The sequence below is a fragment of the Somniosus microcephalus genome, unplaced genomic scaffold, assembly GCF_052327205.1.
Source record: "Somniosus microcephalus isolate GS21.2 unplaced genomic scaffold, FLI_Smic_1.0 unresolved_chr1, whole genome shotgun sequence".
Lineage (NCBI taxonomy): Eukaryota > Metazoa > Chordata > Chondrichthyes > Squaliformes > Somniosidae > Somniosus > Somniosus microcephalus.
The window spans coordinates 95,669,549-95,813,727 of NW_028225179.1; the positions used below are offsets into that span (position 1 = coordinate 95,669,549).

Sequence of the window (144,179 nt, forward strand, 5' to 3'; positions counted from 1 at the left end):
CAGATCCTGCCTTATCCTATTAAAATCGGCCTTCCCCCAATTTAGAACCTTTATTTCCGGCCCATCCCTGTCCTTTTCCATGGCCACCTTAAATCTTACCATATTATGGTCACTATCACCAAAGTGCTCACCTACTAGCACTTTTTCCACTTGGCCGGCCACATTCCCGAGAATTAGGTCCAGTACCGCCCCCTCTCTTGTAGGACTTTCTACATGCTCAGTTTGTGTTGATGGGGCAGTTTTGTTTATGTGTCAGTTTGGAGTTATTGGTAATTTGCTGGTGATTGGTCAGTTTTGGGTGATGGTACAGTTTGGGCTGGTGGTTCAGTATGGGGGTGATTGGTCAGTTTGTGTTGATGCATCAATTTGGGTGATTGTTCAGTTTGCGGTGATGGGTTAGTTTTGTGGTAGTTGGTCAGTTTGTGTTGATTGGTTAGTTTGTGTTGACGGGTCAGTTTGTGTTGATGGATCTGTTTGGGTGATTGGTCAGTTTTGGGTGATGGTTCAACTTGGAGTGATCGCTCAGTTTGGGTCTGATGCGTCACTTTGGGAATGATTGGTCAGCTAGTGTTATTGGTCAGTTTGGGTGATTGGTCAGTTTGTGCTGATTGGTCAGTGCTTTGATTGGTCTGTTTGTGGTTATAGTTCAGTTAGTTTTGATGGATCAGTTTGTGTTGATTGGTCAGTTCACAGTGATAAATCAGTCTGGAGTGATGTGTCAGTTTGTGGTGATTGGTCAGATTGGGCGTGATTGGTCAGTTTGGGGGTGATTGGTCAGTTTGTATTGATGGGTCAGTTGTGTGTGATTGGTCAGCTTGCGTTGATGGGACGCTTTGGGGTGATTGGTCAGTTTTTGTTCATGGGTCTGCTGGGGTGATTGGTCAGTTTGGGCTGATCGGTCACTTTGTGCTGATGGTTCAGTTTCTGTTGATTGGTCAGTTTGTGGGTGATTGGCTCAGTTTGTGTGAATGGTGAGCTTGAGGGTGATTGGTCAGTTTTTGTTGATGAGTCTGTCTGGGAGATTGGTGAGTTTGGGGTGATGGGTCAGTTTGGGGTGATTGGTCAGTTTGTGTGGATGCATAAATTGGGAGATGATTTATCAGTTTGTGCTGATGGGTAAGTTTGGGGTGATTGGTCAGTTGGGGTGATTTTTCAGTTTGAGTTGATTGGTCAGATTGGGGGCGATTGGTCAGTTTGGGGGTGATTGGTCTGTTTGTGGTTGATAGGTCAGTTTGTATTGATGGGTCAGTTTGTGGTTGAATAGTCAGTTTTTGTTGGTGGGTCAGTTTGGGGCTGATTTGTCAGTATGTGATAATGGGTCAGTTTGGGGTGATGTGTTAGTTTGGGGGTGATTGGTCAGTTTGTGTTGATGTGTCAGTTTTTGTTGATGGTTCAGTTTGGGGTGATTGGTCAGTTTGTGTTGTTGGTTAAATTTGGAGTGATGGGTCTGTTTGGGGTGAATGGTCAGTTTGTGTTGATGGGTCAGTTTTGGTGATTGGTCAATTTGTGTTGATGGGTCAGTTTGGGTGATTGGTAAGTTTGTGTTGATGGGTCAGTTGGTGTGATTGCTCAGTTTGGGTGACTGGTTAGTTTGGGGGTGATTGGTCAGATAGGTGTAATTGGTCAATTTGTAGATGATTGGTCAGTTTTGGGGCGATTGGTCAGTTTGGGGTGATTGGTCAGTTTGTTGTGATTGGTCAGTTTGGAGGTGTTTGGCTAGTTTAAGACTGATTGGTCAGAATGTGTGCATGGCTCAGTTTGGGGTGTTGCTTCATTTTGGGGGTGAATGGTCAGTTTGTATTGATCATTCAGTTTGGAGTGAAGGGCAAGTTTGGGCGTGATTGGTCAGTTTGTGTTGATGGGTCAGTTTTGGTTATTGTTCAGTTTGTGTTGATGTATCAGCTGGGAGTGATGGCTCAGTTTGGGGGTGATGCATCAGTTTGAGGGTGATTGGTCAGTTTGTGTGGATGAGCCAGTTCTGGGTGATGGGTCACTTTGGGGATGATTTGTCAGTTTCTGTTGATGAGTCAGTTTGTGCTGATTGGTCAGTTTGTGTTGATTGGTCAGTTTGTGTTGATGGGTCAGATTCTGCTGATGGTTCAGAATGGGGATAATTGGTCATTTTGTGGTGATTTGTCTGTTTTGGGTTCTTGTTCAGTTTTGATGTGATTGATCAGTTTGTGGGTGATTGGGCAGTTTGGGGTGATTGAACAGTTTGGGGGTGATGCGTCAGTTTGGGGGTGATTGGTCAGTTTGTGTGGATGAGTCAGTTCTGGGTGATGGGTCAGTTTGGGGGTGATTGGTCAGTTTTTGCTGATGGGTCAGTTTTGTGATGATTGGTCAGTTTTAGTTGATGGGCCAGTTTGGCCTGATGAGTCAGTTTGTGTTGATTGGTAAGTTTGAGGTTGGTTGGTCAGTTTTGTGTTGATTTTTAGTTTGAGGTGATTCGTCAGTTTGTGTTGATGTGTCTATTTGGGGAGATTAGTCAGTTTGGGTTGATTGTTCAGTTTGTGTTGATTGATATGTTTGTGTTGATGTGTCAGTTTGGGCGTGATTGGTCAGCTTGTGTTGATTGGTCAGATTGGGTGATTGGGCAGTTTAGGGTGCTTGGTCAGTGTGGTGATTGGTCAGATTGCCGTGGTTGGTCAGTGTGTTTTGTTGGATCAGTTTGTGCTGATTGGTCAGTTCGCATTGATATTTCAGTTTTTTGATGATTGGTCAGTCTGGAGTGATGTGTCAGTTTATGGGTGATGGGTCCATGTTTGTTGATGGGTCAATTTTGTATTGATGTGTCAGTTTGTGTTGATGGGTCACTTTGGGGATGACTGGTCCGTTTGTGTTGATGCGTAATTTTGGAGTGATTGTTCACTTTGGGTTTTTCGTCTGTTTGATTTGATTGGTCAGTTTGAGCTGTTGGTCAGTTTGGGGTTGATTGGTCAGTTTGAGGTGGTTGGTGAGTTTGGGAAGATTGGTCAGTTTGGTTTGATGGGTCCGTTTGTGGTTGGTTGTTCAGTTTGGTGGTGATTGGTCGTTTGTTTTGATGGGTTCGTTTGCGGCGATTTTTCAGTTTGGGGTTATTGGTGAGTTTGGGTGTTAGTCAGTTTGCGGGTGCTTGGTCAGTTTGTTTTGATGAATCATTTTGGGGTGATTGATAAGTTTGAGTTGATGAGTCAGTTTGGTGTGATTGGTCTGTTTGTTTTGATGTGTCAGTTTGGGGTGATTGGACAGTTTCTTTTGAAGGGTCAGTTTGGGTGATTGGTCTATTTGTGTTGATCGGTTAGTTTGGGGTGGTTAGTCAGTTTGGGCTGCTTGTTCAGTTTGGGGTGATTGTTCAGTTTGTATTGATGGGGCAGCTTGGGGTGATTGGTCAGTGTGTGTTCATGGGCCAGTTTGGTGGTGATTGGTCAGTTTGTGCTGATGTGCTAATTTGGGGTGATTGATTAGTTTGTTTTGATGGGTCAATTGGGGTGATTGGTCAGTATGAGATCAATGATAAGTTTGGGGTGATTGGTCCATTTGGGGGTGATGGGTTAGTGTGTGTTGATGGGTCAATGGTGTAGGTGCGTCAGTTTGGGGTGATTGGTCAGTTTGGGGTGATTTGTGAATTTGTATTAATGGGTCAGTTTGGGATGACATCTCAGTTAGTGTTCATGGGTCACTTTGTGAATGATTGGTACATTTATCTTGAAGGGTAAAATTGGTTTAATTGTTCTCCTTGGGTTGATTAGTCTGTTTGGAGTGATTGGTCAGTTTGTGTTGATGGGTCAGTTTGTTGTGGTTGACCAGTTTGTGTTTTTGGGTCTATTTGGGCCGATTGGTCAGTTTGTGATTTTGTGTCAGTTTGAGGTGAATGATCTGTTGCGTTAATGGGTCAGATTGGGGTGATTGGTCTGTTTGCGTTGATGGGGCAGTTCGGGGTGATTTGTCAGCTTTTTTTGATGTCAGTTTGGGGTGATTGGTCAGGATGTGTTAATGGTCATTTTGGGGGTGATTAGTCAGTTTGGCATGATTGGTCAGTTTGTGTTGATGGGACAGTTTCGGGTGATTGTTCAATTTGTGTAGATGGGTCGGTTTGGAGTGGTTGCTCAGTTTGTGGGTGATTCATCTTTTTGTGATGATTGCTCAGTTATGGGGTGATGTGTCAGGGTGGCGTGATTGGTCGGTTTGAGTTGACTGGTCAGTTCGGGCTGATTGGACAGTTTGGGGTTGATAGGTCAGTTTGGGATGATTGTTCTGTTTGTGTTGATGGGGCAGTTTGGGGTGGTTGGTCAGTTTGTTTTAATGTGTCAGTTTGGGCTGATTGGCCAGGTTGCTTTAATGGTCAGTTTGAGGGTGATTGTTCAGTTTGGCGTGACTGGTCAGTTTGTGTTGATGAGTCAGTTTGGGGTGATTGGTTTTTTGGGGTGATTTATTAGTTTGGGATGATTGGTCAGTTTGTGTTGATTGGTCGGTATGGGGTGTTTGGTGAGTTTGGGGTGATTGCTCACGTTGTGTTGATGGGTCAGTTTGTGCTGATGGGTCGGTTTGGAGTGGTTGCTCAGTTTTTGGGTGAATGATCTGTTTGGGATGATTGCTCAGTTATGGGGTGATTGGTCGGTTTGAGTTGACTGGTCAGTTCGGGCTGATTGATCAGTTTGGGGGTGATGGGTCAGTTTGGGGTGATTGTTCAGTTTGGGTTGATTGTGTTGTTTGGGGTGATGGTCAGTTTTGGGCGGTTGGTCAATTTGTGTTGAAGGTTCAGTTTCTGGGTGATCGTTCTGTTTGTGTTGATGTGTCCGTTTGCGGTGATTGGTCAGTTTGGAGATGATGGGTCAGTTTCACGTCGATCAGTTTGGGGGAGTTTATTCAATGTTGTGGTGATTGGTCAGTTTTTGTTGATGGGACAATTTGGGGTGATTTGTCATTTTGGGGTCATTGTCCAGATTGGGGTGAGTGGTCAGTTTTTGTTGATGGTTCAGTTGGGGGTGATATGTCAGTTTATGTTATTGGTCAGTTTGAGGTGATTGGTCAGTTTAGGATGATAGGACAGTTTTGTTGATCGGCCAGTTTGTGTTGCTGTGTCAGTTTGGGAGGATTTGTCAGTTTGAGCTGATGGATCAGTTTCAAATCAAATCAAATCAACTTTTATTGTCATTGTTAGTGCACAAGTGCAGTACAACGAAATGTAGGCTTGCGGCTCCCGAGAGTGTACAATTTGGATTAGGACACTTAAACATTTCAACATATATTTGTACATATATATTAGCATAAATATGACCATAAAATAGTGCATCGGCAGATGTGCAGGCTTTAGTGTTTATTTGTGGAGTTCAGTAGGATGACAGACCTGGGAAAGAAGCTGTTCCTAAATCTGGTCGTACGGGTGCGAATGCATCTGTAGCGTCTTCCAGATGGTAGGAGGGTGAACAGACTGTGGCTGGGGTGAGTAGGGTCTTTGATGATGGACCGTGCCCTCCGTAGCCAGCGTTTCTGATATATATGTTCTATGGTCGATAGCCGGGAGCCGGTAATGCGTTGGGCAGTTTTGACTACCCGCTGCAGGGATTTCCGGTCATGGGAGCTACAGCTGCCGTACCATACCGTGATACAGTTTGTCAGGATGCTCTCTATAGTGCAGCGGTAGAAGTTAGAGAGGATCGGGGGTGACAGATTACATCCCTTCAGCCTCCTCAAGAAATATAGGCGCTGCTGGGCCTTCTTCACCAGAGAGGAGGTGTTGAGGGACCTGGAGAGGTCTTCCGTGATGTGGACTCCGAGGAACTTGAAGCTGGCCACCCTTTCCACCTCCACCCCATTGATGTGGGGTTATTGGTCATTTTGGGGTGATTGTTCAATTTGATTTGATGGGTATGTTTGGGATGATAGGTTAGTTTGTGTTGTTGCTTCACTTTGGAGATGATTAGTCCATTTGTGTTGATGGCTAAGGTTGGGGCCTTATCGGCCAATTTGTGTTGATTGGTCAATTTGGGGGGGAGTTGTTCAGTTTGGGGTGATTGGTTAGATTGTGTTGATGGGTCAGTTTTTGTGATTGGTCTGTTTGTGTTGATTGGTCAGTTTGTTGGTAATTGATCAGTTTGTGTTGATGGGAGGGATGGGATTCTTGCTCAGTTTGTTTTGATGCATCAGTTTGTGGTGATTGATCAGTTTGAGGTGAATGCTTAATATGGGGGGATTGGGCAGTTTGGGGCTGATGGGTCTGTGTGTGTTGATGGGTGAATTTCTATTGATGGGTCAGTTTGGGTTGATAGGTCAGTTTGTGTTGATGGGTCACTTTGGGGATGATTGGTCCATTTTTGTTGATGGCTAAGTTTGGTGCGATTGCTCACTTTGGGGTGATTGGTCACTTTGTTTTGATGGGTCAGTTTGGGGTGATTGATCAGATTGAGGTGAATGGTCAATATGGGGTGATTGTCCAGATTGTGGCGAATGGTCCATGTGTGTTGATGGGTGAATTTGTATTGATGCGTCAGTTTTGGGATGATAGGTCTCCAACTGTTGATTCGTCCGTTTTGCCGATTGGTGATTTTGGGGCGATTGTTCAGATTGGGGTGATTGGTCAGTTTGTGTTGATGGGTCAGTTTGGGGTGATTGGTCAGTTTGATTTATTGATCAGTTTGGGGTGATTGGTCAATTTGTGCTGATGGATCTGCTTCGGGTGTTGGTTACTTTGTGTTGATCGGTCAATTTGGTTGTGATTGATCAGTTTGTGTTAATGGGAGAGTTTGGGATTATTGGTCAGTTTGTTTTGATGGGTCAGTTTGGGGTGATTGATCAGTTTGAGGTGAATGGTTAATAAGGGGTGATTGGCCAGTTTGGGGCTGATGGGTCCGTGTGTGTTGATGGGTGAATTTTTATTGATGGGTCAGTTTAGGTTGATAGGTCAGTTTGTGTTGATGGGTCACTTTTGGGATGATTGGTCCGTTTTTGTTGATGGCTAAGTTTGGTGCGATTGCTCACTTTGGGGTGATTGGTTTGTTTTGGGTGATTGGTCAATTTGTTTTGATGGTTCAGTTTGGGGTGATTGATCAGATTGAGGCAAATGATCAATATGGGGTGATTGTCCCGTTTGTGGTGATGGGTCCGTGTGTGTTGACGGGTGAATTTTTATTGATGCGTCAGTTTGGGATGATAGGTCTCTTTGTGTTGATGGGTCACTTTTGGGATGATTGGTCCGTTTGTGCTGATGGATACGATTGGTGTGTTTTTTCAGCTTGCGGTGATTGTTGAGTTTGTGATGATTGGTCAGTTTGGGGTGATTGTTTAGTTTGTGTTGATTGGTCAGTTTGGGGTGATTTATTATTTTGTGTTGATGTCAGTTGTCGTGCTGGGTCAGTTTGGTGGTGATTGTTCTGTTTGTGTTGATCAGTTTGGGGTTGATTTGTCAGTTTAGGGTGATTCGTGAGTTGGGGTGATTTGTCAGTTTGTTTTGACGTGTCATTTTGAGGTGATTGGTCAGTTTGTGTTGATGGGTCAGTTTGGGGTGATTGGTCAGTTTGTGTTATTGATCAGTTTCGGGTGATTGGTCAATTTGTGTTAATGGATCTGCTTCGGGAGTTGGTCACTTTGTGTTGATCAGTCAATTTGGTTGTGATTGTTCAGGTTGTGTTGATGGGACAGTTAGGGGTGATTGGCCAGTTTGTTTTGATGTGTCCGTTTGGGGTGATTTGTCAGTTTGAGGTGAATGGTCAGTTTGGGGTTATTGGTCATTTTGGGGTGAATGGTCAATTTGAATTGATGGGTATGTTTGGGATGATAGGTTAGTTTGTGTTGTTGCTTCAGTTTGGAGATGATTAGTCCATTTATGTTGATGGCTAAGGTTGGGGCCTTATCGGCCAATTTGTGTTGATTGGTCAATTTGGGGGGGAGTTGCTCAGTTTGGGGTGATTGGTTAGATTGTGTTGATGGGTCAGTTTTTGTGATTGGTCTGTTTGTGTTGATTGGTCAGCTTGTTGGTAATTGATCTGTTTGTGTTGATGGGAGAGATGGGATTATTGGTCAGTTTGTTTTGATGGATCAGTTTGGGGTGATTGATCAGTTTGAGGTGAATGGTTAATATGGGGGGATTGGCCAGTTTGGGGCTGATGGGTCCGTGTGTGTTGATGGGTGAATTTTTATTGATGGGTCAGTTTGTGTTGATAGGTCAGTTTGCATTGATGGGTCACTTTGGGGATGATTGGTCCATTTTTGTTGATGGCTAAGTTTGGTGCACTTGCTCACTTTGGGGTGATTGGTCTGTTTGGGGTGATTGGTCACTTTGTTTTGATGGATCAGTTTGGGGTGATTGATCACATTGAGGTGAATGGTCAATATGGGGTGATTGTCCAGATTGTGGCGAATGGTCCATGTGTGTTGATGGGTGCATTTGTATTGATGCGTCAGCTTGGGATGATAGGTCTCTTTGTGTTGATGGGTCACTTTGGGGATGATTGGTCCGTTTGTGTTGATGGGTACATTTGGTGTGATATTTCAGCTTACGGTGATTGTGGAGTTTGTGATGATTGGTCAGTTTGGCGTGATTGTTTATTTTGTGTTGATTGGTCAGTTTGGGGTGATTTGTTATTTTGTGTTGATGTCAGTTGTGGTGATGGGTCAGTTTGGTGGTGATTGTTCTGTTTGTGTTGTAGATCAGTTTGGGGTTGATTTGTCAGTTTAGGGTGATTCGTGAGTTGGGGTGATTTGTCAGTTTGTTTTGGTGTGTCATTTTGAGGTGATTGGTCAGTTTGTGTTGATGTGTCAGTTTGGGTTGTTGTGTCTTGTTGGGCATCATTGGTTTGTTCGTGTTGATTGGTTAGTTTGTGTTGAGTGGACAGTTTGTTGGTGATTGTTCAGTTAGTGTTGATGGGAGCGTTTGGGGTGATTGGTCAGTTTGTTTTGATGGGTCAATTTGGAGTGATTGATCAGTTTGAGGTGAATGGTCAGTTTGGGATGATTGGCCATTTTGGGGGTGACGTGTCCATGTGTTTTGATTAGTCAGTTTAGGGAGATTGGTCAGTTTGGGATGATTGGCCAGTTTGGGGTTGATGGGTCCATGTGTGTTGATCAGTCAATTTGTATTGATGGGTCAGTTTGGGATGATATTTCTGTTTCTGCTGATGGGACACTTTGGGGATGAATGGCCCTTTTGTGTTGATGGCTAATTTTGGTGTAATTGTTCACTTTGGGGTGATTGGTCAGTTTGTGTGAATGGGTCAGTTTGGGATGATTAGTCAATTTGTTTTAATGGGTCTGTTTGGGGTTATTGATCATATTGAGGTGAATGGTCAGTTTGGGTTGATTGGCCAGTATTGGGCTGATGTGTCCATGTGTGCTGATGGGTCAGTTTGGGGTGATTGGTCAGTTTGGGGTGATTGGCCAGTCTCGGGGTGATGGGGCCATGTTTGTTGATGGTCAATTTGTATTGATGGGTTAGTTTGGGATGATAGGACAGTTTGTGTTGATGGGTCACTTTGGTGATGATTGGTCCATTTGTGTTGATGCATAATTTTGGTGTGATTGTTCACCTTGGGGTTACTGGTCTGTTTGGATTGATTGGGCAGTTTGTGCTGTTGGTCAGTTTGGGGTTGAGTGGTCAGTTTATGGTTTGCTCACATTGCGGTGATTGTTCTGTTTGTGTTCATGGGTCCGTTTGGGTTTGGTTGGTCAGTTTGGTGGTGATTGGTCAGTTTGTGTTGATGGGTTCGTTTGCAGTGATTGTTCAGTTTGGGGTGATTGGTGTGTTCGGGTGATTAGTCAGTTGGTGTTCATTGGTCAGTCTGGGGTGATTTGTCTTTTGGAGGTGATTGGTCAGTTTGTTTTGATGAGTCATTTTGGGGTGATTGTTCAGTTTGAGCTAATGAATCAGTATGGGGTGATGGGTCAGTTTGGGCCTGATTGTTCAATTTGTGATGATTGGTCAGTTTGGGGTGATTGGTCAGTTTGGGGTGATTGGACAGTTTCTTTTGATGGGTCAGTTTGGGTTATTGGTCTGTTAGTGTTGATCGGTTAGTTTGGGGTGATTAGTCAGTTTGGGGTGCTTGTTCAGTTTGGGGTGATTGGTCAGTTTGTGTTGATGGGGCAGCTTGGGGTGATTGGTCAGTTTGTGTTCATGGTTCAGTTTGGTGGTGATTGGGCAGTGTGTGTTGATGTGTCAATTTGGGGTGACTGGTCAGTTTGTTTTGATGGGTCAATTGGGGTGATTGGTCAGTATGAGGTCAATGTTAAGTTTGGGGTGATTGGTCCATTTAGGGGTGATGGGCTAGTGTGTGTTGATGGATCAGTTGGTGCAGGTGGGTCAGTTTGGGGTGATTGGTCAGTTTGGGGTGATTGGTGAATTTGTATTAATGGGTCAGTTTGGGATGATATTTCAGTTAGTGTTCATGGGTCACTTTGGGGATGATTGGTACGTTAATCTAAATGGGTAAGTTTGGTTTAATTGTTCTCTTTGGGTTTATTGGCTGTTTGGGGAGTTTGGTCAGTTTGTGTTGATGGGTCAGTTTGGGGTGATTGGTCAGTTTGTGTTGTTAGGTCTGTTTCGGGCGATTGGTCAGTTTGTGATGTGTCAGTTTGGGTGAATTATCTGTTGCATTAATGGGTCAGTTTGGGGCGATTGGTCTGTTTGTGTTGATGGGGCAGTTTGGGGTGATTGGTCAGTTTGTTTTAATTCATCAGTTTGGGGTCATTTGTCAGGTTGTGTTAATGATCAGTTGGGGGGTTATTGGTCAGTTTGGCATGATTGGTCAGTTTGCGATGATTGGTCAGTTTGTGTTGATTGGTCAGTTTGTGTTGATGGGTCGGTTTGGAGTGGTTGCTCAGTTTGTGGGTGATTGATCTGTTTGGGATGATTGCTCAGTTATGGGGTGATGTGTCAGGATGGCGTGATTGGTCGGTTTGAGTTGTCTGTTCAGTTTGGGCTTATTAGTCAGTCTGGGGTTGATGGGTCAGTTTGGGGTGATTGTTCAGTTTGGGTTCATTGATCAGTTTGGGGGTGATGGGTCAGTTTGGTGTGATTGTTCAGCTTGGGTTGTTTGGATTGTTTGGGGATGATGGGTCAGTTTGGGGTTGATCGTTCAGTTTGTTTTGATGGGACCATTTGGGTTGATTGTCCAGATTGGGGTGATTGTTCAGTTTTTGTTGATGGTTCAGTTGGGGGTGATTTGTCAGTTTCTGTTATTGGTCAGTTTGGGGTGATAGGACAGTTTTGTTGATCGGCCAGTTAGTGTTGCTGGGTCAGTTTGGGGATGATTTGTCAGTTTGAGGTGATGGGTCAGTTTGAGGGTGATTGGTCATTTATGGGGCTGATTTTACAGTTTGATTTGATGAGTCAGTTTGGGGTGATTGGTCAGTGTGTGTTGATGGGTAATTTTGGGGGATGGGTCAGCTTCTGCCTGATTGGTCAGTTTGTGTTGAATGGTCAGTTTGGAGTGTTTGGACACTTTGTGTTGATGTGTCAGGTTGTGGTGATTGGTCAGTTTGGGCTGATTGATATGTTTGCTGTGATTGGTCAGATTGTGTTATTGGTCAGTTTGGGGTGACTGGTCAATTTGTGTTGATAGATCTGCTTCGGGTGTTTGGTCAGTTTTTGTTGATGGGTCTGTTTTGTTGTGATTGTTCAGATTGTGTTGATGGGACAGTTAGGGGTGATAGGTCAGTTTGTTTTGCTGGGTCCGTTTGTGTTGATTGGTCAATTTGTGGTGATTGGTCAGCTTGTGGTGATTGGTCAGATTGTGTTGATAGGTGATTTTGGGTGATTGTTCTGTTTCTGTTGATTGTTCAGTTTGGGGTGATTGGGCAGTTTGTGGTGATTTTTCACATTGGTGTTTTTGGTCTGTTTGCGTTGATTAGTAAATTTGTTGGTGATTTGTCAGTTTGTGTTGATGGGAGAGTTTGGGGTGATTGGTCAGTTTGTTTTGATGGGTCAGTTTGGGGTGATTGATCAGTTTGAGATGAATGGTCAATACGGGTTGATTGGCCAGTTTGGGGCTGATGGGTCCCTGTGTGTGGTTGGGTGAATTTTTATTGATGGGTCAGTTTTGGTTGATAGGTCAGTTTGTGTTGATGGGTCATATTGGGGATGCTTGCTCCGCTTTTCTCCATGGGTTAGTTTGGTGTGATTGCTCACTTTGGGGTGATTGGTCTGTTTGGGATGATTGGTAGTTTGTTTTGATTGGTCAGTTTGGGGTGATTGATCTGATTGAGGTGAATGGTCAATATGGGGTGATTGTCCAGTTTGGGGTGATGGGTCCGTGTTTGTTGATGGGTGAATTTGTATTGATGCGTCAGTTTGGGATGATAGGTCTGTTTGTGTTGATGGTTCACTTTGGGGATGATAGGTCCGTTTGTGTTGAAGGGTAAGTTTGGTGTGATTTATCAGTTTGCGGTGATTGGTGTGTTTGTGATGATTGGTCAGACTGGGGAGATTTATTAGTTTGTGCTGATTGGTCAGTTTGGGGTGATTTATTAGTTTGTGTTGATGTCAGTTGTGGGGATGGGTCAGTTTGGTGCTGATTGTTCTGTTTGTGTTGTTGATCAGTTTGGGGTTGATTGGTTAGTTTGGGGTGCTTGTTCAGTTTGGGACGTTTTGTCAGTTTGGGGTGATTGGTCCGCATGTGTTGATGATTCACTTCGGGGTGATTGTTACGTTTAGGGTGATTCGTGAGTTGGGCTGATTTGTCAGTTGGTTTTGATGTGTCATTTTGTGGAGATTGGTCAGTTTGTGCTGATGTGTCAGTTTGGGTGATGTGTCTTGTTGGGCCTGATTGGTAAGTTTCTGTTGATTGATGAGTTTGTGTTGATTGTTCAGTTTGTTGGTGATTGGTCAGTTTGTGTTGATGGGAGAGTTTGGGGTGATTGGTCAGTTTGTTTTGATGGGTCAGTTTGGGGTGATTGATCAGTTTGTTTTAATGGGACAGTTTGGGGTGATTGATCAGATTGAGGTGAATGGTCAACATTGGGTGCTTGGCTAGTTTGAGGTGATGGGTCCATGTGTGTTGATGGGTACATTTGTATTGATCGGTCAGTTTGGGATGATAGGTCTGTTTGTGTGGATGGGCCACTTTGGGGATGATTGGTCCGTTTGTGCTGATGGGTAATTTGGTTGTGATTGTTCAGTTTGTGGTGATTGGTGAGTTTGTGGTGATTGGTTAGTTTGGGGTGATTGTTTAGTTTATGTTGATTGGTCAGTTTGGGGTGATTTGTTATTTTGTGTTGATGTCAGTTTTGGTGACGCATCAATTTGGGGGTGATTGGTCAGTTTGTGTTGTTGATCAGTTTGGGGTTGATTGGTCAGTTTGGGGTGCTGGTTCAGTTCGGGAGGATTTGTCAGTTTGTGGTGATGGGTCAGTTTTCGTTAATGGGTCAGTTTGGTGTGCTTGGTCAGTTTGTGTTGATGGTTCAGTTTGGGGTGATTGTTCCATTTAGGTTGATTCATGATTTGGGGTGATTAGTCAGTTTGTTTTGATGAGTAATTTTGGGGTGATGTGTCAGTTTGGGGTGATGGGTCTTGTTGGGCCTGATTGGTTAGTTTGTGTTGATTGGTCAGTTTGTGGAGGTTTGGTCAGTTTGGAGTGATTGGTCAGTTTTTGATGATGAATCAGTTTGGGGTGTTTGGACAGTTTGTGTTGATATGTCAGTTTGGGTGATTGGTCTGCTTGTGTTGATCCATTAGTTTGGGGTGATCAATCAGTTTGGTGGGATTGTTCAGATTGGGGTGATTTGTCACTTTGTGTTAATGGTTCAGTATGGTGTGATTGGTCTGTTTGTGTTACTGGTCAGTTTGGGATGTTTGGTCAGTTTATGTTGATGGGGCAGCTTGGGGCAATTAGTCGGTTTGTGTTCATGGGTCAGTTTACTGGTGATTGATCATTTTGTGTTGATGGGTCATTTTGGGTTGATTGGTCAGTTTGAGGTGAATGTTCAGTTTGGGATGATAGCTCACTTTGGGGGTCATTGGTTAGTGTGTGTTGATGCGTCAGTTGTTGTAGTTGGGTCAGTTTGGGGTGGTTGGTCAGTTTGGGGTGATTGGTGAATTTGTATTGATAGGTCAGGTTGTGATGATATCTGAGTTTGAGTTCATGGGTCACTTTGGGGATGATTGGTCCGTTTGTGTTGATGGGTATGTTTGGTGTAATTGTTCACTTTGGGGTGATTGGTCAGTTTGTTTTGCTGGGTCAGTTTGGGGTGATTGGTCAGTGTTTGTTGATGGGTCAGTTTGGTGTGATTGGTCATATTGTGATGGTGTGTCAGTTTGGGGTGAATTGTCTGTTGCTTTAATTGGTCATTTGGGGTGATTCTTCTCTTTGTGTTGATGGGGCAATTTGGGGTGATTGGACAGTTTGTGTTGATGGGTCAGATTGGTCTGATTGGCCAGGTATTGTTGATTGTTCAGTTTGGGATGATTGGTGAGTTTGGGGTGATTGGTCAGTTTGTGTTGATTGGTCAGTTTGGGGTGATTGCTCACATTGTGTTGATGGGTCAGTTTGTGTTGATGGGTCAGATTGGTCTGATTGGTCAGTTTGTGTTGATTGGTCAGTTTGTGGTGATTGTGCGGTTTGTGTTGATTGGTCAGTTTGTGTTGTGTGTTCAGTTTGGGGGTGATGCGTCTGTTTGGGGTGATTTTTCCGTTTGGATTGATTCGTCAGTTTGAGGTTGATGGGTCAGTTTTGGGTGATTGATCAATTTGTTTTAATGCGCCATTTTGGGGTGATGTGTCCGTTTGGGGGAGTTTGCTAAATTTGGTGGTGATTTGTCAGTTTGTGTTGATGTGTCAGTTTGGTGGTGATTGGTCAGTTTATGGTGATTGGTCAGTTTGTGCTGAATGGGTCAGTTTGGGGTGATTGTTCAGATTGGTGTGATTGGTCAGTTTGGGTTGATGGGACAGTTTGGGGTGATTGGTCAATTTGTTTTGATGGGTATGTTTGGGGTGAATGACAGTTTGAAGTGCATGATCAGTTTCAGGTGATTGGCAGTTTGGGGGTGATGTGTCCGTGTGTTTTGAGGAGTCTTTTTTTATTGATGCATCAGTATGGGTTGATAGGTCAGTTTGTGTTGATGGTTCACTTTGTGGCTGATTGCTCCGTTTGTGATGATGTGTAAGGTTGGTGTGATTGTTCACTTTGTAGTGATTGCTCTGATTTAGGTGATTGGTCAGTTTGTGTTGATGGGTCAGTTTGGGGTTATTGGTTAGATTTTGTTGATTGGTCAGTTTGGGGTGTTTGGACAGTTTGGCATGATTGCTCATGTTGTGTTGATGGGACAGTTTGATTTGATTGGTCGGCTTGGAGTTATTGCTCATATTGTGGGCGATTGATCTGTTTGGGATGATTGCTCAGTTATGTGATGGTGTGTCAGGATGGCATGTTTGTGCAGTTTCTGTTGATTTGTCAGTTCGGGTTGATTGGTCAGTTTGAGGGTGATGGGTCAGTTTGGGGTGAGTTTTTAGGTTTTGAGATTGGTCAGTTTGTGTTGATTGGTCATTTTGGTGGTAATGGATCAGTTTGGGGCTGATCGGTCAGTTTGTGTTGATGCATCTGTTTGGGGTGATTGGCCTGTTTGGAGCTGCTTGTTCAGTTTGGTGTAATGGGTCTGTTTGGTGGACTTTGCCCAATTTGGTGCTGATTGGTCAGTTCATGTTGATGGGTCAGTTTGGACATGATTTATTAGTTTGTGGTGATTGGTCAGTTTGTGGTGAATGGGTTCTTTGGTGTGATTGTTCAGATTGGTGTGATTGTTCAGTTTATGTTGATGGGTCAGTTTGTTCGTGATTGGTCTGTTTGTGTTGATGGGACAGTTAGGGTGATTGGTCAGTTTGTTTTGATGGATCAGTTTGGGTTGATTTATCAGTTTGAGATGAATGGTCAGTTTGGGGTGAATGGCCAGTTTGGGGGTGATGGGTCCGTGTTTGTTGATGGTTCAGTTTGGGGTGATTGGTCAGTTTGGGATGATTGGCCAATTTGGGGTTAATGGGTATGTGCGTGTTGTTGGGTCAATTTGTAGAGATTGGTCAGTTTGGGATGATAGTTCAGTTTGTGTTGATGGGTCATTGTATGGCTGACTGGTCCGTTTGTGTTGATGCGTAATTTTGGCATGACTTTTCACTTTCGGTTGATTGGTCTGATTGGAGTGAATTGTCAGTTTGTGTTGAGGGGTCAGTTTGGGTGATTGATCAGTTTGCGTTGATGGGTCAGTTTGTGTTTATGGGTCATTTTGTTGCTGATCTGTCAATTTGTGCTGTTGCATCTTTTTGGGGTGATTGATCAGTTTCGAGTTGATGGGACTGTTTCGGGTGATTTTATAGTTTGTGTTGATTGTTCAATTTGGGGTGCTTGGACAGTTTGGGGTGATTTCTCACGTTGTGTTGATTGGTCAGTTTGAATTGATTGGTCGGCTTGTAGTTATTGTTCAACTTGTGGGTGATTGATCTGTTTGGGATGATTGCTCAGTTATGTGATGATGTGTCAGGATGGCATGATTGGGCAGTTTCTGTTGATTGGTCAGTTTGAGGATGATGGGTCAGATTGGGGTGAGCGTTTAGTTTGTGTTGATTGGTCAGTTTGTGTTGATTGGTCAGTTTGGAGCTGCTGGTTCAGTTTGGGGTAATGTGTCAGTTTGGAGGAGTTTGTTCAATTTGGTGCTGATTGGTCAGTTCGTGTTGATGGGCCAGTTTGGTGGTGATTTATTAGTTTGTAGTGATTGGTCAGTTTGTGGTGAATGGGTCAGTTTGGGGTGATTGTTCAGACTGATGTGATTGTTCAGTTTGTGTTGATGGGTCAGTTTGTTGGTGATTGGTCAGTTTGTGTTGATGGGACAGTTTGGGTGATTGGTCAGTTTGGGTTGATGTGTCAGTTTGTTGGTGATTGGTCAGTTTGTGTTGATGGGACACTTTGAGGTGATTGGCCAGTTTGTTTTCGTGGGTCAGTTTCGGGTGATTGAAAGTTTGAAGTGAATGGTCAGTTTCTGGTGTTTGGCCAGTTTGGGGGTGATGGGTCCGTGTGTGTTGAGGTGTCAATTTGTATTGATGCATCAGTATGGGTTGATAGGTCAGTTTGTGTTCATAGAGTCATAGAGTCATAGAGTTATACAGCACAGAATGAGGCCGTTCGGCCCGTCACGTCCGCTCCGGCCATCAAGCCTTATCTAATCTAATCCCATTTTCCAGCATTAGGTCCGTAACCTTGTCTGCTATGGCACTTCAAGTGCTCATCCAAATGCTTCTTGAATGATGTGACGGTTCCTGCCTCTACCCTCCTTTCAGGCAGTGAGTTCCAGATTCCAACCACCCTCTGGGTGAAAAATTTCTTCCTCAAATCCCATCTAACCCTCCTGCCCCTTACCTTGAATCTATGCCCCCTTGTTATTGACCCCTCTACTAAGGGAAAGAGTTCCTTTCTATATACCCTATCTATGCCCCTCATAATTTTGTACACCTCAATCAGGTCCCCCCTCAGTCTTCTCTGCTCCAAGGCAAACAACCCCAGCCTGTCCAGTCTTTCTTCATAGCTGAAGCGCTCCAGCCCAGGTAACATCCTGGTGAATCTCCTCTGCACGCTTCCCAAAGCAATCACATCCTTCCTGTAGTGTGGCGACCAGAACTGCACACAGTATTCCAGCTGTGGCCCAACCAACGTTTTGTACAGCTCCATCGTAACCGCGCTGCTATTATATTCTATGCCTCGGCTAATGAAGGCAAGTATCCCATATGCCTTTTTAACCACCTTATCCACCTGTTCTGCTGCCTTCAGGGATCTATGTACATGCACACCAATGTCCCTCTGATCCTCTGTCTATCCTAGGGTCTTACCATTCATTGTGTATTCCCTTGCCTTGTTAGTCCCTCCAAAATGCATCACCTCACACTTTTCAGGGTTAAATTCTATTTGCCACCGTTCCCCCCATCTGACCAACCCATCTATATCGTCCTGCAGATGAGGCTACCCTCCTCGCTATTTTCCACCCCACCAATTTTCGTGTCATCAGCGAACTTACTGATCATACCTTTTACATTCAGATCAAAATCATTAATGTAGACCAGAAAGAGCAAGAGACCCAGCACCGATCCCTGCAGCACTCCACTGGACACAGGCTTCCAGTCACAAAAACAACCTTCGACTATCACCCTCTGCCTTCTGCCACTAAGCCAGTTTTGGATCCAATGTGCCAAGGCACCCTGGATCCCATGGGCTTGTGCCTTCTTTACCAGTCTCCTATGCGGGACTTTATAGAAAGCCTTACTTAAATCCATATATACCACATCCACTGCACTACCCTCATCCACACACCTAGTCAACCCCGCGAAAACATTCAATCAAATTGGTCAGACATGACCTTCCCTTGACAAAGCCATGCTGACTATACCTGATTAATCCTTGCCCCTCCAAGTGGAGACTAATTCTGTCCCTCAGAATTTTTTCCAATAATTTCCCTACCACTTATGTTAGGCTCACTGCCTGTAATTCCCTGGTTTATCCCTACTACCCTTCTTGAATAATGGTACTACGTTAGCTGTTCTCCAGTCCTCTGGCACATCCCCTGTGGCCAGAGAGGTTCTGAAAATTTGTATCAGAGCCCCTGCAATCTCCTCCTTTGCCTCACACAGCAGCCTGGGATACACCTCGTCCGGGCCTGGGGATTTATCCACTTTTAAGCCTGCTAAAACCGCTAGTACCTCCTCCCTCTCGATGCTAATATGTTCAAGTATATCATATTCCCCCTGCCCGATTTCTATGTCCACATCGTTCTTCTCCATATTGAACACAGATGCAAAAAATTCATTAAAAAAACCACCTACATCTTCTGGCTACACACAGAGGTTGCCACTTTGGTCCCTAATGGGCCCTACTCTTTCCCTAGTTATCCTCTTGCCCTTAATATACTTAAAAAACACCTTAGGATTTTCCTTTATTTTGCTCGCCAGTGTTATTTCATGACCCCTCCTCGCTCTCCTAATTTCTTTTTTAATTATCCCCCTGCACTTTTTATACTCCTCTTGGGCTTCCTCTGTCTTTAATCCTTTGTATCTGCAAGAAGCCGCCCATTTTTTCCTAATCCATTCTCGCATATCCCTTGACATCCAAGGTTCCCTGGGCTTGTTGGTCCCACCCTGGACCTTTACGGGAACATGTTGCCATTGTACTCTCTCAATTTCCTTTCTGAAAGACTCCCATTGCTCCGATGAGGATTTTCCTACAAGTAGCTCAACCCAGTCCACTTTGGCCAAATCCTGCCTTATCATATTAAAATCGGCCTTCCCCCAATTTAGAACCTTTATTTTCACTCCATCTCTGTCCTTGTCCGTGACTACCTTAAATCTCACCGAATTATGGTCACTGTCACCAAAGTGCTCACCTACTAACACTTCTGCCACTTGCTCGGCCATATTGACTAGAATTAGGTCCGGTACCGTCCCTCTCTTGTAGGACATTCTACATGCTGGTTGAAAAAGCTCTCCGGGATGCACTTTAAGAATTCTGCACCCTCTAAGCCTTTCACACTCTGACTCTACCAGTTAAGGTGTGCAGATGCCGGTGTTGGACTGGGGTGGACAAATATAAGAAATCACAGAACAACAGGTTATAGCCCGACAGCTTTATTTGAAATCACAAATTTCAAATTCCGGCTCTGGGGATTCTTCCACAAATCCCAAGATGTCAGCAGCGAACCCAATGAGACAATCAATGATCCGGACCAGCAGAGAGCAACCGAAGAAGAAAGAGTCAAATTGGACCCCTCCGGAGGGTCGCTGCCCTAAGCTTGACATGTATGATCAAGCTGTCAGGAGATGCATCAACGCCAGATACATCAGCCGCACTTACAAGACAGTCCAGAATGTCACCCGAGCACAACGCAATGCCATCCACGCTCTCAAGACCAACCACAGCATCGTCATCAAACCAGCAGAGAAAGGAGGAGCCATCATCATACAGAACAGAACGGACTATTGCAAAGAAGCATACCGACAACTGGACAACCAGGAATACTACAGGCAGTTACCCGCAGATCCGACCAAAGAACACACCCGGCAACTCAACAGGCTGATCAAGACCTTCGATCCAGACCTTCAAAGCATCCTACATGCTCTCATCCCACGTACTCCCCGCGTGGGAGACTTCTACTGCCTCCCAAAGATACACAAAGCCAACACACCCGGACGTCCCATCGAATCAGGCAACGGAACCCTGTGTGAGAACCTCTATGGATACGTTGAGGGCATCTTGAAAACCATCGTACCGGGAACCCCCTGCTTCTGTTGTGACACTGCAGACTTCTTACAGAAACTTAGCACCCACGGACCAGTCGAACCAGGAACACTCCTCACCATGATGGACGTCTCGGCACTCTACACCAGTATCCCCCACGATGACGGCATCGCTGCCACAGCCTCAGTGCTCAACACCAACAACAGCCAATCTCCAGATGCCATCCTACAACTCATCCGCTTCATCCTTGACCACAATGTCTTCACCTTCGACAACCAGTTCTTTACCCAAACACACGGAACAGCCATGGGGACCAAATTCACACACCAATACGCCAACATCTTCATGCACAAGTTCGAGCAAGACTTCTTCGCTGCACAGGACCTCCAACCAATGCTATACACCGGATACATCGATGACATTTTCTTCCTATGGACCCACGGCGAAGAATCACGGAAAAGACTACACGATAACATCAAGAAGTTCCATCCCACCATCAAACTCACCATGGACTACTCCTCAGAATCGGTTTCATTCTTGGACACACGAATCTCCATCAAAGACGGACACCTCAGCACTTCACCCTACCGCAAGCCCACGGACAACCTCACGATGCTCCACTTCTCCAGCTTCCACCCTATCCACGGTAAAGAAGCCATCCCCTATGGACAAGCCCTGCAAATACACAGGATCTGCTCAGACGAGGAGGAACGCGATGGACAACTACAGACGCTGAAAGACGCCCTCGTAAGAACGGGATATGATGCTCGACTCGTCGATCGACAGTTCCAACAGGCCAAAGTGAAAAATCGCATAGACCTCCTCAGAAGACAAACACGGGACACAACAAACAGAGTACCTTCATCGTCCAGCACTTCCCCGGAGAGGAGAAACTACGCCATGTTCTTCACAGCTTTCAACATGTCAGCGATGTCGACGAACACCTCGCTAAGGCCATCCCCACGCCTCCACTACTCGCCTTCAAACAGCCGCCTAACCTCAAACAGACCATCGCTCGCAGCAAATTACCCAGCTTTCAGGAGAACAGCGACCACGACAACACAACCCTGCCACAGCAACCTCTGCAACACATGCCAGATCATCAACACAGATACCAACATCACACGTGAGGACACCACCCACCAGGTACATGGTACATACTCATGTGATTGGCCAACGTTGTCTACATCATACTTTGCAGGAAAGGATGCCCCGGAGCATGGTACATCGGCGAGACCATGCAGACACTGTGACAATGGATGAACAGACACCACACAACAATCGCCAGGCAGGAGTGTTCCCTCCCAGTCGGGGAACACTTCAGCAGTCAAGGACATTCAGCCTCCGATCTTCGGGTAAGCATTCTCCAAGGCGGCCTGCGAGACACACGACAACGCAAAATCATCGAGCAGAAAGTGATAGCCAAGTTCCGCACCTATGAGGATGGCCTGAACCGGGACCTTGGGATCATGTCACGCTACATGTAACCCCACCTGACGTAGGGTCATCCAGACTCGAGTCATCGTTGACTTGTTCTCTCCACACAATTGTGGCTGGACCTGCTGTGACTTCCAGCAAAAAAAATGCTTTTTTTCTGTTTTTTTGTTTTTCATACAGACCCCAGCATCTGCAACATTTGACCCCTTGTGACCCCACCTCATTCTTTATTGATGTAATGTTTTCCTGACTGACCTGTTTGGACACCATTTACACCTTTGATTGCTGTGATTATCTCTCTGCCAAGGTGTGATAAATGGCAGTTAGAAAGATTACCTGTAAACATCTGACATTATTCTCTGACTGTATAAGCTGTGTTTTTATGCATCTCTCCACTTCACCTGACAAAGGAGCAGCGCTCCGAAAGCTTGTGATTTCAAATAAAGCTGTTGGACTTTAACCTGGTGTTGTGTGATTTCTTACAATTCTCCCAGTTAATATTGGGGAAGTTGAAATCCCCCACTATCATTACCTTATTATTTGCACACTTCTCTGATATTTGCCCATATCTGTTCCTCTATCTCCCCCTGACTGTTTGGGGGCCTATCGTACACTAAAGTGCTTGCCCCCTTTTTGTTTTTACGTTCTACCCATATGGCCTCATTAGAGAAACCTGTTAATATATCATCCCTCCTTACAGCAGTAATTGACGCCTTACTTAATGTTGCGACACCTCCTCCTCTTCCCCCCCCCCCCCCCGCTGTCTCGCCTGAAGATTCCATTCCCCGGAATATTGATCTGACAATGTAATACCCTTCTTTAAAAAGGGCAGTAGACAGAAGGCTGGAAACTATAGACCGGTTAGCCTATCATCTGTGGTAGGAAAAATTTTGGAGTCCATTATTAAGGAGACAGTAACAGGACATTTGGATAATCGTAATTTAATAGGACAAAGGAAGCATGGATTTATGAAGGGGAAGTCATGTTTGACAAATTTGCTGGAGTGCTTTGAGGAAGTAACATACAGGGTGGCTAAAGGGGAACCAGTGGACGTAATGTATTTAGACTTCCAAAAGGCATTTGATAAGGTGCCACACAAAATATTATTGTTTAAGATAAAAAACCACGGGATTGGAGGTAATATTCTGGCATGGATAGAGGATTGGCTATCTAACAGTAGGCAGAGAGTTGGGATAAATGGTTCATTCTCAGACTGGCAATCAGTAACTAGTGGTGTTCCGCAGGGGTCAGTGCTGGATCCCCAACTCTTTACAATCTATATTAATGATTTGGAGGAGGGGACCAAGTGTAACATATCAAAGTTTGCGGATGATACTAAGATGGGAGTGAAAGTACTGAGTGAGGAGGACATAAAAAAACTGCAATGGGACATAAACAGGCTAAGTATGTGGGCAGAGATTTGGCGGATGGACTACAATACTGGAAAGTGTGAGGTTATGCACTTTGGCAGGAAAAATCGTAGAGCAAGTTATTATCTTAATGGCAAGAAACTGAAAGTACTGAAGTACCAAGGGATCTGGGGGTCCTGGTGCACGAAACTCAAAAGATTAGTATGCAGGTGCAGCAAGTGATTAAGAAGGCCAATGGAATGTTAGCTTTAATTGCTAGGGGTATAGAATATAAAAATAGGGTGGTATTGCTTAAGTTGTACAAGGTATTGGTGCGACCGCACCTGGAATACTGCCTACAGTTTTGGTGCCCATACTTAAGAAAATACATACTTGCTCTCGAGTCAGTACAAAGAAGGTTCATTCTGTTAATCCCGGGGATGAGGGGATGGACATATGAGGAGAGGTTGAGTAGATTGTGACTGTACTCATTGGAATTCAGAAGAATGAAAGGCGATCTTATTGAAACATATTAGATTGTGAAGGGGTTGGATCGGGTGGATGTGGGGAGGATGTTCCCGATAATGGGTGAAACTAGAACAAGGGAGCATAGTCTTAGAATAAGGGGCTGCTCTTTCAAAACTGAGATGAGGAGGAACTACTTCACTCAGAGGGTGGAAGGTCCATGGAATATGCTGCCCCAAAAAGCTGTAGAAGCTACATCATTACATAAATTTAAAACAGAAATAGACACTTTCCTAGAAGTAAAGGGAATTAAGGGTTACGGGGAGCGGGCAGGAATTTGGACATGAGTCTAGGTTCGGATCGGACATAGGTCTGTGGGTAGCGGAGCGGGCCGAGGGGCCGTGTAGCCTGATCCTGCTCCTATTTCATGTGTCTAATTCTGTTAGTTTCAGGAGATGGTTCTATGATAGTAGATTGGCGGTTAGGATCAGATCAGCCAGGATATTATTGAATAGCAGAGCAGGCTCGAGGGGCCGCTTGGCCTACTCCTGCTCCTCTTTCTTATGTTTTTATGTTCTAATGTTATCCCTCAAACATGTCTCCGTGATAGCAACAATATCATACTCCCATTTGTTCATCAACACCTTCAGTTCATCCACCTTATTCACAAGACTCCTTGCATTAAAATAAATGCCATCCAGCCTTGCCCTACCCCCTTGTGTTGATGGGTCACATTTCGTGGATGATTGCTCTGTTTGTGATGATGTGTAAGTTGGTGTGATTGTTCATGTTGTAGCGATTGCTCTGATTGGAGTGATTGGTCAGGTTTTGTTGATGGGTCAGCTTGGGGCGATGGGTCAGTTTAGGGTGAGTGTTTAGTTTGTCTTGATTGGTCAGTTTGTGTTGCTTGGTCAGTTTGAGGTGCTTGGACAGATTGGGGTGATTTCGCACGATGTGTTGATGTGTCAGTTTGATTAGATTGGTCGGCTTCGAGTTATTGCGCATCTTGTGGGTGATTGATCTGTTTGGGATGGTTACTCAATTATGGGGTGATGTGACAGGATGGCATGATTGGGCAGTTTCTGTTGGTTGGTCAGTTCAGTTTGGTTTGCCAGTTTGAGGGTTGATGAGTCAGTTTGGCGTGAGTGTTTAGATTGTGTTGATTGGTCAGTTTGTGTTGATTGGCCAGTTTGGAGGTGATGGGTCAGTTTGGGGCCAATCGGTTAGTTTATGTTGATGCATCTGTTTGGGGTCAGCGGTTAGATTGGATTTGCTGGGTCAGTTTGTTGTAATGGGTCAGTTAGGAGGAGTTTGGTCAATTTGGTGCTGATTGGTCAGTTCATGTTGGTTGGTCAGTTTGTGGTGTTTGGGTCAGTTTGGGGTGATTGTTCAGATTGGTGTGATTGGTCAGTTTGTGTTGATGGGTCAGTTTTTTCGTGGTTGGTCAGTTTGTATTGATGGGACAGTTTGGGTTGATTGGTCAGTTTGTTTTGATGGGTCAGTTTGGGGTGATTGGTCAGTTTGGCGTCATTGGCCAGTTTGGGGTTGATGGGTCTGTATGTGTTGTTGGGTCAATTTGTATAGATGGGTCAATTTGGGATGATAGGTCAGTTTGTGTTGATGGGTCATTAGGTGGATTATTGGTCTGTTTGTTGATGCGTAATTTTGGTGTGATTGTTCACTTTCGGTTGTTTGGTCTGATTAGAGTGACTGATCAGTGTGTGTTGATGGGTCAGTTTGGGGTGATTGGTCAGTTTGTGTTGATGGGTCAGTTTGTGTTGATGCGTCTGTTTGGGTTGATTGATCAGTTTAGAGGTGATGTGTCAGTTCGGGGTGATTGGTTAGTTTGTGTTGATGGGTCAGTGTGGGGTGATTGGTCAGTTTGTGTTGATGGGTCAGTTGTGGTGATGGGTCAGATTGGGGTGATTGGTGAGTTGGGGTGAAAAGTCAGTTTGGGTTCATTGGCTAGTTTGGGGTGATTTGTCAGTTTGGGGATGATTGGGCAGTTTGGTTTGATGAGTCATTTTAGGGGGTTTGGTAGGTTTGTGTGTATTGGTCAGTTTCTGGTGATGTCAGTTTGGGTGATTGGTCAGTTTGGTGTGATTGGTTAGATTGTGTTGATGGGTCAGAATGGGTGACTGTTCTGTTAGTGCTTTTGGTCAGTTTGGGGTGATCGGTCAGTTTGTGTTGGGTTAGTTTGGGGTGATTGGTCCGTTTGTGATGTTGTGTTAGTTTGGGCTGAATGATCTGTCGTGTTAATTGGTCAGTTTGAGGTGATTGTTCTCTATGTTGATGGGGCAGTTATGGGTAATTTGACAGTTTGTGTTGATGGGTCAGTTTGGGCTGATTGGTCAAGTGGTGTTGATGGGTCTGTTTTGGGGGGTGATTGGTCTGTTTGGGGTGATTAATCAGTTGGGTGATTGGTCAGCTTGGGGTGATGGGTCAGTTTGGCGCTGATTGGTCAGCTCTGTGGTGATTGGCCAGTTTGTGTTGATGGGTGAGTTTGGTGTGATTGTTGTGTTTGGGGTGATTGGTAAGTTTGTGTTTGTTCATTTCGTGTTGATGTTTCACTTTGGGGATGATTGGTCCATTTGTGTTGATGGGTATGTTTGGTGTAATTGTTTGTTTTGGGGTGATTGGAATGTTTGGGGTGATGGTCAGTTTGTGTTGATGGATCAGTTTGGGGTGATTGGTCATTTTGCGATGTTGTGTCAGTTTCGGGTGAACGGTCTGTTTGTTTTAATGGGTCAGTTTGCAGTGATTGGTCAGTTTGTGTTGATGGGGCAGTTTGGGGTGATTCGTCAGGTTGTGTACATGTGTCAGTGTGGGGGTGATTGGTCAGATTGGGCTGATTGGTCAGATTGGGCTGATTGGTCAGTTTGGTGTGATGGGTCAGTTTGGTGGTTATTGGTCATTTTTGTTGAGTGGTCAGTTTGGGGTGTTTGTTTAGTTGTGGTGATTGCTCACGTTGTGTTGATGGGTCAATTTGGGTTGATGGTTCAGCTTGGAATGATTGCTCAGTTTGTGTGTTATTGATCTGTTTGGGATGATTGGTCAGATATGGGGTGATGTGTCAGGATGGCGTGATTGTTCATTTTGTGTTGCATGGCCAGTTGGGGTTGAATGGTCTGTTTGGGGGTGATGGGTCAGTTTGGGGTGATTAGTTGGGGTTGATTGGTCTCTTTGGGTTAATTGGTCAGTTTGGGGGTGATGTGTCAGTTCGGGGTGATTGGTCAATTCGTGGTAATTGGTCAGTTTGTGTTGATGACTCAGTTTGTGGGTGATCAGTCAGTTTGTTGTGATTGGTCAAATTGTGGAGAATATTTAAGATTGGGGGTGATTGGTCAGTTTTTGTTTTTAGGTCAGTTTCGGGGTGTTTGGTAATTTTGGCAATGATGGTTCAGTTTGGGGATTGGCTAATTTGTGGTGATGGTTCAGTTTGGGGGTGATTGTTCAGTTCGGTGGTGATTGAAGATTTTGTGGAGAGGGGACGGTTTGGGTGATTGGTCAGTTTGGGGTGATAGGACAATTTGGGGTGATTGATCAGTTTGTGTTGATGGGTCAGATTGTGGATGATTGGGCAATTTTTGTTGATGGATCAGTTTGGGGTGTTTGGTCTGATTATGGTGATAGGTATGTTTGGGGTGATTGGTCAGTTTGTGCTGATGGGTCAGTTTGGGGTGATTGACAAATTTCTCGTGATGTGTCTTGTGGTGATTGGTCATTTTTTGGTGATTGGTCTGTTTGGGGTGATTGGTTAGTTTGGGGTTGATTGGTCAGTTTGGAGTGATTGTTCAGATTGTATTGATTAGTCAGTTTGGGTTGATTGGTTAGTTTGTGGGTGATTGGACAGTTAGGGATGTTTGGTCAGATTGGGGTGATGGGTCAGTTTGGGGTGATTTGCCAGTATGTGTTAATGGGTCAGTTTGGGAGTGACGTGTCAGCTTTTGTTTTGTCATTTTGGGAATATTGGTCAGTTTATGGTGATTGGTCAGTTTGGGGGGGATTGGTCCGCTTGGGTGAGATGGGACAGTTTAGTTGTGATTGGTCTGTTTGTGTTGATGTGTCAGTTTGGGGTGATTGAGCAGTTTGTGTTGGTGTGTCAGTTTGGGGTGATTGGTCATTTTTGTTGATTTGTCAGCTTGGGTTGATTGTTTAGATTGAAGGTGATTGGTCAGTTTGGGGCGATTGGTCAGTTTTTGTTGTTTGGTCAGTTTGGGGTGATAGGTCAGTTTGGGGTGATAGGACAGTTTTTGTTGGTGGGTTCGTTTTTGTTGCTGCCTCAGTTTGGGAATGATTGGTCAGTTTGTGCTGATGGATCAGTTCGGAATGATGGATCAGGTTCGGGGGTTGTGTCATTTTGGGGGTGATTGATCAGAGTGAGGGTGTTTCGTCAGTTTGTTTTGATGATTCAGTTTGGGGTGATTGGTTAGTTTGTGTTGATAGGTCAGTTTGGGCATGATTGGACAGTTTGTGTTGAGGGGTCAGTTTGGGTTATTGGTCTGTTTGTGTTGATCGGTTAGTTTGGGTTGATCAGTCAGTTTGGGGTGACAGTTCAGATTGTGGTGATTGGCCAGTTTGTGTTATTGGTCAGTTTGGGGTGATTGGTCAGTTTGTGTTGCTGGGGCATCTTGGGGCGATTGGTCAGTTTGTGTTTCTGGGTCAGTTTTGTGGTGATTGGTTAGTTTTTGTTGATGTGTTAATTTGGGGTGATTGGTCAGTTTGTTTTGATTGGTCAGTTTAGGGTGATTGTAGAGTTTGGGCTGATGGATCAGTTTGGGGTGATTGTTCAGTTTGGGGTGACTGGTGAGTTTGGGGTGATTGGTGAGTTTGGGGTGATTGGTTAGTTTATGCTGATTGGTCAGTTTGGAGTGATTGGTCAGTTTGTGTTGATGGGTCAGTTGTGGTGATGGGTCAGGTTGGGGGGTGATTGGTCAGGCTGTGTTGTTGGTTAATTTGCTTTGATGGGTATGTTTGGTGTAATTGTTCACTTTGGGGTGATTGGTCTGTTTAAGATGATTGGTCAGTTTGTGTTGATGGGTCAGTTTGGGGTGGTTGGTCAGTTTGTGTTCATGGGTCAGTTTGGGGTGCTTGGTCAGTTTGTGATGTTGTGTCAGTTTGGGGTGAAGGCCCAGAAATTCCTGAACGGGGCTTGCAGCGCGTGCAAGCCCCGTATTTACACTTACCCCGCGCTACTGCCGATCAGCTCCAGGGACGCCTGGAATTGGTGTTTCCAGAAGAAGAATCCCGGTCGGCGTATGACGTCACGCCGCCCAGGCGTGCAGCCAGCGCGAAGCCAGGAGCGTGCAGTGCAAGTGAGACACGCCCCTTGAGGTCTCAGTTTCACTGGACACGCCCCCAATGTTTCTGTCAAGCTGCTAACCATTTTTACATGCAAAGCAGCAGTTTAAATAGGTTTTTGGAAGTTTTCTGAAGATTTTGGTAACTTTTATAAACTTTTTTAAATGTTTACATTATTTTGAGTAATCTGAAGTAGTTTTAAACATAATTAAAGTAATTTAAAGACTTTTAAAAGCCCTAAAAGAATTTGTTTAATTCCTTTTATTTATTTAGCAATGTCGTCGTCATACGTGTCTTCACACTGTTCCCTTTGGGGAACTGTATGAAGTGTGGAAGGATTTATGGCCATGATTAACGCTCATTCCGTGACCGTAACCATCTTTGAACCAGGCATTAGGGCGCTTAGTCCTATGGCGGGAGGGTTTTACGGGCTCCCACAAGCTATACAAGGAGGGGGGGCCACCCACACGCATGGACACAAATATCCCACTGGATGTCAACCCAGAATTTAGAGCCGGAGCTCCGACTCCACTTGCCGGGATTGCCTGGAGCGGGGTTCAAAACCCTACCCTGATCTGGCCCAGCGACGGGGATCCTACCGCTATGACAAAGGCCCAATCCGATTAGCAACGTGAAATGGCAGCATAGGGCTCCAGTCACGGGGAGGGAAAAGGCGCAGGAAACGTATGGGTGTTACCTTTTGTGCGGAGTGGTAAGCATCCCCGCCGCTGGGCCAGAAGGAGTAGGGTTTTGAACCCCACTCCAGACAGTCCCGGCAAGTGGAGTCGGAGCTCCAACTTTAAATTCTGGGTGGACATCCAGCGGGATACTTGTGTCCGTGGGTGTTGGTGGCCCCCCCCGTCAGATGGGTTGTGGGAGCCCGTAAAACCCTCCCGCCATAGGACTAACCACCCTAATGGCTGGTTCAAAGATGGATATGGTCACGGAATGAGCGTTAATCATGGCCATAAATCCTTCCACCACTTCATACCGTTCCCCAAAGGGAACAGTGTGAGGATACGTACGATGATGACCTCTTGCGCAATGCACCTCCTTGGACCCTCAGTCGCAGATGCGAGGGGGCAAGTCGTGAAATTGTTAAATTTTTCATTTTATTGACATGTTAAATGTTGGCCCAGTAAATCCCTTCCAAATGCACGAGTACGGTCGGGGCACTTACGCATCTGGCTGGATGAAATGCCGGTTTTCAGCATGCACAGTGCATGTGGGGAAAACCGGCATTTCCTGTGCTCTGAATGAAGGGGTTCAGAGGCAGAACGCGTGTTACTGCACAGGCAGCGCGTGCGCAGTATAATTCACCGCTTTAATTAATGCTTTCAGTGAGGTCAAGTCATTGCAACTTACACATGAAAAAAGCATGGGTACAGTTGCTCCAGAGGCTGCGGAGGAAGATATTTATTATCGTGGAGCTTTTGAAAGTATGTGTGTCTGTATATATTCCTTTGCGTGTTATGTATATATTCCTTTACTTATGTGTATGAATGTATTATTTAATTATGACTTTCAGAGAAAGTAACTTATTGGAAAATCATAATTAAAAACATACATTCATACACATTAGTAAAGGAATATAAAACATACATACATATACGTAAAGGAATATATGTGGACATACATACATAACTCATTCTCACATTCCATTCACACAGCCACAATTGCTCCTTCTACCTACCGTTCTGAAAACCCTTTTTAAAAAAAAAAAAAAAAATTAACTTTAAAACTTACTTAAAATTTCTTAAAGTAACTTCCCTCCCTTTCCCAAACAAAAATATTGCATTTCAGAAGCTCCACGATAAAATGTTTCTTCCTCCGCAGCCAATGAACCACTTTACACTTGCTTTTTTCAAGTGTAAATTCTGAGGACTTACCCTCACGGATTTCATGAATGAAATCTACGAAGTTCACTGCGCAAGCGCTGTCTGTGCAGTCGCACGCGCTCGAGGTCTGGAAATGCCGGCGTTCCCCGCATGCGCTGTTCATGCTGAACGCTGGCATTTCCAACGGCCAGATGCGTGAGTACCCCGAGCGCACTCACGCCTTTGGCCGCGAATTTCTGGCCCGATCTGTTATGTTAATTGGTCAGTTTCTGGTGATTGTTCTCCTTGTGTTGATGGGATAGTTTGGGGTGATTGGAAAGTTTGTGTTAATGGGACAGTTTGGGCTGATTGGTCAGGTTGTGTTGATAGGCCAGTTTGGGGGGTTATTGGTCTGTTTGGGGTGATTGTTCAGTCGGGTGATTGGTCAGTTTAGGATGATGTGTCAGTTTGGTGCTGATTGGTCAGTTTGGTGTGGATTGGTCAGTTTGTGTTAGTGGGTCAGTTTGGGGTGATTGTTCAGTTTGGGGTGATTGGTGAGTTTGGGGTGATAGGTCAGTTTGTGTTGATTGGTTAGTTTGGGGTGTTTGATCAGTTTGGGGTGATTACTCACATTGTGTTGATGGGTCAGTTTGTGTTGATGGGTCAGTATGGAGTGATTGCTCAGTTTGTGGGTGATTTATCTGTTTGGAATGATTGCTCAGTTATGGGGTGATGTGTCAGGATGACGGGATTGGTCAGTTCGTGTTGATTGCTAAGTTTCTGGTGATGGGTCAGTTTGGGGTGAATGTTTAGTTTGTGTTGATTGGTCAGTTTATGTTGACTGGTCAGTTTGGGGGTGATGGGTCAGTTTGGGATGATTGATCAGTTTGGATTGATTCGTCAGTTTGAGGGTGATGGGTCAGTTTTGGGTGATTGGTCAGTTTGTGTTGATGCATTATTTTGGGATGATGGGTCCGTTTGGGGGAGTTTGCTCAATTTGGTGGTGATTGGTCAGCTTGTGTTGATGGGTCAGTTTGGTGGTGATTGTTCAGTTTGTGGTGATTGTTCAGTTTGTGCTGAATTGGTGAGTTTGTGGTGATTGTTCAGATTGCTGTGATTGTTCAGTTTGAGTTGATTTGCCAGTTTCTTGCTGGCTGATCATTTTGTGTTGATGGAACAGTTTGGGGTGATTGGTCAGTTTATTTTGATGGGTCATTTTTGGGTGACTGATCAGTTTGAAGTGAATTGTCAGTATGGTGTGATTGGCCAGTTTGGGGGTGATGGGTTCGTATTTGTTGAGGCATCAATTTGTATTGATGCATCAGTATGAGTTGATAGGTCAGTTTGTGTTGATGGGTCACTTTGTGAATGATTGCTCCGTTTGTGATGATGTGTAAGTTTGGTTTGATTGTTCACGTTGGGGTGATTGGTCTGATTGGGGTGATTGGCTAGTTTTTGTTGATTGGTCAGTTTGGGGTGCTTGGACATTTTGGGGTGATTGCTCACGTTTTGTTGATGGGTCAGTTTGATTTGATTGGTCGGCTTGGAATTATTGCTCAGCTTGTCGGTGATTGATCTGTTTGGGATGATTGCTCAGTTATGGGGTGATGTGTCAGGATGGCATGATTGGGCAGTTTCTGTTGATTGGTCAGTTCGGGTTGATTGGTTAGTTTGAGAGTGATGGGTCAGTTTGGGGTTAATGCTTAGTTTGTGTTGATTGTTCAGTTTGTGTTGATTGGTCAGTTTGGTGGTGATGGGTCATTTTGGGGCTGATCGGTCAGTTTGTGGTGAATGTGTCAGTTTGGGGTGATTGTTCAGTATGGTGTGATTGTTCAGTTTGTGTTGATGGCTCAGTTATATCCTGATTGGTCAGTTTGTGTTGATGGGACAGTTTTGGGTGATTGTTCAGTTGGAGGTGATTGGCCGGTTTGTTGTGAATGGTTCAGTTTGGAGTGATTATTCAGATATGTGTGATTGGTCAGTTTGTGTTGATGGGTCAGTTTGTTCGTGATTGGTCAGTTTGTGTTGATGGGCCAGTTTGGGGTGATTGGTCAGTTTGTGTTGATGGGACAGTTTGTGGTGATTTATCAGTTTGGTATGAATTGTAAGTTTGGGGTGATTGGCCAATTTGGTGCTGATGTGTCTGTGTTTGTTGATGGGTAAGTTTGGGGTGATTGGTAAGTTTGGGGTGATTGGCCAGTCTGGGGCTAATGGGTTCGTGTGTGTTGATAGGTCAATTTGTATTGATGTGCCAGTTTGGGAAGATAGGTCAGTTTGTATGATGGGTCATTATGTGGATGATTGGTCCGATTGTGTGATGCGTAATTTTGGTTTGATTTTTCACTTTGGGTTGATTGGTCAGTTTGGGGTGTTTGGTTATTGTGTGTTGATGGATGAGTTTGGGGTGATTGGTCAGTTTGTGTTGATAGGTCAGTTTGGGGTGATTGGTCAGTTTGTGTTGATGGGTCAGTTTGGGGCTGATCAGTCAGTTTGTGTTGATGCATCTGTTTGTTGTGATTTTTCAGTTTGGAGCTGATGGGTCAGTTTGGGGTGATGGGTCAGTTTGTGTTGATGGGTCAGTTGTGGTGATGGGTCAGTTTGTGTTGATGGGTCAGTTTGGGGTGATTGTTCAGTTTGGGGAGATTGGTGAGTTGGGGTGAAAAGCCGGTTTGGTTTGATTTGCCAGTTTGGGGTGTTTTGTCAGTTTGGGGGTGATTGGTCAGTTTGATTTGATGAGTCATTTCGGGGGATTGTTCAGTTTGTGTGGATTGGTCAGTTTCGGGTGATGGGTCAGATTGGGCCTGATTTGTCTGTCTGTGTTGATTGGTCTGTTTGTGTTGATTGGTCAGTTTGGGGGTGTTTTGTCAGTTTGGGGTGATTGGTTAGCTTGTGTTGATGGGTCAGTTTGGGTGATTGTTCTGTCTGTGTTATTTGTCAGTTATGGGGTGTTGATGGGGCAGCTGGGGTGATTGTTCTGTTTGTGTTATTGGTCAGTTTGGGGTGATTGGTCATTTTCTGCTGATGTGACAATTTAGGGTGATTGGTCAGTTTGTTTTATTTGGTCAGTTTGGGGTGATTGGTTCAGTGTGAGGTGAATGGTAATTTTGGGAGATTGTTCAGTTTGAGGATGATGGGATAATGTGTGTTGATGTGTCAGTTTGGGGTGATTGGTGAATTTTTATTGCTGAGTCATTTTGGGATATGTCATTTTGTGTTACATAGATACATAGAAGATAGAAGCAGGAGTAGGCCACTCGGCCACTCGAATCCGCTCCTCTCCAAATTCAGTACATTGTCCCTGCTTTCTCCCCATATCCCTTGATCCCTTTAGCCTTAAGTAATATATCCAACTCCTTCTTGAATATATTTAATGAATTGTCCTCCACTGCCTTCTGTTGTAGAGAATTCCACAGCTACAGCACTATTTGTGTGTAGAAATTCCTCCTCTTCTCTTTCCTAAATGGCTTACCACTTATCCTTAGGCTGTGACCCCTGGTTCTGGACTCCCCGACCATCGGGAACATCTTTCCTGCTTCTATTCTGTCTAGTCCTGTTAGAATTTTATAAGTTTCAGTGAAATCCCGTCTCATTCTTCTAAACTCCAGTGCGTAAAAGCCAAATCGACCCATCTCTCTTCATACATCATTCCTGCCATCCCTGGTATCAGCCTGGTGAATCTTCGCTGCACTCCCTCCATGGCAAGAACAAACTTCCTCAGATAAGGCGACCAAATCTGCACACAATACTCAAGGTGTGGTCTCACCAAGGCCCTTTACACCTGCAGCAAGACATCCTTGTTCCTGTACTCGACCCTCTTGATACGAAGGCCAAAATATCATTTGCCTTCTTAACTGCCTGCTGCACCTGCATGCGTACCTTCAGCGACTGGTGCAGAAGGAGACCCAGGTCTCGTTGCACTTCACCTTCTCCCAACCTATTGCCATTCAGATAATAATCTGCCTTTCTGTATTTCACACCAAAGTGGATAACCTCGCATTTATCCACGTTATATTGCATCTGCCATGCTTCTGCCCAATCACCCAACCTCTCCAAATCATATTGGTGGTTCTCTGCATCCTCCTCACAGCACACACGCCCACCAAGCTTGGTGTCATCTGCAAACGTGGAGATATTACATCTAGTTCCATCGTCAAAATCATTAATATATGTTTTGAATAGCTGTTGTCCCAGGACCGATCACTGCGGTACCCCTCTAGTCACTGCCTGCCACTCGGAAAATGACCCATTTATTCCAACTCTTTGCTTTCTGTCTGCCAACCAGTTCTCTCTCCAAGTCAATACATTTCCCGCAATCCCATGTGCCTTAACTTTACACGCTAATCTCTTATGTGGGACATTATCGAAAGCCTTCTGTATGCCCAAGTTCACCACATCTACTGGTTCTCCCTTATCTATTTTAGCAATTACATCCTCAAAAAATTCCAGTAGATTAATCTAGCACGATTTACCTTTTGTAAATGCATGTTGACTTTGTCTGATCCTGTCACTGTTTTCCAAGTGCTCTTCTATTACATCTTTTATAATGGACTCTAGCATTTTCCCCACTACTATTTCACGCTTACTGGCCTATAATTCCCCGTTTTCTCTCTACCACCTTTTTTGAATATTGGTGTAACATTAGCTACCCTCCAATCCATGGGTAGTGTTCCAGCGTCTATCAAATTTTGGAAGGTGACCTGCAATACATCTACTATTTCTAGGGCCCCTTCCTTAAGTAAACTAGGATGTAGATTAGCAGGCCCTGGGGATTTATTGGCCTTCAATCCCGTTAATTTCCCCAACACCATTTAGCTGAAATTCTGATTTCTTTCAGTTCCTCCCTCTCATTAGATCCTATGTTCCACGATTTCTCTGGGAGTTTATTTGTGTCCTCCTTTGTGAAGACAGAAACAAAGTATGTATTTAATTGGTTCACCATTTCTTTGTTCCCCATTATAAATTCCCCTGATTCTGACTGCAAGGGACCTACACCTGACTTCACCAATCTTTTTCTCTTCACACACATATAAAAAAATTTACAGTCAGTTTTTATGTTCCCTGAAAACTTACACTCATACTCTATTTTCTGCTTCTTAATTAATCCCTTTGTCCTCCTTTCTTGAATCCTAAACAGCTCCCAATCCTGAGGTTACTGCATTTTCTGGCCAATTTATATGTCCTCTCCTTGGATCGTATGCTATCCCTAAATTCGCTTGTTAGCCACGGTTGAGTCATTTTTTTTGTATTATTTTTATGCCAAAATGGGATGAACAAATTACGTAGTTCATCCATGCGATCTTTGAATGTTTGCCAGTGCCTATCCACCATCAACACTTTGCGTGACATTCCCCAGTCAATCTTACCCAACTCGCGCCTCATACCATCATAGTTTCCTTTATTTAAATTCAGGACCCTAGCCTCTGAGTCAACTACTTCACTCTCCGTCTTAATGAAGAATTCTATCATATTATGATTGCTCCGTCCCAAGGGGCCTCGCACAACAAGATTGCTAATTAATCTTTTGTCATTACATAATACCCAGTCTAAGATGGCCTGATCTCTAGTTGGCTCCTCGACATATTGCTCCAAGAAGCCATCCAGTATACACTCCAGGAATTCCTCCTCCACAGTATTGTTACTAATTTGGTTAGCCCAATCTATATGTAGATTAAAGTCACCAATGATAACTGCTGTGCCCTTATTGCACGCTTCTCTAATTTCCCTTTTAATGCCATCCCCAAGCTCCGCATTACTGTTTGGAGGTCTATACAACACTCCCACTAACGTTTTCTGCCACTTGGTATTTCTCAGTTCTACCCATACAGATTACACATCATCAGAACTAATATATTTCCTTACAATTGTGTTAATCCCCTCTTTAACCAGCAATACTACCCCACATCCTTTTACTTTTTGCCTATCTTTCCTGAATATTGAATACCCCTGGATGTTGAGTTCCAAGTCTTGGCCACCCTGGAGCCATTTATCCATAATCCCAATCATATCATATTCGTTTACCTCTATTTGCTCAGCTAATTCATCCACCTTATTACGAATGCTCCTCGCATTAAGACACAAAGCCTTCAGGCTTGTTTTTTTACCGCTCTTAGAACTTATAGAATTATTACTTATTGTTGCCATGTTTGATTTAAACCCTTGATTTCTCTGGCTGCCACCTTTGTTTTACTCCTTCCGTTCTTTTGCTTCTATCCTTGTTTCCCTTTCCTCTGTCTCCCTGCTCAGGGTCCAAAACCCCTGCCATTTTATTTTCAACACTCCCGCAGAGCACGAGCAAACACTCCCCCCAGGACTTTGGTCCCGGTGCTGCCCAGTAGCAAACCGTCCGGTTTGAACAGAACTGGTTCCAATATCCCAGGAATTTGAATCACTCCCCCTTGCAACAACCCTCCAGCCACGTATTCATCTGAAATATCCTTCTATTTCTACTCTGACTAGCACGTAGCACTGGTAGCAATCCTGAGATTACTACCTTTGCGGTCCTATTTTTTAATTTACCTCGTAACTCCCTATATTCAGCTTTTTGGACCTCATCCCGTTTTTTACCTACATCGTTGTTACCAATATGCACCACGACAACTGGCTGTTCACCATTCCCTTCCAAAATGGTCTGCAGCCGCTCTGAGACATCCTTGGCCCTTGCACCAAGGAGGCAAGATTCCATTTGGAGTCTCATTTGTGGCCGCAGAAATGCCTATCTATTCCCCTTATAATAGAATCCCCTATTAGTATAGCTCTACCCCTCTTCTTCCTCCCGTCCTGTGCAGCAGAACCAACCTGGGTGCCAGGAAGTTAGCTGCTGCTCCCTTCCCATGGTTATCCACCCCCCCAACAGTGTCGAAAGTGGTATACCTGTCTGGGCCTACTACTCTGCCTGGTGGTCACCGATTCCCTTTCTGCCTCTGCAACCTTTACCTGCAGTGTGACCAACTTATTAAACGTGATATTGTAGGAATTAACGAATTCCAACGTAAAATGGAGATCGACACAAAAGAACCGTTAAACAGGTTTTTACTCAACGGAAAGGCCACAGGGACTGCCTGGGTAGCCCCGTGGTTTCTGACGTGACATCATCGCGTTTGCCCGCTTTTTCCCGCGCTCTTAAAGAGGCCACCCCCCGTACATGTAAACTCTATATATAAAACACAGTAATGCCTAACACATGGTACAGTTTTAGGCTGGTTTCAGAACATCGTTAAAGAGAATTATATAAAGTTAGCTAGAGTCATTCAGTAGTTCTGCCACATGCGCCCCCCCAGAATTCACTTTAACAGACAAAGTCAAAAGGTGAGGGGGTCTGATGAGCCTGTCAGAACGACACCTGTACTCTCAAGGCGCAGGCTGCTGGGCGGCTGGCGGTCTGGCGGGTGGTCGCACTTAGTCTGCTGTAACGACGATGGGTGGCCGACCCCATCTCGGCGGTGGCGCTGTCTCGATGGGGTGGTCGAGGTCCAAATGCGCTGGCTTTAAGCGGTCGACCGAAATGTGGGCCGGTTTACCACCGACATCTACTGTGAAGGTTTTGTCCCCTGCTTCCAACACACGGAAGGGACCGGTATATGGGGCCTTGAGAGGATCCCTATGTGCGTCATGGTGAATAAAAACTTATTCCGCCCTGTGAAACTCCGTGGGAATGTTTGACCTCCGCAGCCCGTGGTGAGAAGTGGGCACTGGTGCAAAACATCTGGCCTCCTCTTGGTGACTAGCAAGCTGGGCAGACGTGGACCATGGCTCCATCGATGTCGGTAGGTAGTCCCCTGGAACTCGCAGCGGCTGACCATACACAAGCTCCGCTGATGAAGAGTGGAGGTCTGCTTTGCGAGCAATGCGAAGGCCCAACAGGGCCCATGGAAGCTTGCCTGCCCATCCAGCGTCCTGGAGGCTGGCCCTCAGGGTGGCTTTCATTGACTGGTGGAAGCGTTTGCAGAGGCCATTCGGCTGTGGTGCGGTGTAATTTGACTCCGAGTCCTTGGGCCACTGCATTCCAGAGTTCGGAGGAAAACTGCAGTCCCCTGTCTGATGAAATATCTGCGGGCACTCCGAAATGGGCGATCCAGGAAAAATGAACGCCCGGCCCCTGTCTGCTGAAGTAGTGGAAGACAGGGGGACCACCTCCGGCCATCTGGTGGTGCAGTCAACCATGGTCCGGATGTGTGAAAAAGCATGGGAGGGTGGGAGTGGTCCTATCAGGTCCACGTTGACATGGTCAAAACGTCGTTCTGGAATGGTGAAGGTGGCCAACGGAGCTTTGATGTGGCGCTGTAGCTTGGCCTTTTGGCAGACTACACAGGTGTTGGTGCAGTCGCGGACATCTTTGTGCATGCCATGCCAAACAAATTTCGCTGACATCAGCTTCTGAGAGGCCTTCATTACTGGGTTTGACAACCCATGTATGACGTTGAACACTTTGCGGCGACAGACGAATGGCACGACAGGGCAAGTATCCTGTACGGGGACTTCACACAACAGCGTGGTAACTGACGAATGGAACTTGATGTCGGCCAACTGGAGGCCAGTGAGGGCCGTTCTGTAAGCTTGGGCTTCCGGGTCTGAGGTTTGGTCCGCTGCCATGAGGGCGTAGTCAATGCCCAAATGAACCGTATTGATGAATGCGTGGGAGAGGCAGTCATCCTCCAGGTTGTCCTTACCAGCCTTGTGCTGTAAATCCATGGTGAATTCGGACATGTAGTTCAGTTGATGCTGCTGTCGAGCTGACCACAGCTCGGCGGTCTTGGCCATTGCAAAGGTTAGCGGCTTATGGTCCACAAATGCAGTGAAAGGACGTCTTTCCAATAGGAACCAAAAATGGCAGATGGCCAGAAAAAGGGCGAGCAACTCCCGGTCGAACGTGCTGTATGCTCTCAAGTTCTGCCGTAGTTGACAGCTGAAGAATGCCAACGGCTGCCACGTCCCATTCACCCACTGCTGTTGCACGGCAACGACTGCGTAGTCCGACACATCGGTGGTGAGGTCAATGGTGGCTTCTGGCAGCGGGTGCACCAGCATGGTCGCGTTGGCTAAGGCGCTTTTGGTGTTGGCGAACGCTCGCACCATGTCATCCGAACAGTCCACCGGGTTCTTGCCAGTCTTGACCTTGAGGGCCTCATAAAGGGGCTGCATGAGTAGTGCCACCTTAGGCACGAAACGGAGGTAAAGGTTTACCATGCCGAGGAATTCCTGCAGGGCCTTTATGTTCTGCGGGCGTGGAACGGATGTCACCACATCTACTTTCGACGGTAAAGGAACCGCTCCCTCTGAGGTGATGCGATGCCCCAGGAATTCAATTTGGTGCAGGCCAAACTGACACTTGGCCAGGTTGATAATCAGGTCGTTTTGGCTGAGGCATCGAAAAAGGGTGCGTAGGTGACAGGTATGTTCTTCCTTAGTAGGACAGGCAATCAGAATATCATCCAAATTGACGAAGAGGAACATGAGGTCCAGCAGCATGGAGTCCATCAGGCATTGGAAAGCCAGGGTGGCATTCTTTAACCCAAACGGGATTCTCAAAAACTCGAAGAGGTCGAATGGGGCGATGACTGCGGTCTTCTGGACGTCTTGTGGATGAACTGGGACCTGGTGGTAGCCCCGGACGAGGTCGACTTATGAGAACACGGTGTTCCCTGCCAAATAGGCAGAGAAATCCTGAATTTGGGGGATCGGGTACCGATCAGGAGTGGTGGCGTCATTAAGGCGCTAATACTCGCCGCATGGCCACCAACCGCTGCCAGGCTTCGGGACGATATGGAGGGGTGAAGACCAAGGACTATTCGACTGGTGAATAATCCTGAACCGTTCCATGGTTGCAAACTCCACCTTTGCGACTGCCAGCTTGCCAGGTTCCAGGCACCAGGCCCAAGCGTAGACTGGGTTGCCGTTGGTGGTGAAGTGGTGCTCCACTCCATGTTTCGTGGCTGTGGAGGAGAACGTGGGTCTTGTCAGGTCGGCGAATTCGCCGAGCAGGCGAGCGAACTCATCAGGAGTCGGGAACGCACAGGAGATGATGTGCGAGTTACTGTTACTGCGGTAACACGGAAGGGAATGAAAAGTTGCAGCATTGATCAACCGTCGGTTCCTAACGTCGACCAGGAGGGTCTAGGCACACAGGAAATCCGTGCCGAGGATGGGCTAGGAAACCTTGGCTTAACAATCTCCCAGTGAAAACATTGGCCCATGAGGCACACCTCCACTCGCCATCTGCCGAAGGTGCGAATTGTCCCGCCATTGGTCGCTTCAAGGGTGGGGCCTTGGTTCCCCATGTGCACATCGAGGGCAGACGTGGGTAAAATGTTGCACTGCACTCCAGTGTCACACAGAAAACGACGACCGGAGACAGTATCAGTGATGAACAGCAATTTTCCCGCGCTGCCGACCGCCATCGCGGCCGCGGGGTGCCCTTTAGTCCCGTTCCTCGGTGGTCGCAGTGTCAGTTGCTCCTTTTTGTTTTGGGAAAACCTGCAGGGAGGGTGGCAATGCTTCGACTTCGCATCGAACTGCGCATGGTAGAAACACAGTCCAGCAGGCTGACGAGCTGGGGCGGCGTCTGGGGGGGGATGGGTGCCTCGTGGTGGTGCAGTACTGCCGAGTTACAGCGAAAATTTTGTCAGACTCCACAGCGAGTGCTGCGCAGTCTGCAATGTCAGATCTGGCCAGGGCAGCTTGTACCTGTTCAGGCAGTTGGCTGAGGAAAATCTTGCAGAATAGGAAACATTCCCTCTGTAAGCCCAGGTGCGTGAGCATTTGGCTCATCAACTCTGAAGGCTTGGAGTTCCTGAGCCCGGGCATAACCAGTACTCGACGGGCGCACTCCGATTTTGTGAGCCGGAAAACCTGCAGTAACCGCGCTTTGAGGGTTTCATACTTGCGCTCCGTTGCAGGGTTTTCAAGGAGGCTGATGATCCGAGAGGTGGTAGAGCTGTTGAGTGCGGAGACCCTGTTCCTAGGACTAGGGACAGGGTCACTGGCAAGGCTTGGAAGCTAAGCACAGCCAGGTCTGGTTAACACCTGGAGGGGTGACCATCAGGGAAGACCAGGTGTAGAAGGAGCCCCATGGAGGGGCAGTTGGTGAGAAGGTCACGGAAGGAGCTATGGGAGGGGTGGCTGGTGAGCAGGCTCTGGCCGTTGGGCTGAAGATTGTCAGACAGGAGGAATGGTGGAAATGTAATGGCGGCACGCGCAGACACAGCGGCATTGTTTCTCCCAGGATGGTGCTATTTACATTTAGTGTTAATGTTATTTGTACTGGACTCATGGGAGCTTGCAAGATCAAATTTCGTTGTTCATGTACTTGTGCATTGTACAATGACAATAAAGTTGAATTATTATTATTATACTTGTTCTGATCCGCATCGATGTTCCTTAGGGCGAACTGGGCCTCAACCTGAATAAACCACGAGGGCGCTTGCTGCTCCCAGAACTGCGGTAGCTTTAGCGAAGCGGCGTTTGCTTCCATGCTGTGCTCTTCTTTTGAGAAAACGTTCACAAAAACGGGGTCACCAATGTTGGAATTAACGAATTCCAATGAAAAACGGAGATCGACACAAGAGAACAGTGAAACAGGTTTTTACTCAACGGAGATGCCACAGGGACTGTCTGGGTAGCCCCGTGGTTTGTGACGTCATCGCGTTTGCCCACGTTTTCTCGCGCTCTCAAAGTGGGCACGCCCCGTATATGTAAACTCTATATATAAAACACAGTAATGCCTAACACAATGGTACAGGTTTAGGCTTGTGTCAGAACATCGTTAAAGAGAATTATATACAGTTAGCCTGAGTCATTCAGTGGTTCTGTGACAATATCCATGACCTCCTCAGCATCGCAAATGCTCCACTATGTATCTACTCGCAGCTCCACCGCCACAATGCAGTCTGCCAGTAGCTGCAGCTGGATACACTTCCTGCACACATGGTCGTCAGGGACACCGGAAGTGTCCCTGATTTCCCAGATAGCATAGGAGGGGCAGACCAAGGGGCCGAGCTGTGCTGCCATAAATGACCCTTTAATGAATCTCATTTTAATCAAACCAATTCAATGCCACCAATTAAATGATATACTCAAGGGCCCTTGGTTACTAGCACTAGAATATATGACCACACAAAAAAAAATTAAGACCTTCGAAACTTTAAAAATTATGAAACCTAACTCTCAAACTAACCTTGCCATACTCACCCAATCAGCTGCTCCCTCCTGCCCACGTCACGTTCCGAATCGTGACATGGCTCTGGAAAGCTGCTGCCGGCCTGAGATTGGTTTCAGCTCCTGACTCCAACCGCTGTGAGAAACGCCCGCGAAAGTTTGTTTTTATACTCACCGGGCCTTGGCTCACTGGTCTCTCAGCTCCCGACTCCAACCGCTGTGGGAAAAGCCCATGAAAGTGGGTTTTTATACTCACCAGGCCTTGGCTCACTGGTCCCTCAGCTCTCGACTCCAACCGCTGCAGATATGTCACTTTGGGGATGATTGGTCCGTTTGTTTAGATGGATAAGTTTGGTGTAATTGTTCACTTTGGGGTGATTGGACTGTTTGGGGTGCTTGGTCATTATGTGTTAATGGATATGTTTGGGGTGATTGGTCAGTTTCTGTTGATGGGTCAGTTGTGGGTGATTGGTTATTTTGTGATGTTGTGTCAGTTTGGGGTGTATGATCTGTTTGTATCAATGGGTCAGTTTGGGGTGATTGGTCTGTTTGTGTTGATGGGGCCGTTTGGGGTGATTGGTCAGTTTGTGTTGATGGCTCCGTTTTTGGTGATTTCTCAGGTTGTGTTGATCTGTCAGTGTGGGGGTGATTGGTCAGTTTGTGGTGATTGCTCACTTTGTGTTGATGAGTCAATTTGTGTTGATGGGTCGGCTTGGAGTGATTGCTCCGTTTGTGTGTTATAGATCTGTTTGGGGTGAATTGTCAGATATGGGGTGATGTGTCAGGATGGTGTGATTGTTCATTTTTTGTTGCTTGGTCAGTTGGGGTTGATTGGTCTGTTTGGGGTGATTAGTTTGTGTTCATTCGTCAGTTTGGGGTTGATGGAACAGTTTGGGTGTGATTGGTCAATTTGGGGTGATTGGTCAGTTTGTGTTGATGGCTCAGTTTGTGGGTGACCGGTCAGTTTGTGGCGATTGGTCAGTTTGTGATGAATGGGTCAGTTTGGGGCTGATTGTTCTGTTTTTCGTGTTAGTTCAGTTTCGGGGTGATTGGACATTTTGGCGGTGATGGGTCAGTTCGGGTGATCGGCCAGTTTGTGGTGATGTGTCAGTTTATAGTCATAGAGTTATACAGCACAGAAAGAGGCCCTTCGGCCCATCGCGTCCACGCCAGCCATCAAGCCCTGTCTAATCTAATCTCATTTACAGCATTTGTTCCGTAGCCTTGTATGCTATGGCATTTCAAGTGCTCATCCAAATGCTTCTTGAATGTTGTGCGGATTCCTGCCACTACCACCCTTTCAGGCAGTGAGTTCCAGAATCCAATCACCCTCTGGGTGATAAAAGTTCTTCCTCAAATCCCCTCTAAACCAGTTTGAGGGTGATTGTTCAGTTTGGATGTGATTGAAGTGTTTGTGGTGAAGGGCTGGTTTGGGTGATTGGTCAATTTTGGGTGATGGGACAGTTTTGGGTGATTGATCAGTTTGTATTGATGGCTCTGATTAGGGATGATTGGGCAAATATTGTTGATGTGTCAGTTTGGGGTGATTGGTCTGTTTATGGTGAGAGGTCAGTTTGGGGGTGATTGATCAGTTTGTGTTGATTGGTCATTTTTTGGTGACTGGTTTGTTTGGGGTGATTGGTTAGTTTGGGGGGATTGGTCAGTTGGAAAGATTGGTCAGATTGTGTTGATTGGTCAGTTAGGGATGATTGGCCAGATTGGGGTGATGGGTCAGTTTGGGATGATTGGCCAGATTGGGGTGATGGGTCAGTTTGGGATGACTGGTCAGTTTTTGTTGATTGTTCATTTTGGGGTGATTGTTCAGTTTATGTTGATCGGTCAGTTTGGGCGGGGATTGGTCTATTTGTGGGTGATGGAACAGATTGGTGGTGATTGGTCTGTTTGTGTTGAAGGGTCAGTTTGGGATTGTTGATCAGTTTGTGTTGATGTGTCAGGTTGGGGTGATAGGTCATTTTTTGGTGATTGGTCAGTTTCGGTTGATTGGTCAGTTTGGGGGTGATTGTTCGCTTTGGGATGATTGGTCAGTTTGGGTTGATAGGACAGGTTGCATTGATGGGTCAGTTTGTGTTGCTGCGTCAGTGAAATAAAGAGTAGATTGCCTCTCAAAAGCTAGGCTGTATTAACCTTAAAAAACCAGCAAGCACATGTTGAGCACCCAGTCTCAACCAAACTGTAGAAAACTGAATTTATGATGGCCACCACAGGTCACATGGAATCAACTAACCAATAAGTTTACAGCATATATCTCAAGGAAGGAAAACAGGCAACCAATTACAATGTTCTTATAAAACAAGAATATTCACCACATTCACCCCTCCTTTTAAAATATACTTCAGCCTAGGTAGCCTTTACAGTTTACAATTAGTTATTTATGACTAGAGCAATACATGTATAATGCCTTCAACAATTTTAAAATTTTACTATTAAATTATTAATTATTTTAAAAGTCCATTTTTAATCAGTTGACTGGATATCTTGTTCGTGTCGACCTTCTTAGCCTTGGTGGAGTTCCTTGCCCTCCCACACCAGGAGACACAGAAATATATTCTGCAGGGAAGCTATCAATATCCCGATTATCAACGGATTCCGGATTGGAAGTCCCATTAGAAGGTAGACTGGGAGGGTCATGAACATCCATCGGGGGCAGACTAAGAGAATTGCAAGTGTCTGCAATAGGATTGGAAATGTTCATAGTATCTGTGACGACATCAACATTATCTGAATTATGGCTATTGTTAATGTCCTCAGGAGAGGGCTGGCCACCACAAGGAGCTAAGTCTTTAACTGAAACCGCACTTTCTTTCCCATCTTGGAATCGAATGTGAGCATATTGGGAATTTGCCTCCAATAGCTCCACCTCCTCCACTAAAGGATCATACTTTGACAGTCTAACATGGCGTCGGAGCAGCACAGGTCCCTGCATAGTAAGCCATGAAGGTACCGAATATCCCATAGTGGATCTCCGCAGATAGTTGAAGAGCCTTTCATGGGGGGTCACAATAGTAGCCGTTGAAAGCAATGATCTAAAGGAATGCAGGGCATCAGGCAGTACCATTTCCCACTGTATATTCTTAAGGCTCCGGGATGTCAAAGCCAACTTTACTGCCTTCCAGACCACCCCATTGTATCGTTCGCACTGTCCATTAACCTGGGGATTATACGGGGTAGTTCTGCTAGTAGTAATTCCCCGACTCTGGAGGTATTCCTTCAACTGGGAAGACATAAAAGAACTTCCCTGATCCGAATGGATATACGCAGGCATCCCAAAGATGACAAAAAGTTGAGTCAGACATTTAATAACTGTAGCAGCTGATACATCTGAACAAGGAAAAGCAAAAGGGAACCTTGAAAACTCATCCACAACAGTAAATATATATCGATTCTGAGTCGTTGAAGGAAGAGGCCCCTTATAATCAATGCTCAGGCGTTCAAAGGGAGAAGTAGCCTTTATAAGATGAGCTGGTTGAGGCTTAAGGAAATTCGGTTTACACCGGGCGCAGACAGAGCATGACGAAGTCATCCGCTTGACGTCTTCAACTGCAAAGGGCAAATTCTTACTGCGTACGAAGTGTATCATCCTCGTAACACCAGGATAGCACAAAGCATTATGAAGATTAATAAGCGTATCTCCGTGAAGCACCGAACAGTAAGCCCTCGACAGCGCATCAGCGGCAACATTATCCTTCCCCGGACGATACATTATATCGAAATGGTAGCATGCCAACTCGATCCTCCACCTCATTATTTTATCATTCTTAATCTTTCCGAAATGTTTGACATCAAACATGAAGGACACAGATCTTTGGTCAGTTACTAACGTAAAATGTCGCCCAGATAAATAATGTCTCCATTTACGCAGTGCTTCTACTATTGCGTACGCCTCTTTCTCTATTGATGGATTTCTCTGCTCACTATTGCTCAGAGTACATGAGGAAAAGGCCACAGGTCTTCCATTTAGGTTCAGGGTAGCCCCAATTGCAAAATCAGAAGCGTCCATCTCAATCACAAAGGGAACCTGCTCATCAATAGAATGCACAACTGCTCGAAGGATATCCTTTTTAAGATTATCAAAACACATCCTGGCCTCCCATGATAGAGGATACGTCGTAACCCGAATAAGGGGCCGGATCTTCTGCGAGATGTTTGCAATCCAATTAGAATAATAAGAAAACAGTCCAACAACTCGTTGCAAGGCCTTAGAATTAGTAGGGCAAGGTAAATCAATCAGTGGTCGCAGCCGTTCTGGATCTGGTTTAATCTTGTTTCCCGAGATAATATACCCCAGTAAATTTACCTCGGTGGTCGAAAAGATACACTTCTCCATATTGAAAGTTAAGCCAACATTTTCCGCAACTTGAAGGAATCTTTCTAGATTAAAATCGTGCTCCACCCTTGATTTGCCACACACCGTGATATCATCTAAATATGAGAAGGTGTCAGAGAGAGAGTTATCACTTATTAAAGCATCCATTGCCCGTTGAAAACAGGCGACACCGTTAGTAATACCGAATGGTACTCGGCAAAACTGGTACAGCTTTCCGCCAGCTTCAAAGGCCGTATATGATTTGTCCCTCTTAGCGATAGGAATCTGATGATAAGCATTCTTTAGGTCAATCGTGCTAAAAACCTTATTTTGAGATACTTTATTGATAAGCTCATCAATCTTCGGCAGGGGGCACACATCTAATTGAGTATACCTGCTAATAGTTTGAGAGTAGTCTATCACCATTCGCTTCTTATGTCTCTCATTAGTGGTGACAACTACCTGTGCCCGCCAGGACCAAAAACTAGGTTCAATGATTCCTTCCGATAAAAAACGTTGAACTTCAGAATTAATAAATTCTTTATCCTGACTGCTATACCTTCTTGACTTGGTAGCAATTGGCTTACAGTCCGGCATCAAATTGGAAAAAAGTGATAATGGAGAAATGAATAAAGAAGTTAATCCACAAATAGACAAAGGTGGCTTGGTTCCTCCGAAAGAAAGACTGAGGGACTCATGTAATTGAAGCACATCATGACCAATCAAAATGTCCGCACAGAGATTAGGCAGAACGGATAGGCATATATCAGTATACGTATTACCTAGGAGAATTAATTTCACAAGGCAACAACCAGCTACTTGTGAGGTGAGAGTCGTCTGAGCCATACACACCTGATAGGAAACAGGCGAAATTTTCAAACGCTTCTACCTCACAAACTGAATACTTATAAAGCTCTCAGTACTGCCCGTATCTATAAGAGTCTTCACTTCTAACCCATTAACTTGGGCCATAACTATAGCTTTGTTTAGGCCATGGGGAAAGGCGGCAGAAACTGATGCAATAAACGCCCTATCTAAAGGCTGAATGGTCGCAGAGGAGGCAACCGATTTGCAAGCACGTGTGTAATGACCTCCCTTGCCGCATTTACTACACACAGCCTCCCGGGCAGGGCACTTCAGACGGGGGTGCCGGGCGTTCCCGCAAAAATAACACTTTTGAATCCTAGAGGCAACAGCTGCCGAAGTAGAAACTGTTTCGGAATCTAGTAAACCACTCCTATTAAATCCACGTAACTCCCTTTCATCCGGAACTGCCGAAACCACGGTCGCAGGCCGATCAAGAAGAGCATAAGAATCTGAACATCTCTGAGCCAAATCCAATGTAGAGGCTTGCTCAAAAGCATTCTTAAGATCCAAGGTCTTATTTTCTAATAACCGCTGACGAATTGATCTAGACAGTAATCCATTAATAAATGCATCCCGTACCGACTCTTCCCTATGTTCTTCTGCAGACACGGCCTTATAATTACAGTTAGCACCAAGGCGCCGGAGTGCTTGTAAATAAGCATCCAAGGATTCTCCCGCCTGCTGCCTACGGGCAGATAAAAGGTGACGTGCAAATACCTCATTTTTGTGTTTAACGACATTTTTTTCCAACATAGCAATAGCCAATTCATAAGTTTCACAGTCCAAAATATACTTATACACATCCGGAGCAATGTTGTTGATTAGTATATCCAACTTATTTAGAGATTGCTGATCCAACACACCCAAAATGTTTTTAAATGTACGATACCAATATTTCCATTGATCATCCAGTCCTGCAGAATTAGGGTCAGCATTATATCGTTCCGGTCGAAGATATCGTTCCATTATAGCAAAAGATTAATAAATTGAAATAAAGTGTAGATTGCCTTTCAAAAGCTAGGCTTTATTAACCTTAAAAAACCAGAAAGTACATGTTGAGCACCCAGTCTCAACCAAACTGTAGAAAACTGAATTTAAGATGGCCACCACAGGTCACATGGAATCAACTAACCTATAAGTTTACAGCATATATCTCAAGGCAGGGAAACAGGCAACCAATTACAATGCTTCTTATAAAACAAGAATAATCACCACAGTCAGTATGGGTATGATTGGTCAGATTGTGCTGATGGATCAGTTCGGAGTGATGGGTCAGTTTGGGGGTGATGTGTCAGTTTGTGTTGACAGGTCAGTTTGGGGGTGATTGGTCAGTTTGGGGGTGTTTGGTCAGTTTTTTTTTGATGATTCAGTTTGAGGTGATTGTTCAGTTTGGGGGTGTTTGGTCAGTTTGTTTTGATGATTCAGTTTGGGGTGATAGGTCAGTATTTGTTGATTGGACATTTTGGGGGAGATTGGTCATTTTGTGGTGATGTTTCAGTTTGTGTTGATGGGACATTTTGGGGTAATTGATCAGTTTGGGTGATTGTTCAGTTTATGTTGATGTGTCCGTTTGTGGGTGATGGGTCTGTTTGTGGTAATTGTTCAATTTGTGTTGATTGGCCAGTTTGGGGGTGATTCGTCAGTTTTGGTTGATGGTCAGTTTGTGTTGATGCGTCTGTTTGGGGCGATTGGACAGTTTGGGTTTGATGGCTCAGTTTGGGCTGATGTATAATTTCGGGGTGATAGTTCAGTTTGGGGAGATGTGGCAGTTTGGGGTGATTGGTTAGTTTGGGAGTGTCTGGTCAGTTTGTTTTGATGAGTCAGTTTTGGGCTGATTGGTTAGATTGTGTTGATGGATCAGTTTAGGGTGACTTGTCAGTTTGTGGTATTCGTCAGTTTGGGGTGATTTGTCAGTTTGTGTTGATGTTTCAGCTTGAGGTGATTGTTTAGTTTTTGTTGATGGCACAGTTTGGTGGTGATAGGCCAGTTTTTGTTGATGGGTCAGTTAGGGGTTATTGGTCAGTTTGTTTTGATGGAACAGTTTGTGTTAATGGATCTGTTTTCATCGATTGGTCAGTCTGGGGTGATGGGTCAGTTTGGGGTGATTCTTCAGTTTTTGTTCATGGGTCGGTTTGGGGGTGATTGGTCATTTTTTGCTGATTGTTCTGCTTGTGGTGATTGTTAATTTAGGGGTGATTGTAGAGTTTTGGGGGTTTTGATCAATTTGGTGGTGATTGGTCAGTTTGCGTTGATGGGTCCGTTTGGTGGTGATTGTTCAGTTTGTGTTGATGGGTCAGTTTGGGTGTGATTGGTCATTTTGGGGCTGATGGGTCAGTTTGGTGGTGATTGATGAGTTTGTCATGATGAGTCGGTTTGAGTGATTGGTCAGTTTCGGGTGATGGGTCAGTTTGCCGTGACTGCTCAGTTTGAGTTGAGGGGTCAGATTGTGGATGAATGGTCAGATTTTGTTGAGGGGTCAGTTTGGGATAATTGGTCAGTTTGTGTTATTGGTCAGTTTGTGGTGATTATTCAGTTCGTGTTGCTGCGTCATTTTGGGGATGATTTGTCTGTTTGTGCTGATGGATCGGTGCGGGGAGATGGGTCATTTTTGGGGGATGTGTCAGTTTGGGTTGGTTGGTCACTTTTGGTGATTGGTCAGTTAGGGGGTGATTGTTCTGTTTGTTTTGATGAGTCAGTTGTGTGTGATTGATCAGCTTGTACTGATGGAACAATTTGGAGTGATCGGTCAGTTTGTGTTTATGGATCAGTTTAGGATGATTTTTCAGTTTGTGGTGGTTGGTCAGTTTGCTGTGATTTGTCAGATTAGGGGTGATTGGACATTTTGGGGTTGGTTGGTCAGTTTGGGGCTGATTGGTCATTTTTGGGGTGATGGGTCAGTTTGCGGTGATTGGTCAGTTTTTATTGATGGATCAGTTTGGGTTTGATTGGTCAGTTTATGTTGATTTGTCAGTTTGGGTTGATTGGTCAGGTTGCGGTGATTGGTTATTTTGTGTTGATGGGTCAGTTTGCGGTGATTGGTCAGTTTTTAGATGATTGTTCAGTTTGGAGTGATAGGTCAGTTTGCAGTGATTGGTCAGTTTGGTGTTGATTCGTCAGTTTGTGTAGCTGGGTCAGTTTGGGTGATTGTTCAGTTTGGAATGATGGGTCAGTTTGGGATGATTGATGAGTTTGTGTTGATGGGTCAGTTTGGGATGATTGTTCAGTTTGTGGTGATTGATCAGTTTGTGGTGATTGGTCTGTTTGGGAGTGATTGTTCTGTTTGTGTTGATGAGTCAGTTGTGTGTGATTGATCAGCTTGTGTTGAAGGGTCAGTTTGGGGTGATAGCTCAGTTTGGGGTTGATTGGTCCGTTTGGGTTGATTCGTCAGTTTGGGCTGGTGGGACAGTTTGGGAGTGATTGGTCAGTTTGGAGTGATTGGTCAGTTTGGGGGTGATTTGTCAGTTTGTGTTAATGGGTCAGTTTGTGAAGATGGGTCAGTTTGGGGATGATTGGTCAGTTTGGGCTGGTTGGTCAGTTTGGGTGTGATTGGTCAGTTTGCCTTGATGGGTCTGTTTGGGGTGATTGGTCAGTTTGTATTGATGCATCAGTTTGGGCCTGATTGGTCAGTTTGTGTTGTTTGGAAAGTTTGTGATGATTGGTCAGTTTGGGGTGATTGGTCAGTTTGGGGTGATTGGTCAATTTGTGTTGATTGGTCAGTTTGTGGTGATTGGTCAGTTTGGCTGTGATTGTTCTGTTTGTGTTGATGAGTCAGTTGTGTGGGATTGGTCAGCATTTTTTGATGGAACAATTTGGTTGGTTGGTCAGTTAGTGTTGATGGGTCAGTTTGGGGTGATTGGTCGGTTTCGGGTGATTGATCAGACTGGGGGAGGTTGGTCAGACTGGGGGAGATTGGTCAGTTTGCGGTGATGGGTCTGTTTGGGGTGATTGGTCAGTTTGGGGTGATTGGTCATTTTGGGTTGGTGGGTCAGTTTGGGAGTGATTTGTCAGTTTGTGTTGATGTGTTAGTTTGCGATTGGTTGGTCAGTTTGGACTGGTGCATCAGTTTGTATGTGATTGGTCAGTTTCTGTGGATGGGTCTGTATAGGGTGATTGGTCAGTTGTGTTAATGCGTCAGTTTGTACCTGATTGGTCAGCTTGTGTTGTTTGGTCAGTTTGGGATGATTGGACAGTTTGGGGTGATTGGTCAGTTTGAGGTGATTGGTCAATTTGTGGTGATTGGTCAGTTTGTGGTGATTGTTCAGTTTGTCTGTGATTGTTCTGGTTCTGTTGATGAGTCAGTTGTGTGAGATTGGTCAGCTTGTTTTGATGGAACAGTTTGGCTGGTTGGTCAGTTTGTGTTGATGTGTCAGTTTGGGGTGATTTGTCAGTTTGGGGCGATTGATCAGACTGGGGGAGATTGGGCAGACTGGGGGAGATTGGTCAGTTTGCGGTGATGGGTCTGTTTAGGGTGATTGGTCAGTTTGTGTTAATGCATCAGTTAGTTCCTGATTGGTCAGCTTGTGTTGTTTGGTCAGTTTGGGATGATTGGTCAGTTTGGGGTGATTGGTCAATTTGGGGTGATTGGTCAGTTTGTGGTGATTGTTCAATTTGGCTCTGATTGTTCTGGTTGTGTTGATGAGTCAGGTGTGTGAGATTGGTCAGCTTGTTTTGATGTAACAGTTTGGCTGGTTTGTCAGTTTTTGTTGATGTGTCAGTTTGGGGTGATTTGTCAGTTTGGGGAGATTGATCAGACTGGGGGAGATTGGGCAGACTGGGGGAGATTGGTCAGTTTCTGGTGATGGGTCTGTTTAGGGTGATTGGTCAGTTTGGAATGATTGGTCAGTTTTCTGTAATTTGTCAGTTTAGGGGTGATTGGTCATTTTGGGGTTGATTGGTCAGTTTGGGGCTGATTGGTCAGTTTCTGTTGTTTGGACAGTTTGTGATGATTGGTCAGTTTGGGGTGACTGGTCAGTTTGGGTTGATTGGTCAGTTTTGGTGATTGATCAGTTTGGGGGTGATTCTGCTGTTGTTTGTTTTGATGAGTCAGTTGTGTGTGATTGATCAGCTTGTGTTGATGGAACAGATTGAGGTGATCGGTCAGTTTGTGTTTATGGGTCAGTTTGGGATGATTTTTCAGTTTGGGGTTGATTGGTCAGTTGTGTTGATGGGTCAGTTTTTGTTGATGGGTTAGCTGAGGCTAATGGTTCAGTTTGTGTTGATTCATCAGTTTGGGATCATTTGTCAGTTTGGCGTCATTGGTCAGTTTGTGTTGATGGTTCAGATAGGGGTGATTAGTCATTTTTTGGTGACTGGAAAGTTTGGGTTTTTATTTAATTTGGGGGTGATTGGTCAGTTTGTGTTGCTTGGTCATTTTGGGCATGTTTGGTCAGTTTGTGCTGGTGGGTCAGTTTGGGAGGTGATTTGTCAGTTTGTGTTGATAGGTCAGTTTGTGTGGATGTATCAGTTTGAGGATGATTGGTCTGTTTGGGCTGCTGGTTCAGTTTGTAAGTGATTGGTTAGTTTCTGTTGATGGGTTTGTTTCGGGTGATTGTTCAGTTTGTGTTAATGCGTCAGTTTGAGCCTGATTGGTCAGTTTGTGTTGTTTGGTCAGTTTGGGATGATTGGTCAGATTGGGGTGATTGGTCAGTTTGGGGTGATTGGTCAAATTGGGGGTTTTGGTCAGTTTGTGGTGATTGGTCAGTTTGGCTGTGATTGTTCTGTTTGTGCTGATGAGTCAGTTGCGTCAGATTGGTCAGCTTGTGTTGATGGAACAGTTTGTGTTGATGAGTGATTGTTCAGTTTGGGGTGATAATTCAGTTTTTTTTGATGGGCAGTTTGCGGTGGTTGTTCAGTTTGGAGGTGAATGGTCAGATTGTTTTGATGGGTCATTTTGGGTGATCGGTCTGTTTGGGGTGATGGTTCAGTTTGGGGTGAATTGTCAGTTTGTGTTGATGGCTCAGATTGGGGTGATTCTTCAGGTTGTGTTAATGGGTCAGTTTGTGTTGATGGTTCAGATTGGGGTGATTTTTCATTTTTTGGTGATTGTAAAGTTTGTGGTGTTTATTTATTTTGGGGGTGATTGTTCCGTTTGGAGTGATTCTGCAGTGTGTAGATAATTGGTCAGTTTGATGGTGATTGGTCAGTTTGTGTTGATTGGTCAGTTTGGAGATGAATAGACAGTTTTGGCTGATGGGTCAGTTTGGGGGTGATTTGTCAGTTTGTGTTGATGGGTCAGTTTGTGGTGATGTGTCAGTTTGCAAATAATTGGTCAGCTTGGGCTGGTGGGTCAGTTTGTATGGGATTGTTCAGCTTCTGTTGATGTGTCTGTTTAGGGTGATTGGTCAGTTTGTGTTAATGCTTCAGTTTGGGCCTGATTGGTCAGTTTTTGTTGTTTGGTCAGTTTGGGATGATTGGTCAGATTGGGTTGATTGGTCAGTTTGTGGTGATTGGTCAATTTGTGGTGATTGGTCAGTTTGTGGCGTTTGGTCAGTTTGGCAGTGAGATTGGTCAGCTTGTTCTGATGGAACATTCTGGTTGTTTGGTCAGTTTGTGTTGATGGGTCAGTTTGGGATGATTGGTCAGTTTGCGGTGATTGAACATACTGGGGGAGATTGGTCAGACTGGGGGGTGATTGCTCAGTTTGCGGTGATGGATCTGTTTGTGGTGATTGTTCAGTTTCGGATTTGTCAGTTTAGGGGTGATTGTTCATTTTGGCGTTGATTGGTCAATTTGGGGCTGATTGGTCAGTTTTGTTGTTTCGACAGTTGGTGATGATTGGTCAGTTTGGCGTGATTGGTCAGTTTGGGATGATTGGTCAGTTTTGGTGATTGGTCAGTTTGGGGGTGATTGTTCTGTTTGTTTTGATGAGTCCGTTGTGTGTGATTGGTCAGCTTGTGTTTATGGAACAGTTTGGGGTGATTGGTCAGTTTGGGGTTATTGGTCAGTTTTGTGTGATTGTTCAGACTGTGGGAGATTTTTCAGTTTGGGTTAATGGGTCAGTTTGGTGTTGTTTGGTCAGTTTATGTTGAACAGTCAGTTTGTGATGATGGGTCAATTATAAGGCTGATAGGTCAGATTGTGTTGATTCGTCAGTTTGGAGATGATATGTCAGTTTGGCATCATTGGTCAGTCTGTGGGTGATTGGAATTTTTTTTTGATGGATCAGTTTTTGTTGATTGGTCAGTTTGGGGATGACTGTTCAATTTAGGTTGAATATTCTGTTTCTTTTCATGGATCAGTTTGTGGTGATTGGTTGGTTTGGGGGTGATTGGTCAGTTTATGTTGATGGGTCATTTTGGGTGATTGTTCTGTTTGGGGTGATGGGTGAGTTTGGGTTGAATGGTCAGTTTGTGTTGATGGCTCAGATTGGGGTGATTGGTCAGTTTGTGTTGATGCGTCAGTTTGGGCCTGATTGGTCAGTTTGTGCTTTTTGGTCAGTTTGGGGGGATTGGTTAGTTTGGGGTGATTGGTCAATTTGGGATGATTGGGCAGTTTGTGGTGATTGGTCAGTTTGTGGGTGATCGTTCTGTTTGTGTTGATGATTCTTTTGTGTGTGATTGTTCAGCTTGTTTTGATGGAACAGTTTGGGGTGATTCGTCAGTTTGTATTCATGGGTCAGTTTGGGGTGAATGGTCAGTTTGTGTTGATGGCTCAGATTGGGGTGATTGGTCAGTTTTTGCTAATGGGTCAGTTTGAATTGATGGTTCAGATTGGGGTGATTGGTCATTGTTAGGTGATTGGAAAGTTTGGGGTGTTTTTTTTATTTTGGGGGTGATTGGTCCTTTTGGGGTTATTGGGCAGTTTGTAGGTAATTGGTCAGTTTGGTGGTGATTGGTAAATTTGTGTTGATTGGCTAGTTTGGGCCTGATTGCTCAGTTTGGGCTGGTGGGTGGGTTTGGGCCTGATTTGTCAGTTTGTGTTGATGGGTCAGTCTATGTTGATGTGTTAAATTGGGGTGGTTGGTCAGTTTGTGTTGATGGAACAGTTTGGGTTGATTGGTCAATTTGTTTTGATGCGTCAGTTTGGGCCTGAATGGTCAGATTGTGTTGTTGGTCAGTTTGGGATGATTGGTCAGTTTGGGGTTATTGGTCAGTTTGGGGTTTTTGGTCAATTTGAAGTCATTGGTCAGTTGGTGGTGTTTGAACAGGTTGGCAGTGATTGTTCTGTTTGTGTTGATTAGTCAGTTGTGTGAGATTGGTCAGCTTGTTTTGATGGAATTCTTTGGTTGGTTGGTCAGTTTGTGTTGATGGGTCAGTTTTGGGTGATTGGTCAGTTTGGGGTGATTGATCAGACTGGGGGAGATTGGTCAGACTGGGGGAGATTGGTCAGTTTGCGCTGATGGGTCTGTTTGGGTGATTGGTCAGTTTGGGGTGATTGGTCAGTTTTCTGTGATTTGTCAGTTTAGGGGTGATCAGTCAATTTGGGGTTGATTGGTCAGCTTGGGGCTGATTGGTCAGTTTGTGATGTTTGGACAGTTTGTGATGATTGGTCAGTTTGGGGTGATTGGTCAGTTTGGGGTGATAGTCAGTTTTGGTGATTGATCAGTTTGGGTGTGATTGTTCTGTTTATTTTGATGAGTCAGTTGTGTGTGATAGGTCAGCTTGTATTGATGGAACAGTTTGGGCTGATCGGACAGTTTGTGTTTATGAGTCAGTTGGGATAATTTTTCAGTTTGGTGCTGATTGGTCAGTTGTGTTGACGGATCAGTTTTTGTTGATGGGTCAGTTCAGGCTGATGGGTCAGTTTGTGTTGATTCTTCAGTTTGGGGATCAATTGTCAGTTTGGCATCACTAGTCTGTTTGTGTTGATGGTTCAGATAGGGGTGATTAGTCAGTTTGTGTTGATGTGACAGTTTGGGGTGATAGCTCAGTTTGGGGTGTTTGGTAAGTTTGCTGTGATTGTTCTAATTGGGGGTGATTGGTCAGTTGGGGTGATTATACATTTTGTGTTGATTGGTCAGTTGGAGGTGATTGGTCCGTTTGGTGCGATTGGTCAGTTTTGGGGTGATAGGGCATTTTGGGGGCGACTGTTCAGATTGGGGCTGATTGCTCAGTTTGTGTTCATGGGTCAGTTTGTGGTGATTGGTCAGTTTTTGTTGATGTGACAGTTTGGGGTGATTGGGCAGTTTGGGGGTGATTGGCCAGTTTGTGCTGATGCGTCAGTTTGGGTGATTGTTCAGTTGGGGGCGTTGCTCAGTATTTGTTGATGGGTCAGTTTTGTAATTGGTCAGTTTGGGGTGATGCGTCAGTTTGGGGTGAATTGTCAGTTTGTGTTCCTGGCTCAGATTGGGGTGATTAGTCAGTTTGTGTTGATGTATCAGTTTGTGTTGATGGTTCAGATAGGGGTGGTTAATCATTATTTGGTGATTGCAAAGCTTGAGTTTTTATTTAGTTTTGAGGTGATTGGTCCGTTTTGAGTGATTGTGCATTTTGTAGGTAATTAGTCAGTTTGTTGGTGATTGCTCATTTTGTGTTGACTGGTCAGTTTGATGGTGATCAGTCAGTTTGGGCTGGTGGGTCAGTTTGGGTGTTATTTGACAGCTTGAGTTAATGGGTCAGTTTTTGTTTATGGGTCAGTTTTGGATGAATGCTCAATTTGGACCGGTGGGTCAGTTTCGGAGTGATTTGTCAGTTTCGTGTGATTGGTCAGTTTGGATGTGATTTGTCAGTTTGTGTTAATTGATCAGTTTGTGATGATGGGTCTGTTTCGGGATGATTGGTCCATTTTGGCTCGTTGGTTTGTTTGCGTGTGATTGGTCAGTTTGCCTTGATGGGTCTGTTTGGGTGGTTGGTCAGTTTGTGTTAATGCATCAGTTTGGGCCTGATTGGTCAGTTTGTGTTGTTTGGACATTTTGTGATGATTTGTCAGTTTGGGGTTATTGGTCAGTTTGGGGTGATTGGTCAATATGGGGTGATTGTCTGTTTGTGGTAAGTGGTCAGTTTGTTTTGATGGATCAGTTTGTGTTGATTGGTCAGTTTGGGGATGAATGATCAGATTGGGGTGTTTGTTAAGTTTGGGGGTGAATGGCCAGTTTGTTTTGATTGGTCAGATGGCAGTGATTGATCAGTTTGGGGGTGTTTGGTCAGTTTATATTGATGGGTCAGTTTGGGTGATCAGACTCTTTGCGGTGATGGATCAGTTTGTGTTGAATGGTCAGTTTGTGTTGATGGGTCAGTTTGTGTTGATGGATCAGATTGTGATAATTGGTAATTTTTTGGTGATTGGAAAGTTTTGGGGGTTTATTTATTTTGGAGGTGATTGGTACGTTTGTGGTGATTGGGCAGTTTGTAGGTAATTGGTCAGTTTGGTGGTGATTGGTCAGTTTGTGATGATTGGTCAGTTTGGGGACAATTGGTCAGTTTGGACTGGTGGGTCAGTTTGGCGGTGATTTGTCAGTTTGTGTTGATGGGGTCGTTTTTGTTGATGGGTCAGTTTGGGGATGATTGGTAAGTTTGGGCTGTTGGGTCTATTTTATGTGATTGATCAGTTTTTGTTCATCAGTCTGTTTGGGGTGTACGGACAGTTTGTGTTGATGCGTCAGTTTGGGCCTGATTGGTCAGTTTGTGTTGTTTGGTCAGTTTGGGATGATTGGTCTGTTTGGGGTGATTGGTCAATTTGGGGTGATTGGTCAGTTTCTGGTGATTGGTCAGTTTGGGGGTCATTGTTCTGTTTATTTTGATGAGTCAGTTGTGTGAGATTGGTCAGCTTGTGTTGATGGAACATTTTGGAGTGATTGTTCTGTTTATGTTGATTTGTCAGTTTGGGGTGATTGGTCAGTTTGTGGTAATTGGTTAGTTTGGTTTGATTGTTCAGACTGGGGGAGATTGTTCAGTTTGGGGTGATGGTTCAATTTGGGGTGATTGTTCAGTTTGTGTTGATATGTCAGATTGGGCCTGATTGGTCAGTTTGTGTATTTTGGACAGTGTGGGATGATTGATCAGTTTGGGATGATTGGTCAGTTTGGGGGTGATGGTTCTGTTTGTGTTGATGAGTTAGTTGTGTGAGACTGGTGAGCTTGAGTTAATGGAACAGTTTGGGGTGATTGGTCAGTTTGTGTTGATGGGTCAGTTTGGGGTGATTTTTCAGTTTGGTGTTGATTGGTCAGTTTGTGTTGTTGAGTCAGTTTTTGAAGATGGGTCAGTTTAGGCTGATAGGTCAGTTTGCGTTGATTCGTCAGCTTGTGGATGATTTGTCAGTTTGGCATCATTGGTCAGTCTGTGGGTGAATGGACTGTTTTTTTTGATGGATCAGTGTGTGTTGATTGGTCAGTTTGTGGTGATTGGTTAGTTTCGGGGTGATTGATCAGTTTATGTTGATTAGTCATTTTGGGTGGTTGTTCAGTTTGGGGTGATGGGTCAGTTTGGAGTGAATGGTCAGTTTGTGTTGATGGCTCAGATTGTGGTGATTGGTCAGATTGTGTTGATGATCAGTTTGTGTTGATGGTTCAGATTGGGGTGATTCGTCATCTTTTGGTGATTGGAAATTTTGGGGTGTTTTTTTATTTTGGGGATGATTGGTACTTTTGGGGTGATTGATCAGTTTGGTGGTGATTGGCAAGTTTGGGTTGATTGGTCAGTTTGGGCCTGATTGCTCAGTTTGGGCCTGATTTGTCACTTTGTGTTGATGGGTCAGTCTTTGTTGACGGGTTAATTTGGAGATGATTGGTCAGTTTGGGCTAGTGGGTAAGTTTTTATGTGATTGGGCAGTTTGTATTGATGCGTCTGTTTGTGGTGATTGCTCAGTTTGTCTTGATGCGTCAGTTTGGGCCTGATTGGTCAGTTTGTGCTGTTTGGTCAGTTTGGGGTGATTGGTCAGTTTTTGGTGATTAGTCAATTTGGGGTGATTGGACAGTTTTTGGTGATTGGTCAGTTTGGGGGCGATTGTTCTGTTTGTGTTGATGAGTCAGTTGTGTGTGATTGGTCAGCTTGTGTTGATGGAACAGTTTGCGTTGATGGGTCAGTTGGGATAATTTGTCATCCAGCTGATCTCTGATGGTTCACATCTGCCATGAGGCAAAGCCAATTTCATTTCCAGGGAGCTCCTGCTGCAAGGCCTCAGCCATCCCCTCTGAACATACTGCCACTGAAGGAACTATACAGACAAGTAAGTTGATGGACATTAAGAAATGAAGAGTGTAGTTGCCAAAGCTGGGATTGGTGGAAGTAAAAAACATTAGTTTTACAAAAGTATTGTGAATATTGGACATCCTTGAGAGATGCATGTTGGACATCTGGGAAGATGTATGTTGGGTATATGGTGCCATGCAGGAAATCTTGGATGCTTCCGTGACCTGGACGACAACATGTTCGTGAAGTACTACAAGATACAGCAGCTCGAGCTTCGGTTTTCGGAGCTTGAGCATTTCCTGGAGTAACTGCAGTCCATCCACGAGGCTGAGAGTTTCGTGGATAGCACGTTTCTAGTGGTTTTCACATCATATCTTATGAGTGTGCTGTCAGAAAGGGAATGGCTGACCGCCAGACAGAAGAGGAGGACCAGGCAGGAAGTGCAGAAGTCCCCTGAGTGCATCTCGCTTGCTAGCGAGTATTTAGTTCAGGATACTGGTGAAAGTGATGGTTCATCTGGGGAGTGCAGCCAGAGCCAAGTCCACGGCACCATGGGCAACTCAGCATCACAGGTGGGGAGGAAGTTGAATGGAAGAGCAATAGTGCATGGGGATTCAAAAGTTAGGGGAATATACAGGCGTTTCGGCGGCCACAAACGTGACCCTGGATCATATGTTCCCTCCCTGGTACCAGGTTCAAAGAAGCCACTGAATGGCTGCAGGACATTCTGAGGGTGAAGTTTGAGCAGCCAGAGGTCGTCGTCCACATCGGTACCAACGACATAGGTAGAAAGAGGGATGAGGGCCGCCATGCAGATTTAGGGAGCTAGGAAAGAGATTAAAAAGCAGGATCTCAAAGGTAGTAATCTCCGGATTACTCCCGGTGCCAAATGCTAGTGAGTGCAGAAACAGGAGGAGAGAGCAGAGGAATGCTTTGCTGGTGAGATATTGCAGGAGGGAGGCCTTTAGATTCCTGAGACATTGTGACCGTTTCTGCTGGAGGTGGGACCTGTACACGCCAGAGAATTTGCACCTCAACAGGACCAGAATCAATATCCTCATGGCAGAGTTTGCTAGTGCTGGTGGGTAGGGTTTAAACTAGATTGGCAGTTGGATGGGAACCTGAGAGTGGATTCACAAGGGAGAGAAGCAAAGCTGGAAATGGAAGGCAGGAAATTAGTAAGCGAGTTTGGTAGGCAGAGGAAACAAAGGCTAGAAAGTCGACAGCAAGGGAGTTTGGCAGTGCTAAATGGTTTAAACTTCAGAGCATGGAGTCTAGGGAATAAAGCAGATGAGCTAAGGGCACAGATGGACACGTGGGATTATGATGCTATAGCTATTACTGAGACATGACGGAAAGAAGGGCAGGAATGGCAGCTCGGCATTCCTCATTACAGGTTTTTCAGACAAGATAGAGAGGGGGATGAAAAAGTTGGGGCGGTTGCATTATTGATTAAATAATCAATTACAGCTGTGAGCAGGAAGGATAACTTAGAAGGATCATCAATTGAGGCCTAAGGAGTTGAACTGCAAAACAAATAAAGGGCAATCATACTGCTGAGAGTTTACTATAGACATCCGAGCAGGCAGAGGGAGATAGAAGAGGAAATATGTAGGCACATTTCTCAGACGTGCAAAAATAGGGCACTAATAGTAGGGGATTTAAACTCCCCATTATTAACTATGAAAAAATTAGTGTGAAAGGCATAGAGGGAGCAGAATTCTTAAAATGCATTCAGGAAAACTTTCTTCGCCAGTACGCAGCAAACCCAACAAGAAAGGGGGCGTTCCTGGACCTATTTTTAGGGAATGCATCAGGGCAATGGAATGGGTATCAGTGGGAGAGCATATTGGTGGTAGTGATCATAATCGAGTTAAATTTAGGGAATAAATGGAAAAGGACAAGAATGGACCAGGAATAAATGTTCTCAGTTGGGGAAAAGCTAAGTTTACTCAGCTGAGAGGTGATTTACACAAAATGGACTGGAGACAGAAATTTGAAGGTATAACTTGTCAGAGCAGGGGGATGCAGTCAAGGAGGAGATAGTGAGGGTTCAGAGCAAGTATGTTCCCTTAAAGAAAAAGGGAAGGATTAACACATCTAGAGCTCCCTGGAGGTCAAGGGGCATACAGGGATAGATAAAGAAAAAAAGGGAAACTTATGACAGATTCCGAGAATTCAATACTGCAGAAAGCCGAGTGGAGTATAGAAAGTGCAGCGGTGACATCGACAAGGAAATTAGGAAAGCAAAGAGAGGGCATGAAAAAAATTGGCAAGTAAATCAAGGAAAACCCAAAGATGTTTTATAAATACATTAAGAGCAAGCGGATAACTAAAGTAAGAGTAGGGCCTGTTAGAGAACGTAAAGGTAACCCGTGTGTGGAAGCAACAGACATGGACATGGTTCTTACTGAATATTTTGCGTCTGTTTTCGTGAAAGAGAGGGACAATGCGGACTTTGCAATCATGGAGGAGGAGTCTGAAATATTAAATGCAATAAACATAGTGAACGAGGAAGTATTAAGGGGTTTAGCAGTTTTGAATGCGGATCAATCCTCAGTCCCGGATCAATTGCATCCCAGACTGTTAAGAGAAGTAAGAGAGGAGATAGCAGAGGCTCTGACCATCATTTTCCAATCCTCTCTGGCTGCAGCTGTGGTGCCAGAGGACAGGAGGACTGCTAAAGAGGAACCGTTGTTTTCAAAGGTAGAACGGGATTCACCAAGTAATTACAGGGCAGTCAGCCTAATCTCGGTGGTGGGAAAATTATTGGAAAAAGTTCTGAGGTACAGGAAAAAACTTCATTTAGAAAAACACGGATTTTTCAGGGACAGTCAGCATGGATTTGTTAAGGGAAAGTCGTGTATGACTAACCTGATTGAATTTTCTGAGGAGGTAACAAGGAGGGTCGATGAGGATAGTGTGTTTGATGTAGTCTATTTGTATTTTAGCAAGACTTTTGATAAGGTCCTGCATGGCAGACTGGTCACGAAATTAAAAGCGCATCCAAGGCAACGTGGCAAGTTGGATTAAACATTGGCTCAGAGTCAGGAAACAAAGGGTAATGGTCGAAGGGTATATTTGTGACTGGATGGATTTTTCCAGTGGGTTTCTGCAGGGCTCAGTACTTGGTCCTCTGCTTTTTGTGTTATATATCAATGATTTGGACTTGAATGTAGGAAGTATGATTAAGAAGTTTGCAGATGATACAAAAATTGGCCGTTTGGTTGATAATGAAGTAGAAAGCTGTAGTCTGCAGGAAGATATCAATGGACTGGTCAGGTAGGCAGAACAGTGGCAAATGGAATTCAATCTGGAGAAGTGTGAGGTAATGCATTTGGGGAGGGCTAAAAAGGCAAGGGAATACATTATAAATGGTAGGACACTGAGAAGTGCAGAAGATCAGAGGGACCTTGGAGTGAATGTCCACAGAACCCTGAAGGCAGCAGGATAGGTAGATAAGGTGGGTAAGAAGGCATACAAGATACTGTCCTTTATTAGCTGAAGCACCGAATATAAGAGCAGGGAGTTTATGCTTGAACTGTATAAAACACCAGTTAGGCCACATCTAGAATACTGCATGAATTTCTGTTCACCACATTACAAGAACGATGTGATTGTACTAGAGCGGGTGCAGAAGAGATTTACGAGGATGCTGCCTGGGCAGGGGAATTTTAGCTTTGCTGAAATATTGGATAGGCTGGCGTTGTTTTACTTTGGAAAAGAGGAGGCCGAGGGAAGACTTAATTGAGGTGTACGGAATTATGAGGGGCCTAGATAGAGTGGATAGGAAGGCCCTATTTCCCTCAGCAGAAGGGTCAATTACCAGGGAGCATACATTTAAAGTAATTAGTCGGAAGTTTAGAGCAGATTTGAGGAGAATTATTTTCCTTCATAGGATGGTGGGGATCTGGAACTCATTGCCTGACATGATGGTAGAGGCAGAGCCCCTCAACACATTTGAAATGGATTTGGATATGCAATTGAAATGCCATAACCTACAAGGCTATGGACAAAGTGGGATTAGAAGGGATAGCTCTTTGTCAGCCGGCATGGGCAAGATGGGCTAAATGGCCTCCTTTCCAACACATTCATAATTTTAAAGACAGTAAACTTTAATGCTGCGGCAGTGGCGAGAGTACAAAGAGTGGAACGAGAGCGGACCTGAATTAAAGCAGTGGCAGCGCGAAGATCTGATTCAAAAACAGCATCAAAGAGTGACGTCACAGGAGAGCAGGTAGTTGATTGGTTGGTGTGTATTACCACTCTTTTGTGCTCTCTAATTTAGAGAAGAGGTTACATTACGAGCTGAGAAACTGCAACTTGCTAGTAGATATTTAATTAATAACTTAAACTAAATAAAATAATCAAACAATAAATCTAAATATAAAATAACAACAGAAAATGTTGGAAAAACTCAGCAGGCCAGGCAGCATCCGTGGAGCGCGAGATAGAGTCAACGTTTCAGGTCGAATCCCTTCATCAGGACTGGAAAAGCACAGGAAATGAAACAGATTATAAGGCCAGTTTGGGGGCTGGGAAATGGGGATGGGGATGTTCTCTCGTCCCCATTATCCCAGCCCCCAAAATATTCTTTTAATCTGTTTCATTTCCTCTGCTTTTTCAGTCCGGAAGAAAGGTTTCGACCTGATAAGTTGACTCTATCTCTCTCTCCACGGATGTTGCCTGGCCTGCTGAGTTTTTACAGCATGTTCTGCTGTTATTTCGGATTTCCAGCATCCGCAGTATATTGCCATAGAACTAAAATATAGTTTGAATACGATATTTAATTGATTAATTAATAAAAAAACAAGGTTAGAGATGGCAGGGCAGGTGGTGTGTAGTAACTGCAGCATGTGGGAGTTTGTGGAGAGCATCACAATCCTCAGCAACCACATCTGCAGTAAATGTCTGCAACTCGAGGAACTTCGGTTCAGAATTATTGAGCTGGAGTACGAGCTGCAGATATCAGGGGCAGGGAGAGTTAACTGGACACTTTGTTCCAGGAGGCAGTCACTCCCTTTAGTATAAGTAGTACTTTAAAGTTCTTCAGTGGTCAGGGACAGAGTGTGTGATTGCGACCCAGGATGTAGTGATGGAGCAGCCTCAGTGCTGGACCTTGTCCAACAGGTACGAAATACTTTCTACCTGTATGGATGAGGAAAAGGACTGCAGGGAGAATGGTAAACTGATCACGGCACTGGGGTACAGGCAGCCATCAAAGTGGGGGAGAAGGAAGGAATGTGGTAGTAGTAGGGCAAAGTATAGTTAGGTGGATATATACTGTTCCCTGCAGCCGCTAAAGAAAGTCCCGAAGGCCGTGTTGCCTGCCCGGTTTCAGGGTTAAGGCTATCTCCTCACAGATGGAGAAGGATTTGGAGTGGGAGGGGGAGGATCCCGTTGTCGTGGTCCATGTAAGACTCAATGACATAGGCTTAACTGAGGATGAGGTTCTGATGAGGGAGTTTGAGGAGCTAGGGTCTAAATTAATAAGCAGAACCATAGGGGTAATAATCTGTGGATTACTACCTGAGCCACTAAAATATTAACATAGGATCAAGCAGATCAGAGAGTGAAATGCGTGGCTCAAAGAGTGGTGTGGGAAAAAGGAGTTTCAATTCATGGGGCACTGGCACCAGTACTGGGGAAAGAGGGAGATGTTCCCTCGGGACAGGCTCCAATTAAACCAGGCTGGGACGAGAGTCCTGGAGAATCAAATAACTTGGGCTGTCGATAGGGTTTTAAACTAAAAACAAGGGGGCCGTCAGTTGAGGTGAAATTTAGAAATCTAAAGAGGAAGGTCAAGGCAATAGGGCAGTGTAGTAACCTGGGTAAAAATAAGCGTGACAGGAACGGACAGAGATTTTTACGGTAGCCGTGCAGCAGAGAATAAGGTAAAAGCAGGGAAAAATTGTAAAAAAAAATAAAAATGAAAGGCCTTTTATCCGAATGCACGACGCATTCATAACAACATATACGAACTAGATGCACAAATAGAGATAAATGGGTTTGATCCAATAGCCATTACAGAGATGTAGTTGTAAGGTGGCCAAGGCTGGGAACTAAATATTCCAGGGTACATGATGTTTCAAAAAGTCATGCAGAATGGAAAAGATGTCGGTGTAGCAGTGATAATAAAGGATGTCATAATGACAGTAGCGAGAAAGTATCTTGGCTCAGAAGATCAGGAAGTAGAATCAGTATAATTGGAGATAAGGGATAACAAGGGGCAGAAAACACTGGTCGGAGTAGGATATAGCCCCCCCAACATTAACTCTACCGTTGGACAGAATATTAATCAAGAAATAGTAGGAGCTTGCAACAAACGCAATGCAATAATCATCGGGGACTTTAATCTTCATATAGACTGGACAAATCAAATTGGCAAAGGCAGCCTGGAGGACGGGTTCATGGAATGCATTCGAGAAAGTTTCCTAGTACAATATCTCATGGAACTAATGAGGGGATGTGGTAAACCACTTTTATCGTTCACTATCGTTACACTATAGTTATCACTGTTATATCGTTATCACTGTTCACACTGTTGTATCACTATACGAGGTCGCCTCTTGTCACGCTGCTATACCTGGGCTGACCACTGCTGACTCCGCCCATGGCTCCACCTACCTGGCCAGGTATAAAGGTGGTCGACTGGCTGGTATTCCTCCTTGTTGGATCCGATCACCCACGAGGGTGGGCTCTGTTATTTAGCCAATAAAAACCTATAGTTACTTTCTTAACTCGTCGCTTTTCATTGGATGAATTGATAGGTATATCAATTTTATTGGCTAAATTTTAAAATGTCGACACCTGGACAGTCAAACGACCAGCCAAGCGACCAGCCAGACGCCCAGCTACAACAGCCACAGCAGCCTGCCTGGCTGCGAGCCCTCAGACCACCGTACCTGGACCTAAATCCACAGGCAGCAAACTCAGCCCTCGACTTTGAACACTGGCTGAGCTGCTTCGAAGCCTACCTGGGAGAATCCGGCGTGCCTCAGAAATCCATGCTAAGAGTTCTGAACGCCCAAGTGAGCCCTAAAGTATTCGCACTCATCCGGGACCTCAAAACATACGAGGACGCCATCAACCGGCTGAAAAGACAGTACCAATCCCCAGTAAATTCCAAGTGTGCCAGACACCTCCTAAGATCCCGCCCGCAACAGCCAGGAGAGCCCGTGGAGGAATTCTTACGGGTGCTACAAGCACTCGGCAGAGACTGTAACTTTAAAGCGATAACGGCGGCAGAAAAAACTGAAGACAATGTCCGCGATGCCTTCGTGAAGGCCTGCGGTCCGACTACTCACGGCAAAGACTACTGGAAGCAAGGGACCTCGACCTGGACAAAGCTGCAGCCCTCACTCTCTCTCTAGAAGTGGCCCATCGGGACCTCGAGGCCTACTCAAGGTACTGTAACTCGCGACCCTGGGACTTGGGACCGACCCCGACCGCGATACCCCCCGCAGCCTCCCCCCTGGGACCTACCTCAGCGTCGGCGTCCCGGACCCGATCGAGACCGCCACCCCCGGTACCGGCTCCGACATCGGACCCCCGCGATCGGGCCGCCGGCTTCTTCTTCTGTGGCCAGGCGAAACACCCGAGGTCGCGCTGCCCAGCCAGGAACTCTACCTGCTCAAACTGTATGAAGAAAGGCCACTTCGCTAAGGCCTGCAGAGGTGGATCATCAGAGGCCAGCAGTGCCTCATGCGAGCTGTGGGGGCGGCCATCTTCCTTCAAGGCAACAGAGGCCAGCATCCCCACATGTGAGTCATGGGGGTGGCCATCTTTGATACAGGCAACCGACACCAGCAGTGCCTCATGTGAGTTACGGGGGCAGCCATCTTCTCCGCCATTTTGTCCAACCTCGTGGGAGACGCCATTTTACCCACCACGCTCGACCACCACCGTGCCTCTAGACCCGACTACCGCCTCACCCGCAGACTATAACGACTCACTCAGCTATACACTAGCCTCCGTCTCACTGGATCAAGCCCGCCCGCATCACCTGTCCAAGTCAATGATGGACATCAGAGTAAACGGCCACGCCACGACCTGCCTGTTCGACAGCGGAAGCACGGAGAGTTTCATCCACCCAGACACGGTGAGCCACTACTCCCTCCCTGTCCTGCCAACGCGCAACCGGATCTCGATGGCATCGAGATCCCACGCCACAGACATCAGCGGCTACTGTGTTGTGACCCTATCGGTTAAGGGTACGGAGTATAAAAATTTTAAACTCCTCGTCCTTCCCCAGCTATGCGCCGCCGTCCTACTAGGGCTAGGCTTCCAATCCCACCTCCAAAGCATCACGCTAGCATACGGCGGACCACTCCCCCCACTCACAGTCGACAACCAACAGATTTTAAACCACCCACCGCGTAACACCTGCGGCCTATCCACCCTCAAAGTCCCGCCACCTTCCCTGTTCGCTAACCTCACCCCCGACTGCAAACCCGTCGCGACCAAGAGCAGGCGGTACAGCGCCGGGGACAGAGCTTTCATTAGCTCTGAGGTGCAGCGTCTCCTGAAGGAGGGCATCATCGAGGGGAGCACCAGCTCCTGGCGTGCCCAGGTCGTGGTCATTAAGACCAGCAATAAAAACCGCCTGGTCATCGACTACAGCCAGACCATAAACAGGTACACCCAGCTGGATGCATACCCCCTTCCCCGCATATCTGATATGGTCAATCAGATTGCGCAGTACCGGGTATTCTCCACCATCAACCTTAAGCCGGCCTATCACCAACTCCCTATCCGCCCTGAGGACCGCCTGTATACAGCCTTTGAGGTGAACGGCCGCCTCTACCACTTCCTTAGGGTTCCCTTCGGCGTCACCAACGGGGTTTCGGTCTTCCAAAGGGAGATGGACCGGATGGTTGACCAGAACGGGCTGCACGCCACGTTCCCCTACCTAGATAACGTCACCATCTGCGGTCGCGACCGGCAGGACCATGACGTTAATCTGGAGAGATTCCTCCGTACAGCCCAACGGCTGAACCTCACCTACAATAAGGAGAAATTTGTGTTTAACACCTCGCGCCTTGCCATCCTCGGCTGTGTAGTAGAGAACGGAGTCATCGGCCCCGACCCCGAAAGAATGTGTCCCCTCATGGAGCTACCCCTCCCCCACTGTCCAAAGGCTCTGAAGAGAACCCTGGGGCCCTTCGCCTACTATGCCCAATGGGTGCCCAATTATGCAGACAAAGCCAGACCCCTCATGAAGTCCACATCCTTCCCCCTTACGGAGGAAGCGTGCACAGCCTTCTCCCTCATTAAGGGAGACATCGCCAAGGCCACAATGCATGCAGTGGACGAGTCCATCCCCTTCAAAGTGGAGAGCGATGCATCCGACTTCGCCCTAGCCGCTACCCTTAACCAGGAGGGGAGACCAGTGGCCTTCTTCTCAAGGACCCTACAGGGCCCTGAGATCCGACACTCGTCCGTCAAGAAGGAGGCCCAAGCGATTGTGGAGGCGGTACGACGCTGGAGGTATTACCTGGCAGGCAAACGATTTACCCTCCTCACCGACCAGCGTTCGGTCGCTTTTATGTTTAATAACAAGCTGAAGGGCAAAATCAAGAATGACAAGATATTGAGGTGGAGAATCTAACTATCCACCTATGATTATGATATCTTGTACCGGCCAGGTAAGCTGAACGATCCCCCTGATGCTCTGTCACGAATTATATGCGCCAGCGCGCAAAGTGATGGACTTCAGACCCTCCACAACGACCTCTGCCACCCCGGGGTCACCAGACTTTACCACTTCATTAAGGCCCGCAACCTGCCATACTCCATCGAGGAGGTCAGGTCCATGACCAGGAATTGCCAGACCTGTGCCGAGTGCAAACCGCACTTCTTTAGGCCGGACAGAGCAAGCCTGATCAAGGCCACCCGCCCCTTCAAGCGCCTGAGCATCGACTTTAAGGGGCCCCTCCCGTCCTCTGACCATAATGTGTACTTCCTCAACATCGTTGATGAGTACTCCCGTTTCCCCTTTGCCTTCCCCTGCCCAGACATGACCAGTACCACGGTCATCAAATGCCTGAACGACCTCTTCGCCTTGTTCTGGTTCCCAAACTATATACATAGTGACCGGGGCTCCTCCTTCATGAGCGAGGAACTCCGTCAGTTCCTACTAGCGAGAGGTATTGCTGCAAGCAGGACCACCAGCTACAACCCCCGAGGGAACGGCCAGGTAGAAAGAGAGAACGCGACGGTATGGAAGGCCGTCCTCTTAGCCTTAAAGTCTAAGGGCCTCCCAACCTCCCGCTGGCAGGATGTCCTCCCGGCAGCCCTGCACTCCATCCGGTCACTACTTTGCACTGCCATTAACGCCACCCCCCATCAATGAATGTTTGTTTTCCACAGGAAGTCGACTACGGGAACCACACTACCAACCTGGCTGACCTCCCCGGGGCCCGTCCTGCTGCGAAAGCACGTGAGGACCCATAAAACGGACCCCCTGGTCGAGAAGGTGAACCTCCTGCACGCCAACCCCCAGTACGCCTAGGTGGCTTACCCGGATGGGCGGGAGGACACAGTCTCCTTGCGAGACCTCGCACCCTCGGGCATTCCGGAGACACCACCTTTACCCCCCCACCCCCCCAATTCCAGCGCAGGTAGACGGCATGTCGGAACCCCACGAGCCTTCGCCGACCACGCAGACACCAGCATCAACACCGGAGAATGCAACACCACCGCTGCGACGATCAGAAAGGCTTACGAGGCCTCCGGACAGACTGACTTATCAGAACTGGTAGTACACTTCACCCCGCCGGACTCAAATCTAAACAAGGGGTGAATGTGGTAAACCACTTTTATCGTTCACTATCGTTACACTATAGTTATCACTGTTATATCGTTATCACTGTTCACACTGTTGTATCACTATACGAGGTCGCCTCTTGTCACGCTGTTATACCTGGGCTGACCACTGCTGACTCTGCCCATGGCTCCACCTACCTGCCGAGGTATAAAGGTGGTCGACTGGCTGGTATTCCTCCTTGTAGGATCCGGCTCTGTTATTTAGCCAATAAAAACCTATAGTTACTTTCTTACCTCGTCGCTTTTCATTGGATGAATTGATAGGTATATCAGGGGACAGGCAATTTTCAGGTGGTGTATTTTGTAATGAGTGAGGGTTAATTAGCAATCACATAGTAAAGGATCGTATAGTGCGGAGTGATCATAATGTGGTAGAATATAACATTTCTTTTGAGAGTGACTTTCCTAAGTTCGAAACTAGATTCTTAAACTTAAATAAAGCCAATTACATAGGTATTAAGGGCGAGTTGGCTAAGGTAGATTGGAAAAATAGATTAGAAAGTATGGTGGTAGATAAGCAGCGGCTAGCATTTCAAGAGATATTTCATATTTCACAGCAAAAATACATTCCATTGCAAAACAAAAACTCCACGGGAAAAGTCATCGAACCGTGGCTAACTAAAGACGTTAAGGAAAGTATTAGATTGAAAGAAGGATCTTAAGATGTTGCAAAGAAGAATAGTAAGCCTGAGGATGGGAAAGAGTTTCAGAAAACAGCATAGGTTGAAAAAAAATAGATAGAAAGGGAACAAATAGAATACGAGAGAAAACTAGCAGGAAATATGAAAACAGATTTTAAGAGCTTCTACAAGGATGTAAAAATGAGGAGACTATCACAAATAAACATTGGTCCCTTAGCGGCTGAGCCAGGAGAACTTATTATGGGGAATAAGGAAATGGCAGAAACGTTACACAAATATTTTGTATCTATCTTCACAGCAGAATGCACAGAGAGCCTACCAAAAATGATGTGGAACCAAGGGTCGAGTGAGGGTGAGGAACTTAATATAATTACTGTAAGTACAGAAAAGGTATAAGAGAAACTAATGGGACTAAAATCCCCTGGAACTGATGGCCTACATCATAGGGTTCTAAAAGAGGTGGCTGAAGAGATAGTGGATTCATTGGTTTTGATCTTCCAAAATTCCCTAGATTCTAGAATGGTCCCAGCGGATTGGAAGATCGCAAATGTAGCACCACTATTCAAGAAAGGAGAGAGACAAATAAACAGGGAACTACAGGCCAGTTAGTCTGACATCAGTCGTCGGGAAAATGCTGGAATCCATTGTTAAGGAAATAGTGTCAGTGCACTTAGAAAATCATAAAATGATTAGGCAGTGTCAACATAGTTTTATAAAAGGGAAATCGTTTTTGACAAATTTATTAGAATTTATCGAGGAAGTAAACAGAGGGTAGATAAAGGGGACCCAGTGGTAGTATTATATTTGGATTTTCAAAAGGCATTCAATAAGGTGCCACATAAAAGGTTCTTACACAACAGTAGGGCTCATAGGGTTGGGCATAATATAGTTGCATGGATAGAGGATTGGTTAAAGGACAGAAAACAGAGAGTGGGGATAAACGGATCTTTTTCAGTTTGGCAGGCTGTAACTACTGGAGTGCCGCAAGGATCAGTCTTTGGGGCTCAGCAATTTACAATCTATATTAATGACCTAGATGAAGGGATCAAATGTAATGTATTCAAGTTTGCTGATGATACAAAGTGAGGGGGGACAATAAGCTGTGAGGAGAACAGAAAGAGTCTGCAAAGGGATATAGATAGACTGAGTGAGTGGGCAGTAAGGTGTCAGTAGGAGTATAACGTAGGGTACTGTGAGGTTATTCACTTTGGTAGGAAGAATAGAAAGACAGAATATTTTTTAAATGGTGAGAAACTTTCAAATGTTGATGCTCATAGAGATTTGAGTGTCACCGTGCAAGAAACATAGAAAGCTAGCATGGAGGTACAGCATGCAGTAAGAAAGGCTAATGGCATGCTGGTCTTTATTGCAAAGGGGTTGGAGTATAAGAGTAAGGATGTCTTGCTACAATAGGACAGTGCCTTGGTGAGACCACACCTAGAGTACTGTGCACAGTTTTTGTCTCCTCTTCTAAGGAAGGATATACTTGCCTTGGAGGCGGTGCAACGAAGGTGCACTAGATTGATTCCTGGGATGAGAGGGCTGTCCTATGATGAGTGATTGTGTAGATTGGGCCTATGCCCTCTGTAGATTAGAAGAATGAGAGGTGATCTCATTGAAACATACAAGATTCGTAAGGGGATTGCCAGGGAAGATGCTGAGAGGTTGTTTTCCCTGGCTGGAATGTCTAGAACTAGGTGGCATAGGCTCAGGATAGGGCTATGGCCATTTGAGACAGAGATGACGAGCAATTTCTTTACACAGAGAGTTGTGAATCTTTGGAATTCTCTGCCCCAGAGGGCTGTGAATGCTGAGCCTTTGAGTATAGTGAAGGCTGAGTTAGGTAGATTTTTTGACTCTGTGGAATTCAAGGATATGAAGATCGGGCGGAATGGTGAAGTTGAGGTCGATGATCAGCCATGATCTTATTGAATGGTGGAGCAGAATCGAAGAGCCATATGACTTTCTCCTGCTCTTTTTGTTACGTTCTCTTTTTTCTTATATACTTATGTTCTTGACGCTCAGATTACCTATAAGTCTTCTCTTTTCTAATTAAGAAAGCACCAAATTGTATATTATTTTGATAGCTGCAATCGCTCCATGCTGATAGCAGCCTTCTAAATCATGTTTGCTCTTTCTCCAGTGCTTCGATGCCCATTTTATAGTATGGAGCCCGAAACTGAGCAAAGTGCGGCCTGACCACGGGCCTATACAAATTTAACAGAGCTTCATTACTATTGAATTCTGTACTCCTGTAAATACACCCCAGTATTTTGCCAGCGTTTTTAATTGCTTTGGTGACATGTGATGTTGCTTTTATGATAGGTTCGCCTGCATCCCTAGACCCCTTTGCTCTTCTACCCCATACAGTTTCTTATTTTTTTAGGATTAGCTGTTGTTTATACCTTTCCTACCGAAGTTCATTACCTCACAATTATTTATGTTAAAGTTAGTTTGGCAGTAACTGCACACTCTGCAAGTTAATTTAATAATTGTTGAATTGTATATTCCCTTGTGTATATTGAATCATTCTTTTCAAATTATGTTGAAATAAAATCAATGTAAAAACATATTTGAAGTTAATTTGCCAGAAAGATAATTTCGGCTTCGTTCTTTATTGTATAATTAAATCTGTCTCAGAGGAAATTCCCTGTTTAAAGCACTTACTCGCTGAGTTGTTTCTATTTGGTCAGTTTAATATTTTTACCTGACGATTATCTGTACAGTTGTATAATTAAAACAAACATTCGTTAATTTAACGTGATTTTTTTGCCACTTCTGCATTCCAATATTCACAAGCCATCAGTATAAAACATTTTAACTTTTTTTTATTGGATCTTTGAAATAAAATCGTACATTGAGCAGTTATGTATTTATTCATCATTTGTCGGTTAAAGCAGTCAGTTTTTGTTAAAGTCTGAAACCCTTACTTATTTTTGAAAGAGCCGCTAAAAAATCGCTAATTTCAGCATCTACAGAGAGATTTCTGACAAAGTTAATTTCACATACATGGCCATTCACCAAAATGTTGTCAGATCCTGGGATCCTCCCACTCATTCAAATGGTACACTTCGTACTGCTCCCTCGCCAGAAAACAGATTCCATACATCATTTCTGCTAGACTCCGGTTCTACCTCTGCGATACTGGCAAAGGAAAGGATTCTCCAGGGACCAATTCTTCACGTTCCCAGTTCGGCTTAAACCCAAGCACCCTCCCCCCAGTGTTTATTAATCTCAGACGTGCTACCGCAGCGCTGCAGAAGCCGGGGCCATCACTTTGTCTTGTTTGTCCTCAGCACACTGACAGCAAATCTGCTGCATTTAATCCTAGATGCATAATCTGATTTTTCTAAATCTACAAATTGTGTCCCAGGATTACTAAATGTTAGATATCTGCCTCCATTGGGCGAAACCTAAGCTCACCCACTGCCCTGCAGGTGAGCCACAGGACTCCCAACCAGCGCTCTGATATTCCGGAACACCACCATTGTTACCACAATCTATCCCACCCTCGTACTTCAAGCGTAGTTCAAAACTGACCTCACACCACCAACAGTAACGTTAAATGGCGGAGACAGTGCTTCATCGTGTTATCTCTGCTCAATCACTTTATTGTGTGCTAGGTTGTAAACAGGTAAGACATGAATTCTGATCCTAGTGCATGATTTTTTAATCAAGAAACAACACCACGGATTCCGTATTTAACCAGGAATGAACAGAATCAGTGTATTATTGCCTGAATACAATTAAAAAACAAGGACATCATGTAATACAATTTTCTTACTCAGTAACCTTAAACCAATAGCAGTGAGAGAATCACAGAATCACAGGAACCCCACAGTGCAGATAGAGGCCATTTCGGCCCATCGAGCCTGCACTGACACATATCCCATCCTATCCCTGTAACCCCACGTATTTAATCCCCCTAACACTAAGGGTCAATTTATCATAGCCAATCAACCTAACCCACACATGTTCGGACTGTGGGAGGAAATCGGAGCACCCGGAGAAAACCCACGCAAACACGGGGAGAATGTGCAAACTCCACACAGACAGTCGCCAGAGGCCGGATTCGAACCCGGGGCTCTGGCGCTGTGAGGCAACAGTGCTATGTAATGATTGTTATCGAGCTTATCCCCTCTGTAATGCTCAATTACCATGGCCGGGCCTTTCAGTTTCCCCGCTCTCGAAGTAGCAAGCCTGGTACCCCTGTCCGCCGTTTTTTCATTTAAATCTATATATATAAAAAGGAGTTGGTTTGTCTGTATGTCTGTATGTCTGTCTGTATGTCTGTCCGCTTAACTATCAAAAGTTAAAGTGCGTACCTACACATATGTTATATCGAATCAAAGCTTATCATCAGGGGAGTGTCATAGGCGTATTTACTTTTCGGTCAGACAAGAATTGTTTGGACAGTAGACAAAAAACTTTCAAAAATCCGCTCATTAGCGGTTGACCAATCCTACCACTCATTAGATTTGAGTGACGTGATGGTGGACCAATCCTTCAGTTCAGCGACCTGATGGTTGACCAATCGGTGCAACACGGGCGGGACCTAATCCTGCAGCCTTCGAAAGTTCGCCGCCATTTTTTCCCCTGCTTTTACCAGCTCCGGCAGCCCACCAGAGCAGGAGGTGAGTTCAGGTCACTCAGGCTGATGGTGTCACTCGGGCCGGGCCTGACATCCACTCGGCCCGAGACAAAGAATGGGGTAGAGGCTGCGGCCAGCCGTCAACCACGCGGCCCTCTAAAGTGCCCTGGCAACGGCGGGCCCCCCCAGCTAGTTGTAAATAAAATCAGGTTGGCGAGTGTAGAAACAGGAAACTCCGGCCTATAGGTTGTCACTGAGGTTGAGCAATTCGACGGAAAGTTACTCTCTACACATTTCTATTGAACAATTTTGGTCCATTTGAAGGGCTGTAATTGGAGTAATTTTAGTTTTGGATGATAGCAGCGCATGGATTCTATCACATTAGACGCCCATTATTCACCACTTCCTGTTTCCTTTGCATTTCAGACAATGCTGCCTGGCATGCGGTCAATTTGATATCAGCACTTTTGCATTCATATCCAGTTAAAATGATTCCTTTGCTGTTTTAATTCGGTGAAGCCATTTAACTTACTGAAATAAATACGTTATTAATGTCAGGCGGCAGTTAATGATATTTATCAGCTCATCTCTGAATTTACTCTGGGATACTGCATAAATAAACGTGTTTGTGCAACAACTCAAAGTGCAAAGCATATCTCTGGATTGTTCCATAATAGTGAAAGGGTTATTGTAATTTGTCTCTAAAAATTGACCATCTGCAAATTGAACAAATGTATAAGACGTGAATATTACCATCCATGACAGTATAAAACTGGCGGATATGGCGAGCAGTAAAAATATGAATTTCCTTTGGCTCTCTGTCTCTGGATCATTTTGTTTCTCAGCATTATTGTTTCCACGAAGTCGCCTTCTCAATCTATTGGCCAGTAAAATATGGCTGATGGTCAGAGCATTGAGCAGTAAAATCAACACAAATGGAGCAAATGGGGATAAAACTGTTTCCATCCACAAAAATGCTAACCATATGGGTAAGGTGTAGAAGCTTACTTATACAGAGCAGGACCATGCCACGTTGTCAATTATTTCCTGAGGTTCAAATATAAAGTAGATCGGCGCATTTTCTAAAAAGCTTAGACCACATACCACAGCTGAAACAATAGCTGCAGTTTCTTTGGTGCAATATTTTGATCGCAATCTTTGGCAACAAATGGCCACAAATCGAACAAAGGTAAAAGCGACAGTTAAACAGACTGAGCAATGAAAGGAAAGAAAATTCAAGGAGAGATTGAGACTGCAAATGGGAGTGTAGTTCAGAAATGAGTATGGAAAATAAGCGTCATTAATCTGATACAGGATTACCGCAAATATCAGGACCAGTAGATCAGCCGTTGCCATGGACACCAGATAACTGGTGATGCATTTGGAGAGACCGACCATTCCATGGGAGAGAACCACAATTGTTGCTAAATTAGCTGCAAAGAGGAGAAAGGTGAAATGACTGAATCTCCTTATATTGAGAGGATGATCACTCGCTCGTTTATTGGTGTGACACTTCATGAATTTCGAACCTTCGCCCTCAAAAGTCTCTCCGGGGTTGTATCAACCAAATACGCAGGGCGAAAGCCCACGAGATAGTGGGCAGCGCTCGATTTGTTACCCGTCCAATAATACTCGCCATTATCTTGAGCAGAGAGTAGGATCGGCGCAGTGTTGAACCAGCGTTGCTCCCAATCCTGAAATTTTACTGAGGGGCGGGTTAGCTTAACAGCGCCCTACAGCGGGAGATTGATTGGCTGGTGTGCGGAAAGGAAATTCTGGCCAAGGATCACCTGTTAATAAAACCTGCTGCATTTTCCTTCCTGTGATATTAATTTGCAGGAAAATCCATCGGATTATGCAAAGGCGGCGGTTCCAGCTGTCAGTTTGCCGTATCCATCCGACCCGGCTGGAAGGAATAAAATCTTCCCCATAGCTGCCGGTGCCATCATTACAAAATCTGCCGCACCTTGACTTTGAGATTCAAGCAGCATATTGGCCTTACTGTGCTGGCTCACACCATTGCCTGGCCTCAATTTAATGCAGCATCCAATATCACTCAGATTCACACTTGCAACCTTCAGGGTTGCCCTGTGAGTGTAAACTTTCTGAGCCATTTTCCGCTTTTCAAGATCTCGCCTTTCACCGAAACAAATGAGCCCATGGCTTACGGATATCTGGTAACAGTGAAAAACAATTGCTGCTGTGGGCACATTCCCAGAACGTTAGTGGGAAACACACCTTGATGGGTATTTAAAGCTTTTCAACAATATTTACTAACCAGAATTCAGGTGCGATGCTAATATTTTGCTTGGATTGCAATTTACATACATAAATATAAAATGCTGTAAATCTTCAGCAGGTGTGACAGAATATAGGGCACGAGAAACATAGTTAAATTCGTAGGTCGATGAACTTTCATCAGACCTGGTCATCGACCTGAAACTTTAAATCTGCTTCTTTCTCCACATGTGTTACCTCGCCTGCTGAGGTTTCCATAATACGCTGAATTTTCTGCTGAAAATTACAACAATCTCTACAAAGGAGATGCAATCCCACCTGAATTGTATCATTTAATAATTCAGAAGAAGTTCTGCTGCCCGTCAGGTTATTACATTTAGAATATTTGGGTAACTTGGAGTCTTCTAAGTATTATTTGTTTGATGGCGGTAATCAGTGTCTGCTCATCAATCACATCAAAATAAACTAAAATTATCAATGCACCGACAGCAGGTACAGTGACACAATGAGACATTGTTAAAGTTAATGTGAATTGATTAGCAGCGACTTAGCAGGAACACCAACTATTGCAAGAATATGGTAGTAAATGTTTTCTATCTGTATGAATACCGGCTGTCCCATTTTCGGAGAGAAGCATTGCTGTCTGTTCGTGTTTTGGAGACACAGATCCTCTGCTTTCAAAATACGATCTTATTTATACCTGAGGTAAACCTCGAGTGACACACGAGCATTGCACAATGATTGGCATTAGTTACAGTCATTTAAAAAACAAGTTCAGCTGAGCCATATTTACTGCTGCTGATCAGAGAGGGGCATATTTTGCAATAAGATTTGACATAGCACATATTTTAGCAGTGAAGCCTGTTGAAAGCATCACTCCTAAATTAATAGTACCGAATCCTGAAGCTGAGGATATTCGTTTATAGGAGCGCAGGAGACATTTGATGAAATAAATACGCATGCATTCGTGGTAGATTAGCAACATTTAAATTGTAGATATATTATATTCATTCTTTTTGTAATTTATACACTACATAATATAGATATATGCCCGCTCCTATGTGCACTTGAGAAGGAAGAGCTTTCAGAGAAACACACAGGAAGTGATACATTCAGTTGTATACAGCTGAGCAGCCCCGCGGATATGATGAGATGTTGGATTTCAGTATCAACAGGTTTTGAGGGGAGGTGAAAGAGACAGGTTTGGCCTGATATATTGCGGGTGTGAGAAACTTGAATGTGGACCAGAAACTCAATAGCCATTTGGAAAGGATGTGGGAGTTTATGGCCATCAAAGTTAAGGAATTGGATGGTGAAACAGAGACTTTTGCCGGCTGTCGAACCAGATTTTGGGGCCGGACCCGCTTTATCTATATTAATTAATGTCAGTCTTAGTGCCAGCTGTGGCTCAGTGGGTAGCACACTCGCCTCTGAGACAGGAGGTTATGGGTTCAAGTCTCACTCCAAGGAATGTGAGCACGTAACGCTAGACTGTTACTCATGTGCAGTGCTGAGGGAGTGCTGCAGTGTCGGAGTTGCCGTCTTTCGAATAAGACATTAAACCGATGCCCCGTCTGCCCTCTTAGGTGGACATAAATGATCCCATGGCACTACTACGAAGAAGAGCTGGGGAGTTAACACTTGTGTCCTGCCAATGTGTATCCCACAATCAACATCACTAAAACGGATTATATGGTCATTATCACATTGCTTTTATTGGGAGCTTGCTGTGCGCAAATTGGCTGCTGCGTTTCCCACATTACAACAGTGGCTATACTACAACAACTACTTCATTGGCTGTAAAGGGCTTTGAAATGTCCGGTGGTCGTGAAAGGCACTATAGAAATGCAATTCTTTCTTCTTTCTTTCTTGAAATTTCAATTTATCTAAACTCAACAGATTTTGAAGGAGAGAGTCACGAGTTCATCCACCGTTTGTGTGAAGAATTGTTTCCGGAAATTACCCCTGAATGGCGGAGCTCTAATTTTAAGGTTATTCCCCTCCAGAGGAAATAGTTGCTCTCTATCTACCCTTTCAACTCCTTTATTTATCTTAAACTCCTCAGGTGGATCACCCTTAATCGCTTATATTCAAGGAGATGCAAGCCTCGTGAGTGCAACCTGTCCTCATAATTTTATGCTTTTAGCCCCGGCATTATGCTGGTGAATCTGTGCTGCACCCACTCCAAGGCCAATATATGCTTCCTCGGGTGGGGTGCCCAGAACATAACGCAGTGCTCTAAATGAGGGATAGCCATTTTTTTTATATAACTCTAATGTCACTTGCCCACCTTTGCATTTAGCCCTGTTAAGAAAAAAGCCAACATTCCATTAGACTTTTTAAGAATATAAGAACATACGAATTAGAAGCAGGAGTAGGCCATAAGCCCCCTTGAGTCTGCACCGGCATTAGTAAGATCATGGCTGATCTTCGACATCAACTCCCTTTTCCTGCCCTATCCCCATATCATATAATTCCTCTGGAGTCCAAAAAACGATCTATTTCAGCCTTGAATATACTCAAAGACTGAGCGTCCACAGTACTTTGGTGCAGAGAATTCAAACGATTCGCACCACTCTGAGTGAAGAAATTCCTCCTCATCTCAGTCTTAAAAGGCCGGCCCCTTATGCTGAGACTATGACACTAGCTCTAGACTCTCCAGCTATGGGAATCAAACTCTCAGCATCTAACCAGTCACTTTCCCCCTCAGAATCTGATATGTTTCGATTATATCACCACTCATTCTTCTAAGCGCCAGAGAGTATGGACCAATCTACTCAATCTCTAATCATATGACAACACTCACATCCCAGAGATCGATCTAGTGAACCTTCGCTGCATCGCCTCTAATGCAAGTATATCCTACCTTAAATAAGGAGATCAAAACTATGCACTGTACTCTAGGTCGGGTCTCACCAGCGCCCTGTTAAATTGTAGCAAGACTTCCTTACTCTTGTACTCCAACCCTCCAGCATTAAAGGCCAACATGTCATTTGCCTTCCTAATTGCTTGCTGTACCTGCATGTTAGCTGTCTCCGTTTCTTGTACTAGAACACCCAAATCTCTGAACACCAACAATTAATAGCTTCTCACCATTTAAAAATTATTCTGTTTTTCTAATCTTCCTACAAAAAAGAATATTTCCCCACACTATACTCCATGTGCCAACCTTATTGCCCACTCACTTAACCCGACTATATCCCTTTGCAACTTCTTTGTGCCATCCTCACAGTGTATTTTTCCACCTAGCTTGGCATCATCAGCAAACTTGAATACGTTGCACCCGTTCTCTTCCTTTATGTCATTAATATAGATTGTAAATTGCTGAGGCCCAAGCATTGAGCCTTGTGGCTCCCCATTAATAACAGCCTGCCAATCTGAAAATGACCTGTTCATCCCTACTCTCTGTTTTCTGTCTGTTAAACAATCTTTTACCATACTAATACCTTACCCACAAACCGATGTGCCTTTGTCTTGCTTAACAGCTTTTTTTCTGGAACCTTTACGAATGCTTTTTGTAATTCCAAATATATTACATCCACTGGTTCCCCTTTATCTACCCTGTTAGTTGCATTCTCAAAAAACTCTAATACATTTGTCAAACACGATTTCCCTTTCATAAAACCATGTTGACTCTGCCTGATCATATTATGATCTCCTAAGTGCCCTGATACGACTTCCTTAACAATGGATTCCAGCATTGTCCCGACGATTGGTATCAGGCTAACTGGACTGTAGTTCCCTGTTTTCTCTCTCCATCCTTTCCTTTACATTTGCTATCTTCCAATCCGCTGGGACATTTCATAAACCTAGGGAATTTTGGAAGATCATAACCACTGCATCCATTATCTCTGCAGCCACGTATTTTAGAACTCCAGGATGTAGGCAAATCAAGTCCAGGGGATTTGTCAGCTTTTAGTCCCATTACTGATAAAAACAGAAGAACAGAAGAAATAGGAGCAGGAGAAGGCCATTCGGACTTTTGTGCCTGCTCCGCTATTCAATGAGATCATGGCTGATCTTCTGCCTTAATTCCATTCACCGGCTTTATTGCCATACCCCTTGATGCCCTTAGTAGACAGAAATGTATCGACTTCTGCTTTGAATATTCCCAATGACTGAGCCTTCACAGCCCACTGTGGTAGAGAATTCCAAATATTCACCTCCCTCTGTGTGAATATATTTCTTCTCATCTCTGTCCTGAATAGCCTTCCCTTTATCCATAGGCTCTGGCCCCTGGTTCTAGACTCCCCAATCAAGGGAAACATTCTCCCAGCATTCACCGTATTAAAACCTGTAATAATTTTGTATGCTTCAATGAGATCCACTCTCATTAGTCTGAATTCAAGAGAGTACAGGACTAGTTTACACTATCTCTTCTCATACAACAGTCCCTCCATGCCAGGAAACAATCTCGTGAACCTTTGTTGCACTCCTTCTATGTCAGGTATATCCTTTCTTAGGTAAGGAGACCAACATTGTACACAGTACTCTAGGTGTGGTCTCACCAAGGCCCTATATAATTGGAGTAATACTTCTTTACTCCTGTACTCAAATCCTCTTGTAATGGAGGCCAGCATACCATTTGCCTTCCTAATGGCTTGCTGCACCTGCACATTCGCTTTCAGTGACTCATGTATAAGGACACCCATGTCACTTTGAGCATCTGCATTCCCCAGTCTTTCACCATTTAGGGAATACTGTGCCTTTCTGTTTTTTCTACCAAAGTGGATAAATTCACATTTATCCACATTAAATTCCATCTGCCACGTCCTTGCCCACCCATTGAGCCTGTCGAGATCCCCTTGAAGCCTCTTCACATCCTCTTCACAACTGACTCTGCCAGCTAGCTTTGTGTCATCAGCAAATTTGGAAATGTTACATTTAGTCCCTTCATCCAAGTCATTGATATAGATTGTGAATAGCTTGTGCCCAAGCACCGATCCTCGTGGTAGTACACTTGTCACAGCCTGCCATCCTGAAAAAGACCCGGTTATCCCTACTCTTTGTTTTCTGTCTGTTAACCAATTTTTAATCAAAGCTAATATATTACCCCCAATTCCATGTGCCCTATTTTTGTTCAACAACCTCCTGTGTGGGACCTTTTTGAAGGCCGTCTGAAAATCCAAATACACCACATCTACCAGTTCCCCTTTGTCTACTGCACTTGTTACATCCTCTAAGAACTCCAATAGGTTTGTCAAACAGGAATTCCCTTTCATAAATCCATGTTGACTGTGCCCAATATTACTATTAGATTCTAAGTGGCCAGTTATTGCATCCTTTACAATAGGTTCCAACAATTTCCCAACTAGTGATGTGAGACTAACCGGTCTGTAGTTACCCGTTTTCTCTCTCCCTCCTTTCTTAAACAGCGGGGTTACATTTGCTATCCTCCAATCTGCAGGAACCGTTCCAGAATCTATCGAATTTTGAAAGAGGAAACTTTTTCTACTGATAAAAATTACTTCAAATACCTTGCTCTCATTAGACAATTGGTTCCCCACTATTTTTGGTATTTTTCTGTGTCTTCCAGTGTCTTCTGCCATTTCCTTGTTCCCCAATATATTTCTCCTGCCTCAGCCTCTAAGGGACCAAGGCTTCATTTTGCTAATCACTTCCCTTTTACATGCTATAGAAGCTCTTACAATCTGCATATTTATTTCTTGATAATTTACTCTCATATTATCTTTTCCACCTTTTCATCAATTATTTGGTCATCCTTTGCTGGTTTCTAGAGATCTCCCAATCATTAGGCTTACTACTATTCTTTGCAAAATTATAAGCCTCTCCTTTTAATCTAATACTAAACGTAACTTCTTTAGTTAGTCACGGATGAATCACTTTTCCCGTAGTGATTTTATTTTTCAATGGAATGTATATTCGTTGAGAATTTTGGAATATTTCTTAAACTGATTGCCATTGCTTATCTATTGTCATATCTTTTAATCTAATTTGCCAATCTACCTTAGCCAACTCGCCCCTCATACCTATGCATTTGGCTTTGTTTAAGTTTAGGACTCTCGTGTCGGACATAAGAGTGTCGCCTTTCTACTGAGCGTGAAATTCTATCATATTATGATCACTTTTTCCTAGAGGATCCTTCACTATAAGTTTATGAATTAACCCCGTCTCATTACACAAACCTCGAACTATAATAGCATGTTCCCTGTTTCATTCTTTGACATTTTGTTCTTGGAATCTGTCTCGAATACATTCCAGGAACTCTTCCTGCAGACAACCCTTGATAATATGAGTTGCCCAATCTATATGCAGATTAATGTCCCCCCGGTTATTGTATTACCTTTGTTGCAAGCTCTTATTATTTTTTAATTAATACTCTGTCCAATGGTCTAGCTACAGTTAGGGTTCCGAAAAACTACTCCTACCACTTTTTCTGCCCTTTGTTATTTCTTATCTCCAACCATTTTAATTCTGCTTACTAATCTGCACCGAGGTCCTTTTTAATGGCCCAGAAATTCCGCAGCCCTCCCGTGGGTGTAGGGCTGTGATCTGGAAAAATCTGCACCTACATCGGAGGGCTCTCCGGAGGTGCAGAATTCTGTTGCTGCAACTCTCCAAACTGCCGGTGCGCAGGGCCCACGCATCGCAGAGGCAAAGGCAGTTTGCAGCATCCCTGGGATCACGTGGGCCATGGGGAGCCAATTTAGAAGGGAATCACCCTTCATACATTTGACAGGAAGACCTGTCAAATATATGAATGGAAATCATCCCCAAAACATAGTAAAACTTGAAATAAATTTAAAAAGAAACATCATATTTTTAAAATGACTTTAAATTACATAAAGTAAGTATTCTGTACTGGTCTCGCTAGACGTACTCCTATCTAGTTATCCAGCCAGCTAAACACTCATTCAAATAATTCCTCCGAGAACCAGTTTGCTGTTTTGAAGCTTTATTGAACAAATTTGTGAAACTGTAAACAAAGACAAAGTATGTTTTGTACATAGAACTGAGTACTATACATTAGATGTTACATAAGATATAAACAAGTTTATGACAACAGCATAGACTAATTGTATAATTAAGTAGCACTGAAACTAAACCTCGATAACTAGCAGCTAATAACTACTTATAGACAAAGTGTTGTCAAAATACTACACTGACAAGTTTATTATCATATTATTAAGCAAGGATACTCACAGACATTGCGTCTTGCCTAGCATAAAAGAAGGGATGGCGGGGATTGCTGCCTCATGAGCTTTCTTCATAACTCAGCAGGTTCTTCCTGGAATAATACTTCCGGGTCAAACAGGAAGGAAGGTCAAATAACACCCTGCTATACAATGACACTGCTATACACTAACTACCTCTAGAGGGTGCTATCTGCATGTAATGAGTCCAGAACACTCCCCATCTGGGGTCGTTAACGAACCCACATAATCCTAACTCTACTTGATACTGGAGTCCACTGGCGTCAAAAGAAGGACCACCTCTGAGAAGTACGTCGGTGTTGATGATAGGATGCAATTTCCATAGACTGCTGTGAGGGGGTAGGTTGTGTTCTGCTGCTATGCACTTCAACTCTTCTGTGTAACACTCGTGTTGGACGCTCTTCATCACAACGATTTTGGCTCTCTTGAGCTCCTCCTCAGAGGGACTCTTATGACAGATGTGCCACCCATGGCAGCTACTCTCTTGTGTAGGCCGGGAGAAGGTATGAACTATGTGGGTTAGGCGTGCTACTGTATATATGAGAGAGCTCCATTTGGAGAAACACTTGAAACGTTTGATGTTCTTCAGGTCCTTAGAGATTTGAGTAATGTTCGCGGTGACTTGTGGGCGTATCTCGGAGTCAGAAACATGTTTGAGGAGGTCGAATGACTCATTGATTTCAGAGGAGTGCAGGGACTGATCCTGAAGAAAAGCAGGTCCTGACAGCCAAGTCGTGCTGCAGAGAAGGGACGCTGTTACAGATCTAGACCCATGGTCAGCTGGGTTCAGGTCTGTGGGGACGTACCTCCACTGGTCGGGGGATGTGGACTGTCGAATACATTGGATCCTGTTGTTCATGTATACATAGAACCATCTACTTTGGTTATGGATGTATCCTAGCACCACGTTGCTGTCTGTATAATACTTGAAGCTGTCGAACTTCAGATCAATCTCCTCTACTATGAACTCTGCAATCTCAACTGCTAATACTGCTGTGCACAGTACCAATATGGGTATGGTGAGGTCTGGCTGGGGTGCCAACTTGGCCTTACCAAAGACGAAGCCGACTTTGCTTTGTCCATCTTGAGTGGTGACCTTCAGATAAGCCACACCTGCAATGGCCTTAGCAAATGCATCTGCAAAGACACATAGCTCTTTGAACTGAGTATTTGAGGGAGAGAAGAATGTATAAGGGCGAAGTATTTGGATCTCCTGTAAGTCTTGAAGTGAGTCTCTCCATCTGTCCCACTCTGCTTCCATCTCTTCAGGGAGGGGTGAATCCCACTCTTCAGCACATGTGGAGTGTTCCCTGAGGAGCAGCCTGCCTTGTATGGTGACAGGGGCTAAGAAGCCGAGAGGGTCATATAGGCTGTTGACTGTAGAGAGCACTCCTCTACGTGAGAAGGGTTTCTTGTCATTTAAGGCTTGGAACGTGAACGTGTCTGTTGCTATGTTCCAAGACACTTGTAGGCTACGCTGTAGGGAGAGGTCGTCAGTAAAGATGTCTAGATCCTTGGCGTCCTTAGCACGATCTTCAGGGGGGAATGCCTCCATCACTGCTGGTCTGTTAGAGGCTATCTTGTGTTGCCTGAGGTTGGATAGTGCAAGTAGCTCCTGAGCTCGTCCAAGGGCACTGCTGGTCTCTGATTCGGTCGGGAATGACTTCAGTGCATCGTCGACGTAGAACTCTCGTTCGATGAACCCTCTCACATTACTGCCAAAGTCATCTTCTTCTTCCTTGGCAGCACTCCACAGCCCGTATTTGGTGACAGCAGGGGGCGGGCTATTCCCGAAGACATGGACACGCATTCTGTAGTCTACAACATCTTTGTTGGGTCGTTGTTGCGATACCACAGGGAGCAGAGGAAGTCTATGTGGTCTTCTCTCACCACAAAGCAGTGAAACATGTGCTGGATATCGGCAGTGATGACGACGGGCTCTTTCCTGAATCTCAAGAGTAAGAGGCTGTTTTTGAGATCTGGCCCTGTGAGGAGCACATCGTTGAGAGAGACTCCCTGGTATGGTGCACTGTAGTCAAACACCACACGGATCTGTTCCGGCTTTTTGGGGTGATAGACTCCGAAGGAAGGGAGGTACCAACACTTTTGGCCTTCCTGGACTGGAGGAGCTAGCTCTGCATAATCGTTCACCAGCATTTTCTTGGCAAACTCTAGGAAGTGTGCTTTTTTCTTTGGCTTCTTCTCTAGTGTGTGACGGAGTGTGTTAAGATGATTATAGGCATACTCCCTGTTGTTCGGCAGCCGTCGTCTGGGGCTCTGGAAGGTTAAGGATGCATCCCGGCTGTTAGAGTTGTCACGAAAGACCTCATTCTCCATAATATGGAGGAATCTCATGTCGTCGATCGATAGAGCAAGTTTGTGGTCATTGGCGGTGCGACAGAAAACTGACTGACCCAGGTACTCTCCAGTGAGCATCATCTGTGTGCTGTTTGTGGAGATCAGCGCTGGGGAGTTCTGAGGCTGGGCCATATGACTGAACTTCTCTGTCATTCGGATCTGACTACTGCATGGGGTAAGGTAGCTTGGACGACCATTCTCCAAGATGGAAGTCTTGAGTGTGCTCACCTGAGATTGCTAGTGAGCACCCCTGATGCACACGTCTCCAACAACGACCCAGCCGAGGTCTAGCCTTTGGGCGAAAGGGGCGTCATGTGGACCGTTGATCTGTTTCCTTATCTTATGTACCCTCAGGATGTTCCTTCCTAACAACAGGAGTATGTCTGCGTCTGGATCAAGAGGTGGGATCTCGTCTGCAATGCATCTCAGGTGACGCTGGTGATGAGCTGCATTTGGAGTGGGAATCTCAGAACGGTTGTCGGGAACTTGATTACATTCGATCAGTGTAGGAAGGGGGAGACTAATCTTTCCGTCGACTGACTCAACAACATAACCACAGGCCCTCCTGCCGGCTGTCTCTGAAAGTCCAGCACACGTCTTCAGCGTGAAAGGCGACGGACTTTCTTTGACCTTGAAGATGTCGAAGAACTCGGATCTTGCTACAGAACAATTGCTTTGTTCACCTAGTATGGCATACATCTTTTCAGATTCCTGGTGACGTCCTACAAGGTACACATTAACGAGGCATATCATGGAGCATGCACTTGCTCTCACTCCTTCTCCACACACCGCGGTGCAATTGGATGCAATCTCCAGACCGGCAGCTCCCTCTCTCTCCCCGCCGTGCTCTGAGGTGGGAGGAGACAACTCTGTCTTCCAAGGAGCTGGGCCTGGGTGGAGTGCTGAAATATGCCGATCACTTTCGCATTCTGTGCATTTTACATCTACCTTGCTGTTCTTGGCGAGATGGTTCGTGGAAGAGCAGCACTTGAAACATATAGAGTTCTCTTTGAGGTACTGTTTGCGGTCTTCCAGGGGCATCTCTCTGAAGCCTCTGCACTTCTTTAATGGATGCGGCTTGTTGTGGATGAGGCATTGTTTGCTCATATCCTCAGATTTTTTCTGATCCCTTGTGTTCCCGGTTCAAGACACTTTCATTTTGTGGACCGATATTGGTGTCTTTCCATGCCTGTCAAAATTTTCTCTTCTTGCAAGTGCTGTGTGGGAGCAGAAGAGGTTGAAGCTGGTGTCTGTCCTGGCTTTGGTTTCTCTACGAATGAAGTTGGCAAACACAGAGAATGGAGGGAAGGTAACGTTGTGCTTTAGCTTGAACTCTGACCCGAATGACATCCACTTCTCCTGCAGATTAAATGGAAGCTTCTAAATGATGGGACTTACCCCTCTGGAAGTGTCTAAGTACGATAGGCCGGGTAGGTAGCCATCCTGCTTTGCGGCTTCGAGTTCTGACAGCAGATCTACAAGTTCGCGGAGCTTCTGGGGTTCCTTATTTGTCAACTTCGGAAAGTTCTCCAACCTGGCAAAGAGAGCCCTTTCATTGGATGCAAGCAAGCCATAGCTTTCTTCCAGTCTCGACCAAGCCATCTTCAACCCAGCTGGTGGATGTCCCACATTGACCACTTTTATCCTGCGTGCCTGTAAGCGGACTCTGGGACGAGCCATTTGATAAGGAGGTCGAGCTCTTCTCCTGCCGACAGGACTAAGCCCGATATGGCACTTTGGAAGGAGGACTTCCACGCCCGATAATTCTCTGGCCTATCATTAAACATGGCTAACTCTGTAGTCACCAGCTGGCTGCGTGCAAGGTACTTGGCAAGGTCGTAGGTGGTGGGACCTGTGCCAGGGTTGCCTTGAGTAGGGGCTCTGTTGGGGGTCTCAAGGAAACGGGAGGTTGTTTGCTGTTGACTTTCTCTCTTCAGCACTCCATCCCTCTGCACCGTGCCCTCTGTTTTGCAGGGGAGGATCCTGTGACTTGAGGCACGCTGTCTATTTTGACCTTGTTTGGTGAAATGGGGCATGTTATATGAAGTGCTTGAGTCTGTAGTAGAGATGGGCGGGTCTTCATCTCTCTCTCTCGTAAACTGTGTTTCGGCTTGGTCGCTCACTCTGCTGTGGAACAGAAATTAAAAGTTTGTTAGCTGCCTCAGGATCAGCTTTCACCAAAATTGCCTCCAAAATTGTGCTCAGCTAATGCAGCATCTATCTCTTATTCTTCCTGCAGAGCGTCTAATGTGGCTTGGAGATGGGCCTGTTCAACCTGGCGTCCAACTTGGAGATGGGCCTGGTCCAATTGGAGATGGGCCTGGTCAGCTTGGAGTTCAGCTTGGAGACGCGCCTGGTCCGATTGGAGACGGGCCTGGTCAGCATTGAGTTCAGCTTGGAGATGGGCCTGTTCAACTTTTATTTCAATTTCTTTGTAGGCATAAGCAGCTGTGGCTTGGGCTGCTTCTAGCCTAGCCCGTGCTTTGGCGATGGCCGTGTTTACCCTAGAACCACCTGATGACCTAGAACCAGCTGATGACCTAGAACCAGCTGACGATCTGTAGTAATGAGAGCTTATAGACAGTTTGTCACATTCTTCAGTTTCATCCAAATGTTTAACGTATTCTACTCACTGAGTAGCGTTTTCGGTATTGCCCTTTGCCATGATGATGTGAGATATGTGTGGCGTACAAGGTGAAGATTAAACTGGCTGTGTCATGATGGCTTACTCTGTGCCTAGATGACGGCCACTTAACTCTCGAGTCCTTGCTGCTCCACGTGGAGGATCACCTCTCTTCACAGCTAGCTGTATTGCTGCCTTTTCACTGTACTGGTCTCGCTAGACGTGCTCATATCTAGTTATCCAGCCAGCTAAGCACTCATTCAAATAATTCCTCCGAGCAGCAGGTTGCTGTTTTGAAGCTTTACTTGAACAAATTTGTGAAACTATAAACAAAGAGAAAGTATATTTTGTACATAGAACTGAGTACTATACATTAGATGTTACATAAGATATAAACATGTTTATGACAACCGAATAGACTAATTGTATAACTAAATAGCACTGAAGCTAAACCTCGGTAACCAACAGCTAATAACTTCTTATAGACAAAGTATTGTATAAATACTACACTGACAAGGTTGTTATCATGTTATTAAACAAGGATACTCACAGACATTGCGTCTTGCCTAGCGTATAAGAAGGGATGGAGGCGGATTGCTGCCTCATAAGCTTTCTTCATAACTCAGCAGGTTCTTCCTGGAATACTACTTCTGGGTCAAACAGGAAGGAAGGTCAAATAACATACTGCTATACAATGACACTGCTATACAATAACTACGACTAGAGGGTGCTATCTGCATGTAATAAGTCTAGAACATATTCAAACCAAAAATTTCATTTTTTGCAAAAAATATTTAAAGTTTTTAACGGGGCTAAAAATAAACTTACCTTTCTTTAAAGTATGTTTAATTGAAAAATCAGTGGATATTTTTTTTAAACTTTTTCCACACTTATCCTGGTGAAAGCAGGCCTTGTACCTGCTTTTACCAGGCACAAGAATTGTAAGTGTTTTCTCCAAAAAACGGAACTCTGCAACCGCAGAGGCCCTGCTCCCGGGCAGGCAGAGGATCTGTCAAGAGCTTTCTTGACAGATTGGAAATACTGGTTTCCAGCGCATGAGCCAGTGCATGCCTAAAGCTGGCATTTCCATTGGCACTACGGGTGAGTACACAGCGTGTACACACCCACAGGGAACGGAATTTCTGCTTCATTTCCCAGAAATTCCGGTCGGAGGCTTCCCACAGGCCTAAGTCCCTGATCTGCACAAATGAATCACGCCGACCATAATGCTCTGGGCTGGCATAGATTTCTGTTGCTGTGCCGGTGTGCAAGGCACGCATAACACAGGGGCACAGCTAGTTTGCAACATCCCTGGGATCACGTGGGCCATGGGGAGCCAATCAGAGCAGGGAATCCCCATTCATCGATTTGACACGAAGACCTGTCAAATCTATGAATAGAGAGCACCCTCAAAACATAAGTAAAACTTCAAATAATTAAAAAAAAATATCACATTTTTAAAATGACTATAAATTACATACATTAACTATTTAAACAAAAACTAAAATTTTTGAAAAAGGTAATTAAAGTTTTTAACGGGGCTAAAAATAATCTTATCTTTCTTTAGAGTATTTTAAAATGATAAATCTGTGGAAAAACTGTTTTACTTTTACTTTCTTCACCTCTTACCTTGTTAAAAGCCGGCCCTGCACCTGCTTTTCCAGGAGCAGCTGTTTCAGACTTACCTGGACTGAAGCACTGCTGAAAAAAACGGAAGTTGCAGCTGTACGTGCTGTCTATCCGGCGCAGGTCTTTGATCATTCTCCATTAAAAGGAAGTTCCGGTTCCAGTGCATGCGTAGTGCATGCGTAAAACTGGCACTTCCATTGGCCCTACGGGTGAGTACACATAGCGTACACACCCGCAGGGAACGGAATTTCAGGACCATTTTGTATTTTTAAATGTCCACTAACTTTTAGTAATTTCTGTACTTGTACCCCAAATATCTGTTCCTTCACAGTTCCTATCTGCTTATCATTTAGAAGATACTCTGATCTATCTTTCTTAGGTCCAATGAAGATGACTCACACATCCCCTGGTTGAATTCCATCTTCCACAGATTTTCTCACCCGTTAAATTTACGAATTATCCTTTGCAACCGTCTGCACCCTTTTAACCTATTCTCTGTCCCACCTTGGTGTCGTCAGCAAACTTGAATATAAGGCTTTATATTCCTTCATCTAAGTCATTATAAATTTAGGAAAAAGCTGAGGCCCCAGTACAGTCCCTTGGGCCCACCACTAGTCACATCCTGCCCATCTGAGTGCATTCCCATTATCATGGCGCTCTGCCTCGTATTGCCTAACAGATTTCCTACCAATATCAATAGGATGGGGAAATGATCTCAGATTCTCTCTCCGAATTGATATTAGCGACCCCTCACAAACTGAGCATGTTGGACCAGTTTGACGGGACTTTCTGCTGTGATTCTGAAACAAAGTATGATTTATGATGGAGTTACGATGCTTAATTTCAGATAAGAAGGGCAAATTTGATTTCAAATTAGATTACGGGAATTCCATTACTCCCATTGCAGTGTTGAGCTTAACTTTACAGTCCAGTCAGGCTGTGCAAAATGAAACATCGAATCTCCATGTTTATTTGCTTTTTGCGGGGCCTTTGTTTGGAAATAAACTAAGAAGAAAATAATAGATGATTAGAGAAGAGAACAGCCAGGTTGTAAGGCCAGTGCATATGGATTGACAACTGATAGAAGCAAATGATGTAATTATTCTGATTGTGGTATAAATAAGGCAAACATTAGTGAAAGGTGCAAGTATATATAGACATTATAACATTGTCTCACAAACTACAAGTTTTGTCCACCTCCCATTTCCTGACTTCAAGGTACTGTCTGTAGCCGGATACAATACCAGTGCCACATTCTAAGTGTTGTCTTGCCTTTAAATCTGATTGGAGATCTGAACTCTGTGGGTTGATTAGACATTTTCATTATCCAGCCTGGGGAAAGCCTGGTAGGATTTGTTTCATTCCAAAATCGCCATGTCTTATAAAACTATATTAGCAATTCTCCCGTGGGAGGATAGATTACCACCTTCTGAGTAAATAACTGTTGATATTAACATACATTACATGGCATCCTGTTGAGAGTTACCCAGTCAATATTTTGTGTAGCCTGTGATTAAAATCTGATCATTAGATTTAGCCTGTGAATTCATCTGACGATTACTACATTTCGCTTTTCAAATAATCAGATATAATCATATGAATTGGTGGGCACCCCACGTGATCACTAGTGTTCTTTCCCAAAATCGTTGTGTAATTATTAATCCTGGGCGCACACAAGGTAGAACAAGTAATGGTTGGGCAAACCAAAAACAGAGAATATCAACTCCTGAGTCATATGCCTAAGGAGGCTGATTAAGTGATCGCTTAATCAATGCTTGGGAGCCAAGGAAGGGTTGGAAAGTCAGCAGGCCTTTATGAATCGACAGACAGGTATTTCACCAAACCAGCTGATCAGGTGACAACCAATAAGATCAACCTGTGCAACTCAGAAGATCACAAAATGATAATTCCAGGTCCATTTGATATCATAAATGCAGCCGATTGGACATAAAGGAAGCGTCTTCGGGCCCTAAAGAGTGACAGCCCCACCAGTGGAGAGAACATAGGGTAGATTCTGAGGTTATGGTCCATGAGACAAGAAATGGTTGATCACTGTGAAAGAATTATTAGACCATGAAACATGTCGGTGAGAAAGGTGGAAGTAGGATATCTAATGACAGTGGTAGAAGTGCCACTGCACCATGCTGAAGCTGTTAGTCGGAAGGCATTAAACCGAGGCCCCATTCTGCCCTCTCAAATTGCCGTAAAATATGGCATGGCGCCATTTCAAAATAGAGGCAGATTCTGGGAGTCGGATGGTCCGAGCGTATTGGGCCAACTGATTAACTTTTGTGTCTTACAGGAATTTATTTGTGCTGGGTTCATTGGGATGCTGTGTTACTTTTTATCCGTTTTTATGGAATGTGGGCGTCGCTGGCAATGCCTAATAGCCCTTGAGAAGATGGAGGTGATTGCTTTCTTCAACCGCTCCAGTCCGTGTGGTGAAGGTACTCCCACAGTGATGTTAGGTAGAGAGTTCCAGGAATTTGCCACAGCAAAAATGAAGGTTCGGCGATAAACTTCCATGTCTGGATGGTGTGTGACTTGGATTGGAACTTGGAGGTGGTGTTGTTCCCATGTGCCTGCTGCCCTTGTCCTTCTAGGTGGAATAAACATAGAAACATAGAAGATAGGAGCAGGAGTAGGCCATTTGGCTCCTCGAGTCATTTCAGCCAATAAATCCGATCATGGCTGTTCACCCAAGTTGAGTATCCTGTCCCTGTTTCTCCCCATATTCCTTGATCCCTTTAGCCTTAAGAAATATATCCAACTCCTTCTTGAATATATTTAATGAATTGGCCTCTACTCTACTGCCTTCTGCATTAGAAAATTCCACAGGTTCACCACTCTCTGGGTGAAGAAATTCCTCCTCATCTCTGTCCAAAATGGCTTTATCCTTTATCCTATATCCTTAGACTGTGTCCCCTGGTTCTGGAATCCCCGCCGTCGGGAACATCCTTCCTGCATCTAGTCTGCCTAGTCCTGTTAGAAATTTATAAGTTTCAATGAGATCTCCTCTCATTCTTCTAAACTCCAGAGAGTACAAGCCCAATCGACCCAATCTCTTGTCAGACGTCAATCCTGCCATCCCAGGTATCAGCCTGGTGAATCTTCGCTGCACTCCTTCCATGGCAAGGGCATCCTTCCTCAAATAATGCGACTAAAACTGCACACAATGCTCAAGATGTGGTCTCACCAAGGCCCCGTACAACTGCAGCAAGACATCCTTGTTCCTGTACTCAAAGCCTTTCCCTACGAAAGCCAACATACCATTTGCCTTCTTAACTGTCTGCTGCACCTGCATGCTCACCTTCAGCGACTGGCGCACAAGGACACCCAGGTCTTGTTGCACTTACCCTTCTCCCAATCTATTGCCATTCAGATAATAATCTGCCTTCTTATTTTTGACACCAAACTGAATAACCTCGCATTCATCCACGTTATATTGCACCTGCCATGCTTCTGCCCAATCACCCAGCCTGCCCGAATCATACTGGAGTTTTTCGGCATCCTCCTCACAGCACACATGCCCACCCAGCTTTGTGTTGTCTGCAAACTTGGAGATATTACATCTAGTTCCCTTGTCCAGATCATTGATATATATTGTGGATAGCTCGGTCCAAGGTACTCCACTAGTCACTGCTTGCTACTTGGAATAAAGAGCCGTTCATTCCAACTCATTGCTTTCTGTCTGCCAACCAGTTCTCTATCCAAGTCAATACCTTGCCCCCAATCTCATGTGCCTTAACTTTAAATGCTAATCTCTTACGGGGGACCTTTTCGAAAGCCTTTTGAATGTCCAAATACACCACATCCACTGCTTCTCCATTATCTATTTTACCAATTAAATTCTCAAAAAATTCCAGTAGATTAGTCAAGCACGATTTACCTTTGTTGACTTTGTCCGATCCAGCCACTGTCTTCCAAGTGCTCTGCTATTACATCTTTTATAATGGATTCTAGCATTTTCCCCACTACCGATGTCAGGCTTACCAGTCTGTAATTCCCCGTTTTCTCTCTACCACCTTTTTTGAACAGTGGGGTAACATTAGCTCCCCGCCAATCCATCAGTACTGTTCCAGAGTCTATCGAAATTTGGAAGAAGACCAGCAATGCATCCACTATTTCTAGGGCCACTTCCTTAAGTACCCTAGGATGTAGATTATCCAGCCCTGAGGATGTATCGGCCTTCAATCCATCAATTTCTCAAACACCATTTCCCTACAAATACTAATTTCTACAAGTTCCTCCCTTTCATTAGACCCTATGTTCCCTGACATCTCTGGGAGGTTATTTGTGTCCTCCTTTGTGAAGACAGAACCAAAGGATGTATTTAATTGGTATCCCATTTCTTTGTTATCCATTATAAATTCTCTTGATTCTGACTGCAAGTGACCTACGCTTGACTTCACCAATCTTTTTATCTTCACATATCTATAAAATCTTTTACAGTCAGTTTTTATGTTCACTGCAAGCTCACTCTCATATTCAATTTTCCCCTTCTTAATTAATCCCTTTGTCCTCCTTTGTTGAATCCTAAACTGCTCCCAATCCTCAGGTTTACTGCTTTTTCTGGCCAATTTATTTGTCCTCTCCTTGGATCTTATGCTATCTCTAATTTCCCTGGTTAACCACGGTTGAATCACCTTTTTTTTTCATTTTTATGCCAAACTGGGATGAAAAGTTCGCGGGTTTGGGAGGAGCTGCTGAAGGAGCCTTGCTATGTTGCTGCAGTGCATCTTGTAGATGGTACTCACTGCAGCCATTCCAAGTCGGTGGTGGAGGGAGTGAATGTTTAAGGTGGTAGATGCAATGCCAATCAATCGGGCTGCTTTGTCCTGGATGGTGCCGAGCTTCTTGAGTGTTGTTGGAGCTGCACTCATCCAGGCAATTGGAGAGTATTCCAACACTCTCCATACTTGTGCATTGCAGATGGTGGAAATGCTTTTGTGTGTCAGGAGATGAGACGCTGGCCGCAGAATACCTAGCCTCTGACCTGCTCTTGTTGCCACATTAATTATGTGGCTGGTCCAGATAGGTTTATGTTCAATGGTGACCCAACAGGATATTGATGGTGGGGGATTCGGCGGTGTTAATGCCGTTGAATGTCAAGGGGAGGTGGTTAGACTCTCGCTTGTTGGAGATAGTCATTGCCAGACACTTCTGTGGCACGAATGTTACCTGCCACTTATCAGCCCTAACCTGAACATCGACCAGTTCTTGTTGCATGCAGGCATGGACTGCTTCATTGTCTGAGTAGTTGTGAATGGCGTTCAACACTGTGCAGTCATCAGCAACTTTCCCTGTTTCTAACCTTATGTTGGAGGGAATGTCATTGATGAAGCAGCTGAAGATGGTTGGGCCCAGGACACTGCACTGAGGAACTCCTGCAGCGATGTCGTGGGGCTCTGATGATTGACCTTCAGCCACCACAACCATCTTCCTTTCTGCTTGTTATGACTCCAGCCAGTGGAGCGAACCCCTCCCGATTCGCATTGACTTCAGTTTTACTAGGGCTCCTTGATGCCGCACTAGGTCAAATGATGCGTTGAAAACAAGCACAGTCACTCTCTCTCACATCTGGAATTCAGCTCCTTTGTTCATGTTTGGACCAAGACTGTAATGAGTTCTGGAGCCGAGTGGTCTTGGCGGAACCCATTTGGCCATCAGTGATTAGGTTTTTGGTGTATAAGTGACTCTTGATAGCACTGTCAATGACTCCTTCCATCACTTTGCTGATGACTGAAAGTAGACTGATGGGGCGGTACTTGGCCGGGTTGGATTTGTTCTGCTTTTTGTGGACCGGACACACCTGGGCAGCTTTCCAAATTGTCGGATATTTGCCAGTGTTGTAGCTGTACTGGAACAGCTTGGCTAGAGGCGCAGCTAGTTCTGGAGCACAATTCTTCAGCACAACAGCTGGGATGTTTTCGGGGCCCAGAGCCTTTGCTCTATCCACTGCTCAGCCGTTTCTCGATATCACGTGGAGTAAATCGAATTGGCTGAAGACTGGCTTTTGTGATAGTGGGGAACTCGGGAGGAGGCCGATATGAATGATTCGCTTGGCACTTCTGGCTGAAAATGTTTGCAAACGCTTTAGGCTTGTCTTTTGCACTCACGTGGTGTGCTCCCCCGTCATTGAGCATGGTGATATTCATGGAGCCTCCTCCTCCCATTAGATGTTTAATGGTCCACCAGCATTCCCGACTGGATGTGTCAGGACTGCAGAGCTTTGATCTGATCTGTTGATTGGGGGATCACTGACCCCTGTCTATAGCTTGCTGCTTCCGCTTTTTAGCATGCATTTAGTCCTGTGTTGCAGCTTCTCCGGGTTTGCACCTCATTTTTAGGTACTCCGGCTACTGCTCCTGGCATGCTCTACGACACTCCTTATTGAACCTGGGTTGGTCCGATGGCTTGATGGTAAAGGTAGAGTGAGGGATATGCCAGGCCATGAGGTTTCAGATTGTGGTGGAATATAATTAAGCTGCTGCAGATGGCCCCCAGCGCCACATGGATGCCAAGTTTTAAGTTGCTAGATGTGTTCTGAATCTATCTCATTTAGCACGATGGAGGGAGGCCTCAGTGTGAAGCTGGGCATTCGTCTCCACATGACTTTGCAGTGGTCACTGCTGCCAATACTGTCATTGACAGATGCATCTGCGACAGGTATATTGGTAAGGCCGAGGTCAAGTACGTTTTTCCCTCGTGTTGTTTCTCTCACTACATCTCGAATGCCCAGACTGGCTGATATTTCCTTCAGGCCTCTGCTAGCTCGGTCAGTAGTGGTGCTACTGAGCCATTCTTGGTGATGGACATTGATGTCCCGCTACCAGATTACGTTATGTGCCCTTGCTACTCTCAGTGCTTCTCCCAAGTGGTGTTCATCATGGTGGAGTACTGATTCACCAGCTGAGGGAGGGGGGTAGGTGGTAATCAGCAGGAGGTTTCCTTGCCCATGCTTGACCTGAAGCCAAGCGACATCCTTCATGGGATCCATATTGATGACTCCCAGAGCCACTACTGCCCGACTCTATACCACTGTGCCTCCACGCCTGGTGGGACTGTCCAGCCTGTGGGACAGGACATTCCCAGCGATGGTGATTGAGGAGTTTGGGACATTGGCTGAACGACATGATTCTGGGAATATGATGTTGTCAGGCTGTGGGACAGCCCTCCCAATTTTGTCACAAGTCCCCAGATGTTGGTGACGAGGACTTTTCAGGGTTAGCTGGGCTGGGTGTGCCATTGCCGCGTCCATTGCCGCTGCCAAGGTTGAAGATCTACTGTCCATCCGGTTTCATTCTTATTATTCTTTATCGTAGCGGTTAGTTACAATTGCTAGACCATTTCGGAGGGCAGTTGAGAGTCAATCACATTGCTATGGATCTGTAGTCATATTTAGGCCAGACAAGGTAAGGCGACAGATTTCCTTCCCTAAAGGACATTGGGAAACATAATGGGTTTTACAACAATCTGATAGTTTCAACGTTTCCATTACTGATATTAGCTTTTTACTCCAGATCTATTTAATTAATTACATTTTTATTCCCCAGCTGTCGTGGTGGGATTGGTATTAATGTCTCTGCAGTCCAGGCCTCTCGATTACTAAGCCACTGATATTACCACTATCATACTGACTGTTCGATAAACTGATAAACTGAGAAGCTCCTGCCAGACTCCGTCTTATTTTTACTGATGTGCGGGCCTATTTCCAGACTCAGCTCCAGAATTATTTGGAAAATAACCCCACCCGCAATGGTCCACACGTTGATCTTGAGCAGTGACATTTCCTGAGGCTCAGCAGGTGCCTCTCTTCTTGGGATTTGTCTTCTTTAGAAATATCTATAGATTCTTCCTTATCAGCAATATATCTATGTAACTTATTGAATTGTTGTTTTAAGAGACAGTAAATGTGTTACATTTGTTTTAATGAAGGTGTTGAGCTGTTATTACATGGTGACTAGAATCACGTGTCATGAGCTTTTACAATTGAGTTGATATGTCAGCGAAAGCAGCTTTGGAAATTATCGCCAGTGGACGACAGAGGGAACCATGATCTGGGCTCCCCGCTCCTGCCTGATATTTATGTGCATGTTGATGCAGATTCAGATGGTCATGCTCCGAGATTCTATGATGTAATAGGCACTTTGTAAGCTTTATGGTGTTTCATTTTCCATAGAAAGGACTCGCGACCAGGATGTAATTCAGTTGACAGTATCTCTATAAGAGTCCCATGACATCGCTAACAGTGATGATTCGGAGCCTGTTGATTGAATTCCCAAGTAGTAATCAGCTTTAAAAAGCATAATTATTGAATATGAACGAGCACATAAATGTGAATTTTATATATTCAGTTAAGGGATGTGGGCGGCTCTGGCAAGGCCAGCATTCATTGCCTATCTTAATTACCCTTGAAATGGTGTTGGTGAGCCGCCATTTTGGACGGCTGCAATCCAGGTTTTGAAGGTACTCCCACAGGGAAGCATTTCCAGGATTTTGAACTAGCGACGATGAAGGAACGGCGGCATATATCCAAGTTAGGATGCTGTTTGACATCAAGGGGAACTTGGATGAGGTGATGTTCCCCTTCGCCTGCTGCCCTTGTCCTTCTAAGTGGTAGAGTTCATGGATCTGGAAGGACTGCTGAAGAATCCATTGTGAGTTGCTGCAGAGTATCCTGCAGATGGGACACACTGCAGCAACATTGCACCATTGGTGGAGGCAGTGGATATTTAAGGTGGTGAATGGTGCTCTGATCAAGCGAACTGTTTTGTTCTGGATGGTGTCGAGATTCTTGAGTGTTTTTTGAGCTCCAGTCACTCAGGCAAGTGGAGAGTATTCCATCGCACTCCTGAGTTGTGCCTTTTAGGTGGTGAAAAGTCTCTGCGAATCAGGAGGTGAGTCATTTGTCATAGAATACCCACCCTCTGACCTGCTCTTATAACCACATTATTTTTGAGGCTGGTGCAGTTAAACTTCTGGTCAGTGATAAAACTCAGGATGTTGATGGTGGTGGATTCGATGATGGGAATGCCATTGCATATCCAGGTGGTGGTTAGACTGTCTTTTTGGTGTTGTTCATAGCCTGATATTGTACAGCGTGTATGTTACCTGCCACTTCTCAGAACGCGTCTAGATGCTGTCCAGGTGTTGTTGAATGCAGACACGGACTGCATCATTATCTGAGGAATTGCAATGGAAGTGTTCACTGTGCAATCTTCAGTGAACAACCCCATGTCTGACTTTATGAAGGAGGGAAAGTCATTGATGAAGCAGCTGAAGATGTTTGGGGTTCGGACACTGCCCTGAAGAACTCCTGCAGGGATGCACTTGGGTTGAGATGATTGGCGTCCAACAACCACAACGATCGTCCATTGTTCTAGGTATGACTCCAGCCAGTAAAGATATTACCCTGAATCCCATTGATTTCACATATTGCTAGTGCTCCTTGGCGCTACACTCCGTGAAGTGTTGCCTTGATGTCAAGGACAGTCACTCAAATCTCACCTCTGTCATTCAGCTCTTTGTCCATATTAGCACGAAGGCTGTAATGAGGTCTGAAGTGGAGTGGTCCTGGGAAAATCCAATAGAGCATCGATGAGCAGGTTATTGTTGGGTATGTCCCGCAGAACAAGAATTATTCCACTCAGGTATTTACAGACAAGATTATGGATCGGTAACGTTGGAGTTTGTGCAATATCTATCATCGAAGCCAGGAACATGTGGAGCAAAATGTGTGCATTCAATAGCACACTAGACTTCATTAACAACTGCGATTAAGAAACAAATATTAGAAATTTCCGTGCTGTTGTCCACCAGGAATATCATTCATCTGCAGACTTTAGATTGCGCAATATTGCTGCGCTCTCTGAATTTGCCTTCCATAGGGGAGAAATTCGGATTTGCAGCGTCGCTTTTTAGGTGTTATGCTGCCTCCCAACTCTCTAAATTGGCATCCGAAATGCGCACGCAGAGTTCCTACAGGAAATGCGTTGGTGCCACCTTGGCAAATGGGATTGCAGGGCAAGGAGTGCATTGCCTGTGGCTGTCAAGGTCAAAATGATTCTTAATTGTATGCATCTTGCTCCTTCCAGGATGCTGCTTTTGATAAAAATAACCTCTGAGAGTTTGCAGTAAACTGCTGCATAAGGGGGGTAAATGGGGCTCTCCATATAAAGACAGACCACCTCATCTCATTCCCTATTGCCACAGTCAAGCAGGCGGAGAGAGCACCAGAGTTTTCTTTAGTTGCATTCTTCCCCCTGGTGCAGTGTGCCATTGAATGCACCCACAATGCCTTGTTTGCACCTCATGACAAATCGGCCATCTTCAGGAACCGAAAGAGATGCCACTCCCTTAGTGTGCGGCTGTTGTGTGACCATAGGCCTCGCTTCATGCAAGTGAATGCCCGTCAGCTGAGCGAGTAGCAAGATTTCAGTTAGCAGCTGCATGCTGCACAAACTGTCCTTATTGATGGAACTGCCGTGCCACCAGAAATCAGGCGAGAAGCTGAGAAGCCTGAACACGAGGAGGAAGTGGAAGTGGAGGAATGGGAGGAGGAGGATTTGGAGGAGAAGGAGCTAATAGAGGAGGAGGAAGTGGAGGAGGAAACGAAGGAGGAGGAAATGGAGGAGGAGAAAGTGCAACAGGAATTGGAGGAACAGAAAGAGGAAGGGATACTACAAAATAGACAGCCCCTCTCTGCCCGGGCTCTATGAGATGAAGTAATTAATGAACGACACCAGAAAACTCACCCACACCTCCCCATTCACCAACAGTCCCACACTACTTTGAGTTCTTCCATCACTGACCATCACATCGTCCTCTTTCCGACAGCACAAAAGTAAAACTAACCAAACAATGCAAATTTTATTTAAATCCAAATGTATGAATTTAACCATATCACAATCATTAAAAAAAACAATAATTCTCGTGCATTCCCTTAGTGCCTGTTGTTCTGTGTGCTTTTGCCTCTCCTGGTGCTTCTACGAGCTGCTTCCCCAGTGCCTGCAGCATGGGTGGCGCAATTCTGCTGACCTTCAACTGAGGAGACTGCAAGTGGCCTTGGAGGGAAACCTCGAGCAGCTCTGGGCCTAGATGGCCTGGCTTCGGACTGCACCATCTCGCCCTCTGCTGCAGGAATCTCAGCTGGCTGGATTACATGCAATAGTGTGGGCACTAGCGAAGTGTTGGGGTTGGGGCAGGAATGCTGTCATCCAGTGTGAGCAAAGCAGGTTTGTGCTTTTTGAATTCAATACCACTCACCCGGGGCAGCGCCACAGCAATCCTAGTAATCTGTTGATGACAGGTTGATCGACTGCTGTTAGGCCCTGTAATCCCCCTTCAACAGTGGTATCCAGACACATGAGGGCACCATTCTGAGATTCTACTGCAGAACTTAGACCTTTCATTGAAGCTATTTCTGCTGTAGTAGAAGCTGTGACACCGGCCATCAGATGCTGCATCAGGCTGGGTTCCACATGTGTGCTGATGGGGCTGACCACCCGTTCTGCTGCTATGTTGGAAATAATGGGCTCCGAGCTTTTCACAAAGCCATGTGCTGAGTTATTGCTGGACTCCTCCATGCTCCTTGACATTGAGAGCAGGCTTTCTGGTAAGCTTTCTAGTGCAACAAGCATTTGGGAGTTTACACCCATCAGTCTGCTTAGTCCTTAGCTAAGTCCGCTGCCACAGAACCAATGCGTGACCTCGCCCTCCAGCGAGATGGTGGGTGCCTGTGCTATTCTTTCCCCCTGGCCAGAGTCCTGCGCAATTGTGTTCAGTGAATCATCAAGTGCAGACCCCTCCTCTATCCGAGCCACTAAAATATATGAAGAGCCAGAATCTGAGCTGCTGACTGCAACTGTAAGCTGGATTGACGGTTTCTGTTCACCTTCACTTTTTCTTCATCTTCCTCTGTTGACTGGGCAGGTTCCAGTTCTTGGGTATCTTAAATGAAAAAGGGTTGTGGTGACGACGGTGGAGAAAGTAACATGTGCATTCTTAGACACTCTGCAGCTTCTGAGACCGAAAGTATTGAGGAATAAGGAAGAAGAGGGATGAGAGAAGGGGGATTAGGTATGCTGATACAAACATCAACAATTGCTTCAGCCCCGCCAGTAGCCACGGCTTCAGCAACGCCCCTTCCCATGATGCCCTGCACTGTCTCCTCCATGGGGGTTAACACATACAGGCGCTTGTCTGCTCCAGCTCTTGTCTGCTGCCTGTTGATATGCACCACCTCCTCATGTAAGAAATGGGAGATATGTGAATGAGTGGCATGCAATATGTTTGGTTGATGGGGCTGTCATAGTAGAATAGCTGACATTGTGTGCGATCTGTGAGTTGCACGTGAGAGGTTTGCAACAGTGTTAAGGGTGGGGTAAAGCATATGAATTGAAGAGTTGAATACTTATTGATCGAGATTGTTGGTAGGTGTTTGCTGGGTTTTAGTGAATTAAGCAGTGCTTGAGGCTAGATTTGCAGTTCGTAGGATGTGCTGTTCGAAAAAGAAGTCGCTGACCTTGGAAATTCGTGTGATATTGTTAAACTGCTTCCTACACTGCATCCATGTTCTTGGAGCAGCATTCTTGATATTGGCCTCTGCCACTACTTCTTCCCACTGCCCCTGAGCATCTGTTTGGAGAACCTCCTGCCCCCTGTGGATACCGGATATCACTCCTGATTTCCACCAGTTTCACCAAGACCAGTGCAGTATCTGAAAACCTTGGTGCACGCTCTTTAACATGTTCAGCCCATGCTCAAATTACCCGAGCAGAGAATCAGTTCTCGACTGATTCCAATCGCTTCTTGTTGCCACAATGCATCTTCCGTTTCAGAGGTGAAGGCTGCATTTAATTAGCGCTCGCCAATTGCGATAATGCACCCCCTAATCATGCGTGAATCCAATGAATAGCACGGTTGCACTTGCTACACCATGAAGCAGTAGGCAGCATGAATTTACCGTGCTGCTTGCAATACAATGAAAAGCTGCGGGTTGATGGTGTAACGCCTATTTTTGGGGGTTAGCAAATTGCTCCCCCAGCAGGTGTTTGAGTTGATGTAAGTTCTGAGCTGACATGCATTTTACATCCTCTGGTAATGCCGTAACGGTGCTTATGCTTAGCCTGTGTTCATTGCACAGATTCTAATGCAACGCTGCTATTGTTCTTCTATTGGGTGTGAAGTTGGACATAGGTGGCTAGAGAAAACAGGCGGAACCACATTTGTGGATCATTATACAACACACCTGATTTTCAGGTCTCTTAAAGACAATGGAACTGAATATCAGATGGTGCGTATAACATGCAACTGTAAGATCCGGATCAAAGGCTCACACAAATTACCCAAAAGTGCTTTAGAAGTTGCAAGGCTTTTATTAAAGAGCTACAGTTTTAAAGCACAATCAGATATTACATATGGTTTAAGCCGAGTATAATAAAAATTAAAGCCGTGACAGTAGTAGCGATCTACGACTCCCGAATCGGAATGCCATGACCGGATGGATGGGGAGGCAGTTCGATGGTCTCGGATTGGGTGGATTCCTGAAGTCTGCTGCAGCGATCATTTCCATTGGGTCATCTCTCAAACTGTTGGAGCTGTTAGGCCATCAGCCACTTCAGATGCTAAGCCTAACCAAGGTGTTAAGCCGTAGCCACCTCGAAGAAGCCTTCGCCCCTAACTGCCTGATTTCCTCTCTCAGTCGTCTATATTTAAAGTTATTTTGGTGGTCTGGTAATCACCCGTTGTCAATCATTTGATCCCGCATCCTATTGTCCAATTGTGACAAGGAAAGGCATCCCTGGCCGCCCGTTTCTGCATGACTGACAAGGCCTCCCTCATCTTTCTGAGGAATGTTTTGTTATGTTTCTTTAAGGACATTTTATGCCTTTTCGGCTCCATTTTTGTCTATTATCCCACCACCCTGTGATGTTTTGCATTTTACGATTCCCTTATCACTTCTATTTCTCTTTTGATGCTTGATATTCGACTTTGCTGGCATTTCTGCTCTCTGTTCCTGGCTCCATATTGTCAGTCACTGATTTAAGAATTAAAACACATCTTTGAATCTAACAGCTATTTCTTACAGACTGATGCGATAACATTGGTTTTGCTTCCTCCCACTTGTCCGTTTGCAACAATCAAAAGGTCTTTGCATACCGTTCAACTCAGGAAAATCAAAGTATTCCCGAGTTGTGGTGACAAATCTAACGATGGGCAGCATTACAATTAGCTTTTCAACTTGCCTTTGCCAGGTAATTTTTATGTTATGAACTGGTGGCCAATTGTGGAAACATTCATAATTTATTTCCAATGAAATTAATATTCCGATGCCTAAGGGTGCATACACGCTACATACATACCCCTAGGGACATCGGCACTGCCGATTCCAGCCATGCACATCGCATGCGCTGAAAACTGAAAATTGGCATTTCTGATCTGTCAAGAATGCTCTTGACAGATTGGGCACCTGCCCTAGAGAAGGGCCTCTGCGGGCAGATAGTCCCGCTATCTGGAGAACCTCAGCCCACAGACAATCCTTACAAATCTTATGCCTGGTAAGAGCTGCTGTAAGGCCTGCTTTTAGCAGCATAAGAGCTAAATAAAGTAAAAAACAATGTTTTCACTCATTTATCATTTTAAAATACTTTTAATGAAGGTAAGTTTATTTTTAGTGCCGTATATCTTTTTTTTTTGCAAAGTAAAAGTTTGTTTAAAATATTTAATTTATTATAAATTCAACTCATTTTTAAAATGTATTTAATGTGTTACTGTGTTATTGGGGTGAACTCCATTCATATATTTTGCCGGTCTGTCCAGTGTGGGAAGGGAGATTCCCTTCCGCTATTGGCTCCCCATGGCCCCCGTGAACCAGGGACAATTATGAACAATATGCGCCCCTGGGATACTTGGGCCCTGCACATTTCCAAATTGGAGAGGCCCAGGAGCGGAAGTGTCTGGACCTCGGGAGCCCTCAGGTAAGTTCGTAGATTTTTCCAGGTCAGAGGCCTCTGCAAACAGGAGGCCTCCGATTGGAAAATACCGCCCAGAGTTTCTACAATGCAGGTAGTATCTGCAACTCCAGCTTCATGGCATAGTTTGAAAGTCGAACAGAATGTGATGTAACATGAGACACCAAACTATCCTACTCAATTATTATTGCAACAGTTCATTAAAGGAATGCTTTTATTGCCCTTGTACATGGATTGCTTAAAATTATATCTTATTGGGGAAAGCCAGAGATATTTATATATACAGGTAGACTACCCTTTATCCGGACTTCCGAAAACCGAAACCCTCTAAAAACCGAAGGTTTTTTCGTTCAGCGTAAGTCGTGCGTACGAACGAAAAAACCTTCGGTTTTTAGAGGGTTCCGGTTTCGGAAGTTCGGATAAAGGGTAAGTCGTGCGCACGACCCCCCGCCGACCCCCCCCCCCCACCGTGGACCCCGCCGGCCCCGACAACCGCCGACCCCGCCAGCCCTGACAACCGCCGGCCCCCCCGCCCCCGACAACCGCCGACCCCCCCGGGGACCCCGCCGGCCCTGACAACCGCCGACCCCCCCGCGGACCCCGCCGGCCCCGACAACCGCCGACCCCCCCCGCGGACCCCGCCGGCCCCGATAACCGCCGATCCCCCCCGCGGACCCCGCCGGCCCCGACAACCGCCGACCCTGCCAGCCCCGACAACCGCCGACCCCCCCGCGGACTCCGCCGGCCCCGACCCCCGCCGACCCCGACTGACTTACGCTGAGCGTCAGCGTAAGTCGTGCGCACGACCCCCCGCGGACCCCCTCCGACCCCCCCGCGGACCCCTGCCGACCCACCTTCCGAAATCCGAAATTCTCCTTTATCCGAAACTCGGCTGGTCCCGAGGTTTTCGGATAAAGGATAGTCTACCTGTACTTAAAAAAATATTAATTCCGTTGGACAATATTGAACTTCAAAGTGATACAAGTGTTTACAATGATGGAAGTTTGGGAACGGATAGATTTAGATATTTGTTTCCAGTAGTTGAGAATGAGGAGTCATCGATAGAAGATTAAATGTAAGAGATTTAGAGCAAAGTGCAGCAGAAAGTTCTGGACATACTGGGTTGTAAGACTGTGGGACTCACTTTCAGGGTTAGTGTTCGAGGCATTAGCAGTGCCAACATTCAAATCTAAATTGGACAGGTGGATGATGAAATATCAGACAATACTCATATGTTAGATGTACAGTCTTAGTCCAGAAACAGACATGAATTGACGTTTATAGAAAACTTGATAGTGTTTGAAGTTTCCTTGGAAAAGAGCAGATATGGAGCGACCCAATTGGATTATCCAACACCATGAAGGCGATGAGCAAGTTTATTCAACCTCATTATTCCACGTGGTGAACATTTCAAATTTCATGTTACATGTTGAAAGTTCGTGCTTTGGGAGCAAAATATCAGGTCAGGCAGCAATTGTCACTGAAAGGATCAAACACTCGTGGCATAATTTGAAAGACTCGCCAGTTGAAGGGAATAGTTAGCGGTTTCAACAGATAACTAGGCATGTTTCTGACGTAATAAGGAGGATCAGCGAAAACCTACAGATATATTTCTGTAACTGATTTTCTTAACTTCTGCAACAAATGGCGTTTTTTGATCCAATCCTATAAAGCCTGTCTTATACAACTGGCAGACGTTAATATTAACCCAAAAGCAAAATACTGCGGATGCTGGAAATCTGAAACAACAACAGAAATTGCTGGAAACACTCCGCAGGTCAGGCAGGATGGTGGAGAGAGAAACAGAGTTAACGTTTCAAGTCGATGACCCTTCGTCAGAACTGGAAAAAGAACACGGAACTGATTTTTTTTCTCGCCTTGTCCAATCTCTTCCCACCTACATTTGTGGCATTTCCGACACCCTCCGCCATTTTAACATTTTCCAGTTTACTGGCCCCCAGCCATCTCCTTTTCGCTATGGACGTCCAATCCCTGTACACCTCCATCGCCCACCAGGATGGCTTGAGGGTGTACCGCGTCTTCGTTGAACTGAGGCCCAAAAAGTTCCCATCCACCACCGCCCTCCTCCGTCTGGCAGAACTAGTTCTCACATTGAACAACTTCTCCTATGAATCCACTCATTTCTTCCAAATTAAAGGTGTTGCTATGGGGAACCTCATGGACCCTATCTATGCCTGCCCGTTCATGGGATATGTGAAACATTCTTCATTCCAGTCTTCATCAGTTCTCCTCCCTCACCTCTTTTTCCAGTACATTGATGAATGTATTGGTGCTGTTTCCTGTCTCCCCAGCACTAGAAAATTTCATACACATTGCCATCCTTCCCTCACCTTCACATAATCCATTTCCGAGTCTTCCCTTACCTTCATTGACTTCTCTGTCTCCATTTCTGGGGATAGTCTATCGACAAACATCCATGGTGTGGAGATGCCGGTGTTGGGCTGGGGTGGACAAATGTAAGAAGTCACACAACACAAGGTTGTAGCCAACAGTTTTATTTGAAATCACAAGCTTTCGGAGCGCTGCTCCTTCGTCAGGTGAAGTTTGTGATTTCAAATAAAACTGTGGACTATAACCTGGTTTTGTGTGACTTCTTACATTTGACAAACATCCACTATAAGCCCACTGACTCCCACAACTACTTGGACTACACTTCCTCCCACACTGCTCCCTGTAACGTCTCTATTCCGTTCTCTCAGTTTCTCCGTCTCCACCACTTCTGTTCAGACGATGCCACCTTCCACTCTTGTGCCACTGATGTCTCTTCCTTTTTCCTCAACCGAGGGTTCCCCCTCTACCATGGTTGACATGGCCCTCGACAGTGTGAATTCCATTTCTTGCACTTCTGCACTCACCCCTTCCACTTCCTTCCTAAACCACGATAGGCTTCCCCTCGTCCTCACTTTTCACCCCACCAGCCTCCAGTTTCAACAGATCATCCTCCGCCACTTCCGTCACCACCAGCGTGATCCCACCACTAAACTCAGATTCCCCTCCCTACGGTTTGCAGCATTGCAAAGGGACCACTCCTTCCATGACACCCTGGCTCATTCTTCTATCACCCACCAACACCCCTTCCACTTCCCACTGAAACTTCCCGTGCAAGTGCAGGAGATGTAGCACAAACCTTTCCCCTCCTCCCTTCCCACTGTCCAGGGCTCCAAACCCTCCTTCCAGGTGAAACAGCGATTTACTGGTATTTCTTGCATTTAATGCACTGTATTCGCTGCTCACGATGCGGTTTCCTCTACATTGGTGAGACGAAACGCAGATTGGTTGACCGCTTTGCAGAACACCTCCATTCAGTCTGTATCCATGACCCTGAATTTCCAGTCGCCTGTTACTTAAAATCTCCACTCCACTCCTAGTCTGTCCTCTCCGTCCTCGGCCTCTTACACCGTTCCAACGAAAACTCAAAGTAATCTCGAGGAACAGCACCTCATCTTTCGATTAGGTACTTTGAAGCCTTCTGGACTCAACATCGAGTTCAACAATTTCAGAGTATAGCATCGGATCTCATGTTTTCTCTTCTCTCTCACATGGCAGCTGTTGACGTTTCTGCCAATGTCATTTACACCTCATCGGAGTCATATTTTCTTTCTTAACTTGCCCCATTAACATCTCCTTTTGCCTTGCACTTCATCAATTTTGTCTTTCATTCTCTCCTGCCTTCCACCCTATCATAGACCTTGGCCTAGAAATTCAGTTGGCTGCGCCAGCCGTTAACGCCTTAGGAGGAGCAGACCTCGAGCGCAAGGCGCTTAGCGCCCGGGCGCAGCATGATCTGCGCCTCACCCCAACTTCAGTAGATATTTAGCGCCGGCGCAAAGTATTTGCGCGCGCTCAGCTGCGCGCGCAGATCATGATGTCATTTCGTCGTGCAACGCCCTTTGTGCGCCCGGAACCGGAACTTCACTCACGCCACCCCATTGTGCGCCTGGCGGCCCGAACGACTGTGAAGTGAAACGGTACACAGCCGAGGCGGGCCGCGGGGAGCGCAAATTAAAGGGCACTCCTGCAGTAGAAAAGGCAGCCGTTTTGCAACACTTTGTGAGAGACAAAGATGGTGATGATGGAGATGGAGATGGAGATGGAGATGGAGATGGAGATGGAGATGGAGATGGAGGAGGAGATGGAGGAGGAGGAGGAGGAGGAGGAGGTGGTGGTGGTGGTGTTGGTGGTGGTGGTGGTGGTGGTGGTGGTGGTGGTGTGCCGGTACCACATAACAATCTGATGGAGAGAAGCCCTCCCCAACAACACAAATACAGCAGTCTCGGCCTTTCAAAAAAACAAATCCACCCTCCCCCTTTAAGAGCTCACCAGAGCCAGAGTGTCTGCCGTCAATCAGCAGCTCACCGCACCTGCCCTGCGCCCACCTTCCGGTGTTAGCGCCCGGACCGCCGGCTTAGCGCCTAAAGAGAGCCGTGCATCGCCAGTTTTAGCGCTCGAGCAAACTCTTAGGTCGAAGCTAATGAATATCGGCGAAGTGGCCTCGAATTTGCGCCGGGCGCAAACTTTAGCGGCCGCCCGACTTGGCCTAGAAATTCAGTATAGCCACTTTTGGGGCGGTAAAGTCGGGCTGGCGCTAAAGTTTGCGCCCGCCGGAAAGTGGAGGCCACTTCACCGATATTCAGTAGCTTTGGCCAAGGAGTTTGCTCGAGCGCTAAAACTGGCGTTGCACCCCTATCTTTAGGCGCTAAGCCGGCGGTGCAGATTGATACCACCGAGGCCGGGCGTAGCGCAGGTGCGGTCATGTTTTGATTGACAGCAGACACCCTGGCGCCGGCCAGCTCTTAAAGGGGGAAGGGTCGACTTGGTCTGCTGCCACGCCCTGGATACTGCAGCCCTCCAGCTAGGCCTAAACACTGCTGCTGGAGAGAAATATTGCCAGCAACGATGCAGAGGGCCCGTGAGCGAGCGCAGCGCTTCTCTGCCCATGATTTGAAGGTGCTGCTTAGGGGTTTGGAGAAGAGAAGAGATATCTTGTGCCCGGACAGTGGCAAGAAGGCTCCCAAGAGGCTGTACAGGAGAGCCTGGAGGGAAATCGGCCAGAGGGTCACAGCCAACAGCGATGTCCCCAGGACTGGTGACCAAAGCCGAAAAAAGTTTAACGACCTCACTCGGTTGGTCAGGGTGAGTACCCTTTCCATTGTCCTCCTCATCCTTGCATGTGCACCTCACATTATGGGCAAAGGGACCTCAAAGGCCTAATGGGCAGCCCTCCTCCAGCAGCTATTGCACTGGCATGAACATCAATAGCACTTTCTGCACTTTACACACCGGGCAAGCTATTCGACCATGGGAGGCAGTGCACACAAAAACAGGGCACCACACTGTACTTAGAGGCCGTCCTTTCTCTTGCAGGCCAAGCTGTCCCAGAATATGAAGAGCCGGACTGTCACTGGGGGAGGCCGTGCCCAGTTTCAGGAGCTCAGTGACCTGGAGGAGCGTGTGGGTCGACTCATGGGTGCCCGGGTGATTGGCCCCGTTGCAATTGGAGATGCCGACACTATGCTGGGCCCCAATGGTAAGGACATGAGCGTTTGGGCCTCTCTCGTTCCCCTTGCGCTTCAGATCTACATCCTTTGCCACTGTCCGACCAATGTGCATAATGCCACCACTCATGCTTCCCTCGCTGATGCCCTGTCCTCAATCTAAAGCTACTCTTGTGCCTTCCTGCTTTCAGCTGGTGAGGAGGAGGTCCCTGAGGCTGCGAGTGTCAGTCCCTCGGAAGAGGAGGGCGACGAGGAGCAAGAGGAAGGCGGCACATCGGGGGAAACCTCATCCGTGCCAGGGGATGGCATTGGAGGGGACACGTCTTGCCTGGAGGAGAGCCAGGGGGAAGTGTTGCAGGGGGGTGTAGCTCCTGTGCCCAGTGGCGTCCTGCCACGCGGGGAGGGTCGGGCAGCACGGCTGCCTTCTCCCCAGAGGGGGGAAGTGTTGCAGGGGTGTGTAGCTCCTGTGCCCAGTGGTATCCAGCCATGCGGGAAGGGTCGGCCAGCTCGGCGGCCTTCTCCCCAGAGGGAGAGTCCGCCCTCCACTCCGGAGACGGTCCTCGCCCAGGAGGTGTGCCTCCTTGATCAAATGTCCGTGGACTCGGATCGTCGGCACACCGAGTTCATGGGGGTTGTGGGACGGTTGCCTGAGGCCATTGAGTGCCTGGCTCATAGTGTGGCCGATTTCGGGGCCTCACAGGCCAGGGGGTTAGAAGAACTCGCGGCAGCACAGGCCAGGGGTCACAAACAATTTGGGGCAGCACAGGCCAGGGGTCACGAAGAATTCAGGGCATCACAGGACGCGAGTCGGGCCGATTTCAGGGCAGCACAGGCAGCGAGTGCAGAGTTGATGAGTGGTGCCGTGCAGTCACTGGCTGGTCTGGTGCGGGCACAGACCAGGGCAGTACGGGCACTCACTGCTGCCACACTCGCTGTGTCACGCACGCATCACCAGGGCACCCGCCGTGCTGCTGCAGCACAGCGGTCTGGGCTTCACCAGATTGCTGCGCTTGCTGCAGTGCCAGCCCGGCTGACTGCCATTGTCTCTGGTGACCAGCGAGCGCCTGGCATCAGCCAGCTTGCCCCCATTGCTGCAGCCGCCACTGCCACTCCCCCAGCAAAGCTGCGACGAGCTGCTGGAGAGACTGATGCTGCCCAGCCACAGCTGCAGCAGTCAGCAGCCGGCCCCTCCAGGGCCGGAGCTCGTCTAGGCCGACCACCAAGGGCATCTGCCGTCACGCATTGTGCCCCCCAGGAGCCTTCCCCCAGCCTTGCAACACCCACAGGGCCCAGGTTGAGGCGGAGCAGCAGGTCGGCCAGGGGCCGGAAAAGCCTGGACAAGGACTCGCCCTCTTGGCACACAAAGTAGAGTGTGTTGCCAAAAGTTTTTTTATATGTGGGTGTTTGTGTTCTCTATGGGGGGGTTTATTTTGGTAAGGCCGAAGATGAAGGCAAATGTTTTTTTATATGGGGGTGTTTGTGTTCTCTATGGGGGGGTTTGTCTTGGTAAGGCCGAGGATGAAGGCCATTTGGATGGACAAGTTTTGTTATTCCTCCCCAGGTTGTGGGAGTGAGATATGTTTTTGACTGTTTTTTGGGGGTCTTGTCTGTTTTTGGGTTTCATGTGGGAAGGGCCCTGACTTTGTTCAATAAAGCTTTTTATTTATTCAGCTTGTCCATGTGTGATGTTTCAAGTGGTTGTTGCGTTAACTGGCTGAGGGATTGCGGAGCGGCTGCATTCAGGTGCGTTCATTGCCACAAGCCATTCCCTGACAGGGGGCCTAGAAGTGTCATTCAATAAGCCGCCGACGGACGGCCCTTGGACCTTGTGGCTCCATCCTGGGCTGGTACTCCTCCTCCTCCTCCTCCTCCTCATGGTCCTCCTGCTCGTCCTCCTGAGGTGGTGGTCCAACGTGAGGTGGCAGTGCCTGAGTCCTGCGGATAGCCAGGTTGTGCAGCATGCAGCAAACGACGACGAACTGGGAGACTCTATCCGGCGAATACTGTAGAGATCCGCCGGAACGATCCAGGCAGTGGAACCGTTGCTTGAGGATGCCAATCGTTTGCTCTATGATGTTCCTTGTGGCTTGATGGCTTTCATTGTATGCCTCCTCAGCAGGGGTCCTGGGCGCGCGGAGCGGTGTCATGAGCCACGTACACAAAGGATAGCCTTTGTCCCCGATAAGCCATCCGCTTGGGGGAGGCTGTGCCTGGAAAATGTCAGCCACAGTAGTCTGGCACAGGATAAATGCATCGTGGCTGCTTCCTGGAAAGCGGGCATTGACAGCTAGGATGCGCTGCCTGTGGTCACACACCAGCTGTACATTGAGGGAATGGTAGCCCTTCCGGTTGCGGTAATCCTCGGCATTGTCGAAATGTGCCCGCATAGCCACATGCGTGCAGTCAATGGTGCCCTGCACCATGGGGAGGTCGACGATCCTCGCAAATCCGACTGCACGCTGCTCCTGCCTCTCTAGGGTCATGGGGAAGGAGATGAATTGGTGTCTCCTTGCGAAAAGGGCATCGGTGACCTGTCGGATGCAGCGATGCACGGCGAACTGTGAGATGTTCGCTATGTCCCCAGCAGCGGCTTGGAAGGAGCCGCTTGCATAAAAGTTCAGAGCCACCGTGACCTTCACTTCCACCGACAGAGACGTCCTGCACATCAGCTGTGGACGCAGATCTCTGTGAAGCAGCTGGCAGATCTCTGCAACCACCTCCCTTCTGAAGCGCAGCCTCTTAACACACTGCGCGGCAGTCATGGTGAGATAGGACACCTGCTGGCGGTATTCCCTGAGTGGGTAAGACCTACGTTGCCGACGCCTGATGGCCCCTCTGCGTCGAGGCATGGCTGCCCCTCTCACACAGCGTCTGTGAGCCCTTCGCACATAATGCTGGAACTGAGGGTTGGAACCCCATGCAGCCCCCATAATATACTTGCAAACAGTGAAATCACAATGAGACAAATTTGCAAGCTCTGGCCAGAAGCCAAAAATACCTCTCCTATGTTGTCCCAATTCAGTAAGGTCTATTCCTTGGTCTCTGTCCCGAAATCCGTAGCACTAAAGTCATTGCAGCAAAATGGCTGGCCTTTATAGTTCAGTCTAAGTGCCCTTTAATTAGCACTCCCCGAGGCCCGCAGGGCCTCTGCTGCGTTCCACCTCACAGTTCTTAACAGCACCACGCCCACATTGGGCGGGCGCCACTGAAGTTCCGGTATGGCGCGCACAGACGGCGTTGCACGACGAAATGACGTCATAAGCTACGCGCACAGCTGAGCGCGCGCAAATACTTTGCGCTGGCGCTAAATGTCAACTGAAGTTGGGCGTAGGTGCAGATCGGTCTGCGCCCTGGCGCTAAGTGCCTAGCGCTCGAAATCTACCCCTCTTATGGCACTAACGGCTGGCGAACGCAACTGAATTTCTAGGCCCTTATCTTTTGTTCTTTCCTCCCATCCTTCCTTTCCCCACCCCACCCTTGCTTAAATATCTGTAATTTTTCCAGTTCTGATGAAGGGTCATCGAAATGAAACGTTAACTCTACTTCTCTCTCCACGATGCTGCCTGACCTGCTGAGTGTTTCCAGCATTTTCTGTTGTTGTGTAATATAAACCAGTCTTATTTGTTCTCATGCAGTGTGACATTTAATATAGAGACCAGATTGCAGCTTCCGTTGCCTTCAGAGATTTCTGTGTGTACATGTGAAGTGAACAACTGATGTTGGGTTCCGATGGATATAATTGCATTTTAGTTCCGTGAAGTCATTTAAATTATTTGATTAATTTTGTAATTAAAGACAAGGGACGCTTTATCACATTCTTTAATTACCCTCTGAATTTACTCTGGGACATGGCATAAATTAAAGTTGTTGTGCATGAACTCAAATTTCCAAGCATATACCCAGACTGTTCCATAATGGTGAAAGAGTTATTGTAATTTGCTGCCAAACGGCGAACATCTGTAAATTGCACACATAAGTAATATATGAAAACGACCATCCATAAAAGTATAAAATTGCCTGAGATGGGGTGCAGTAAAATGATGGCTTTTCTTCAGTTCTCTATCTCTGGATCGTTGTGATTATCCCCACTTTTGTTACATTGGAGTCCTACCCTCACTCTATTGGCTAGTAGAATGTATCTGGTGGTCAGGCCATTGAGCAGTTAAAATCAAAACAAATGGTGCAAATGGGATTAAAATGTATTCCAACCACAAATATGCTGCCCATATGGCTGAGGTGTAGAAGCTGGATTTCACTGTGCAGGACCTTGGTACATTGTCAGTTTTTCCCGAGGTTCAAATAAAACGTAGATTGGAGCATTCTGTAAACAGCTAAAGGAACACACCACTGCTGTAACCACAGCTGCAGTCCTTTTGGTGCAATATTTTGTTTGCAAACTTTGGCAACCAATAGCAACAAATCGATCAAAAGTTAGCCAGACAGTTAACCAGACAGAGCAATCTATGGAAACAAAATGCAGGGCGATATTGATCCTACAAATATGTGTATAATTCAAGAATGAATAAGGGAAATAAGCACTTTTAATCTCATCGAGAATTACACCAATTATCAGGATCAGTAGATCAGCCACTGCCATGGCCACCATATAACGGGTAATGCATTTGGAGAGACCGCACTTTCCACGGCAGAAAATCACAATTGTCACCAAATTAGCTGCAAAAAGGAGGAAATGTCATTACTACCTCTCCAGATATATAATTTGTCGACAGTGCTTTGTATGAAAATCCATGATTATTTTCTGTCGCTCCGCTGTCTGTCCCTATCTTTCTCCCATGACATCAGACAAGATTAGCAATTCTGACAGGATAACTTTCTATATCGAAATACAGCACACAATTATTCTGTAAGTTACTTCAACAAAACATTTAATTATGAATTCTGCCTTAACTTTGTAACACCAGAGGCGCTTATACCGCAGCAATGGGTTAAGTGGTGGGAGTTACATGTGGTCTGAGCATGGGAAGAGGGAACTTTGCAGATATATCAGAGATGTGTCTGGTAAGGCAATAAATTCACAGTTCTTATTCGAAACTTGGATGCTGATAGGGATCTGACATGAACATATAGAAATGCATTTGAAATGTAGTTTATCAATAACGTGGAATATCTATTAATATAAACGGGAGGCTCTGAATAGAGTGGCTGTGTTTGCAAACAACAGTTTGCTCCTCTTGGGTGATAATGCACACGATATTCACTTTCTTAGACCAATAGAGCCTAATATCAGGAGGGGCATCTAGTGCGATACAGCCTAATAATTTCTACCCACAGATAGGCGGCTAAAGGAGTAACCATCCCCCCTTAAATCATTACTCAGCTATTTATCCCACATGAATTTCAAAGTTTTTAATTTAAGCAAAGTATAATTATTGTCCCAGTTTGACGACATGAAACTATTCTTTGGCGTCCACCCTGAGCTGAATAATATAAAATGCATTCGCTCTTGTATCAGGTCTCAATCCCTGTTAAGAGTGGATATTTAAGGTTTGGGAAAGGTAGCCTAGAAATTCACTTGGGCGCGGGCAGCTCGCTCACGCCCAAAAGTTAGCGCTGGGCGGGGAGGCATTAGCGCACGCCGTATATTCGTCTTCTGCACCCCAATTCGGAAGCGGGCGCTATACCAGGGTGTTCCCGCCTCCGTTTGGGGCGCTGCAACTGAATATCGGCGCGCTAGTTGCCGCAGCGCCACCCAATGCGGTGCGGCAGGCTGCGGTACTGCAGGCCTCCTCCTTCTCTTAAGGGGGAGGTGCCTGCAACGGCCGAAGCCCCGATCGCGAGTGCCGGCAAAAGAGCCCGGCACAACGGAGAAGTGCCGGGCTCCACGGAAACCAGCTGGCAGTGCCGCGGGGGGGGTGGAGGAGGCCGGGGAAGGAGGTACGGGCAGGCGGCCGCCGAAAAAGCGGCTGGCCGCACCTGCAGCTTTAAAGCGCCCCACTAAGGCAGTAGGACGGCCCCGTTTTCTGTTCGCTGTTTGCGCCTGCTTCGGAGGAGGCGGGCGCAAATAAATATGTGGATCGGCGCGGATTCGGGGCGTTACGGACCACCGCGCACCCCGATGACATCATCGGTCCCGGCGCAGCGAAAACAGCTACCGCCACCAATACCACTGCACTCAATTTCCGCGCTACCACACCACCGGCGCAAAAGACCTCTTTAGGCGCTAAGTGGGCGCAAGGCCCACTGAATTTCTAGGCCGGTGGCTTTACCATACATGGAATTGAAAACTCCTGTGACCATAATGACAACCCGTATAATTACTTTTATCCCAATTTAACTATTCCCTGTGTTGGGATTGATGTACGACACACGATTACTATTGCGTCCAGCTTTTGTGAACAACAATATTTTTTTATAAATCTATCAACAGATGAATTAATATCAGTGGAACTAATTCTCTCCTGGTTTATTAAACGGGAGGAAATGACCAGTAATACAGAGAGTGGTCCGTATTTTCCGATCACAGGCCTCCTGCCTGCAGAGGCCTGCTACCTGGAAAAATCTATGAACTTACCCGAGTGCTCCTGGGATGCACACATTTCCGCTCCTGGGACTCTCTAAACACCAAATGCGCAGGGTCCACGTATCCCAGGGGCGCATGTTATTCACAGCATTGCTGTGATCACGTGGACCATGGGGAGCCAATCACAGAAGGGAATCTCCCTTCCTACACTTGACAGGAAGACCTGTCAAATATATGAATGGAGATCACCCCAAAAACAGTAAAACGTTAAAAAAATTTTTTTTAAAGTCATGTTTTTAAAATGAATTGAAATTACAATAAATTAATTATTTTAAACAAAATAATTACATATTTTATGGGGTGAAAAAATAAAAATACCTTTTTTTGAAGTATTTTTAATGATAAATCAGTGAAATTTTTTTTTGTTTTTAACTTTTTTCAACGGGCATTTCCGATATCCTTAGTGGTGGGTTACAGTGTGGACATACCGGTAGGAATCGGAATATCCAGGCCAATTATTTCACTGTTAGCCCCTGGCCAATAATCGGAAGAATGGATGGCCTGCTGCCCGCCGTCCTTTCAACATATAGCTGAAATTGGAAATGTCCCCTGCAGAGCTGTGTCTCCAGCAACACTAATTGGTGGAAATTCTGGGCGGTACCTGTCGAACTCCTGTGGTAACTTCAACCCTTTACAGAGTTTCTCCCGGATAGCCAGGATATTCTATACAAGATTTGTTGAAACATGGGGAGAAGACCCGCGGAAATTCTATTCCTGTCACTCTATTTAACTTGCAAATAAAACTTGCGGTAGATTGTATTTTTAACCATCTGAGCATTACTCATCGCCTGACTATGTGGGCAGAAGTTGGATGTGGGCCATACCGGTAAACGAGAGCTATTGCACGGGTCGCCTGTTATACGCCTCACTTGATAATCATTTCCATTGCAGTCAGTGGAACTGAACATCGGGTGTGGAGCGAGAGGCAGACATGACACTGCCGTTCTACCCCTGCATGTAGAAAGGAAAATCTAGTGGCTATTATCACAGGTAGTAACAAAATCCACCCGATTTTTCTTCCATTTGCAGTAATGGTCGACGATTTGCTGTTTTGTTCGGGAAGCGATAACTTCCACAACTTTTTCCATTATGTGCCTCATTCAGCTGATGCAGAACATCCTGGATGTAAAGATTAAAGTCTATCCCATAGTTTCTAAGAATTACCAGATTTAGCAACTTGGCTTTAGAATTAAAATACCACAGCTTTGGTTGGACTCGCTTTATTATCACTTGGCTCACATTCATTTGGTTAGTCACAGCAATAGCTGGCTCGAGCTTTATGCAACATATTGGGCCGCATATTGCTCCGAGTGTCAGCGGTTACATAGCATTACATAGGATACATCGCCCAGAAACAGGCCCTTCGGCCCAACCAGTCAATGTCGACGTTTATGCTGCACTGAGCCTCCTCCTGTCTTTCCTCATCTACATCTATCAGCATAACCCTCTATTCCCTTCTCCCTCATTAGCTAAACTAGCCTCCCCTTCAATGTGTCTTACTATTCATGTCATCCAATCCCTGAGGTAACGTGTTCCACATTCTCACCACTCTTTTGAAAAAGAAGTTTCTTCTGATTTCCCTAATAGTTTTCTTGGTGACTATCTTATATTGATGGTCTGTAGTTATGTGCTTCTCCACAAGTGGAAACATTTTCTCTTTTTCCACTCTAAGAAAACCTTTCAGAATTTTAAATGTTCTATTAGTTCCCCCTTCCTGGTCCTTCTTTATTCAAGAGAAAAGTGACACAGCCTGTTCATCCTTTCCTGATATGTATTTCCTCGTATTTCTGGTATCATCCTTGTAAATCCTCTCTACCCTCTCCAGTGACTCGATATCATTTTTATGATATGGCAATCAGAACTGTTCGAAGTACTCTAAGTGCAGTCTAATCAAGGTTCGATACAGGTTTAACACAACTTCCCTACGTTTGAATTATATCCCTCTAGAATAAAACCCTAGTGCTTGGTTTGCTTTGTTATGATCCTTCGACTCTGTGTCGCAACATTTAATGATTTGTGTATTTGTACTTCCAGATCCCATTGCTCCGCTATCCCAACTAGACTCGCACCCTCCAAAAAATAAGTGACCACCCTCTCTTTCTGAACTAAATGTAACAGATCAAATTTATCTGTGTTGAATTGCATTTGACAATTATATGAACATTCTGCAAGTTTATTACTGTCCTCCAGTGATTTGTTGCAGTCCTCTTCGGTATTGACTTGGTGTCTTCCACAAACTTAGAAACTGTTATTGATTCCAAAGTCTAAATCATTAACGTAAATTGGGAGCAACACTGGTCCCAGCACTGATCCTCGTGGAACACCACTATCCACCTTCTGCCACTTCAAATAGCTAACCTTTACGCCAATTTTTTGTTTTCTGTCTTGAAAGCAGCTGGCTATCCATTCTGCTACATTCCCCCTGACTCTGCATTCTCTGACCTTGTTCATCAGTCCATAATGGGGCACCTTATCGAAGGCCATTTGAAAATCTAGATAAATTAAATCTACTGCATTACAATTGTTTACTCTCTCTGTTACCTCTTCAAAAGTTCAATGAGGTTTGTCAAGCAAGACTTTCCCTTTTGAAATCAATGCTGACTATTCCTTGATATATTTTCGGTTTTAGGTGTTCTTCTGTTTTCTCCTTTATTAGAGATTCCATTATTATTCCTACGACCGATGTTAAGCTGTCTGCTCTATAATTCCCGGGACATGTTCTATGCCCCTTCTTGAATATGGGTTTTATGTTAAATATCCACCAGTCTCTGGCACTACACCTTTTCCTAATGAATTATTAAATATGTTTAAGTAATGCCTTTGCTATCTCTTCCCCAGTGTCTTTTAAAATGCGTGGATGCAATCCAACCGGCCATGGGGTTTTATCCTGCTTGAGTTTGATCAGTTCAGTTAATATATCCACTCTTATTATTTTAAAAGCACTTAGCTCATTACTAATTTCATCATCCATGTCATGTCCACATGTTCTATCTCCCTGCTAAATACTGAAGCAAAATAAGGATTTAATATTTACCATGCCGTTAAAAGGGTACTTATACTGGAATGGACAAGCGTGCCTGTTCCTGGTGAGTTTAGTCCATATCTATGAGGTAAGTGCAGTAACTTCACGCAGTTCAGTGAATTTGAATGGTGATACACACGGCGAGATGCCATTTTCAGGAAGCTCTTGGGGAGCTGATCGCCTCGGCCAGCAACTTCCGGATTTCTGTGTGTAACTGCGCATGTGCGGTCACTGATTGTGCTCTCCATTTTGCGTGTAATAACGATGATCGCTATTAGCCTCACTATTATTTTACAGCAAAATGCTGCCAATTTAATATATTGCGCAGTTTCATAATCTGAAGGAATACGCTATAAGCACACATTTTATGACTACTTCCCATTAGGCATCAACACATAGCGGCCATTTATTTATCAATTACCTATAGCAATCTCACGTCATTCAATGTATCTGAATCTCTTGGTGAGCTACTATAATTGCGCCCTTTTTGGAGGAACAGGGCATCAGGGACAACAACCTCCTGATTTCTGCACTTAACTGCACCGGTGTGGTCGCTGGAAGCTGTGGTCCGAGTTCACGTAGATAACGGCGAGTGCTGCTAACATCACCATTATTACTGCCACAAAATCCCGTCCAGGAGGAGTAGGGCAGAATCTTGGAGCGTTTTGTTTTATTTCTTTGGTGGCAGTAATCAATGTCCACAAAACAAGTACATCCAAACAGACAGATGGAGCAACTGCAGGAGCAGAGACACCGTGACACAGTGATAAAGATGAATATTAACTGATTATAAGCGTCTTAGGAAAACCAATAACTGCAAGAATCGGATAGTAAATGTTTTCTATCTGTATGATTACCGGCTGTCCCATTTTGGAGAGAAGCGACCTTGTCTGTTCATGTTGTGGACTCGCAGAACTTCTGTTTTCAAAACAAAGTCATATTTATACCCGAGAGAAACATCCAGCGACAAAAAAGCATGACGTCATGACTGAAATTAGTTGCAGTCATTTGAACAAACAGATTAGGCCAAACTGGGTAGACTCCTATTAGCCAGGGAATAGGATACTTTGCTGTGATATCGCACATTGAAAGAGTAAGGAGTCCAGGATATTAATCTCTTCATACATTTGAAACAAAATATTTCGCAATCTCCACTTCTACAATCATATTACAATATTCTTTAAGCTGTGTATATTTATTTATAGGTTTATACAAGGACATTTGATGTATTAAATGCACACATTTATTACATATAAATTATTATATATTAGCTGCTTCTAGTTCTTAGTTACATCAAGATGCACCGTTATCTGCTCTAATTTATATTAAATCTAATTTATATACAGGGGGTTTCATGGTGAGATCGAAGAACATTCATAGATAAACACAGAAAGTGATACAGTCAGTTGTGTGCATCTGATCAGCAGTGAAGTTGAAATTTTGGAGGTATTAACAAGCCTAGCGCGGAGGTCAAAGAGGGCATAACAATTAGAATCTTAGAATGACGCAATACGTGCCTGTGCCGGCTCCTTGAAAGAGATTTCCAATGAGACCCACTCCCCTGCTCTTTCCCTATAATCCTGTAAAATGTCTACTTGAAGGATTCATCGAATTCACTTCTGAAAATTATTATTGAATCCGATTCCACCAGCCTTTCAGGCAGTGTATTGCAAATCATAACAACTCGCTGTGGTGCTTATCCCCTCATGTCGCCTCTGCTTGTTTTGCCAATTATATTCAATCCTTGTCCACTGGTTGTGGACCCTGCTACCACTGGAAGCAGTTTCCTCGTATTTGCTCTTAGAAAGCCTTCATGATTTTTAGCTGCTTTATCAAATCTCTCTTAAGCTTCTCGACTCTGAGGAGAACAAACGAAGTTTCTTGCATCATCCGCTTAACTGAAGTGTCTGATTCCTTAGAACCAGTTCAATAAATTTCACCAGCACCCTCGCTAAGGCCTTGACATCTGTACTGAAGCGTGCTGCCAAGAATAGGTGACAATGGGCCATAAATTCGGGTAGGAGGCTTCCCGCGGGCGCAAGCCCTTGACCTGCACTTACATATCGCGCCTGCCATTGTGCTGGAATGGGATTTCGATCCTGGGCCTCCTCCAGCTGCCGTTGTGCAGCGCTCGCCTATCCCAGCAGCGAAGTTAGTTCGCAGCATCCCCTGGGATCACATGAGCCATGGGAAGCCAATCGGAGCAGGGAATCTCCATTCATAGATTTAACAGGAAGAACTGTGCAATCTATGAATAGAGATCGGCCCCAAAACCTAAGTAAAACTTCAAAAAAAGTTTATAAAAATCACTTTTAAAATAATTATAAATTACGTAAATTAACTATTTTAAACAAAAATTTAAATTTTTGAACAAATTAATTAAGGTTTTTAACGGGGCTAAAATAAACTTAAGTTTCTTTAAAGTATTTTAAAACGATAAACCTGTGGAAAAATGTTTTAATTTTACTTAATTAACCTCTTACCTTTTTAAAATCAGGCCTTGCAACTGCTTTTTTCATGCGCAGCTGATAGGGACTTACCCGCACGGTGAAACATGTAACAAAATTGGAAGTTCCAGGCATACACGCTGCCTCTCTGGTGCACACGTTTGACCTGTGAATCCCTTCCTTCAAGGGAACGGCAGTTCCGGTTTCCAGTGCATGCACGAATCCGGCACTTTCGTTGGCCCTACATGTGAGTACACAACGCTTACTCGCACGTGGGTACCCACATTTTTGGCCCATTCTGTTTGTAACTTTGGAAAAGGAATTCCCGAAGATGTAACAGATGTGCACCATATAAAACGTTATTTCAAAGTCTGTATTGGGAACATGGATGTTTTCAGCGCTGTGGATGCTTTTCTACGATAAAGGCATTATATAAATGCAAACTGTTGACGTTGTAATAACCTGGCTTAACAAAACATAACTACAGATTGAAATGAAGTTGAGTTCTAATGCTGAATAACTAATACAACAATAGGATTGTGGGACGGCCATTGGCTCCTATGTGGCAGGTTTACTGAACGCAGAATATTGACACACACTGAGTGGCACTGGCTTAACATTAAACAAACTGCTATTTACATATATATCAGGCCGTAGCGATTACTTTGTATTAAACTATTTCACTGACAGTAATTAGAACTGTACATCTCAAAAGATGACATTATTAAACCGGCATAAAAAGTAGTAATACAGAGACACTCTGGAAAACACGGAATAACTTTATAGTAACTTACCAGGAACACCAACCAGTGCAAGAATCGGATAGTAAATTTCTTCTATCTGTGGAATAATAGATCGTTCCATTTTCTTAGAGGCAATGTTAGCTCTTGTTGTGATTCTTACACAGATGGGATGTATTTCAATGAAACCGAATTCTACTTTTGAGAAAGCTCACGTGTGGCAATTAGATCAGGTAACAATTGATATAAGTCACAGTCACGTAAAACAATGATTAAACAGCTGATTTTACTCCACTGCTCAGCAGGAATAGAACCTTGTTATTCACATTTCCCAGTGGTAATGAGGAACACGAACACCAGAATATTACTTTAATTATTTTGGATTTCTAGTTATTTTGAAAGATGCAGTTATGGAGTCATGGGTCAATCAATCTAAGGGGAGGCTTTCATTCATATGTTTTCAGATTAACAATGACACATATGGGGTAATGATGATATACGGGTTTGTTTGTCAGTAGGACAGCACGGTGGCATAGTGGTTAGCACTGTTGCCTCACAGCGCCAGAGACCCGGGTTCGAATCCGGCCTCGGGCGACTGTCTGTGTGGAGTTTGCACATTCTCCCCGTGTTTGCGTGGGTTTTCTCCGGGTGCTCCGGTTTCCTCCCACAGTCCAAAGATGTGCGGGTTAGGTTGATTGGCTATGATAAATTGACCCTTAGTGTTAGGGGGATTAAATACGTGGGGTTACAGGGATAGGGTGGGATATGCGTTGGTGTAGGGGATCGGGTGGGATATGTGTCGGTGCAGGCTCGATGGGCCCAAATGGCCTCTATCTGCACTGTGGGGTTTCTGTGTTCTGTGTGAGGACTGGCACTATCAATGTTTGTAGCTGCCTGGTCCTGAATTTTCACCGGGCTAATGCTACAATCCTGGTCTAAGTCATCCCAGACTACAATGCGGCCGTGGAAATTTGGGTGTAACCCAATTACACGGGCGCCAGAACTAGGCTGTAAATTTCTCAGAGGACCCAGTTGGTGCAGAAACTCCGTCTGCCTCAAATAGGATGGGATGCGCTGAAGGAGGTGCAATGGAGGGAGGCAATTCTCATGATGGGAGTCTCCTCGCTCCTGACCTCTCTATCACTCAGACAGCTGGACGCCAAATGAGCCTGGTATTACAGATCTTCTCAGCAGTGCAACTGGGGTCCAGCTAGAGAAACAAACCCGTGGCTGGACCCCCGGTGGGACTGTTAGTACCAACACTATTATCGGGGACTTACTGAAATTCCTCACACCAGCCGATCCAACAAATTAGTTTCCACTCGAGAAATGAAAAAGATGTGACTGTTGTGATGCGGGTTATCACTGGTGATATTTAAATGAGATGGCATCACCATCCATTAATACATCCTAAACATAGAGACATAGAAGATAGGAGCAGGAGTAGGTCATTCAGCCCCTCGAGCCTGCTCCGCTATTCAATCAGATCATGGCTGATCATCCAAATTCATTACCCTGTCCCTGCCTTCTCCCCATATCCCTTGATCCCTTTCGCCTTAAGAAATATATCCAACTCCTCTTGAATATATTTAATGAACTGGCCTCCACCTCCCTCTGTGGCAGAGAATTCCACAGGTTCACCACTCTCAGGGTGAAGAAATTCATCCTCATCTCAGTCCTAAATGGCTTACCCCTTATCCTTAGACGATGACCCTTGGTTCTGGAATCCCCGGCCATCGGAAACATCCTTCCTGCATCTAATCTGTCCAGGCCTGACAGAATTTTATAGGTTTCGATGAGATCCCCTCTCAACCTTCTACACTCCAGTGAGCATAAGCCCAGTCGACAGAATCTCTCCTCATACGTCATTCCTGCCATCCCTGGTATCAGCGTGGTGAATCTTCGCTGCACTCCTTCCATGGCAAGAACTTCCTTCCTCAGATAAGGCGACCAAAACTGCACACAATACTCAAGGCGCAGTCTCACCAAGACCCTGTACAATTGTGGCAAGACATCCTTGTTCCTATACTCAAACCCTCTTGCTACGAAGGCCAACATACCATTTGCCTTCTTAAACGCCTGCTGCACCTGCATGCTTACCTTCAGCGACTGGTGCACAAGAACACCCAGGTCTCTTTGCACTTCCCCTTCTCCCAATCTATTGCCATTCAAATAATAATCTGCCTTCATGCTTTTGCCACCAAAGTGGATAACCTTACATTTATCCACATTATAGTGCATTTGCCATGTTTCTGCCCAATCACCCAACCTGTCCAAATCGTACTGGAGTTTCACGACATCCTCCTCACAGCATAACCTCCCACCCAGCTTTGTGTCATCTGCCAATTTGGAGATACTACATCCAGTTCCTTCGTCCAGAGCATTAATATATATTGTGAACAGCTGGGGCCCTAGGACCGATCCCTGTGGTACCGCACTAGTCACTGCCTGCCATTCGGAAAACAAACCGTTTATTCCAACTCTTTGCTTTCTATCCGCCAACCAGTTCTCTATCCAAATCATTACCTTGCCCCCAATCCCATGTGCCTTAACTTTGCACGCTAATCTCTTATGAGGGATCTTATCGAAAGCCTTCTGAAAGTCCAAGTACACAACAGCCACTAGTTCTCCCATTTTACCAGTTACATCCTCGGATCATAAGGAAGATAAGCTGAGGGACAGAATCCTCAAATTAGAACTAGGCCATTCACCAGTGAAATCATGATGTACATTTCACACATAGTTTAGTGGAACTCTGGAACTCTTTCCCTCAAAAGTCTCTGGATACTGGGGGGTCAATTAACTATTGTAAGACTGAGATCGATAGATTTTGTTGGATAAGGGTATCAAGGGAAAAGGAGCAAAGACAGATACATGGAGTTAATGTACGGATCAGCCACGATCTAACTGAAAGGCGGATCAAGGTTAAGGAGCTGAATGGCCGATTCCTGTTCTATGTCCCTATGTTGTTTTGTTCCTGTGAGGTGAGAGAGGACATTGCAGAGGTCCTACACATTATACATCATGGCAACTTTGAGTGCGGATATGAGCCCTTTTTAAAAGGGACATAGAGTTAATCCTTGTAATGACAAACCAGTTAGACTAACATCTGTGTTCGGGAGATTTTAGAATCTTTCCCTAAGGATGAAATTGTAAAGTATCTAGATAAAGAAAAGTAGTTAGAAGTAACCAGCAAGAAATTCAAAAGTGATGATTGTGCTTGACAAATTGACAAATCTCATTGAATAATTTGTGGAGGTAGCAGACATGGCACGGAGGGGGAATGTGGCTGATGTGGTATACTGTGTCTTTGAAACATAGAAACATAGAAAAATAGGAGCAGGAGTAGGCCTTTCGGCCCTTCGAGCCTGCTCCGCTATTCAATATGATCGTAGCGGATCCTCTATCTCAATACCATATTCCCGCTCTCTCCCCATATCCCTTGACGTCTTTTGCATCTAGAATTCTATCTATCTCCTTGTTAAATATATTCAGTGACTTGGCCTACACAGCCTTCTGTGGTAGAGAATTCCAGAGGTTCACCACCCTCTGAGTGAAGACATTTCTCCTCATCTCAGTCCTAAATGTCCTACACCATATAATGAGACTGTGACCCTCGTCCTAGACCCCCCCCCCCGCAGCCAGGGGAAACATCCTCCCTGCATCCAGTCTGTCTAGCCCTTTCAGAAATGTATATGTTTCAATGAGATCCCCTCTCATTCTTCTAAACTCTAGTGAATACAGGCCTAGTCGACACAATCTCTCATCATACGACAGTCCTGCCATCCCAGGAATCAGTCTGGTGAACCTTCGCTGCACTCCCTCTATGGCAAGTGTATCCTTTCTCAGGTAAGGAGAACAAAAGTGCACACAGAACCCCAGGTATCGGCTCACCAAGGCCTTGTACATCTGTAATAATACATCCTTGCTCCTGTACTCAAATCCTCTTGCAATGAAGACAACATTCCATTTGATTTCCAAACTGCATGCTGCAACTGCATGTTTGCTTTCAGTGACTGGTGTGCAAGGACAGCCAGGTCCATTTGTACATCAACATTTCCCAATCTATCACCATTTAATTAATACTCTGCCTTTCTGTTTTTCCTACCAAATTTGATAACTTCACATTTATCCACATTATACTGCATCTGTCATTTATTTGTCTTCTCACGCAACTTGTCTAAATCACCTTGAAGCCTCTTTGCATCCTCCTGACAACGCAGAGTACCATTTAGCTTCATGTCGTCAGCTAACTTGGAAATATTACATTTGGTTCCCTCATCCAAATCATTGATATATATTGTGAAAAGCTGGGGCCCAAGCACTGATCCCTGTGGTACCCCACTAGTCACCGCCTGCCATCCCGAAAAAGACCCTTTTATTCCTACTCTCTGTTCCCTGTCTGTTAACCAATTTTCAATCCGTGCCAGTATATTACCCCCAATCCCATGTGCTTTAATTTTGCACACTAACCTCTTATGTGGGACTTTATCAAAGGCCTTCGCAAAATCCAAATAAACCAAATCCACTGGTTCTCCCTCATCTATTCTGCCAGTTACTTCCTCAAAAATCTCCAGTAGGTTTGTCAAACACGATTTCCTTTTTCATAAATCCATGTTGACTTTGTCTAATCCCGTTGATATTTTCTAAGTGTCCTCTTATCACATCCTTTAAAATAGACTCTCGCATTTTCCTTACTACTGACGTTAGGCTAAGCGGTCTGTAGTTTCCTGTTTTCTCTCTCCCTCCTTTTTAAATAGTGGGGTTACATTTGCCACCCTCCAATCTGCAGGAACTGTTCCATAATCTATAGAATTTTCGAAGATGACAACCAATGCATCCACTATTTCCATGGTTATTTCTTTTAGTATTCTGGGATGCAGATTATCAGGTCCTGGGGATTTATCAGCTTTCAGACCCATTACTTTCTACAGCACTATTTTTAACTACAACTAATTTCCTTTAATTACTCCTTTTCACTAGACCTTTGGTTACTTAGCATTTCTGAGAACTTATTTGTGTCCCCCTCCGTGAAGACAGAAGCAAATTATTTGTTTAATTGCCAAGCCATTTCCTTGTTCCCCATTATAAATTCTACCGTTTCTGACCGTAAAGGACCTAGATTTGTCTTCACTAATCCTTTCTTTTTACCTAATTGTAGAAGCTTTTGCAATCTGCTTTTATTTTCCATGCAAGTTTACTCTCAAACTCTATTTTTCCCGTCATATCAATCTCTTGATCCTCTTTGGCTTAACTCTAAACTGCTCCCAATCCTCAGGCTTGCTACTTTTTCGGGCAACTTTATAGGACTCCTCTTTGGATCTAATACTATCCTTAATTTCTTTTATTAGCCATGGTTGGGCCGCTTTTCCTTTTGTGTTTTTGCACCAGAAATCAATGTATAGCTGTTGCAATTCATGCATTCGCTCCTTAAATGTTAGCCATTGAGAAGGTCTTGAGAAAATGCCATGTGGGAGATTACTAGAAAAGATTACTGGGCATTGAATTAGAGGACGGGTAGCAAACGGGATTAAATTCATTTTTTTATTAATTCCCGGGATGTGGCATCTCTAACCAGGCTGGCAGTTATTGCCGATCCCTAGTTGCTCTGCAAAAGTTGGTGATCGGCCTTCTTAAAGCAACACAGCCCATGTGGTGCAGGTAATCCCACAATGCTGTTAGATAGGTAGCTCCAGGATTTTGACACAGCGTCGATGTAAGAACAGCGATATGTTTCTAAGTCGTGATGGTGTGTGACTTGGAGGGGATCTTGGAGGTGATGGTTTTCCTGTACAACCAATGCCCTTGTCGTTTTAAGTGGTAGAAGTTGGAGGTTTGGGATGTGCTTTCGAAGAAGTCTTGGCGAGTTGCTCAACTGCATCCTGCAGTTCGTACACACAGCAACCATGGTGAGCTGGTGGTGGAGGGGTTGATGTTTAAGTTGGTGAATGGGCTGTCTGTCAAGTGGACTGTGGCGTCCTAGATGGTTTCGGTCTTCTTAAGTGTTCTGGCAGCTGCACACATCCAGACAAGTGGAGAGTCGTCCATCAGAGTCCTGACTTTTGCCTTTCAGGTGGTGGAGGGGCTTTGGGGGTAAGGAGGTTACCCGTTTGCTGCAGAATACCCAGCCCCTGAACTGCTGCTGTAGCCACTAAATTTATATGACTGGTCCAGTTTCTGGTCAATGGTCGCCACCCAGAAAGTTGATGGTGGAGGATGCGCCGATGGTAATGGCAGTGAATGTCATGGGGATTTGATTAAACTCTGTTGCTGGAGATGGTCGCTGCCTGGCACTTGTTTAGTGTGAAGGTTACTTGCCACTTACCAGACTAAGCCTGGAGTTTCAGTTCTGCAAGGACCACGCTGCTCCAGGCCTCATTACAACGTTATTCCAAACATGGATAGAAGGGCTGAATTCAGAGGTGAGGTGGGACTGACTGGCCTTGACATCAACGCAGAATTTGAGCAAGTATGGCCTGAAGGAGCCCTAATAAAATTGAAGTCAATGGGGATAAAGGGGAAACACCATTGGCTGCATCCATACCTGGCAGAAAGAAAGATGGTTTGCGTCATAGGAGGCCAATCCACTAACCTCATGACATCACTACTGCTCTTGCTGCATGCGGGCACAGTCTGCTTCATTATTGGAGTAATTGAAGATGGAGCTGAACACTGTGCAGTCATCAGCGAACAGCCCCAACTGTGGCTATGTGATGGAAGGAAGGTGATTGGTAAAGCAGTTGAATATAACTGGACCTGGAATGGTTCCACAATTTATTCCTGTAGTGATGTTTGGACTAAGGCTGTAATGAGGTCTGGAGCAGCGTGGTCCTTGCAGTACTCAAACTGCGCATTGATGAGCAGGTGTACGTTGATTCGACTGGGCTGGGTGTGCCTTTTACATGTCCGAAGACGGTGCCGATGTCGATGCCTGGTGGTGTGTCCGGTTTTATTCTTATTATTGTTTTTCGTAGCGGTTTGGCACAACGGAGTGACTTGCTATGCCATTTCAGAGGGCAATTAAGAGTCAACCACATTGCAACACAAAATCAAAATTCGTCACATGCTGCAAATCTGATATAAAAACAGCACATTTTGGAAATACTCAGCAGGTCAGGCAGCATTTGTGGAACGAGAAACCGAGTTAGCGTTTTAGGCTGATGATCTTTCGTTAGAACTGGAAAAAGTTAGAGATGTAATAAGCTTTAAGCAAGTGCAGTGGCAGGGAATGTGGGGAGGAGAGGAAAGAACAAAAGTGAAAATCTGTGATAGGGTGGAAAGCAGGAGAGTTTAAATTAAAATGGGATGAATGTACAAGGCAAAAGGCACTGGTAATGGGACAAATAAAGTAACTAAAGATGGGTCTAGAAGAGGTGTAAACGAAAATAGCAGATTCTTTCACAGCTGCCATATGAAAAATGGGGCAGCGGTAATGATCTGAAATTGTTGAAATTGATGTTGAGTCCAGAAGGCGCTAAATTGCCAAATCGAAAGGTGAGGTGGCGTCCTTCGAGTTTACGTTGAGTGTAGGATAGCTGTGTACCTGTAGGATTTAGTAAACATTATTAAGATTCTATAAAAAATTTAATATAACTATAATATTTGAAACTGTATGTAAATAACCTAAAAGGCCTGTATAAAATGGCGAATTGTTGAGACCAATGCATGCTGGGAAAATTATGCCAACCTGCCTAAAAACATCTGTTAGATATTACTGAAGTAATGGTGTGTTGGGCTAGATCAATACGGAGGAAGTCAAGGATTGGTGATAAGTAATGTTATGAAAAAGAGATAAGGACTATAGGAGAAGAGATAGAATTAGAGACATCCGACTTGACAAACTGCTTAGGAAACATCTCAAGATTGTTCTGTGAAGTGAAACTCTTAGGTAAGGTTATCTTGTTATGCACAGAAAGAGTCCTGGTGGATTACAAGGTCATAAAGTGCCTGACAAGGAAAGGAGAGGATTTACCAGGTGTCAGAGAGCTAATTACTGCCACGTAGGCAAAAGGGAGAGAAAGGGTATAAAGATACAGATATTGAACACAGAAAGAGGCAAGCAGCAAGAAACCAGAGAATGAGACGCTTCAGTCAACAGAACACAGCCAGAGAATAAAGAGTCGGCACCACAGTCACTCGAAAGGAACGCCGGGCTTCAATGAATAGATTGTGACTACCATCTTGTTAAGCATTACTTTCTCTGTACTGGATGTTTAATGCTGAATAAACCTATTTTACTTTTACACTATATTCATGTACCCAGAGTGGTTTGTGTAGCCACAGACAAGTTATTATAAAGAGATTCTGAAAGCGACAAATTGTTGCCCAAAGTGGGGCTACTGACTATTAACTGAAACCAGGGCCTAAAAATTCAGTGGTGGCACATTTTGAGTGCCAGCCTCACCAGAGTACTAAAAGTAGCGCCCGGGAAGTAGTGGCGGCCGCTTGCCGGAAATTGAATTTGCAAGCGCCAGAGGGAAGCGCGGGGCTACTGGAGGCACCCGGCATCCCACTTGGGGCGCTGCAACTCATAATCACTGCGCAACGTGCCACAGCGCCACACGCTGTGTCATGGCGCACTGCGGTACTGCAGGCCTTCCTCCCATCTTAAAGGGGAGGGGCTTGCTGTAGCGCCATCAAAGATCGTGAGTGCCGGCAAAATAGCCCGGCACCGAGGAGAAGTGCCGGGCTCATGGAACACAGCCGGCACTCCGTGGGGGGGGGCACTCAGGAGGCGGGGGACGGTGGCGCGGAGAGGTGCTGGCTGGTGGACAGCAAAAAAAATGGCCACCCCGCACCTCAGTGCCTCTACCGCCGCAGGTAGGGCCCCTGAACTGGTCGCAAATAGCAACCAGCATTAAAGCAGGGGGTGCAGCTAAATTTCGCGATCGGGGTGGTAGCGGGGCACTGCACACACCAATGATGTAATCGGTAGCGGTGCAGCGCTAACGGCTAGTGCCACCATTAGCGTCCCATTAAATTTAGCGGGAGGCGTGGCCAGTGGCTTCTGACCCACTTAGCGCCCTCTTAAGTCACTAACAGGTGGCACAGCCCACTGAATTTCTAGGCCCCAGTCTATTGTACATAAGGCAGGCGCTTGGATTTTTGCTTTCATTTTTCATCTTATCAACGAAAGTTCTTGTGGAAAGTTAGCTTATCTAACAGATAGTGTCTCTTTAACATACAGCAAGAATGTCGAGTGGGAACTTCTTTACAGACTTTAAAACAAAGTTAATGAAGAAGTGCGAAAATGCACAGTTACAGACGTTAGTAGTGGAATGTCTAACAAAGGGTGAGAGAGTATTCTTTGAGGACGTCGTTGCGTTCATTGAGAAACAAGTTAAGCAGAAGAAATGGAAGCCAGATAGGGCAGCGCAGCTAATGGCCTATGCGGCAGTGTATTGTGTAGGGCAAGATAAAGAGACCTTCCTACAGATGGAAGCTAGTCAGGATCAATTAGAAAAAGACAAGCTGCGGCTTATAGAAGAGAATCTACGTTAACGGGCGAGAAGTCAAAATGGGAAAAAAAGGCTGTTGAATTAAAAAGTAAGAATGAAGCTCTTCACAACCAATTTGAGGTTCTTCAGGTCCACGTCGGTGCTTCGGCAGCTATGATACAGCAACAGAGTATTAATACAGTTCATGCCAGCGCTGCAATGCAGAACCTTGAGGAGGCTAAGAGTCAGGTAGCCTTCTTAACCAAAGATAGTGACTGTCTGATCAGTCAATTAAATGATTCACGGGGAGCCCTAAGGGATGCTCTTCAGCGGCCCCAAAGGGAGTTAGACCACAGGCAATGCCATAATACTATACAACAATTAGAGAAACAGTTGGGTAAATAATGGGCTGTATTAGCAGCAGTCACGGGAGTAGACCCACCCCGCAACTTATGATAAAGAATGCGAGGAGTTTAGTGGAGAAATATATCCTCCCTTACCATCTCTTCCTATGGCAGCCTCCGTAGACTATGTCAGTAGTCACATTGAAACAACCCGCTGGTTGGTTCCGCATACATTGAGAAACCAGTTAGTGTCATAACTGGAACTCAAGTAACCCCTAAGTTGCTGAGATGCTGATTTAAATAAAGGTAAAAAAGAGAGAGAGAAACCTAAAATTTTACCGACATGGAAGTTATTAACCTCTCTGCTAAGACAAATAAAACACAACATTTGCTGAGTGAAAGGAACCTTAAAAAATGCTGGGATTTCAGATTGTGTGAAAGTGTGTGTTAAAGTGAGAAAGTTTTCCTGACTATGAATGTTTAAGAAGTTACAATATTCCTTTTGTCTGAAAGTTTGTCTTTAAAAGATTGTTATGTTTGTTTTTGCTCCACCCACTTCTCTGTGTTAAAAGCGTTTAAAACTTTTGTCTTGCCTTGGATTTTGGACGTTTTAAAAAAGTGCAAATAAGATTATGTACCCAGAATAGGAAAAAAAACTTTAATTTACACTTTAAATTAAGCTGGTGTGTAAGAACTGAGAAGAACAACAAAAGTTTCTTCAGCAAAAGGTTACGTTTTAGTCTAAGATTTAACCTTGGATTTGTTATGGTGAAATCTTTCAAAGCAGTTTGTTGTGAAAATCTAAAATTTCTCCAGTTGTATTTAATATTTTTACAGTCATTTGGAAAGACGACTGTTGAAAGGACAATAAGAAATATGACATAATTTACTTTTTTCTGCAAGCATGTGCTATTTTGTTCTGTTTTATCTATTCTGTTTGTGTTTAGTTAATAAAGTACTGGACAGAATTAAATTGGAATTATTAAGGGTAACTAACCTTCTCATGAAAACACAACTGCCTTTTTTGATCGGGAAAGTTTTTTTCATTTTATCTGAAGTGACGCATTTGCATGCGCTTGACAATGTTTCGCTCCACCTTCTTAAAAACCTGCAAAGGAATTAACACTTGCCACTGACAGCTGTTTAAGTTCACCAAGCAACAACTTTAGTGTGATATTCAAAGATATCGGACATTATTAAATTTAAGTTTCTTAATTTTAAGTTAATATTTCATCACAGTGACAGAAAGAAAAATATGATTTGATAAATTAACTCCTTGGGTTCTTAAGCAGAGCAACAATGTATTCTCTGCTTTCTTTTGTTACATGGAAGTTATCTTTTGAACTAATTGCAACACTTCTGTCTCTAATGTTAAATCACTGTGTAAGCCAGCTAACCTTGTGGCATTTGTGTTTAACTGGGAAGATCTTAATCAAACTTATGATCTTACAAAGTACAAAGTCTTACTACATGGGTTACATATATCAAATACACTATCATTACAAGTTCAAGAAATACCAGAGTGTGTGAAATAATACGAACCGAAGAGTTTGCTGATGTACTAAGCCCATAATCGCACAAGTGTGAGTCGCTTTTATTGTAAAGTATTACTTTCTCTCTACTTGATGTTTAATGCTTAATAAAACAGTTTTACTTATACACAATATACCTGTACACAGAGTGGTTTGTGCAGTCATGGACAAATTATTATAAAGGGCTTTTGAAAGCTGCATGAGCTTCATTGGAACAGTGTATGAGGCCAAACTGCACATTAATGTTGGGCTGCTTTCTTTTTCTTTTCCAGCCCGTTATGTTAAAGCACAAATTACACACACACACACACACACACACACACAATTATAGCAATGCAAGATCAGTATTTATTGAACTATCATGCCACAACCAGCATGAGCTGCTGCTGAGTCATGACATTTCACGATTCCAGTGTGAGCTGCTAAACAGTCGTTCACTCACATTTCTTATACCAAATTACACCACGTAAAACCAATAAATTACAGCACATGAAAAATACATACAAATGCCAACAGAATAACAGAATACACCTAACAGACATGCACCTAACTGTTCAATTATGTTATTGCCGTAATAAACTCGTCCCATTCCTCTAAACACATGTGACGAAGCTGACATATTCCAGACAATTATAGATACGGCTGAATGACTCTTAATCATTCCACTATTTCACTTCCCTCGTTTTGAAATCTCCTTACAACATTTACAACACCAGCTCAGCGGAAAACTGTTTTAGCTTTAAACTCATCATGTGCTGGTCGCACAGACACCACAGAAAGAATAATTGAAGGTACTCAGGTTCCCTCTTTCGCAAACTTTACATAAATGTGCAGTAAAATCGGGTTGGGTGTAAAATGGGCGGTCGAGCCGATCCCTCTGTTTCATGCCAGGTGTGCTAGTTTCAAAACTGCTGAATTGTATTTTCCCCTGTGAATATCAAACTCATTGTTTTCACAATATGTGAATAAAATCATTTTAAGAACTCATTTGAAATCAATAGTTCAGGAAATCAATTGCTAATTGTTATGTTACAGAGTAAAGATAATCTCTTTTGAAACAAAATCCCTGAATGAAGCACTTGCTCCCTGTCTTGTTTATATTTGTATAATTTGTAAATATTGCACGAAGATTGTCTGCATTGTTGTAGTTTCTAAAACAAACATTCGTAAAGTTCTGATGAAAGGTCATCGAGCTGCAGCATTAACTGTGTTTCTCTCTCCACTGCAGCTGCCTGACCTGAAGAGTATTTCCAGCATTTTCTGTTTCATTTCAGATTTCCAGCATCCATGGTATATTGCTTTTGTAATCGTAATATGCATTGTATTTATTTTATTGGAAAGGTGCTTCCTGGCCCACTTCTACAGCCCAATCTATTAAAGAACAGATTATCTGGTCATCGTCACATTGCTGTTTGTGGGAGCTTGCTGTGGGAAAATTGTCTGCCGCATTCCCTACATTACAACAATGGTTACACTTCAAAATTACATCATTGGCTGTAAAGTTCTTTGGAACATCCGGTTGTCGTGAAAGACGCTATATAAATGCAAGAATTTCATTTTTTTCCTTTCCCTGTCATCAGAATAAAACATCTCTGAACATTTGAACTGGTGCAGGCCAGTCAATCACTCGAACTTTTTCCGCCTTTCAGTTAGATCATGGCTCATCTGTGTCTTAACTCCATCTATCCACCCGGGATCTGAATCCCTTAATACACTTATCCCTAGAAATCTATGAATCGCAGTTTCTTTTACATTTTCAGGTGGCTTAGCCTCAACAGCTTTTTTGTGATCTAGATTTCCATTACCCTTTCTGTGAAGAAGTGCTTCCTGACATCAACCATTAATAGCTATTCTGTACTATCTGTATTGTGACAGGAAGGAGATGGACCATTGGGACAGGCTCCACCTGAACAGGAATGGGACTAGAATCCACACGGAAAGCATAAACAGGGCTGTGGATAAGGCTTTAAACTAGTAAGGAAGGGGAGGGCGATAGTAGAAATAAGGAACCATAGATGAGAGTAAAGTTAAGACCAAAGTAAGGAATAAAGATAACATAAACGGTCAGGGAACCTATGTAGTTGTAGCACAGAAGTATTAAAGAAATGTTCAAAGTAAAATGAGAGGAATGACTAAAAAATATAATTAAATTGCCTGTAAAGCAATGCACACACCATCTGGAATAAAAGTGGGGAACGGGAAACAATAACTCGGAGTGAGGAATCAGGTAGAGCAGGGATAACTGAATCATGGCTACAAAAATACCAGGACAGGAAATTAAACATTGCAGGTTATAACATATTTAAAAAGAATGGGGAAGGAAGAAGGGGTGGAGTAGCTGCATAAATATACATGACATAATGGCATTAGAAAAAAGGGACACAACTATCAGAAAGATATAAACAGAATACATATGGATTGAGATAAATTATAAAAGGGATTGATTACGCTAATAGGACTTTTGTACACAACACCTAGCAGTTGAATGGAGGTAGCATCATAGAAACATAGAAAACTATAGCAGAGGAGGAGGCCATTCAGCTTGTCGTGTTTGTGCTTTCTCTTTTAAAGAGCTATCCAATTTAGTCCCACACCTCAGTATGTTCTCTGAAAATTATTCCTATTTAAGTACTTGTCCAAGTTACTTTTCAAAATTCTTAAGGAATCTGATTCCACCACATTCCAGGTATTGCGTTACAGATCTGGATAAGCCTCTGTGGGAAAAATCCCCTCTCTTCCCTTTTATTTATTTTGCCAATTATTTTAAATCTATGCTGTCTGGTTACCGACCTACTTACCAGAGGAAACAGTTTCTCTCATCTTGCTCTATCAACAACCCTCATAATATATCCATTCTGTCTCCCCTTATCGTTCTCTGCTCTAAGGAAAGCAATCTCAGCTTCTCCAAACTTTTCACATAACTGAAGTCCGTTGCCACTGGTATCATCCTGGTAAGTATTCTCCAAGACATTGACATCATTCCTGAAGTGTGGTGTCCAGAATTGTACGCAATACTCCAACTCTAAGAAGAGATTTGTAAATGTTTAGCAGGTCTTCCTTGCTTTTGTATTCAATGCCTTCCTTTATAAAGCCAAGCATCCCATATGCTTTGCTACCTACCTTATCAACTTGCCTTGCCACCCTCAAAGATTTGTGAATATGCAGCGCCAGTTGCCTTTGCACTTGCTTCCCCCTAAAAATGGCAGCAATTAGATTATATTGCCTCTGGATGTTGTTTCTCCTGAAGAGCATCATTTCACATTGATCCAAAGTAAATTGCATGTTCATGTGTCTGCCCTTTTCACCAGTCTGTCTATATCCTCCTCAAGTTTTCCACTATCCTTCTCACTATTTATTGCTTTACCATTTTTTGTATCATCCACAAACTTCTTTACTAATCTTTTAGTATTGCCTTTAGTCACCCGCTCCTTTGGTTTCTATGTACTTACTATGTGCATTTACCTCCAGTTCAAGCCGAACCGGTATTTTATGAATGTTCATCATATCGTCCTTGCTTTTGTTCTCCATGCCTTTATTTATGAAGCCCAGTATCACGTATGCTTTATTTAATCACTTTCAAAACTTGCCCTACCACCTTCAACGCTTTATGCACATATATCCCCAGGTCTCTCTGTTCATTCCCCCCCTTTAGAATTGTACCCTTTATTTCGTATTACCTCTCCTCGTTCGTTCTACCAAAATGTATTACTTCGCACTTTTATGCGTTAAATTTTATCTGCCACGTGTCCACCCATTCCACCAGTCTGCCTATGTCCTCTTGAAGTCTATCACTATCCTCCTCACTGTTCACTATTTTCCCAAGTTTTGTGTCTTCCGAAAATTTTGAAATAGTATCGTGTACATCTAAGTCCAATCGTTAACATATATCAAGAATAGCAGTGGTCCTCGTACCGACCCTGTGGAACAGCACTTTATACCTTTCTTCATCCGAAAAACAACCCTTCACCGCTAATTTCTGTTTCCTGTCAATTTGCCAATTTCGTATCCATGCTGCCACTGTCCCTTTTATTCCATGCACTTCAACTGTGATTTCCAGCCGATTACGTGGCACTTTTACATAAGCCTTTTGGAAGTCCATGCACACCACATCAACCACATTTCCCTCATCAACCATCTCTCTTAACTCATCAAAAAACTCGATCAAGTTAGTTAAGCACAATTCCCCTTTAACAGATCCGTGCTGTATCTCCTTAATGAATCCACACGTCCAAGTTACTGTTAATTCTTGTCCTGAATTATTGTTTCTAAAAGATTCACCACCACCGAATTTGAACTGACTGGCCTATTGTTGCTGGGTTTATCCTGACACACTTTCTTAAACAAGGGTGTAAAATATGCAATTCTCCAGTCCATGACTTCATCCCCGTATCTAAGGAAGATTGGAATATTATGGCCAGTGGCCCCGCAATTTCCACCGTTAATTCCCTCAACATCCTAGAACGCATCCCATCCAGACCTGGTGACTTATCTAGGATAAGTACAGCCAGCCTTGCTATCAATTGTTATCCCATCCCAATTTTTATCCCATCCCATATCTCAACTACCTCCTCTTTCACTATGACTTTGCCAGCAGCTTCTTCCTTAGTAAAGACAGGTAAAAAGTATTCATTTAGTGCCTCAGCCATGCCCTCTGCCTCCATGCATAATTCTCATTTTTGGTTCCTAATCAGCCCCACCCCTCATCTTATGACCTGTTAACTATTGGTATGTCTAGAGAAGACTTTTGGATTCACTTTTATCTTAGCTGCCTGTCTATTCCCATATTCTCTCTTTGACACTCTTATTTGCATTTTCACTTACCCTCTGAATTTTCTATATTCAGCCTGGTTTGCACTTGTATTCTCAACCTGACACCTGTCTTACGTACCCTTTTCTGCTTCAACTTACTCTCTATCTCTTTCGTCACCCAGGGAGCTCAGAATTTGGTTGCCTACCTTTCCCCTCATGGGAATGTACCTCGACTGTACACGAACCATATCCTCTTTAAAGGCAGCCCATTATTAGATTACAGTTTTGCCTGCCAATCTTTGATTCAAATTTACCTGGGCCAGATCCGTTCTCAGCCCACTGAAATTAGCCTTACTCCAATTAAGTATTGTTACTCTAGATTGCTCCATGTCCTTTTTCATAGCTGGTCCAAACCTTATGATACGATGATGACTTTTCACTAGTTGTCCCCCTACTGACATTTGCTCCACTTGACTCACCTCATTCTCCAGAACCAGATCCAGCAATGCCTCTTTCCCCAATAGGCCAGAAATGTAATGATCAAGAAAGTTCACCTGAACACTCTTCAGAAATTCTACCCCTCTCTGTCCTTTACACCATTACTCTCCCAGTCTATATTAGGAGAGTTGAAGTCCCCCATTATCACTGCTCAATAGTTCTTGCAGCTCTGTGTATTTTCCCTGCAAATTTGCTCCTGTATATCCTCCCCACTAGTTTGTGGCCTATAGAATGCATCTAGGAGTGTAATGCCATCCCTGTTGCTTCTTAACTCTAACCAGATAGATTGTGTCCTTAACCTTCCAGGACATCATCTCTCTCCATCACTGTAACATTCTCCTTAATCAATAAAGCCGCCCCACCGCATTTCTTTCCTTCCCTATCTTTCCTGGTCACTTTATATCCAGGAATATTTAAAACCCAATCATGCTCTTTTTTGAGCCAGGTCTCCGTTATTGCTATGACATCAGATTCCCATGTGGCTATTTGCACCTGCAGCGTAGCAACCTTATGTGCCATGCTTCGTACGTTTACACACATGCACTGTAAACCTATCTTAGAACTTCTTGTAATCTGTCTTAGTCTGACCCCACATAATAGCGCACCATTCCTTACTCTATTGCTAACTGTCTCTCCCAATCCTTGTTTCTCATTTCTAATGCTACATCCTGGTGCCCTTCCCCCACCCAAATTAGTTTAATAACGCCCAACAGCAATATCAACCCCTCCCCCCGCGAGTATATTGTTCCTCGCTCTTTTCAGGCTTGTACAGATCCCACCTCCCTCTGGACCCATTCCAATATACCAGGAATCTGAGGCCCTCCCTGCTGCACCATCTCTCCAGCTGCGCATTGATCTGCTCTAACTTTCTATTTCTATACTCACAACTACTGACACCGGAAGTAATCCGGGGATAACTACTTTTGAGGTCCTGCTTTTTAATCTCTTTCCAAGCTCCCTAAAATTTGTCTGCAGGACCTCATATCTCTTTCTAACTTTGTCACTGATGGACAACGACCTCTGGCTGTTCACCCTCCTCCCTCAGAATGTTCTGCAGCCACTCAGTGACATTCTTGACCCTGGCACCAAGAGGCAACATAACATCCTGGCGACACGTCTGCAGCCGCAGAAACGCCTCCCTTTACCGCTAACTACTGAATCTCCTATCACTATTGTTTTCCCGATCTTTCTTCTGCCCTTGTACAGCTGAGCCACCACCCTTTCATTTGAATTTTCTGTGGCTGTAGTCCCAGAGTAGCCATTCACCTGACCAGTATTCAATACTCGCACAAAGATCATGGCCCAGAAATTCCGTTCAGAGGCTTCCCGCGGGCGGAAGCCCCACACCTGCACAAAAGAACCACGCTGACCTTAATGCTCTGGGCCAGCATAGAGTTCCATTTTCATCCAGAGGAATCCTGGGCAGCGTCTGACGTCACGCCGCCCAGGAGTGCAGCATGCGCGGAGCATAGGGTGTCGAGGGTAGGGAAGACCCGCCCTCAGAAGTTGTATTTGCATAGGCCACGCCCCCTATTTTTCAGCTTTTCCGAAGCATTGAAAACTGAAAATAGCTGCAAATCTCAATGGTAAGTCGGTTATATATAGTTTTCTGAATCTTTTGCAACCTTTAGAAACTTTTAAAGACTGTTACATGGATTGGAAGAATCATAAATAGTTTTAACGAGATTTGAAGCAATTTAAAGAGTTTTAAAAGCCCTGAAAGTATTTTTGTCATTCTTTTGAATTAATCAGTAAACTGAAATGGAAGGAATGAACACATTTCACATCATTAAGAGAGCTCAGAATTTCAGTGACGATGACATCAGCACACTCCTCAATGAGGTTGAGGTGAAGCGCCCGCGGATCCTTGGGAATGAGAAGTCCAGGGTGCCGCAGAAAGGAGAGATGACAGCTTGGTCAGAAGTTACCCAGGATGTCAGCGTGAACTCCACTATTCCATGGACAGCAAAACAATGTTGCAAGAAATTTAATGATTTATCGCGGTCTGTCAAGATTTGTACAGTTATTAGAAAAGTCAACTGTAATATTTATTAAACTTAACTGAACTAGTTTTAAAAAGCTTTTCTATGCATGTCTTTCATCAAGTGACTTCATTATGCAGGCATCTGAGCTTGCCATAAAATTTTATGGCTGTGTGGCCCTCTCAGGGTCATCCATTGTGCTCTTATCTTGATTGTATGGGTTTGAGTTTTAAAATTTCAACAAGTGAGTGAAAAAAACCCTGCCTTCAAAGTAGGTTGTGTCCATCACTCAAAAGCAGAAAAATCTGCAGTTTCATGAAGTTTCATAATTTCTGTTTTCATTTTAGAGTAATACTGTTCACAACGCCAGA

At 44.9% G+C, this 144,179-nt stretch overlaps 1 pseudogene; it reads left to right on the forward strand.

The window, feature by feature from the left end:
- Positions 1–12,301: 12,301 nt before the first annotated feature.
- On the forward strand, positions 12,302–102,746 carry LOC147095621 (uncharacterized; annotated as a pseudogene).
- Positions 102,747–144,179: the final 41,433 nt, after the last annotated feature.